Raw genomic sequence first — 144179 nt, forward strand, 5'->3', positions numbered from 1 at the left:
GGACATGTGGAACTTGTGTAACTCCTCGAAACATAATGAAATATTACTAAGGTGTCCTGGAAGCCTAGTTGGAAAAATTTTGTGGTCCCTAACATTAGTGGTTGAATCATTTCCGTTTATTATGGTCTGCTATGTACACTTGGACCCTCTCTTTCTGCTCCTGTGTGTGGTGTTCCAGTTATTGGCGCGCGGGAGCACCCATGCATCTGCTGATCGGAGATCTAATGTGTGTGATATCTATGGTTCCCTACTGCACTCGGTACTGGTGTGATCAATGTGCTGAATGATGTACTGTCAACTTGTGTGGTGCGTGATGAGACGCTGGCCCCGTTGCATCCCATTCTGTTCACACTCGGCATGTTTGTCTGCTAGTATTGTGTGAAGGTCAACATTCCTGCAACCAAGTAAGACCAGTCCATGTTTACTGTACAGAATATGTTCGACTATCATCTCTGTATCAACGTGTGAAGATTTATTTTGGACATTGAAATTGTATCATATAATATTGTATCCGAACGTCTTGACCCTTCGCCTCCCCGTGTTTTGGCTTACGGAGGGGAGAACTGAGACAATAATTTACCATACCCTCATTTGTTGGACATGTACATTTGTGTGTGAGGACTTTTATCTGCAATTCTCGGCCATTGTTTGCATTGCCGTTAAATTATGTGCCTGAAACTGTGGCGATTTAAAATGTATCTTCTTGCCATTGTTACGTCGGTTGCTTCGAAATTCTGATTGGCTCAATAACCAAATTTTTGACTTGAGCGTGCGCAGTGTCGATGTTCAACTGAGCGACGCGCGGCTTGACTGGACTGAACGCCAGTCTGTTCCCGGCAGATCGCCAAGATGGACGCGTTTGGAGAAGTTGTGTACAAAATGCAATTGAAAGTTGTTGGAGTGGAGTTTGATAAACCAGGCTAATAGCCTCGTTAATTAAGGCATTGCCTTAATTGAAGCGCGATAATGTTGTGTGTTTCATATTTACAGTTTTTTTAATATTAGTGTGACCGAACTATCTGAAGGAGGGTTCTTCATTACAAAATGAGCTAGAATGTAAGCTATTGGATTACAGTATATTAAATTGGACACCCAAAAATGTAAGTACAAGTATCTACTTAATTGTTTCGAAACTGTTCTGCTGCCGGATTATTTGGAGAAGAACGTGTGTATCAAGCTATCTGCGACAACTATTATATTAGAAGAAATGTTTTGGCAACGCTGTTAATATTACTTCGTCTCTACTCCGCTACTGTAATTGAAATTTGGCCTATAGTTTATGGACCTGGCGACCACCGTTTATTCATTAAATTAAGCTGGACTTTCTTCTTCATCGGACATTTTAATGATATAAATTGTATCTGCTAAATATTAAAATGTAACTTAACGTGATTTTGGTAATGTTCTATATCCAAATTATTCTTATGGAGTAATTCTGGAACATGGCATATGCGCGGGTGAGAGACCTATTATTCCATTACTTTAATTTAACTGAGATTATCGTTGTGCTGCCTTTTTCTGTTTCTTAAAATTATTATTATTAATTTTGTTGGTGGATTACTTTTTACATTTCTTGGTTCATATTTGTGGCATCCGATGGACTGTTGACAACGTTTTGAAAGACGTTATGTACTAGTATTGTTTTCGTAATGGCTCATTGTTTAATTACTTAATGGGATAGTTTATTTCCGGTCTTATTCGGCCATTACCGTTTTCCAAGGCCTCCTAAAATTAAAATTGTGTAACCGGCATTTAAATCCTTTATTAATATTTTGGTTGGAAGAAATGTTAAATTTAAAAGACTATACATAATTATTGTAATATTCTGGTTATAATAAACTGGAATTTGTTCCCTATTTCTTGATGATACTTTTGCCCTCCTCAGATTATTCGCGTCCGTTTTTCTTTCCTTCTTCTTTCATTATTGCGTGCCATGTTTTTATCTTATCTCCTGTACGCTAATTTTGTGTGGGCTTTGCCTATTGTCTCTTTAAGTCGGATGTTGGCTTCGGTTTTGGGAAGCTGTATGCTTCGTGTGTACCATTGTTTTGTTGTCTGTGAAATTTTAAGTGTTTCCCTTCGTAATTTGTAGTTTATTTGACACATATTTTTATTCGGGTTCGTGCGATTTTCTCTTGTGTCCTTTCAATTATTTACGTGTGGAACCTTTTTTTGGGTCTGCTATCGTTGCCTTAAATATTGAGTGTGTTTCCGTGTTTCGGGGTGATTGAAATCCTTGTGTACTGGTTCCGGAAGCAAATTCCAGTTTATTGTGATTGATTGTAGTATACTTACTCACAAAGAAGAGCTGGCCAGTTATGTAATTAATATTTAATGCACGGATCCGTTTTAACATTTGTCATTCATTGATTCTAAGGCAAACTGTAGCTTGTAATCTGAGTGTGTTTTCACGATTTTATTTATCCTAAAAATAGACATTTGTCTCCTAATTTAATGAGTTGAATTATTACAATTTTTATCTTTCTTCTATTTACTTATTTATTACTACATAAAAATTATTTTACGTTGTTATCCGAGTGCGCACTCATAGTATATTTTGCTTTAAAAATTGATTTTTATCTATAATTTAAAGACATTATTTACAGATTTATTTTTTGCTCTGCAGTTTTCATTCGTAAATTCTGTTTATATTTTTCATAATTTTAAGTAAAGTTCAAGTTATTTAAACATTAATCTTGCTTTCATTTAGCAATCTTGACCTGGCAACCCCTCAAGTAGTTAGCTCGATCCAGTCCTTTCCCTTATGTTCTGTGCCCTCCACGCTGGTTTTGTTAATACTGCTCCTGCTCGATGGTAAGTATTTTGCTTCTTGTGCACATTTGGTTATATTTATGGGGTTTTATTATCATTCCTGTTTTTATCTTTGTCGGGTTGCATAATGTCTCACCGTACACGGTGGGTGACCAAGTCCAATTATCTCATATCATGAGATAATTGAAATTGTCACTTAACTTTAACATCAAATGATTTGGATTGAAATAAGTCTTCATGTAATCCACTTCAAGAAAATATATCTGGCATGTCCTCGTAAAATATCCCATAATTATTCTTCCTAGATAAAATTACGAATGAAAGGTCAAATAAAATTCATCTAACCTTAGAGAAATGTTATCGTCTCACGTATTTATCATCCGGTTATTATATTATTATTATTATTATTATTATTATTATTATTATTATTATTATTATTAACCGCAGGTATAATGTTAAAGTATAAAATACTTGGGTACAAATTTAACTCTGCTTCATATCAGAGTACACAATCTGGAATCAACTAAATATTCCCAGTGCGTCTGGATGTTGTGATTGTGATGGTCTTCATAACCTGTGTCCGAGCATTTATTTTCCTTTCTCTATCACAACGCGTCTTGTCCCACTTTATTCCATCTCTTATTTTCAAGTAGATTCTTATTCCTATTTTTCTCTTATTATTTCCTCGGAGCTTTACTCATATTCATTCCATCCTAACTCGTAGACATTTGCTCTCACAACGGCGCGTGGATCGACACTTGTTCATCCAGAATTGTTTCACTGGTACCTAAACGTAACATTTTCCTCCTATTGCAGGGCTTTATTACTTTCTCGTTGTGGGACAATATTTGTTTATTGCTCGATATTTTTATTTACATCAGATCTCAACTCACTTCTACCCATCCTGTCGGCACTGTATCAGTGAACTCATTGTTACGTAAACAGTACAAAATATGTATCAATTATATCCCAGAAGTGCCCAATTGCTTTATTACCGTACGAATATCAGTAACAAATCTTTACATGGACATCATTATCTTCATATCCGAACGTTATGTTGGAAACTTCGTAAATCCCATAACTTAGAGTTGGCTAAATAACTCATGTAAATCGCAACAGCATTATTCCTATTAACTGAATTCAAAAACTTTCATAAATAGTTATTTTCAATCAAGTCATCAAAAAATCATGACAATTATTGTTATTGCCACGACCCATCACTACAAAATTTCCTAAAAACTGTATATAATGAAACCGTTCACGTTAAGCAGATAATGACTTGAAACCGGGCCCTCAACATTTAATTCGTGACATGTCCGTGATTGATGGTACGTGACATAAGATTTATTTTTGTAAGGTGACGTTAGCTGTACTTACTATACAATAAGATTTAAAATTGGCATAGTTATACCTATCGGATGACAGCATGGTTACGGATTAAGTTAATTATTTACAGATTATTTAAAACAACATTTTAAAGATCTGGTACTCACATAATCTAAGCTGCGTCGTCGGGCTATCCCATGCTGTCCCATCAGCATCGTCATTGAGATTTAAGCCATCTTAAACATTAGCGTTGTCATGGTGAGGATCGGTGTATGTCAAAATTGGCACATTATTTATACACTGATAACACCCATCCAATTCTTTGCACACGCGTAACATTCTCCTTCAATTTAATTCTATGCTCTAATACTAATTGTCCCGGTCTAGAAAGCCAAGAACAACGGCCGAGAGAATTCATCGTGCTGACCTCACAACACCTCGTAATCTGTAGGCCTTCACGCTGAGCATCAGGCACTTGGTAGGCCAAGGCCTTACAGGCATGTAGTGCCATGGGGTTAGGTTTAATACTCTATTATGGTGGTGTGAAGTTGTCCTACAGTTACATAATTTCTTATCAGCTGGTCAACTCTACGGGAAAAGATGTGGCCATTTAAAATCTCGGTCAACGTGACACCTGTTCTAGAAGGCTGGCTAGCAATTGTTTACAATCTGTCCCCCTCGTTCACTGTCCTCTGCCTGTCTGGCTAACGGAAAGTTCTTAATGGGTTCAAGGACAGACTACGAACTTGAAAACTGGTGAAAACACAAGAGGTTGTCATTTACCAAAATCTTCCATCTATTACCTGCTAAGTCTCTCCAATTCAACTGTTTTAAAATAACCTGGTTACTTTTATCCCAGCTATATATTTGCACATTGCCTTACGAGATCGTATATTGTCCCACGCAATGGCGCATTATTAAGCTAAAGATGTCATCTGCATAGAGGCAATCCTCCCCACTCAAAGTGAATAAGTATAGTTTGTGAGTATTCAGTTACGTTTCCAAAGTATATTGATGTAAGTCCTGAAGTAATCGCTCGCCTGGCGTTCACTCAAAGTCGGTTGGACACAAAGTAATACTTTACACGCACACGGCTGCTCGTACTGAGACTGAGGTAGAGTGACTGGCTGACTGACTACTTACAGAATGCACACTGACTGATCACTGACTGACTGACTGAGATTCCGGTTCACCTCTCCGTTATAAAGCTTCGGTCCGACTAAGTGATTCTAACTCAACTTCCGGTATATTACGGAGCATCAAAAATTAATCCAGAGGCTTCAACAAGTCGTCAGGTAGAGTCACTTGTTCCTAATATTGCTGGTATCAAGGTACAGAGCTGAAAGTAGGTATACGATCGTACTGTTTTATGTAATTCATTTGCGTGGATTCCATTAAATGAATGTCGGCTATTAGTTTGATGGCGGAACATTCTCACTTCAGTTTCCATTCACGCCATCAATGTGTGATCATTCGCACACGATAACAGTATTTCAGTTAGGCTGTAATTAATTTAAATGAGTCCACCAAAAAGCATATACACTCTGATACAGCCATCAGAAGCCCAGTTGATGTGCAACCTTGTACAAACTCCCGTGTTAGATTAAATATTCTCAGCGGGTAATTTCGGTGCTTAAAATTGGAGCAATTTGATTGACTGAGCCATTTTTCTACGGTATCTAACCCTCTAATTCAGAGGATTTCTCATATACTCTTTCCTTGTTGCAAATCTCATCTTTCCTGTATAACAAAGATGAGTGAAAAATTTAGAAAGTTTCGGTTCCTAGGGTGTGGCGGTGAGTGCTCACTTCTTGCTAGGTGCATTTATGACATAGTTGCTTAACTAATAATAATAATGTTATTTGTTTTACGTCCCACTAACTACTTTTTCTTTCTTCGGAGACGCCGAGGTGCCGGAATTTAGTCCCGCGAGAGTTCTTTTACGTGCCAGTAAATCTACCGACACGAGGCACCTTCAAATAACACCAGTTGCTTAACAACCTCCTTCGAGCGTGCTCCAAATCTGCCATTGTGGATTACATTTTATACGCCGGTGGGCTGTGGCAATTTCTGTAGTCCTTGCTAGAATTATTGTCGAATGCTGCATCGTTTCTACTCAGAAATTAATGAACTAAATATTTCACCATATCGCCTAAGCAATTTGGGTGCTGTACATCGATTTTTACGATATGTCGTAATAAGCGACGTCGTACTGCATGAATTTTTTAAATGGAGTGCTTATAAAGGATGTAGACGGGACCGTTTGATTTCGCCGTTATATCCAATACAAAGCGATGCCGCAATAAACGGTTTCGACTGTGTCTTATTATCTCAAATATGATATAATCGTATTACGAAAAATGGGCCAAAATTGCCAAATACCATCTATTTTACGGATATTGTTCTTTTTTTAATAAATCAGACAATGTCGTAAATATGTATTTATTATATAAAATGTTCAGGCTTATATTGCTTATGGGTTTTTTGAAGGCCGTGGAATTTGGCAAGTGTTTATTCTTTGAAGCACTGTCGAGGGGAAAGTAAAGGCATCATTCGAAGGAAATGGCGAGTTATTTGTCATTTGTACTGAAAAAGCAATCACAATATTAAAACCCCCAAGAATTTTGAACACTCGTGTTCATTAAAATATTCTTTTACTTAAAGAACGCGTTTATGTATGTGTCAATAGCAGAGTGGTGCTGATTTCGCCACTTAGAAGGTCGAAAAATAGTTCTAGTTAGAAAATATGAAAATAACACCCACACCCGAAAACCCGCAGTCTGTTTCAAGTCGTTTGAACGGTAACGGATGGAATGAATGAATGAATGTATGAATGAAGTCAGGACAGGAACTGTGCCGGCTGCTGAAGCCTGTCGCACTCCGCTGGGGCAATGATTAACGACTGGCAGATGAAATGAAATTATACTGGGTAGTGTCTCTGGAATGAATGATACGGGGAAAACCGGAGTACCCGGAGAAAACTTATCCCACCCCCGCTTTGTCTGGCACAATAATCTCAATTTAATGACCGGTATTTGAACCACGGAAACCAGCGTTGAGAGGCCGGCTTGCTGCAGCTTGAGCCACGGAATCATTGCAACACGCATATATACCAAAAATATTCATGATACTATAACTTGACAAAATTTCCTTATATTCAGGTAAAATACCTTCGAAATTTATGGAAGGGAGTGAGAATGTTCGGATGGTATTAAAAATGAACAAAGATGTTATGAATAAGGAATTGAAAATATTTCAGGCGGCCAGTGAGCGTCGAACTGACTTCGTGCACAAATGATGAATGGAATGTCTACTAACTGATTCTCACAGGGGAACTACTACCAGCAGGCAGGTTACGTCAGAATATGAAGAGATGACAACCGGAAGTTCACTCGCTGCATGTTTCTCAGCGCTACCCATCTAATGCAACCCCTCGCATTAGTAAACCTCGTTTTTGACCGCATAGTACTTGCTGGAGTACAGAAAAGCTGTCTGGTGCATGTTGTCTGCATATCGGCAATTGCTAGTGTGTTCAGCAACGACAAACACACAGACATCATTTTAATCTATGGAGAATCTGGTCGAAATGCAGCCGAAGCTCGTCGACGGTATGCATAGAAGTTCTCAAGCAGACGTCTGCCTTCGATACACGTACTTCGTCGAACACTATTTCATACAAACAACTTCTTTATAAAATGGAATGTCTACACGTATATGGCTAAACAAGTAGTTAAATTTTCTTTTCTGCATCCTTGGCGTATTTACAAATGCACCCTGTTATGGAACATATGCAGTAAAATGACAGCACGTTGTAGCGCTGCTCCTTCGAAAACAAGTGACCAGGCATCCCATGCATCACTAGTGCATGCCGTACATTATTTTGCAAGTAGAATGCACGGTTCCCGCGGGCCGCCTAGTATATTTCAAAGCATTATCAAAGTAGGCAACTAAGCCTCAAAGCTTTCCTCTTCAGGTTATTCAAGCTCTTTCGGTAGTACCTGGAACAAGCTGCCTTACAAGAAAATGATTTTACTACGAAATGCTAAATCGCGAGGATATAAACAAATGTTGAAAGTAAATTTAGAAGTAGGTAAATTAATGTGCATGAGAACGGAAGAAACAAAATGCATAATAGTGAGTGCATGAGGGAGCATGTGTGCAGAGGAAATTTAACGAAGTTTGCAAAGAATCAATATTAAAGCTATAAAGTATGTAAATAGTTAAGTAAGTGAACAGGTTGATGGATAAAATGTCAGGTAAACAAGGAAGGTAATACCAGGTTATAAAATCAAATGGGCATTTACGATAAGAAATTATCAAGTGATAAAACACATTTTCAATGTCAGCGAAAGAACAACACAGTTTCTAAGGCAGAAAGTACAAAGCAAACAATATCAGATTAGATTTCACCATCAGAACTGACGTAAGAGTACAGAAGCGCAAACCTCCAAGGGAACGCACAAGTAATTAAGGAAGCAAACATACAGCAGATATTTGAGCATGAAAGAAAGAAAAATGGAAGAGTAAACAAACAAATAAATGAAACATGTTCAGTTTCCTAAACAAGCAACTAAACGTACAAGTAAAATAAAGTTATAATTCAGCCTGAATGGAATAGTTGAACAGGATACTCAAGCATATAACTATCAAAGATGTTCCCTACTCTGATCTCTAATAGAAATACATGAGGAAACATCATCTAACATTTACATTTCAGATGCTCGTAATTACACATTTGCAGAAACTGCAGATCAAATAAAATGAATTCAAGACGTCATGAAATCGGTAATTATCCTTTCTTCTCATTTTAACTGTCTGCTTTGGTAAGTGATCCTGCCGCAATATTGTGAGAAGTAATTTCATTTGGTCATCGTATGATATTGAGCACCTCTCCCTTCGTTGACCTTATTTGTTTACATTTATTAGATATGCACACATATTGAGATTATGGGTGGGATTTCTAAAATGCACGTTTGCAGTCGCTATGAATTTGGTGGCATGGACAAATGTAATAGTAATTGTACTAAGTGATTTAACCCTCCCCTCCTAATGACACTACAGCACTGAAGGGCCTTGGCCTACCAAGTGACCGCTGCTCAGCCCGAACGCCTACAGATTACGAGGTGTCCTGTGGTCAGCACGACGAATCCTCTCGGCAGTCATTCTTGGCTTTCTAGACCGGGGCGGCTATCTCATCGTCAGATAGCTCCTCAATTTTAATCACGTAGGCTGAGTGTACATCGAGCCAGCACTCACATCCAGGGAAAAATCCCTGACCTGGCAAGGAATCGAACCCGGGGCCTCCGGATAAGAGGCACGCTAGTCCTACACCACAGGGCCGGCACTGGGTGATATACCTGCAAAAATTATAATTTCGACTTAGTATATACGAACATTTGAATAACTTTACCTGCGAAAAATTCTAAAAAAGTTGCGAAATACGTTGTGTACTGAAAATGTAATAATTTAAAATCAGCACCTAAATAGAGTGGTGGTGGTAGTGATTATTATTTCAAGAGGAAGTACAAGTAGGCAAATATTCTCTGTTAATGCTAATCAGTGGGGAAAATGGAATGGGTCCGACATTTTGGAAAATGAAAGCATCGGCCCTACAGATGCAGGGGTCATGAGAAGCGTACAAATGGAAGACTCCCTATTCTCGAATGCCTTAATCCCTTCGGGGTCGGAAAAGAACAAGAGTTGACCAAGGCAGGAGGGATAGGATGGGTGAAAGTGAGGAACCTGGCATACGTAAGTGGAAGCAATGCCAGAATTTGGCTAAGGGCCCCGTGATCGCCAAACCACGCTCCAAAGTTAAGAGCCCTGGAACCCCCTTTTGATCACCTCCTGTGACAGGCAGTTAATATTCAAAGAGGGATTCTGGAGAGTGAGTTCAATATCTTGGGGCAAAAACGGTCTGAAATTAGGGTGCGTGCTCTCTCCTATTAATGCCAAGGTTAAAAATAGTGGAAGTATTTACATTTCATGTGAAGATAACTTTACTTGAATATGTGTTCGGGCTATTATTATTACTGCTACCTAAACATGTGAACTTATTAACATAGAACGAGTGTACTATGAATATTACTGACATATCATCCTGGGACATAACTTATTTCAGTGGCGTTTCTTGGGCAAGAAGTCCATGCGTTTTTATATATTAAATTAATAGATTAATTTTAAACCCACACGTTTCGCCCCATTTCCCCACTTATTTCTTTGACCAGATTATTCATATCAGGAAAAGAATTAGTGTAATAGGTATGCATGGTGAAAAAGGAGAATGTCTGCAGCTAATTACGATTTTCTTTCAAAGGTTGAGTTCGTACTCCGGTCATTTCAGTTACGTAACCATTGTAAAATTATATGTACAGTGAAAATATAATATTGCAAAACTAAAGTACAGGCAATAAACAAACCACCTTCCGCAGCCCTAAAAATGGCTGGGCATGGTTGGCAACTGTCAGTCACTTGTTTCTCATCTTTTCACTATGTGAAAGGGCTTAATAATTGTTTAACTATGTTTCACTACCCATATTGAAACATATAAAGCTACAATTTAATTGCCTAAGCAAAAATACACTCGCGCGGAACTCGATAACAAAACGGAAACAACGCCTTGGTCATATTTAGCAAGCACGGGGCAAGTGCACTGAAAACATATGCGCGATTCCAGGGAGTAAAGCTTCCGATTTTATTGAGCGTTGACAAACAACTTACACTCCCCAAGAAAACGCCACTGACTTATTTACATATTGTACGTAAGTTATAGATTCAATTTCCTTAAAAAATTCCTTCTAAGTAGCCAAAAATAGGTTTCAGTAACCTTTATTCTGAAACACATAAGTAACAAATAGACTACTGAAAGGTCAAGTGCGAATTAATCGTGTAATATGGAAAACTTTACTACAAGGAACTTAGTTCTTTTGTTCTTAATGAAAGCATGTTGGGTGAATCCTTCTCTAGCTTCGTACTCTTTATAAACCCCGGTGTGGCATCAGCTCATTCTCTCGTATTAATTAGTGCTTAGCCAATCATTATAAAGGCAGCCTCAAATTGCACGTTATATCATATCAAAGAGGATTATAAAATTATGAAAGAGAAATCGTTTGATCTCGAAGTCAAAAGGGTATGGCTGTGAGCCCCAACGACTAATTACAGAACTTAGATGAATGAGGGCGCTGTGCTGACATCTTTACAATCCACTTCAGCAATCGTACTAAGAAATGATTAATTACTTATCTTAATTATCAACAATGAAGAATAATGGGATTAAAACCTATGGCCCGAAGAAGACGATTCAGTATTTAAGGGAATACGAGCCTATGAACACAAACAAATGGCTAAGAAGATTGATTTCAGGAACGCTTGTCTTTTCTTATAACCGGAAGGGAAGAATTGTGAGTCTTGCAAGAAAAAAGAGAGAGGCAGGTCAGATATCAGAAGCAAATGCAAGGTGGGGAAAATAATTACTTGAAAGAGATTACGTAGTCTATTTATAAGATTTTGACAGGATAAACATGTACAAAAATATTCTTGAAGGATTGTATTAATGGAGCTAACTTTAGAGATCCTAATTACGGTGATGTACCACAAACAGTTCAGCTATTCTGTATGGAAAAAAGAAACAAATGCAGTTGGTACGTTTATTCGTTCTAAGGAAGAGGATAGAATCGTTGGCATGTTTTCTTGCTTAGAAGACGAAATAACGTGTAGGAGATTGTTTGGTTTTCCCTACTTAGTAACCTGTTACTACATAGAAGGATACAGGCAATGCATGACTTCACTCCACCCACAGGGTAGATAAAGAGATTTTTTTTAATTTCGTGTGGCTATTTCTAACCGAGTGCAGCCCTTGTAAGGCAGACCCTCCGTTGAGGGTGGGCGGTATCTGCCGTGTGTAAGTAACTGCGTGTTATTGTGGTGGAGGATAGTGTTATGTGAGGTGTGTTGGGGTGCAGGAATATTGGGGACAGCACAAACATCCAGCCCCCGGGCCACTGGAATTAACCAATGAATGTTAAAATCCCCGACCCGGTCGGGAATCGAACCCGGGACCCTCTGAACCGAAGGCCAGTACGCTGACCATTCAGCCAACGAGTGATAAAGAGATGCGATAAATAGAAAGAAATAGCATCATGATGTACGTCCAGCGAAACGGCCGCTGATTTGGCGCACACTTTTTTGACCATAAATATCCGCAAGATGCACATTATGAGAAAAATATTGCTCTCTTTGGTGAAGTTGCCGTATCCGCTGTGTATAAGAGGCTTTGCTGTGATCTAGATGAAATGCCATTGGAAGACAGTGGGAGCTCGTTGAAACTCAAGAGTCTAGCTCCTGAGGGGGCAATAGTTTCATGTTTAGCCGTATAGCGCTGTAAGAAAGTAATCGGAGTACGTTTCTCTCAAAACCCATTTTTTAATCTTTCTAATGTGCTTTTATGGGGAGTCCGCGACCTTGGGGCAAACGGAGAGCGTCTCTACAGCGACGCAGGCATTCAGAGTCGCCTGCATTTTCGAAGAATTCATTGAAATAGTGATGATGATGATGACGATGATGATGATGATGATGATGATGATGATGATGATGATGATGATGATGATGATGTGTTAATTTGAATGGGATTCGCGTTTTGACAAAAATTATCTCTACTACTCTGTTATTTGGTTTCGTGACATCTAATATCACTAATGGTTAAAAAATTATAGGTACTGTACTTGTCGTTTTTAGAGAAACCACCCACTTTGAGACTTTCGACATAATTATATTTTGTGGCTGCCGTGATCTGGGAATTTGCTTCACGAAATTGGTGTCACTTCATTATACTGTAGAGTACTGATTTTTTAATTCATGGTAGTTTCATAGACACTGAGTCATAATCCACTCCCCCACCTTCAATGCACTGAATCCTACGCACTTCGACTGCAAATTACGTACAGATGTCTCCCGAATAGGATTCGTTATGAGGAAATAAATTAATAGTTATCATTTTGAGTTTTATTTATTTAAACATATATTTATGATTATTTCACTTTCCAAAATGAAAATTTAACACCATTTCTCTTTTTCATTTTTATTGCAACACACAGGTACAGTATGGGCAGACCAGGACAGATACTCATAAATATACCTCGGATTTGTAGGTGGTAGTAAGTTAGAATGTAAAGTAATTTGGTTTGTAGGTAGTGTCATGCAACCCGTTGTACCACAATGTAGGAAGAGTAGCACAAATTAAAGGAATTATATATGCTGTTCCCCTAATATCTATGCAAATCTCATAGCATAACCGCTGTACAGTGTAGGGAATACACTGACTGACAGTGACAATGCAACACCAAGGAGGAGTGGTTCGAAAGGGATGAAAGTTGGGGAAAAAACAGAGACGGCACGGACGAATAATTGATGTTTATTTCAAACCGATATGCAGGTTACACAATGCGCACGGCATCGACTCAGTAGGATGTAGGACCACCGCGAGCGGCGATGCACGCAGAAACATGTCGAGGTACAGAGTCAATAAGAGTGCGGATGGTGTCCTGAGGGATGGTTCTCCATTCTCTGTCAACCATTTGCCACAGTTGGTCGTCCGTACGAGGCTGGGGCAGAGTTTGCAAACGGCGTCCAATGAGATCCCACACGTGTTCGATTGGTGAGAGATCCGGAGAGTACGCTGGCCACGGAAGCATCTGTACACCTCGTAGAGCCTGTTGGGAGATGCGAGCAGTGTGTGGGAGGGCATTATCCTGCTGAACCAGAGCATTGGGCAGCCCCTGAAGGTACGGGAGTGCCACCGGCCGCAGCACATGCTGCACGTAGCGGTGGGCATTTAACGTGCCTTGAATACGCACTAGAGGTGACGTGGAATCATACGCAATAGCGCCCCAAACCATGATGCCGCGTTGTCTAGCGGTAGGGCGCTCCACAGTTACTGCCGGATTTGACCTTTCTCCACGCCGACGCCACACTCGTCTGCGGTGACTATCACTGACAGAACAGAAGCGTGACTCATCGGAGAACACGACGTTCCGCCATTCCCTCATCCAAGTCGCTCTAGGCCGGCACCATGCCAGGCGTGCACGTCTATGCTGTGGAGTCAATGGTAGTCTTCTGAGCGGACGCCGGGAGTGCAGGCCTCCTTCAACCAATCGACGGGAAATTGTTCTGGTCGATATTGGAACAGCCAGGGTGTCTTGCACATGCTGAAGAATGGCGGTTGACGCGGCGTGCGGGGCTGCCACCGCTTGGCGGCGGATACGCCGATCCTCGCGTGCTGACGTCACTCGGGCTGCGCCTGGACCCCTCGCACGTGCCACATGTCCCTGCGCCAACCATCTTCGCCACAGGCGCTGCACCGTGGACACATCCCTATGGGTATCGGCTGCGATTTGACGAAGCGACCAACCTGCCCTTCTCAGCCCGATCACCATACCCCTCGTAAAGTCGTCTGTCTGCTGGAAATGCCTCCGTTGACGGCGGCCTGGCATTCTTAGCTATACACGTGTCCTGTGGCACACGACAACACGTTCTACAATGACTGTCGGCTGAGAAATCACGGTACGAAGTGGGCCATTCGCCAACGCCGTGTCCCATTTATCGTTCGCTACGTGCGCAGCACAGCGGCGCATTTCACATCATGAGCATACCTCAGTGACGTCAGTCTACCCTGCAATTGGCATAAAGTTCTGACCACTCCTTCTTGGTGTTGCATTTGCTCTGTCAGTCAGTGTACTTGTTACTGGCTTAAGTATACATTCTAACCTATCAGCACCTAATAATCCGGACTCTATTCATAAAATATTAAATCAAGGTTTGTTACCTTCTGCTTATACCACATGAGAATGCCATTCACAAATAACTGTTGTCGTGGTGTACGATTACATTTACGAATTAATTTACAATAACCGAATGCTGTTGCCTAAGATGTTTACGGGTCCAATTCCAATCCATGATTAAAGCGAGGAGCCTGCCACAAGTAAATGGAAGCAATGCCAGGACTCACGTAAGGGCTCCGTGGTTGCCAATCCACTCTCACAAGCTAAGATATTCTGGGGCCCATTCTACTCCCTCGAACAACAGGTGGGTCACCCCACACACAGGCGAACTTGCAGATTGACCATTGTAAAGTGTAAGAATCTATCACTAAGATGAAGGTGAAGAGGATTCTTGTTATCAAAATGTTTATTATTATTATTATTATTATTATTATTATTATTATTATTATTATTATTATTAATTGTATCATTTACCTTTATTTGTTACTAGTAATAGTGCATTAGTGTAGGACTTGTAACGTGTGGCTTTCAACGTAAAAGTATAGATTATTGGTAGGGACCACAAGTTGTTTCACCGATAGGGAAACCTGTAGATCAAAATTTAGAGTGTTCAGGCTTCTCAGTCTTCAAAACTTCAACGTTTCAACGCACTGTGGCAGCGCACTCGTATGCTGAACTCCGGGACAGTGGTTAGTACACTTTTGAGACACCTTTGGAAGCCACCTGCACAACGCATTTCTGTCACGTTATGTTTATATATACCGACATGTAGGGTATTCATTTCCACTGTAAAACTACAGAAATGAAATGGCATATGGTTTTTAGTGCCAAGAGTGTCCTAGGACAAGTTCTTCGCCAGATTCAGGTCTTCTGATTTGACGCCTGCATTCGACCTGCACGTCTTGATGAGGATGAAATGATGATGGAGGCGACACATACACCCAGACCCCATGCCAGGAAAATTAACCAATTATGCTTAAAATTCCCGACCCTGCCGGGAATCGAACCCGAGACCCCTGTGACCAAAGGCCAGCGCGCTATCCACTTAGCCATGGAGTCGGACGAATTCAAAGAGTGAAAAAGCTAAACGTGCTAAGTACCAAAATATTAGTTTAGAGATATTCAAACAAGAACGGTTTCATTTTAAAGTTAAAGAGTTTGTAAAACAATATGATGTTTGACTGCATTTACGGAAGTTTCCTGTGTTACCATTCTAATACATCGAGAGATGAGAGGAGAAAATAAACGAATATATGAAAGTTTGGAAAAGAGTTGTAAGCCTCATGGTTTAAGGTATTAGTTGAGCGATCTACGTTTATTTGCATCAGCTTCTTGTTGAGTCAAGCACCAATTTTGCGGTGAAAGTATTTTCTTTATCAAAGAAGTCAACCACAAATAACGTATCCTTCTAGTATTTGGCATCAGGTAGTGGATAGATATCTCGTTAAGAATTTTTATTCTGTTGATATTGTATTTCCACTATAATTCTCTTGAAAACACGACAAGTTTTCACGCTATAAATTCATTGAAGTTTTCCTGGTATATAACATCACCGGTAATATTGTTTTTCACCCTCAGCTATTTCTGATATCTATAACTTATATTTGTTCACGTGTACTTTTTCCGAATACAATGAACTGTCCATCCATAACTACTACTCAGAATGGTATAAGGTACCGCTGATTTTATTACCAGTTTTACATCTTCCAACACGTGGGACTTTCCTTTGTTGGGCTTCATGTTGAGTTCATCTGGAAAAGTTATATTATACATTTACGCTTTTAGAGACACGAGAGTTCTCGTTACGTGGCTCCATATTCACTCTCATACACAGAGTGAGACACAGAATGATGCAGCTAAATGACGCTGGAACATATCTCTATTAACGTTGCATGAGGTACTGGTACATACAGCCAACACTATCTTTGGAAGGACAAGTACACATAGATTCAATATTTGGATATTTTAGAGCACAAATTCCGTGAAGAATACGGGAGCTTGTTAGATGTCGGCAGAGCGACGAACCAAGGCATGCACATGCACCTGTATGTCACGGCCATCCATCAATACTTCACATCAGTGCATGCACGGTTTATAGGTAACATCTCGTCACACATTTTATTGAAAGACATATCTGTGATCATTTGGTTTTCCCAAGGGAAAATTTAATTTTTTGATACATTCTCTTTGTTATCCAAATTGTCTCGATCATTACGAAGTGTTTCATACACTTTCATTAACCCAGGTTCATTATGGATTTATAATTATTATGATTTTATATCAAGTTAACTTATTATTAAATTCCTCTTTCACACTGTTCTTTAATCATTAAATCATTGTGCAATATATAATGCAAATGATTCATGAGATGACTAATTCATCTCAATACGAACTGTAATTAACTCAATTAAATTTCTCTATCTCGACCTCGCGTTGTATTATACATTTTCTGCACACTTCCCACTACTTTACCGTTGTAGGCAGCAGACGTTTATTCCTTTATTAGAATAGGCGTGTAAATGTGCACGTCTGCACATCGTGTACTATAGCATCTTGCATTTTCACAGCCGGCGTCTCGATGAATTTAGAAAAAAAATGTATATAATGCAGATGTGGTCGAATTGAGTTTCTAATTTCCAACGATTCACTAAAAACTTTGTCCGGCATTTTGAATATTCTGCTTCTTCCCTCTTCCTCTTGACGCAGTCTAAATCAATCAAGCATACAATCTGGTGGGGGCAGATAACATAATTAATTACATTTACTTCTTCACATTTAAAATATAAACATTTGTATTTATACAAACTTTGGACACTTGAACCCAGTAACTTCGGTACATAAATGACTTAAAGAACTGTGCGATGAGAGTAACCCTTGTTAATGAGAAATGACTTTATCTCTCTTTATTTTCAAAAGACATCACCATCTGCGATTAATCAGGAATGTAGACACTAAAATAGTAATTGTCCATAAGAGAGTGGAACACCATCCCTGTTTGATTAATTACTGAAGAATGTTCACATTTAATAAAATATTCCCTCAAATTCTTGAAGCATATGTCCATTCTGTTTCGAATATGATCTGGGTTTCTTGCAGCTAATCCAACTAACAACCAAGTTTACTGGTGTTGACGTTGAAATCACGATGAGAAGAACTGTTGGTATGCTGTAGGCTGCAGTCTGAGGATGTTATATCGTTGCTGTTGAGTATCGGCCGAATATATAATATCAAATTCTTACGAGCGGCCACGTATCAATTATTCATAATAACAGAAAAATTATCTAGCCAGGGGTTGAATTGTATATGTTGTGTTTTTTGTTAGCCGGTATTATACCAGGTGGCCCTTCAGCCCTGTATCATCTACTTATATGCGTCCCACATGCACTAAAGATGATTGGGATGCCCAGTCGCTGGTTTACAAAGGAGCGCAATAAAGTGCCGTATTTCGGATGTGAAATAAATACCAGCCATTTTACTACGCACGTTCTGTATCAGGGTGCATTTGTAAATGCGCCAGAGACGCAGTAAATAAATCATAAATAGGTCAATAATTTATGAACGCACAGATTTTTATCAAAAAGTTGCCTATATGTGACTTGAAAGGTCAATTAACTCTTAATTGTAGTTTTGTTCGGAGAATATGTGTAAAGAAGGCAGGCGGCTATTTGGAAACTCCTGTGTACCGTCTGCGAGCTTCGGCTTCATTACGATCAGATTCTTCGTAGATCAACATTTTACCTGTTTTGTTGAACGCACCAGATATTGTCCATATGTTGACATCAACTGCAGTCCTATTGTACCGAATACCAAGCTACTACAATGCTTTCGAAAACGAGACTTACTAACGCAACGAGTCACATTAGATGGGTAGCGCTGAGCAACATGCAGCGATCGGCCGTCCGGTTGGTATCTCTTCGTATCCTGACATAACCTATCTGCTTGCAGTAAAAGTACTCATGTGAAATCAGTTATTATATATTCCATTCATCATTAGTCCATGCGGGACACTTATAGATAGAAAGAACGGCGCTGACGGACTACCAGGTTCTTATCATCAACTGGTCAGGATTATGTTATGCTTCTATATAAATAAAATCGTATCATGTGCCTGTACATTGATTATTTTGGTGGAATTTCCGTAAACTTATCCGTATCAAGTGTAATAATGACTATCTGAATAATTTTTAGCTTTGGTGTCTGTTTGTCTATTTGTCTGTTTGTCTGTCCTTCTATAACTTGAAAACTACTGGATATATTTCCATCAAACTTCATATTTAGAATCCGCCTATCCTTGGGTAGGTTTTAGGGCAAATATTGTTTCTAAATCCCTGAACTGGCTGGGGGTTTATACGAAACCGAAACCGTGATTTTGCACTCCCTTTACTGTCTACTACACGCTATCAAAATAAAAAAATGTTAGTAATGTACAATTTTACTCGGCAGTTTCTGATATATTTGTGAAAAGGTGTTGCACGTCATCTTGTATCTGTTTCGTTGATGATATTTTTAACGAGTTGGCCGTGGGGTTGGAGGCGGGAAGCTGTGACCTGGCATCCGGATGAGTTCGAACCTCACTGTCGGCAGCCATGAAGATAGATGTCCATGGTTTCCCATTTTTCACACCAGGCAAATGCTGGGGCTGTACCTTAATTAAGGCCACGGCCGCTTTCTTCCGACTGCTAGACTTTTCCTACCCCATCGTAGCGATAAAACCTCTCTGTGTCTAAGACGTAAAGCAAATTCTAAGAAACAGAAACAAATAATTCTTTGTAATATTTGTATGTCGGCCCCATGGTGTAAAGGTAGCGTGCGTGCTTTTTACTCGGAGGCAACAGGTTTGATTCTCGGCCAGGTAAGGGAATTTTACCTAGATCTGAGAACTGGTTCGAGGTACACTCAGCCTACGTGATTACAATTGAGGAGCTATCTGTCGGTGAGATGGAGGCCCCGGTCTAGAGAGCCAAGAATTACGACCGAGAGGATCCGTTATGTTGACCACACAACACCTCGTAATTTGCAGGCCTTCGGGCTGAGCAGCGGTTGCCCAGTAGTCCATGGCCCATCGGGCCTCTTGTGCCATAGGGTTCTTGGTTTTTGGTAATATTCCTACGCAGTATTTTGTTCATCTAATGTATTAATAACCTTTAATATTGTATCGTTATAAACGACAGACCTATTAGGGTATAATAATAATAATAATAATAATAATATTAATAATAATAATAATAATAATAATAATAATCCTTGTACGCCTCATTATTGCCCTGCCATCGATTTTTGTTGTTTCTTTATAACCATGTGAATTTAAGAGGATCAAATCACCCTCCGGGTTGAGGATTTAATGGACAGATAGCATATGCCTCACACCCACGCGCAGGACTTCCAGCATCATCTACGCACAAGTTAGTGAGAAGGCAATGCCCACTTTTAGAGGAATTTAAATTCAGGACTAAATTAAGTGTTGCGTAACTAGCTCCATTGTAACTGGAAGCTAATTTCTGAATAATAGGTCTTGTTGTGCACGGAAAAAATGTTAATTTTATGTAATGTGATAGCGCATTTGCAGGGAGGTCTGGGATCAACCTTTAACTGCCTCTCTGCAATGCTGTCTAATACACCAGACACAAAAAGTAGTACGACTCAAATAATAAATTGTAGCACTAGTGGGTAAGACGCCGCTTACTGTACAGGAAATGTATAATTTAATATTGTTTGATGACGTAATCTTGTTAGTTGTGAGCGCATTCCTACTAGCAGTACCAACAAGTACTGCCTGTTGTTGGTTTGTGTGAGAGTCTTGGGGTATTTTGGTCAGTTGTTCCTTCCCCCTCTGGGTGGGGGCGGTAGTATAACATCCATGGTGTCCTCTGTCTGTAGTAAGAGACCGACTAAAAGGGGCCACCGTGGTTCTTAACCTGGGAGTGTGGGTTGGTGACCACGGGACCCTTAGCTGAGTCTTGGCATTGTTTCCATTTATTTGTACGAGGCTTTTCACCTTCATCTATCCTATCCGACCTCCCTTGGTCAACTCTTGTTCTTTTCTAACCCCGCCTGTATTAGGTTCCCGTGGCCTAAGGAGTCTTTCCACTTCACGCACTTCGTGGAACTTGCCTTTCTTTGGCCGATACCTTCATGTTTCCTTCTGATTAATGTTAATATAGGATGCTGCTCTAGTTGTACTTTCTCTTAAAACAATAATAATCACCACCACCACCACCACCACCACCACTCGGTAGTCCCATTTTCTTTGAACATTTGTGACCTCTATCTGAACTGCGTAGGCTCCGACGTGTTGGTAGTGATAATTATAACAATCGTATGGACCCAGGTGCCGTGCCTATATATTTTTATTTGACTCTATCGGCCCACGGAAGATTTAAAAGTATGTGTTCAAAATATCTCTATGAAACGAGCTCGTAGTGCGATAGTCTTCTTCTTCCTCTACTTCTTCTCCTCATCATGGTCCTTCTTCCTTCTTCCTTTCGTCTTCTTATTATTATTCGTTTTCTTCTCCTCATGACTCTTCTTCTTCTTAGACTATTATTATTATTATTATTATTATTAATCTTATTCATCAATAGTGTTTGAAAGTACTCAGGTGTGGTTTCCTGCATAGTTATCCTTATCCCTACCCCCATTTTGCAATGTTTTTGACCCACAGTTAAGACACGAAAATTGTAACATTCGTCAATGTGATATACTGTATTTCTGGAATATGACAAATTAATTGTAAATATTAGTAGGTTTATCTTTATTATTATTATTATTATTATTATTATTATTATTATTATTATTAACATACGAAAACTGTAACATTCGTTAATGTGATATATTTCTGGAATTGGACATAATAATTGTAAATATTAGTAGGTTTATCTTTATTATTATTATTATTATCATTATTATTATTATTATTATTATTATTATTATTATTATTATTATTATTATTATTATTATTATTGAAACTGTAATTTGTTGTATGTTAATTTCTTCGTAGGAAGCAAAATGTTAACTTATTTTGTGTATTATAATAGTTATTTTTATGTACAGCAGGATAGCATAGTACCATAGTAATTTGTTTCAGTTTCTTTTTTCATTTTTTCAGTATTTTATATATTTTTATGTTATTTATGTATTTCACTGGTTAAGCGTAAGACAGGGACACGTTTCCCTAACTTTGCCAGTTAAAATAAACCATATCTATCTATATACTGCTTATGTGGCAATTTCGATCTTCCCGTTTACTCTACTAGATAGCAGGGAGACTGAAACTCAGCTGCATGCAGAATTACTCAGTCTTAATTAATTTTGGCTGTCTAAGACCTAATATATCACCAGAAACGTTTTATAGGCCCATCTTCTACGGTATAGAGGGCGAAATAGAATTTTTATTCCCTTCAAGTATCAGACTATATCTGCCTGGTTCGAACCACGATTTTCATTTTTGGAAACCAATAACCTACCACTGATCCACAGCGGAAGCTAGCGTACCTTTTGGTAATGACTAGGGTCTCAAAATATTGACATCTACTTCTATCAAAATTAGCATATGTGTTCTGAAAATTAACGTTTAAAATATCGAAGTGAACACTTGTAGCATTCTTTTCTTTTTTCAATTCATTCAAAAATTTAATGATTTAAATGCTAGAAACTATAAGCAAATTAACTGTTCAAATGAGAGTGTTGTAAGAAGTTTTGTATTGTTTTCCTTCAAGATGCGTCTTATGTCAATAGCCACTGCGGTATAATGCGATGAATGAAATGGCGAATGGCTTCTAGTGCCGGGAGTGTCGAGGACATGTTCGGCTCGCCAGGTGCAGGTCTTTTGGTTTGACACCCGTCGGCGACCTGCGCCTCGTTATGAGGATGATATGATGATGAGGGCGACACATACACCCACGCCCCCGTGCCAGGGAAATTAACCAATGATAGTTAAAATACCCGAAACTGCCGGGAATCGAATCCGGGACCTCCGGGAGCCCTGTGCCCAAAGCCAGCATGCTAACAATTTAGCCATTGAGCAGGACGATAATGCGATAAAACACGCTCACTCGCAACAGTGTCCTTCTTTAACTACGCAACACTACAATTATTCTACAAAATTTTCAAATCTTTGTCCATAAATCAGTAGAATATTCCCTTCACCTTGCAAATGATTAAGTTTAAACAGGAATTACCCCCCACCCACCCACATGGTGAAACAGACCTGAAGGGACATGTCCTACCATGCGACAGCTTCTCAGACCGAAGGACTGCAGATTACGAGGGTGTCGTGTGATGGGACAACGAATCCTCTCGATAGCTCCTCAGTTGTAATCACGTAGGCTGAGTGGACCTCGAACCAACTCTCAGATCCAGGTAAAAATCTCTTACGTAGCCGGAAATCGAATCCGGGGCCTGCTGGTAAGAGGTAGGCACGCAACCGTTACACCGCGGGTCCGGATTAAACGGAAATTAAGGAAATGAATCATTAAAAACACCAATCTCGCGTTTTGTAAATGTTATTTCTCGGTAATAATCGAAAAATGAGCCTATGATCGTTGTATAAATCAATTATTAATCGATTAATTCGGTTAAAACCAATCCACAATGATTGCTGAGAAACGAGTTTTCGACATTTTTCTGTCGAACAATATTTTCAAAAATAAAATAACGCATTTATAACGAATTATATAAAAGAAAGTCGCATGCATTTGCTAAATCCGAATTTTGAGCTGAAATGCGCATTTTAAATTTTGGTAACACAATATGTCACGACAACACACAGCTGTTAAAAAGAAATATTTAACTCATAGAAGAACAGTTCGCGGTTATCGCAAACACTGAATTTTCCAGTCCAGTGCAATTGCTGTACCTGGAACAAGGGTCGAGGAGGAAGTGGGTGTGGCCTACTAAACCTTTGCATTAATCAGTTTCTAATCCTTCTAATTAAAGAATGTACGAAATCCGAGATGGTAAAGGCGTTCTCCCTTCACCCGGAACAACTTGGGTTCAATCCCTTGTCAGGAAATCGACAGATTTAAGAAATGAAGTATCTACTTCTGGAGGTACACATGTCCGAGAGTTTCACTCAGCTCACCTTACACTTCTCCAAAGAACTCCTTAGTGTGTACGGAGATGGCGTTGCTTTGCTTAAACGTTTAGACAATGTACTACGCACGTGCATGTATGATCGCTTTTGTAGTGCAAAATCTGGTGACCTCTGTCTTCCTGCTTTTGTATTATGCACCAAGTTGATGTTATACATCGATACAGACTACAATATTTTGTTTCTCTATGGCTTTGTCAGTGAACAACGTCAATTTTATAATAGAGAACGGATGTTTGGGTATTTGTAGGTTTGAATGCAAACATACTGAAAGGTGTAACAAGTATATTCAAGCCCGGAGAAAAATTCTGCTATGAGATTTGCATAAACATTAGAGGCCCGGCCTGTTAGAGCACCTAGAAGTTATGTTACTCTCAGTACATCAGGGAGGTGTGGGCTGGACGACAACTCCTACCAGACAAATTAATTTCGATTCTATTACTGTCTAAACTTCCGGTCTCTGTTTATAAGCAATAATGCCGGGATCAATTCGTTCGCTGATTGAAAAGGAAATAATCACATATATTATAAATGCCGAGTGAGACCTCGATGAAAACAGACAGCAGTATGTTAGAGAATTACTCTTTGCTAATTATATATATTATATATGCCGAGTGAGACCTCGATGAAAACAGATAGCAGTGTGTTAGAGAATTTTAGGGCCCATTCACACGATCCACTGCTTGCCACGCCACTCCACTCCACTCCACCAGAGGTGTGGTAAAAGGCCGGTAGCGTTCACACGAGACACTTCGTGTGGCGCAACCTCCGTCCACTCTCGTCAACAGCAGGCTGTGTCAACCGGCTTGAACTGTCTTCCACTCTGGGCGACCGGAAGCTCACTCATCACTGAATCAGATTAGCTCGTTCAGACAGTCAACATATGAGCTACAAGTTCGAAGATTTCGTTTCAAAATGTCGGTTCCATTCATAGTGTAATTATGTTCCTGACTTGCTGACTAAATTTACAAACATATAAATTTGCATTTAACTTGTAAAATCTATATATCTGCATTTAAAATGGAAATTATGAAAATTAACATTCATTAAATAAAATACACACTCGTCGAACCTTGTACTCACACTTACTTGTTACCTGCTTACTTACACATACGTTATTTGAAGGGCGCCAGTTGCCAATCAGTACAGCAATAATAGAATGAGACTCTTGACTATCTCTAGGGTGAGGGGTAATAAGCTTACTTTTGACAACATACCATATAAGTTCTGGGAAAAGGAGATTGGCGTTCGGTTTCCCCATTAATTTTGAGGTTAAGATATTTTACTATCAATGAAATGAAACTATGAATTCGTTTGATAGAACAATATATATTCTTTAAATAATATATCAAAAATAGTGAGTCTTGTTGCGATAAAACAGATGAAAATATGAAATTATGACATTGCAACTGAAAGAAACTAGGCATGAATTTAAATTCTTCTTGACCGGACATTTAACAATTTATACGAAATATTTCCCTCACTGATTCACTTGACTGTACCTTCAACACTTTGAGTGTAATTACGACGTAATCCATTGATTTGGTGTTTACTGTAGATGTGTCACGCCTAACTTGGTGATACATCCTTGTGACTGCTTCTTCTCCATATCATCTGACTTCTTTGTAAGTCAATATGGTATTACCTCTTGGCAGGTCTCTGACTCCATGGTAAGCCCTAGCGTCCGTGTCTTCAACTGAGTGAGCGACCAACCTTTTGGTCTCACTCTCTCAATGACCAATAATTAATGGCTCACCATCTCTCGTTCACACTGGTTGACTGACCAACTAAGGCCTCTTGATCTAGTAGACTTCTTCACTGTACTGCATCCGTATAACTAATGACTGACGATACAATATGCACCCACCTTATATAGACGTTGGTTGACACCGCTACGTAATCTCCAGAAATAACAATGACATACTCCCACCTACGCGACAGATATTACACACAGTGGTGAAATAGCCCGGAGGCGGCTGACTCTCTGAGCGCATATTCTAAATAAATACGATGACATAGCCATGGCGCGGCAATGACTTGGCAGAATCGCCACTAATCTTGCATAATGTCCCAACGTCACACCCAATCTCTGATATATACAACAATTCTCACTGTACAGGTATTGAGTGTTATTCTACATATACGTATATATGCATACATCTAAGTACAATCTTGCAAGCAACAGGCAATTGCAAAATCGAATTAAATAAGACTGATAACTACAATAATAGTAACAATATCACAGATAACATAATAATAATACTGACATAATAATAATAATGATAATAATAATAATAATAATAATAATAATAGTAATAAAATACAGATAAAATCATGCAATAATAAAAATACAGATATCATCTTGTAACGGGATATGAACCGTTACAATTCGCCTCCCTCATAAATAAATCGAAGAACAAAGAATCGATTGATTTATGAACAAAATTATATATATATATATATAAATAACACTGACACATATAAACACTTTAAGTGAGTATACAACAATAATTTTCTTTTTCAGCATCCATACATTTTATAATACATCACATATATGAGAATTTTTCTCGCACATTGTCATCGCAGTTAACTGTCCAGTGTCCCATTTTCATACAATTCACAAGAGCATAGCCCTTAATTTAACACACACAAATAATTTTCAATCAATATACAACATTCTTCTCCTTTTTTTTAACATATCAAAATATTTTGTGAAAATTCACTTATATGAGAAATTTTCTCGCATATTGTTATCGCAGATAACTGTCCAATGTCCTGTTCTCAGTTTTGTCACACAGAACATGACAATGTAGCACTTATTCTTCCAATACACCAATACGACACTTGGTTCACACGCAAATCGCAGATGTTAATTTTATTTTGCCAGTTTCTTACAAAAATTAATCATCTTAATCTTATCTCAACAAATCTCACGTGAAGTACTCCTTTACATATATAATACTACAAATACCGACAATATCCTCTTCCTGAATTTATAAGAATATGCACACTTCCCGATACGGTTCACAATAGTGAAATACCCCTGATACAAAAGAAAGAATTTAGACATACTTCCCGCCTCTGCAGATGATGAAATGGAACTCTGAGCAGCACTCTGTCACTCAAACGAATCAATTTTGCCCTTATTAACTTACATATATCAATACATCACATCCTCCTTGGCAACAATAATTAAAGAAACCATACTATGGCTACAAGATGGTTCAATTATTCCGTAATCCAGCATAATGTTTATTTGTTCTTAGACTTCACTAGCATTTTTAAATTGAATGGGGTACTTACCTCCCACATATGATGAATGGTCATCTACTACAAATTTATGTTCATATACGTGTTCTTCCTCACTTAACCACTAAATACATCTCGATGCTTACCTAACATCGAACACAATTACTCCTCCTGTAATTCACTCAAATTGCCTCACGTCACTGCCTCATACCGACTATCCCTCGGATACTGGTCGTACAGGCACGTAACACACCCAACAAAACATTTCCTCTCACTAGGAACAACTTCACTTACCTCTCATATATTTCAAAGAACACACGTCACCAACACACATACCTCAGACCATCATAATTAACACGTACTTCTTTGCTAGTTTCCTCATAGAACAAACACACCCTACCTAAATCAAAGTCTACTCTACTTCCATGATTTGCAACCAAGTTAGCTCCTAAAACAACTGAATATACAAGTTTTGGTACAACAAGGCATGGTTGAAACTTACAATTATCTTCAATTGACTGGTACCGCTATCATCTTCTTTACTCACTCTGACTTACCTATCAGCTGTTATAATCTCTATTAGAACCTTCATTTACCTTCTCAATTTCCATCATCGGAGTTACTATCTCACTACTTACGTCATATTCTCGGCAATACAAGTACTTACATCACTTAACAGAACACTTCTTACGTCTAACTTACTGCTACCATTAATTACATCATTATCTACGACTACGTTATTTACTTAAATATCTCACTTAACATTACATAGGTCACAATCACACTGTACTCTTAAATCTACTTTCACTATATAACTACTTATACTACATACCTGTACAACTTCTACCTTCGGACTGTTCACTTAATTTACCCGATTCCCTGTGCGTTTGGAATACTCTTGCTCGATGACTATTCCTGAATACCATTCGCATTTAGCCTATTACTCTCTCTCTGATGACTTAAATCCTCACGCCTTCCGTCACTTTGGCCTATAAAGTTTCCACGCCTTCCTTCTCCGGATTGCCCCTGATAACTCTGCTGAACCCTATCACTATGGAAATGTCTATTATTCGTCTGCTGATCATAATTATTCCCTCTCCAGCTATTCTGTCTATAATTCCTCACATAATTCACATCTGCACGCCTCCCATCTTCCGATTCTCTCTGGTAATTCTGCTGACTTCTACCACTATTGAAATTTCTATCATTCCTTGGCTGATCATAATTATTCCCTCTCCAGCTATTCTGTCTATAATTCCTCACATAATTCACATCTGCACGCCTCCCATCTTCCGATTCTCTCTGGTAATTCTGCTGACCTCTATCACTATTGAAATTTCTATTATTCCTCGGCTGATCATTATTATTCCCTCTCCTCTGATAATTATCTGACCTGTTTCCCGCTCCTTCTACAGTTCTACTTTGCGGTCGATTATCACCTACTCTACCATTCAGAGCCTCGAAACTATCTAACAATACCTCCATTTCTTTGATAGTACTGACTTTCTGCATACACGCAGCTTCCCTAATCTTATCAGAATAATGTTTTAACATAATCCTTACGATATCAACTTCTGAACCAATACTATTAAGATTTTTCCATATAAGCACGTGTGTCAGAAAGTATTCTGTCATAGACACTCCCTCCTGTTGTCTATATTTACCAAGCATAATCCGTTCTCTCTCACGATCTTGTATATTCTCATCCCAAAACTTGTCAACGAACTTCTCTTTAAATTCTCCTAAATTAGACATATCATTACGGTACACTTGAAACCAGGTTTTACTTTCACCGATGAAAGAATTAGACAAGATCTCTAATACGTATTCCCATTCGATAATATTATCCCTTAACTTATTTGCAAATCTTTTCTCAACTAATGTTACAAATTCCATAGGATTAAATTGTTTTGCAGTAAACTTAGGCAAATCTTGGTCCCTATTGTATAAACCACTCGTTAATACTATTTCTCTTGTAATCTGACCTTCTCTCATTTCTTTCCGTAGCACCCTCTGGCAATTCAAAACTTTTTCTTCCGCTATTCTTTCCGCATTCTCTTTCATTATTCTCAATTCTTCCTGTAATTTTTTCTCTTTCTCTGTAACCTTCTGCGACAAAGTTTCTTGTTTGTTCTTTAGTTCTCTGACCTGCCCAATCTCTTTTTCAAACGTTTCTACCTTACTGACACATTCTCTCATATCTTGCACCACTGCATTATGGATCTTGTCCAATCTCATTTCGACCATCTCATGAATTTCTTCCCGATTACTAGAAATCTTATTACTTAACTCTACGATATTCTCTGTAAATGTTTCTTTGACATGCTCAATTTGAGTATGATTCAACTCTATTTCTCCTCTGAGGTCAACACACTCTTTATTAAACTTATTTTCTAACTTACATATTTGACTAGTTACCTCAACTATCTTAGTATCTATTTTAGAATTTAGTGATTCACTTAACCCGTCTATTTTATCATTGATCACATTAAATTTTTCGTTACAACTACCAATCATTTCTCCCATTTTAATACAGATACCAATCACTTTTTCCATCTGTTTCATATAATTTTCGTTATTCTTTTCAATCTGTTCTTTACAATTTTCATTACTATTATCAATTAATTCTTTCATCTCTTTCTTATTATTTACACTACTAATACCAATCATTTCTTCCATTTTATTACTTAAAGAGTTAATCTGTTTATTACAACTTTCATTATTAGTACTAATTAATTCTTTCATCTCTTCCTTACTATTTTCGTTACTACTAATTATTTGTTCCATTTTACTACATATTTATTTCTTATTATTTTCACTACTAGTTTCAATCTTTTCCTCCATTCGTTTCTGACTATCTTCACTACTATCAAACTTTTCCTCCATTCTACTGCTGAACTCGGTAAATTTGGCCATCAGCAAATTTAGAGTATCTTGGTTCATTCCCCCCGCGATTTCCTTTTGAGTTTCAGTGTACTTCTCAATTTCTGCACTTTCCTGAATTAACTCAGAAGCTTCCATCGTATTCAGCTGTTCCCTACTCTGAATTTCACCTTGGATGTCCGCAGAAGCAATGACCTCGTCGTCACATGACTTGTTATTGTCTTCCTTGTCCATCTTTGGTTCACTAGTGATAGTACGCGATCTCAAATTAATTTCCCTCTTCAAATCCCTTGACATATCCCCAAAATACAAATATATATCACAAAATTACACTCCTGACATTTACCGGTAATAATTTCCGTTGGCTTAAATGCGCATACTCTTCCCAAAATGAACCTATGATATGCTGTCATTCAGACCAAGTTCTGAATTTATTCGTGCACCACGTTGCGTAGACACTTTGTAATTTTTAATACTAAAAGGGTGTGGGGTAATAAGCTTACTTTTGACAACATACCATATAAGTTCTGGGAAAAGGAGATTGGCGTTCGGTTTCCCCATTAATTGTGAGGTTAAGATATTTTACTATCAATGAAATGAAACTATGAATTCGTTTGATAGAACAATATATATTCTTTAAATAATATATCCAAAAATAGTGAGTCTTGTTGCGATAAAACAGATGAAAATATGAAATTATGACATTGCAACTGAAAGAAACTAGGCATGAATTTAAATTCTTCTTGACCGGACATTTAACAATTTATACGAAATATTTCCCTCACTGATTCACTTGACTGTACCTTCAACACTTTGAGTGTAATTACGACGTAATCCATTGATTTGGTGTTTACTGTAGATGTGTCACGCCTAACTTGGTGATACATCCTTGTGACTGCTTCTTCTCCATATCATCTGACTTCTTTGTAAGTCAATATGGTATTACCTCTTGGCAGGTCCAGGGTTGCCCTCTCTGACTCCATGGTAAGCCCTTGCGTCCGTGTCTTCAACTGAGTGAGCGACCAACCTTTTGGTCTCACTCTCTCAATGACCAATAATTAATGGCTCACTGAGTCTTCACCATCTCTCGTTCACACTGGTTGACTGACCAACTAAGGCCTCTTGATCTAGTAGACTTCTTCACTGTACTGCATCCGTATAACTAATGACTGACGCTACAATATGCACCCACCTTATATAGACGTTGGTTGACACCGCTACGTAATCTCCAGAAATAACAATGACATACTCCCACCTACGCGACAGATATTACACACAGTGGTGAAATAGCCCGGAGGCGGCTGACTCTCTGAGCGCATATTCTAAATAAATACGATGACATAGCCATGGCGCGGCGATGACTTGGCAGAATCGCCACTAATCTTGCACAATATCCCAACGTCACACCCAATCTCTGATATATACAACAATTCTCACTGTACAGGTATTGAGTGTTATTCTACATATACGTATATATGCATACATCTAAGTACAATCTTGCAAGCAACAGGCAATTGCAAAATCGAATTAAATAAGACTGATAATTACAATAATAGTAACAATATCACAGATAACATAATAATAATACTGACATAATGATAATAATAATAATAATAATAATAATAATAATAATAATAATAAAATACAGATAAAATCATACAATAATAAAAATACAGATATCATCTTGTAACGGGATATGAACCGTTACAATAGATACTGAAAAGTTTATAATAGAAATTCAAAATCAGCCTTGTCAGTGGGATTAACGAACGACAGACTATTCAAATAAAATAAAAGGCTTCAAATGTGGAATGAAGTTTCCCATGAAGTGATTCCAAATGTTTCCGAACTGGACAACTCCAAAGAGAGAGAAGTTGATATCTACAGTAATAGGCTATATGTGTTATATGTTAACAATTTTCGATATTACAATAACATGGGTCATTGAAAAATAATTAATCAAGGCTTTTTAGCAGTCTTCATTTCAAAAGAACTGCTTCCAATTAAATTACATATTAACTTTTTCTTATTCGGACCGAACACGATAGCCGCAGTCGCTTATGTGCCGCCATTATCCAGTATTCGGGAGATAGTGAGTTCGAATCCCACTGACGGCAGCCCTGAAGATGGTTTTCCGTGGTTTCCCATTTTCAAACCAGGCAAATGCTGGGCCTGTACCTTAATTAAGGCCACGGCCGCTTCCTTCCTACTCCTAGCCCTTTCCTGTCCCATCGTCGCCATAAGACCTATCTGTGTCGGTGCGACGTACAGCAACTTGTAAAAAAATCTTATTCGTGAGAACTACCAGTCTTGTTTACAGAAGGTAGGTGTAGGTAGCAAGGCCATACTGGAAGCTCACCAAATCAGTCGTTCAAACGGCCAACAATGTGTGCGTCACAAGTTTGAAGTTTTTGTTTCGAAATATCGGCGGAATACAATTTCTCATGTTGGTGTCCTGACGCTGTAAACTTGCTTCAAGGATTGACAACAATTCAAACAAATTCCCACTCATACGAAAGTAATTGAGGAACATATTTAGATCATTGGTACTGTACCGTTCCCGTCTGAAATACAGTCTACCGTCGCCAATCGGAGAGCTGCGTGTTCGGTTCTTAAAAAAATTGATCGGGCTAAAATAAATTAAAAACCTCAGGATAAAAGAAATACCATGGATATATGAACGGGAAACAGTATCATATTTCCGAAATAAAATACAAAATAAAGGGGTAAGATGGATTTATTGACTAATAAACATTATTGAACTTCGAGATAAACACAAAAAATGGCAAATGATTAAAATATGGCGCAAATAAATGCCAAAAAATATTAATATGTGCCGGGCACATAATTAACATAAATTACACCAATTTACAAAGGACGGGCAATGTCCCGTTTCAAAATGAAAACATTTACAAATAAACGCAACGACCTGGGGAAGAAATTCACACTTCGCTTCGACTTACGCAGTTAAATTCATTTTAACGCATCCTGACGGATATCATTCAAATTATAATTACAGGACATACCGCGACAGAATAAAATTATGCTAAATCCGATCCATAATAAAACTATATATACATCACTTATCAACAAATCATTATTTCAGGGACCTTAGCTTACATCTACACTGAATTTACTTAACAGACCGTTCTGTTATAAATTGGATGGCTTAAAAGCCTACTTACCAATAGAATGAGTTTCGGACTCATATTTAAGAACAAATCTTTTTCAACGCTGGCCATGACATAATCAACAACAATCCAAGTAACACAAATTAATACAAAATACACTCTCGGAGAAAACCTGTAATGACATGCAATAAAAAAATAATATCATCTGTGTATTTAATATCTAGAATATAAAAAATAAGATACTAGACTCCTTCATATAAAAAGAACACCGAACTCCAGGCTCAGCTATCCGTCTGTTGATCTTTCACTAAGCACGCTGTAATATAAATCACGGAACACTTCTAATGCGCCAGCTATGAAACACCTTACTTCGCCAGAAATGACTCTAACTAATTGGTTTGGTAAATCTTGCCTGAGAAATTTTAATATATTTGAAAACATAAATTACGCTGCCATTCACTTCTCTGTTCATTTAATTAACACAAGGCCTCGAACTCACACTTTGGCACCCATACACATTCCTATGGCCTTAACTAAATATTCCAATATAACACGGCTTACAGATATGATACTCAACACATCTGGCCTAACACTTTGGGGTCCGTGAGTTCGATTCTCACAATCATAATGAACACTTGAGGCAAATCAAACCTCTCTCTTTTCATGCAGCTGACACCATTATATCTTTCCGATATTTATTTCCAGGCACGACCGTCCTATAATAACACACATTGTAATCTCAGTATCAGGCTAATCTTGCCTTTTTCTCGTAAAAACATAACTCAATACCAATTAGCTAGTTCTCTCGCGGATCTAGAAGATATTAGTTCGACGGTGCACTTTTACGTTGGTCATCACTGCCATGTACTCCTATAAACGTACTACATGCAGGAAAAAAATACCTTGCTAAATTTTATTCCCAGACCAAACTTTAGGCTGTGTAGCCTTCATACTAAAAGAGTCTACATCTTGTACCAAAATAGAATACACAGTTACCTTTAGACATATATATCCTTATCTACACCTAATCATTTCCCTCTTTCCCATCTTATAAAAAGGAAATAAAGTAAAATATAAAAATCAGGGTTCCAAACATGCATTTCCCTGAAACATGACACTAATCTATAAAATACAACATAGCTCAGTCACAACAAGACTGACATTTACATTTACATTACATTACACTGGGATCGAATTAGCCTAATTCCTTCTATCTAAGCATGCCTATAATTAAAATGAACTTAACTGGTAGCGTCTCAGTTTCTTCATGATTCCAGGCCACAGCGTCCAGCAAATTACGCCATTATTGCACAAAAACTGCATGGCGTTATCAAATACTCTGCAAGTCTTTTCTTCTCTCTTCATCATTATGTAATAGTGCTTCGCACACACCATTTAATTGTACCGATACGATGACGATGTTTCGTACAAGTTCTTCGCGAAACCGAACGCGTACCAGACACGGTATTTGCACAAACCGTATGCAAATTACGCATACACGGGTACGGAAATATCGACAGTAACTATCGTTTTATTGATATTATCCCGTGTCACCACCGCACTTTGACATACGTGATACCTGATATTATTTATATAGCAAAGGTAATTGCTCTGTTAATATACTATGCACACTCGTAACTGCAATCTATCACTTGCATTCATGTAATGCATATTTTCATAAAGGAAAACGTTTCAGCTTCATAAATTGACTACTTATATGTTCAAACTGGTCACTAAAAAAAGTTACTTTCCTATACCACTGGCTTAATATCAAAAACACCGACCCGCGCGGTTCACACTTCAAAAGCAGAGTGACTTTCCATTTCCAGAGGCTACTATATACACCAAGCTCCCGGTATTAGTCATATCTTAGGGGATTCCACTAGCGTGATGACGTTACTGCTCACCCACTACTCTGCAAAGCGCTGATTCAATAAAAATATGTTAATTACTTTATTAATTCAAATTAAGTATTGCAACTGTCTACAGGTAGTTCTTTTAATGTTTAACTGGCTTCTATTTCATATTAAAACCGTGGAGTATAGCTTTATAACAAATTGCCTAATAAAATAAAGAGTAGTGCAGCACTGTAAATTTAGAAGTTGGTAAGACTGACTTAATTTGTTTTATAAATCCCTTCATTCTGCCATATCGCTTCCAGGGCTGTGATTGGTCCTTTTATAATCGGCCGCTCTCAAACACTCTCGTGCATCCCCGATTGACTCATACGAAGTACGCGAGATATTCACTGTTGCTATGCTTAGATAAGGAGCTATTACTGATGTCACGCGATGACGGAATACTGCATTACGCAACTTCTAGGTCGCATCATGACTCCTGCTTGTATTAGATGCACAATGTTACACCATATTATATAATTAATATTTGGGGCATATATGATATGGCACAGTACGTTCATCTAGAAGAACGATGAGTTCCTCGTTCTAGGCGATATGAATTCAATGGACGGACCCAATGAACCTTAGTACTGTTCTTTCACATCAACCTTCTTTTCGGAAGAATAAAAATCCCAAGGATTAATGTGCGCGTCCATGGAGAAGATTCAAACCGAGACGCAAATATGAGGTGGGGACGAGAAGTTGCCGGTAAGTGTCTGAGAAGTGGAGTGGAGTGACGTGGCGTGGCGTGGAAAGCAAGTGGGCCGTGTGAAAGGAGCCTACTCTTTGCTAGCAAACAGCAGGAACATTCCCGGCAGTCAAGAAAAGTGAATGTGAAGTTGTGAAGAGCGATAGTTCAAGTGGCAATCGGCCGAAATGCTGAACATCAGTCCTAGACGCATTTCATCTAGAACTCAGCTGCTGCGACGTAACGTGCTCTCGGTGGTGCACAACAACTACCCCGGCCAGCAAGATCACCGGAACTCTCGCTAATTGAACATGTATGGGATATCATGAATCGGGAACTTACGCGTTCTCACGTACCTGCAAGAACCATTGCCGAATTTGATCAAAACGTGCAAGATGCTTGGGACAATCTGTCGCGGGATGCCATTTGGCACCTTTATGATCGTTTTCTTTTTGCGAATACACGCCTGCATTGCCACCAGCATGGCAGAAGTGGGGGGGGGGAGGCCGTGGGGTGTTACACTGTGTATTGAAATGACGTATGGCTTTTAGTGCCGGGAGTGTCCGAGGACAAGTTCGGCTCGCCAGGTGCAGGTCTTTTGATTTGAAGCCCGTAGGCGTCCTACGCGTCGGGATGAGGATGAAATGATGATGAAGACGACACATACACCCAGACCCCGTGCCAGCGAAATTAACCAAATATGGTAAAAATTCCCGACGCTAACCATTTAGCCATGAAGCCGGACACGCTGTGTATTGATGCGACTGTTTTGCCGCTCTTTACATGTGTGCTTCCTTTGGTTCCAATTTGTAACTCCTGCAGTGATAAATTACCATCGCATCGCTTGTGAATAAAATGACCTTGTCCTTGAGGATGTTACATACCTTCTTCTACCAGTGTCCATTGATTAAATTACTGAATAGATTTGTCGATGACTTTAAATGTGTCTGCACTGCTTGGTTTATCCCATTGGCATATTGTATGATAACACCATGTTAAAACTTAACTTCATAAAATAGATTTGTGATAATAATAATAATAATAATAATAATAATAATAATAATAATAATAATAATAATAATAATAATAATAATAATAATAATGATAATAATAATACGGTTGATTGAAGTAAACAAAGATCTGTAGGAACTGGGATGAACAGAAAGAGATTTTAAGGAAGGAACATCTCTCAGGAGGATGCTTAAACAAATGACGTTCCAGGATAAATCCACCAAGAAGAAAGACATATACCCTCTGGACAAACGATATGCAGGAACAAAATAGCCAGAGATTGCGCAATTACGGGACAAACAAACAAACCTTACCCAAATTCCAACCCTTCAGGGTTGGTTTTTCCCTCGGACTCAGCCAGTGATCCCACCTCTACCGCCTAGAGGGCAGTGTCCTGGAGAGTCAGAAATCGGGTCGGGTGATACAACGGGGGAGTAGGACCAGTACCTCGCCCACCCGTCTTCAACAGCTATGCTGAACAGGGGCCTTGTGGGGGATTGGAATTTTGGGAGGGATAGTCAAGGAGGAGGGAAGGAAGCAGGCGTGGCCTTAAGTTAGGTACCATCTCGGCATTTGCCTGGAGAATTGCGAAACCACTGAAAACCACTTCGAGGATGCCTGAGGAGGGAACGAACCCACCTATGCTCAGTTGACCTCCCGAGGCTGAGTGGAACCCGTTCCAGGCCTCGTACCACTTTTTAAATTTCGTGGCAGATCCGGGAATCGAACCTGGGCTTCCAGGTGTGTCAGCTAGTCACTATAACCACTACACCACAGAGGCGAACTTACCCAAGTTCAAAAGTTGAATACCGTGGTGCTTAGTTGGCATATAATGATAATATATATAATATATATAATATATATAACAAATAATAATAACAAGAAGAGGAGAAGAAGAAGAATTTCAATCAAACATACAAGAGCTAACTGTGAATGTAGAAAATTATAATTTGAATAAGTCGGAAATTACAGAAATGCGTTTGAGATTTGTACCCGCCAAGTAGAGGAATACGTTAATTAATATCGGGCTCCATGGCTAAATGATTAGCATTCGGGACTTTTATCCATGGTGTACCGGGATCAATTTTTGGGTGGTTCATGGACTTTAACTGCCAGTGGTTATTTCTTCTGGATCCAATGCTGGTTGATTCAACTTACGAATTCATCTCAGTTTGCCCCAATACTCACCGACGCACAGGTTGTCTATAGCGTTTCAACTCAAAATATCAGCACCAGGGCCCTTTGGAGGCCACACACGGTTATTACAGTTAAAAATTAGTAAACTAAAGGTTAAATCAATCCCTAATTGCAGAAACCATCTAAGTGCACTTTTTCAAACTGTTGGCATAATTAAAACTGTGTGACAGTAAAAGTTGAAGTCTGATCTCCTTCTAAATTTCTTAAATAAACCTGTAATATGCTAGAAAAGTGTAGTAAACATGAAATGATTTTTAAATTTTAAATGCCATAAATATTTTTTTAAACATTACAGTCATCTTGTTTCTGAAATAAACGGCATTACCTGTTAATTTCTGTAGCAATTATTTTTAAAAACTAGCTAACTGCAAGTTTTAAGATGAAAAGTAAAATAAGTAACACCGTTCTATTCATCAAAATGTAATAGACATCAGTTAAAGAGCTATAAAATAAAAATTAGAACAATAATATGTTTTCTGGTTTTATTTAGCCTCTGGTATATCCTCGTCATGTGCTTTCTCGGTTTTTGGCCATTGAATGATGCTGTCTTAAAAGTTTTTACTGTCCAAAGAATAAAAATTATTCCAGAGATCCTGTATAGTTTCGTCAGTGAGCTTTAATTAACATTTAAAGTTACACATACAGTTTACATTGTTCGACGGGGCCTCCTGGCGGACCTCTTTTCCTTTGTGGGCCACGTATCTCAGTCTTTGTACTCTAGTTTTCCGGACAACGTTCCGCTTGTATTTTTCTTCATGTATCACTCCACGTTTACGTTAAGGATTAGGTTCATCCTCTGAATTGTCAGACATGGTTTATGAACTAAACACTACTTGATTATCATTAAATACACTATCATTTCCGCTACAAACACACACTCGACCACTCCATGTTTACTGTCACAATAACAATAAACTCAGTAAAAACAAAATAAGAGTCACAAAACAGGATGTACTAACAGGGCCACCAACCGTCATGAGTGGAGGAATGAATTTACCGCAGAAAGAACCTAAGCGACAGCGCTTGGGTTCATTCTGACATGAACACATTATTTGCACAGCTGCCTAACAGCATACCTTATATGGAACATATGTTGTTTCTGAATAACACAATGTATTTATCTCCGAATACTAACGTACCGTCAAAAGCTCTATTTTCATAAAAGTGTCACTTAGGTAGTTTCTGAAATAAACGATTCAAATATCTACAAGAGACCGTGGGGTATGGTAAAGTACGAGGTCCTCCTAGAGAGTGAAGTTTCGTTACACATACTATTATAATTTAAATATATCGAACGATTTGGCCATGGGGTTGGGGGCACACAGCTCTGAGCTTGAATTTCGTGGAGTGAGTTCGAAACCCGCTGTCGGCAGCAGCCCCGAAAATTGTTTTTGTAGTTTCCAGTGTATACACTAGGCAAATGTTAGAGCTGTAACTTAATTAAGATCACGGCAACTTCCTTCCTACTCCTAGCCCTTTCCTATCCCATCGTCGCCATAAGACTTATCTGTGTCAGTGCGCCGTGAAACCAAGTTCTAAGAAAAAAAGGATTTAATATATTAACAACAATTTCGCTCACCGGTCACAGAGTATTGTTTTACAAAATATTTCATGTTAATTTTTCACCTACGAGACGGTTTGAAAAGTTCTCAGAATCACCGCTAGATGTCAGTGCTAGAGCAACAAGGTTCTCGCGCAATAATCACACATCCTTTGTGAGTGAACACGTGGCGCGTCAGTGCTCTAGCTGCAGGAGTGTACCCGTAGTAGTGACGACTCTTTGTTGTTGTTCCCGCGTAGTGATTTGTGACAATGGAAAAAACTGAGATTCGAGCAATGATTAAATACTTTGTAAAGAAAGGTATGAAAGAAAAGGAAATTCATGCCGACTTTCAGAACACACTGGGGGACTCTGCTCCTGCATTTTCAACTGTTGCCAACTGGACCAGCGAGTTTAAATTTCGTCGGGAGAGCTTGGATGATGATCCGCGTAGTGGACGGCCAAAAAGTGTTATGATCCCAGAATTTTTCGCAAAATTGCATAAAATGGTCATGGAGTATCATCGACTGAAAGTGCGGGAGATTGCTGAAGCTGTAAGGATGTCTTCTGAACGGGTATATTATATTTTAACCGAAGAATTGGGTATGAAAAAATTATCCGCAAGATGGGTGCCGCGGCTCTTGACATTGGACAATAAACGCACCAGATTGGAAATGTCCGAACAAAGTCTGGCCCGTTTCCAGTGCAACCAACAAGATTTTTTACGCCGGTTTGTGACTACAGATGAAACTTTGGTCCAATACTACACCCCAGAGACAAAACAGCAGTCAAAGCAGTGGAAACATGCTGATTCACAACCACCAAAGAAAGCAAAGGCAGTGCGTTCGGCCGGAAAGGTCATGGCCTCAGTTTTCTGGGATGCAAAAGGCATTCTGCTGGTAGATTATCTTCCTACTGGCCAAACAATTACGGGGCAATACTATGCAAATCTCCTAGACCAACTACAGGAAAAGATACGCAAAACAAGGCCTGGTTTGGCAAGGAAAAATGTCATCTTTCATCAGGACAACGCTCCGCCGCAAACAAGCATTATTGCCATGGCAAAACTTCATGAACTGGGGTACGAATTGTTGCCACATCCACCTTATTCACCTGATTTGGCACCATCAGACTTTCATCTATTCCCCAAGCTGAAAATTTTCCTCGGTGGACGGAGATTTTCTACAAGGGAAAAACTGACAGCCGAATTGGAGAGGTATTTTGCAGGCATGGAGGAATCTCATTTTCGAGACTATGTTGAAAAATAAAAGCAGTTCCACCGAGGTAAGATACTTAATTCTAGTACACTCCGAGAACTTTTCAAACCATCTGCGTATGTGAAGCTGAGGCTTAAAAGTATGCGAATGAATCAAATATTGATTTCTAACGAACGTTATTCTCTCTTTAGGGGCTGCCAGGTCGATGCTGTAAAGGCGTGCTCGGTTCATTCTGAAGGACGTGGGTTCGATTCCCCGTCAGGAAGTCGAACAATTTAAGAAACAAAATTTCTATTTCCAGAGGTGCACATGGCCCTGAGGTTATCTCAGCCTACACCAAAAGTAACTACCAAGTTAATTCCTGGAGGAAAAGACAGCCGGGCGTAGAACTAACCACTCTACCCCATCAAGTACCGAGGTTACGGATACTGGAAACCTTTATTTTCCACCCATCCCGGGGTCTTCATGGCCTGTACGGAGATGAAAGTTCTTTGCTTTTATTACTTTCTCTTTAGGGATTTTAGAGCAGCGGTTTTAAATGGAGCTATTTTCTCAAACGTTCAATACGGTATTTCAAACGGACTCTTTTTACCAATGCCTTGATCAAAAAACAATGAAGGACGAAACTTTGTGGATATCCTCACTGAATAGAGGACTCTTCAAGCTTGCAGTATGAAATTACAATCAGTAGATTATGGTTAAGTGATCATTTAATTACTTCTTGACAGTCCTGTGTATTATAATTCATAGCCCGCTGTGCTAGTGACAATAATTGCGGCTATGAATTAATTACGTGAAGACATGTGTAGCTGGAGCAATGATTTGCAGCACACGTAATGCAGTTCCTTCCTTCCTTACTGTCGACAATCAATTGAATTCCAATTCGGGTGTTACGTCTAGCGCAGTGTAGCCCCGTACGCAACTAGGAGCTGGTTGAATCCACAATGATTTTAAATGCATTTAAAGGAAATTGCCATGTACCGTAAAATACTCAAAGGGTATGTTTTTTCCACATTATCTTCAACATCTCATGGTTAACATCCAAGGAAACACTAAAAAGTGCAACGGCTTGTTTAAAAGCGGATGGAGAAAACATCTACAACATCGCATATGTTGACAACATGTTGCTTCACATTTAGGATCCTGTTATCAACGTATCAAAGAGGACCATTTGAATTTGTGCTATAATGATTGATATCATAACCAAACCAAACCCCATGGCACTACAGCCCTTGAAGGGCCTTGGCCTACCAAGCGACTGCTGCTCAGGCCGAAGACCTGCAGATTACGAGGTGTCATGTGGCCAGCATGACGAATTCTCTCGGCCGTTATTCTTGGCTTTCTAGACCGGGGCCGCTATCCCACGGTCAGATAGCTCCTCAATTGTAATCACGTAGGCAAAAATCCCTGACCTGGCCGGGAATCGAACCCGGGGCTTCCGGGTAAGAGGCAGGCACGCTACCCCTGCAGCACGGGGCCGGAAAGCAAAGTCACCTCCGTACAGGCCATGAAGGCCCTTGGAGGAGTGGAAGGTAGAGGCTTTCCATCATTGTTAACCTCGGCACGTAATGGGGCAGAGTCCTATGCTCTACGCCCGGCCACCTTTGCCCCTAGGAATTAACCTGGTACTCATTTTTGGTGTAGGCTGAGTGAACCTCAGTGCCATATGCACCTCCGGAAGTGGAAATCTCGTTTCTTAAATTTTACGACTTCCTGACGGGGATTCGAACCCACGTCCTTCCGGGCGAACCGAGCACGCCTTTACCGCCTCGGCCAGGCAGCCCCTGATTGATATCATACAGACTAAATTTATAATTCCCAACAAGAATTGCAACATACCATTAACGGTTTAAGGAAACCGTATTAACGAAATTTCCGAACAACATGAATTTAGAGGATGATTCGTCTGATTTCTGATTACCTTGCTGTTTACTTTGCAACGCACATACGATGGGAAAAGAAACATCTTATATGGAGCTATGATGGTGTCGTTACCTCCCAGCCACAGGGGCTCTTAAATTGGGAGCGTGGGTTGGCAACCACGCTGCCCTTAGCTGAGATCTGGGATTGCTTCCACTTACTTGTGCCAGGCTCCTCACTTACATCTGTCCTATGCGACCTCCCATGGCGGTATTAGAGCATTCGAGGCCTAGGGAGTCTTTCATTAACACGCTCTTCGTGGCCCTTGTCATTCTTTGGTCAAAACCTTCGGTTTTCATTTTTTCCATATTTCTCTCTGATTAGCGTCATATAGATGATGATTGCCTAGAGATGAGAAGAATGCAAGAATGAGGAATGTGGCCTGCAAGCACGAACTTTCTGTTCTGCCCAGACAGATCGGCTCTTATCTGCTCGTATCTGCTACACGAAAACATTGACTGACACTTTGCAGTTTGCTGGATTACAACTGACAAGAGCGAAGAGCTGCCAGTAGAAGACAATATAAAGTCGCCTGGATAGTAGCGGAGTTGCTATGGTAACCATTGCGTCACTGGCTCTGCTAGTGAAAACCCCCTCGTCCCGTGCCTCACCGGGCATGTGCATTCTTCTGATCTCCCAACAGTACTTCCTCTTAACACAAAACAACACCACCATCACGTCACCTCCCACTCAGAAGGATAGCGCACATTACGCCATCTGGTCATGAACGAAAGTACCACTTACAATAGACAAACTGTAAGGGATTCTTGCTTGTGAATATACAAGATTTCCTTCCGAATACGTGGAAAAAAGTTTTCCGCGGAACGTAAACAATTTCATCTTTGTTCTGACACGTTACTGGCACTAAAAGAACTCCCGCGAAACAAAATTCCGGCAACTCGACGTCTCCGAAAACCGTAAAAGTAGTTAGTGGGACGTAAAGCAAATTACATTAACATTAAATTGTTCTGACACGGCAAAACCCCAATAGCTTTTTATCATAACTAAAGAAATATCGTTAAATCTTGGATGTAGGCCCTGTATGTATGTGTATGTTGGGTAATCAGCCCGAAGGCTGGTTTGATCCTCTGCAGTTCCACCAACAGCTGTCATAAATAGCCTAGGCGTCACTGAATAGGCGTTCTAGGGAAACGAGGAGTGAGGTAGTTCCCGTTGCTTTCCTCACCGAGCCAGCAGTTGCTATTACATATCAGTCTGCCAAGCCCATTGAAATGTATGCACAAACCGACCCTATGAGCGATATTTTCACACCATTCATAAGAGGGACTGGCTGCATAAGGAATGGTGTTACTAGCTTCACTCATACCTCAGTCACTTTCATATTGTCAAAGTCAAGATGAGACTGAGACCGGTCAATGAAAGTAACAAATTTTATATAGCCCATACCAGAAGACATAGTGCACTGTAAAGACTACATCTCGTGTAGGCCCTATATTGAATAAAAATTACCATTATGCATAATAGACCATAAACTTCCAGCCCTGGCCAAGTCACAGAATAGTAATGGGCTGACCACCGGGACAATAATTTAGTTGATTTTAGCTACGTGAGGAGGCTGATTACCTGATTGAGTACGAATACTTACTTCAGAAGCCGTTATAAAGAATACCACGATCAATTTGAAACGCCGGCAATCTGTTGCATAAGGTACGTAAGATAACGTTATGTCCAACTCAGAAAAAGAACGTTACACTATTTCATGGGGGAAACTTCAACTTTATGAAACCGTAATATACTTGAGAGAGTAAGTAAATTTAAATACTTTGGCTGCAGGACCGATCATAGTTCAATCCAAATGTAGATAGCACGACTAAGATTGGATTAGTAAGAAGCGAATTTATAAGAATGAAGTAGTTATTTATTTACAGGAGTCTTTTCACATCCCAGCGACCTCCGGCTTGCAGTGTTACCCTGGAACGGGCGACCCTTCCCTAATCTTGATTGACAGGTGTCAACTCTCACTTGGCTTCGCACTCAAGTGTCACAGCATGCGCAGCTCTATGCAGTCAGACTCGAATACACGAACGTTGGCTATCCGACTCACAACTGAACATTTGGCTCGACTCCAGACATGACCGGTAACTAGCACAAACTACTCACGTGACCGCTTCACGCAATGAATTACTCAACCCATATCAGTAGACAAAACAACACAACTCAATAAACACAACACCTCTTCAACATTACTACACTTCGTGGCGAGCCTGCTTTTATGTACCTTGTGATGATGTTCTAGTATCTTCGTGGTTCGATCAAAATAGGAACGTGCTAGTTTCACCTTCTAGAAAGTTACAATAGAAGCTGAGGCCGTAACATGCCCTGGCTTCGGCTGGGAGATCACCGGACTGACTCACTCACCCCTTCCAGAAAACACCGGAGAGGATTCCAGAGGGCTGTTAGTTGCATGGGCACATAATATTGCGTTCAAGAGGTCACTCATTCTTTGGGTTAGTCTATGTGCTGCACCTGGACTAGGGCAGAGTAGTTTGGGCCAACATCAATTCTCTACTTTGAATTAACAAGTTGGAATCGTTCAGTGAAAAAAATATGGTGTGGGAAATATTATCCTGATGAACTTCAACAGGTTTGAATTCAACCCACTGCTTCTCTATTGATAAAACGGTACCCTAATTTTTTTTTTGCAAGTTGTTTTAGGTCGCACCGACAGAGATAGGTCTTATGGCGACAATGGGACAGAAAAGGGCTAGGAGTGGGAAGGAATCGGTCGTGGCCTTAATTAAGGTACAGCCCCAGCATTTGCCTGGTGTGAAAATGGGAAACCACGGAAAACCATCTTCAGATCTGCCGACAGTGGGATTCGAACTCACTATGTCCCGAATACTGGATACTGGCCGCACTTAAGCGACTGCAGCTATCGAGCTCGGTATTACCCTCATTTACCATCAAGTGACGCACTATGCGGTAATATATGTGGAGAAGAAGTTCTCGTCGCCTTATTTATATGAAACTCTGATTCAATTTCGGCAATGAGTTAAAAAATATCTAAGTATCCAGACCAACAAAAGAGGAGAAAATATCGTGGTCTAAAATTTTAGAATATACTAGGTCGGTTGTGCTTCACTTCGAAGGAAGTTCTGCACTGTTTCCTTACATTGTGTTTTGTTGTACATGGCACAAACCCAAAAGAATACTACGGTCAGTATTATTATTGTACATGTCTGATTCGATATCGGTAAGCATATTGCAAATTCTCTTTCCCTTTACGCCGTTTGAATCATCAATATTTAATCACCTTTTTAGCTACGTCAGTTGATATACCTACATCTTCAAGTTCTCTTTCTAGAATTAATTAACTAGGGTAGAAAATCATGCAATGGGCTATTTTAGAATAATTTGCCAAATTATCTTTCGTTGTATGTAAGTGGCTTTGGATACTAAAAATGGAATGAGATTTCATTGTTCGGTTCCATTTATTCTCCATTTCCTATCAATAAATTAGACAATATTTCCCCAGAGTCATTTGTTTTAGAAGTGGCCTCGAGTCTACGTTATCTCCCCTCCATTATTCACCAGCGCCATTTGGAAAGCGATCGAACTAGCCGAGACAGGTATGAACGTTACAATGTCGACTCGTGAGCTCTGAAGTGTATGCGAGTTTTTAGAACATATTTCTGGATGAGATAAATAATTCTAAAACATTCCTAACGGTGAATGGGAATAAGGTGCATTACATACATACTTTCGAGGAACCAAGTGAGTAATAACTTCACAGGATTTGAACCTCGCGAGGACTCGCTCCTAACTTACATGCAGTATGTTTGTGACGTAAGTTTGGGTTGGTAGCATCTAAGGATTCACGTCACAAATAATGGGAGAGATGTCTAGATCAGATTCTTGTCTCCTATTTTTGTACTTATTTACGGGGTCTCCTTTCTGAGAAAAAAATCTCAAATATCCCTTTGGGAATATTAAATGATCACAAATATGTCTTTCAATTTGCATGTAACGAATCGTTTCCGACAGACATCTATATGGAATTTGGAGTCGACGAGTGTTAGATAAAGAACACCGAAAGGAGGAACCTCACTCACCAGCACGAATGAAGTAATCAGTTTTCTGGAGTATGATGAGATGAGGCCCCTTTGAAAAAATTTCTTCTCTACGTCTTTCATTCATGGGCATCCAAGAATACTTAACATCACATCTTGCAAGATCACATCAACCATCTGCACTCTAACACTCCTCTTTGATAATGTGTCTCGAAGTCATGGTCATCCATCAATATTTCACATCACAGCCTGCACTGTTGCTAGGTAACATCGGGTCACTCATTTTGTACCGCTAAATTTGTGACGCAAAATTTGAGATGACCTCCTGCCATAAGACATATTTGTGGCGGGCCTGTTACCCAGATGTTATGTCCCTTTAAACTACAAGCTTCACCATATTTATGTCAGAAACATATAATATTTTTGTCTATTTGAAACTCACTTTCATTTCACAACGAAACTAAATGTATAGACACTAAAACGTGTAACTGAATGAACTTTCATTTTTATTTAGTAGATCGCAAGTGTTCACGCTGGCCATTTCGACCCACGGGCGCACAGTACTGTAAGCAGGCCGGCAATGAGTGCATGCTACTCACCCACAGTGTAGTTACGTCACAGGCCGTGAGGTTTGGGTGAAGTTCTCCCGGTTACTTTCTATAACTGGGGCGATATCTCAGTTTGAAATGGGGAGCAGAAAATAATGAAAGAAAGCGGTCAGTAATCCACATCATTCTCAACTTACTTTGTAAGAAATAAGTTATTTATGTTCACTGCAGTTCATATAATTTGACAATAAAGAGTTAGGCCTGCAACCTCGAATATATTTGTAATGTACGCAAAGAATTACAATTTTGTCTATTTAATTTTAAAAGTTGATTTAGAAATATTTCTAATATGTAGTTAAGGTCGATAAGCTATGGCTTGTGGTTGCCTGGGTTTAAATTATCTGATAAACTCACCAACAATCCAAACATGACTACCGGGAATAACACCAGTTAGGTTATCTCATTGAAGATATACTTTATATCTATTTGGTAGATGTATTTACATTGTTGTACATTAATCTTGAAGAGTAAATATCTATATTATGGATAGTAAATATCTATATCAACGTCCTCACTCTCAGAGGACAGGAAGGAAAGTAGGTCTCCCACAAAAATTGTACAGGATACAGTAAATGTAAAAGAGCGATGGAAAGGAAAGGGGGAATTGTAGAAGATAGGTGGTCCAATGTTTTAAGGGGAAGGATATTGCTGAAAAAGGGCTCTATTCAGGATCGTAATTCAGGACAGATGTCTGTGAGAAATCGGCACGAGCATTGCAGGTAGAATAACAGAAGGAAGGTGAAGAACAGGGAACTGTTGCTGAGAAGTGTGGAAGTAGTAAAGTAAAATGTGGAGTAGTGGATAGGAAAAACAGATGGAAAAGGATCTTGGGAGGGAGAAAAGGGAGGAGGAAGTAGCTTCTGCATCTGTCAGGAAAGATAGGGCTGACCAGGAGGGGAGGGAATGAAATGAGGCGGGTAGGGCTAATGTTCTGGTCGTGGGGTATTCCATTGTTAGACACTTGGGGAAAGTGTGCGGAGGAAAGGGGACCAGGGTAGGGTGTTCTCCAGGAATTGGGTTGAGGCAGATGTTCAGGAAAGTAGAAGAGAAGGAGGAGGGAAAGGAGAAGGCGGTAGTGTTTCACGTTAGTGCTAACAACGTAGGAGAAGCCGGTATAAGTACCAACATTGTTGGGGATGTGTGGGATATGGTAAATGCCGCACGGGTAAAGTTAAAGGAAGCGGAGACTGTTATCAGTTCAATACTGTGTAGGAGAGATACCGACTGGAAGATGACTGAGGATTTAAATGTGACAATCGGGTGGGTATGCGGGAAAATGGGAGTGAGATTTCTAGCCCCTAATGGTTGGGTAGGAGATAAGAATCTGCGCTCAATTGACCTTCACATAAACAGCTGTGGTACATATAAGTTAGGAAATTTGTTTAGGAGGGATATAGGGAGGTACATTCAGGGAAACGGGGTGGCCTAGGGAGCGGTGGTAAGGGTATAGGGAACTGAACGTCAAGTAGGGATGACGTAAATATGTCAGTGCTCAGGTGTAGAAGTATTGTAAAGAAAGGAATAGAATTAAGCAAATTAATAGGTATATGCTTACCAGACATTGTAATAGGAGTTGAATTATGGCTCAAAAATGATATAATTGATGCAGAAATATTCTCACGGAACTGGAGTGTGTATCGTAGATATAGAGTAGGAATGGTAGGAGGGGGAGTATTCATTCTAGTGAAAGAAGAATTTGTAAGCTACGAAAAAGTTCAAGATGACAAACATGAAATTCTAAGTGTAAGGCTCATATCTAAAGATAATAGGCAACTTGATGTCTTTGGAGTGTACAGACCTGGAAATGGTAGCGGTGACTCTGATTCAGGTTTATTTCATAAGGTAAGAAGCTATGAGGGAAACGATATAGAAAGGAACGTGATAGTAGCGGGGATGTCAATTTAAGAAATATCATTATGGGAAGGTAATGCGAACGTGAGGAAGCATGGCCAACAAATGACATGTAAGTTTATAGGTGGTGGACAGCTGATTCAGAAAGTGATGGAACCAATTAGACGGAAGAATATTCTGGATGTGGTGCTGGTAAAACCAGATGAGTTCTATAGAGAAAAACCGAAGTAATAAATGGCATTCGTGATCACAAAGCTGTTTTCTTCGTAGTTTAAAATAAATGTGCAATAAAGGAATGTATTAAAATTAGGACTATTAGGCAGTACCATATCGCTGATAAAACATGCGTGAGGGAGTTTTTAAAAAGTAAACATGATCGGTGGAAAACGGTAAATAAAAATGTAAACAGACTCTGGGATAGGTTTAAAGCAATTGTTTAGGGATGTGGAAATAGATTTGTACCTTTAAAGATGGTAAGGAATGGGAAAGATCCATTAAATTATAATAGAGAGATAAAGTGTCTAAGAAGGAGGCGCAGGTTAGAAAGAAACAGAGTTGGAAATGGCTGTAGAAGTAAGGAGAAATTGAAGGAACTGGGAAATTGAATCTAGCAAAGAAGTCAGCTAAGGATAACATGAATGCAAGCATAACGAACCGAGCACGCGTTTACCGCATCGGCCAGGCAGCTCCTATGCATAATGAGCGGCCATACAAATTTTAGTGATAAATGGAGGAGTATTGATAGGTACTTTAAGGCAGAAACAGGTTCCAAGAAGGACATTCCAGGAATCATTAATGAACAAGGGGAGTGTATATGCGAGGATCTTCAAAAGGCAGAAGTATTCAGTCAGCAGTATGTAAAGATTATAAGGATAATGTCCAGATAGCCGCCTCCGTGGTGTAGTGGTTAGCGTGATTAGCTGCCACACCCGGAGGTCCGGGTTCGATTCCCGGCTCTGCCACGAAATATGAAAAGTGGTAGGAGCGCTAGAACGGGGTGCACTCAGCTTCGGGAGGTCAACTGAGTAGAGGTGGGTTCGATTCCCGCCTCAGCCATCCTGGAAGTGCTTTTCCGTGGTTTCCCACTTCTACTCCAGGCAAATGCCTCGATGGTACCTAACTTAAGGCCACGGCTGCTTCCTTCCCTCCTCCTAGCCTCTCCCATCCAATCTTCCCATCCCCCACAAGGCCCCTGTTCAGCATAGCATGTGAGGCCGCCTGGGCGAGGTACTGGTCATTCTCCCAGTTGTATCCCCCGACCCAAAGTCTGAAACTCCAGGACACTGCCCTTGCGGCGGTAGAGGTGAGATCCCTCGTTGAGTCCGAGGGAAAAACCGACCCTGGAGGGTAAACAGACTATGAAGAAGAAGAAAAAGAATATGTACAGATAGAGGAGGTAACTAATACTAAAGAAATTCTTAAAATTTGCCTATGATATCAGTGACATTTACAGTAAGATACAAAAGGTGAAAACTAGAAAAACGCCTGGAAATGATAAGATTTCTTGGGATATACTAAAGACAGTGGGTTGGGATATAGTACCATATCTGAAATTCTTATTTGATTATTGTTTGCATAATGGAGCTATACTAAATGAATGGAGAGCTGCTATAGTGACCCCTGTGTATAAAGAAAATGGTGATAGACATAAAGATGAAAATTACAGTCCAGTCAGTTTGACATGCATTGCATGTAAGCTTTGGGAAAGCGTTCTTTCTAATTATGTTAAAATATTTGGGTAATTAATAACTGGTTCGAATAGAAGGAAGTTTGGATTTAGGAAGGGTTATTCCACTGAAGTTCAACTTGCAGGATTCCAGCAAGATATAGCAGATATCTTGGATTCAGGAGGTCAAATCGACTGTATAGCGATCATAGGAGACTACGGGCAAAAATTGAGTACAATTGGACTAAACAAAAGAGTGACTGAATGGGTGGCTATACTTCTAGAAAGTAGAACTCAGAGAATTAGAATAGGCTTTATCTGTCCCTGTAATAATTAAAAGGGGAATTCCTCAAGGCAGTATTATCCTACATTTATATTTTCTTAGATATGTATATCAATGATATGTATAAAGAAGTGGAATCAGAGATATGACTTTCTTCAGATGATGTTTTCTGTACTGAGTAATAAATAAGTTACTGGATTGTGAGCAACTGCAAAATGACCTCGATAATGTTGTGAGATTGACAGTGAGCAATGGTATGGTGATGAACGGGGTTAAAAGTCGTTTTGTGAGTTTCACAAATAGAAAAGCTCCTCTCTGTTTTAATTACTGCGTTGATGAGATGAAAGTTCCTTTTAGGGATCATTGTAAGTACCTAGGTGTTAATATAGGGAAAGATCTTCATATGGTAATCACATAAATAGGAATCTAAATAAAGGTTACAGATCTCTGCACATGGTTATGGTTGGTAAAGATGTAAAGGAGAGGGCATACAAATCTCTGGTAAGATCTCACCTAGAGTATGGTTCCAGCGTATGAGACGCTCACCAGGATTACTTGATTATAGGTAAGGTAAGAAACTGGAAAAAATGCAAAGAAAATCAGCTCGATTTGTTCTGGGCGATTTCTGACAAAACAAAAGAGTAGCGTTACGAAAATGTTGCGAAATTTGTCCTGGGAAGACTTGGGAGAATGGAGAAGAGCTGCTCGATTAAGTGGTATGTTCCGAGCTGTCTGTGGATAGATTGGGTGGATGACTTCAGTAGACGAATAAGTTTGAGTGGTGTCTTTTAAATTAGGAGAGATCATAACATGAAGATAAAGCTAGAATTCAAGAGAACAAATTTGGGCAAATATTCGTTTATAGGAAGGGGAGGTAAGGATTGGAATAACTTACCAAGGGAGATGTTCAATAAATTTCCAATTTATTTGAAACAATTTAAGAAATGACTAGGAGTACAACAGATAGAGAATCTGTCACCTGGGCGACTGCCCTAAATGCAGATCAGTAGTGACTGATTGATTGTGATGAAACCCCCTCGCCATTATCATCGAACACCTGATAATTTTTAAATACCATTTCCAGAAATTCTGTGAACAGGGAATGTCACACAACACCACAAAACCGTGCAAAATCAAACAGTAAACTTGTTGAATTATGTACATTTTTTTTTTCTGAATGATTAACAGGAATCCAAAGAATTGTAAATCGTAGCTTAATACTTGTACCTTTTTAAATTGTAACAATGATTGCAATGTGCTAGTTTTCATCTATATATATAAAAGCAAGTCGGGCTGGAGCGATGTATATATAAATATTTTAAAATGAAAAAAGACGTGAATTAATGAGGCACTTCCAGAAATGTCAGAAATTTGAAACTTGGTACGAGGGAAACTGATGACCCCAGGATCCCTAGAAAAATCGGAAATTCTCAAAATTCCCTGAAGGGGGCACGCTGGGGGGGCTCAAATTTTGGGCTCAGCATAAGAACACAGTCGTATAGTATATCGAAAACGATAACCTATAGGTTTCGTGGGCTTAAAAATTTTCGGGAATTTCCTCATTTTTATCCCCTATCCCCCCAAATGAAGATGGCGGCACAACCTGCCAGACGAGGTAGACAATTGAAATTTGGTGAAATTATAGACTTTGGTCCCTAACCGACGGGAAAATTCCAAGATGTTAAAATTTTTCACTTTTTAACCCCAAAGATATCGAAATATGGAGGCAATTTTAATGACTGTGCAGACATTCCTTTTGAGGTATTTTTTGGCTAAACGGTAAGTCGTATCACAAAACGGATGGAACAATGTCCCTTCAATTCGGAGTGATATACAACTTTGTTCCTGTGACATTTTGTCGTATCTCTCTCCCTTATACGTTAAATTTGGCCGTATTTCTGGATTGTTCGTAAATTTGGTGATTTTTACAAGTATATTTCATTGTTTGACACACTTATAAGAATGATAGGATCATAGCGTTAGGTGCGCACATTGGCACGATTAAGGGACATATGTGTACCAAATTTCATGATTCTAGCTTATACATAAGTAGGCAAAAAGTAATGTAAAATGTTAAAAATGCACCCAAATTTCACCCTTTCCAAAATTTGAACTCAATTTACCCCCTTAATATGGGAGATACGAGGATATGGTTTAGCAACAAACATTTAGAGCGATAAATGAGGCGTCTGATGGCGCAAACCGTTTCTTAATATCATAAACCGTTTAGGAGATATGAATCTCGAAGTGGAAGTCTGCACTTTTCAACGTGCTCATGCTTATCCGTCATCTATATATATAAAAGCAAGTCGGGCTGGAGCGATGTATATATAAATATATTTAAAAATGAAAAAAGACGTGAATTAATGAGGCACTTCCAGAAATGTCAGAAATTTGAAACTTGGTACGAGGGAAACTGATGACCCCAGGATCCCTAGAAAAATCGAAAATTCTCAAAATTCCCTGAAGGGGGCACGCTGGGGGGGCTCAAATTTTGGGCTCAGCATAAGAACACAGTCGTATAGTATATCGAAAACGATAACCTATAGGTTTCGTGGGCTTAAAAATTTTCGGGAATTTCCTCATTTTTATCCCCTATCCCCCCAAATGAAGATGGCGGCACAACCTGCCAGACGAGGTAGACAATTGAAATTTGGTGAGATTATAGCTTTTGGTCCCTAACCGACGGGAAAATTCCAAGATGTTAAAATTTTTCACTTTTTACCCCCAAAGATATCGAAATATGGAGGCAATTTTATTGACTGTGCAGACATTCCTTTTGAGCTATTTTGTAGCTAAACGGTAAGTCGTATCACAAAACGGATGGCACAACGTCGCTTCAATTCGGAGTGATCTACAACTTTGGTCCTGTGTCATTTTGTCGTATCTCTCTCCCTTATACGTTAAATTTGGCCGTATATCTGGATTGTTCGTAAATTTGGTGTTTTTACACGTATATTTCATTGTTTGACACACTTATAAGAATGATAGGATCATCACGTTGGGTGCGCACATTACCACGATTAAGGGACATATGTGTACCAAATGTCATGATTCTATCTTATACATAAGTAGGCAAAAAGTAATGTAAAATGTTAAAAATGCACCCAAATTTCACCCTTTCCAAAATTTGAACTCAATGTACCCCCTTAATATGGGAGATACGAGGATATGGTTTAGCAACAAACATGTAGAGCAATAAATGAGGCGTCTAATGGCGCAAACTGTTTCTTAATATCATAAACCGTTTAGGAGATATGAATCTAGAAGTGGAAGTCTGCACTTTTCAACGTGCTCATGCTTATCCGTCATCTATATATATAAAAGCAAGTCGGGCTGGAGCGATGTATATATAAATATTTTAAAATGAAAAAAGACGTGAATTAATGAGGCACTTCCAGAAATGTCAGAAATTTGAAACTTGGTACGAGGGAAACTGATGACCCCAGGATCCCTAGAAAAATGGAAATTCTCAAAATTCCCTGAAGGGGGCACGCTGGGGGGGCTCAAATTTTGGGCTCAGCATAAGAACACAGTCGTATAGTATATCGAAAACGATAACCTATAGGTTTCGTGGGCTTAAAAATTTTCGGGAATTTCCTCATTTTTATCCCCTATCCCCCCAAATGAAGATGGCGGCACAACCTGCCAGACGAGGTAGACAATTGAAATTTGGTGAAATTATAGCTTTTGGTCCCTAACCGACGGGAAAATTCCAAGATGTTAAAATTTTTCACTTTTTACCCCCAAAGATATCGAAATATGGAGGCAATTTTATTGACTGTGCAGACATTCCTTTTGAGCTATTTTGTAGCTAAACGGTAAGTCGTATCACAAAACGGATGGCACAACGTCGCTTCAATTCGGAGTGATCTACAACTTTGGTCCTGTGTCATTTTGTCGTATCTCTCTCCCTTATACGTTAAATTTGGCCGTATATCTGGATTGTTCGTAAATTTGGTGTTTTTACACGTATATTTCATTGTTTGACACACTTATAAGAATGATAGGATCATCACGTTGGGTGCGCACATTACCACGATTAAGGGACATATGTGTACCAAATTTCATGATTCTAGCTTATACATAAGTAGGCAAAAAGTAATGTAAAATGTTAAAAATGCACCCAAATTTCACCCTTTCCAAAATTTGAACTCAATTTACCCCCTTAATATGGGAGATACGAGGATATGGTTTAGCAACAAACATTTAGAGCGATAAATGAGGCGTCTGATGGCGCAAACCGTTTCTTAATATCATAAACCGTTTAGGAGATATGAATCTCGAAGTGGAAGTCTGCACTTTTCAACGTGCTCATGCTTATCCGTCATCTATATATATAAAAGCAAGTCGGGCTGGAGCGATGTATATATAAATATATTTAAAAATGAAAAAAGACGTGAATTAATGAGGCACTTCCAGAAATGTCAGAAATTTGAAACTTGGTACGAGGGAAACTGATGACCCCAGGATCCCTAGAAAAATCGGAAATTCTCAAAATTCCCTGAAGGGGGCACGCTGGGGGGGCTCAAATTTTGGGCTCAGCATAAGAACACAGTCGTATAGTATATCGAAAACGATAACCTATAGGTTTCGTGGGCTTAAAAATTTTCGGGAATTTCCTCATTTTTATCCCCTATCCCCCCAAATGAAGATGGCGGCACAACCTGCCAGACGAGGTAGACAATTGAAATTTGGTGAAATTATAGCTTTTGGTCCCTAACCGACGGGAAAATTCCAAGATGTTAAAATTTTTCACTTTTTACCCCCATAGATATCGAAATATGGAGGCAATTTTATTGACTGTGCAGACATTCCTTTTGAGCTATTTTGTAGCTAAACGGTAAGTCGTATCACAAAACGGATGGCACAACGTCGCTTCAATTCGGAGTGATCTACAACTTTGGCCCTGTGTCATTTTGTCGTATCTCTCTCCCTTATACGTTAAATTTGGCCGTATATCTGGATTGTTCGTAAATTTGGTGTTTTTACACGTATATTTCATTGTTTGACACACTTATAAGAATGATAGGATCATCACGTTGGGTGCGCACATTACCACGATTAAGGGACATATGTGTACCAAATTTCATGATTCTAGCTTATACATAAGTAGGCAAAAAGTAATGTAAAATGTTAAAAATGCACCCAAATTTCACCCTTTCCAAAATTTGAACTCAATTTACCCCCTTAATATGGGAGATACGAGGATATGGTTTAGCAACAAACATGTAGAGCAATAAATGAGGCGTCTAATGGCGCAAACCGTTTCTTAATATCATAAACCGTTTAGGAGATATGAATCTAGAAGTGGAAGTCTGCACTTTTCAACGTGCTCATGCTTATCCGTCATCTATATATATAAAAGCAAGTCGGGCTGGAGCGATGTATATATAAATATTTTAAAATGAAAAAAGACGTGAATTAATGAGGCACTTCCAGAAATCTCGGAAATTTGAAAATTGGTACGGGTAAGCTGATGACCTCAAGATATGGCCAGAAAGTTCGTCTTATCGTACAATCTGTTTTTCGATTTGATGTACCGTTTAGCAGCAGTTATTCTGTAAATGATGGTTAACATCCTTGTACTTCCGTATGACGACTATATCCTTTCATTGACGTCGATTTGTAGCAATCGAGAAAGTGTTTGTCTGCCATTGGTATTAAATACATTGCAAATCGATAGTGACTCTCAGAAGGAGGACTTCTGCTATTGTTTTCAGTCCTCCCCACATCGACTTTGACAGGCAATAAGAATGGGGTCTTCCTCCATCTCTTGTGCACTATTTTAATGCATAAATCCCTTCTCGATTCGACTAGCCGAACTCTAGGGAGCGTGTCTTCAATTTTAAATAAATTGACCCGTCTAAAATGTGACTGACGATAGGCATAGTGGCCTGCTAATTATAATGGAATCTCACCCACTCGGTGTGACTGGCAGGAAGCTGACTGGCATTAGAAAATGCGTCTGCCATTATAAAGATAAGAACGCAACTCACTTTTGATTGGCAGTAAGCAAGGTCCTTGCAAATAAAATAAAAGTTCCTCAACTGTAATCTATCTGAAAGTAGGAATTGGGGTCTGCCATTGTAATGAAACCTCCCCAAATCTATTTTAGCCGCGCACTAGGCAATGGGGTATGCCGTTAAATGAAAATTACTTTCTTCGTTGTGAATTGCAGTAAACAAGTGGACTTGCCGTTATCATCGCAATTCCGCAAATCACACTTTCATTGGAAACAACGTCTGTGGTTTTCACAATACTGATTCTCGGATAAAGCCAAGAAAAACCCAATTTAAAAATCTTATTCACTTAATGTGCACTAATTTACTTCGATATCCGTATACAATATAGAGTACCGTAGCGAAGCACGGGTACATTTGCTAGTTGAATTTATAAATGCTAGAAAGTAAAACTGACTGCTTATATCGAGCGCAGTATAAATCACATCTTGAAAATATTTGTTAGTGAATCTCGTTGAGAACTGGAGTGGCAGGCCACTTCTCTTCCAAATAAGCTGAGAATGATTTAAAGGGACTACGATTTGGAAGACTTCTCTTCGGCTTTCTCGGTGAGAAGTGATGGTATTATGTCATCTTCCGATCGCCTATGGTATGGTATAGCGACGCACTCCTACTTACTGAAGGGAGAAGCCCCGTCCTACGGTGTGTACTCATCCTGACGGAAAGCGCCTATCTGCCGCAGTGTAAAACTTACGAGCAATATCTGCCTCATTCTACTAGATGACGAGCAGTCAGCAGATCTCGTCATCCGTTTTATGAGAGATAGTGGTCTGTTTTAGCGCGTTTAATAAAACTGTCTTTTTTATTTTTGTTTGTAATTTTTATTTTATTTTTAACTACGTTTTTATTCTGCTGACAATGTTTTAGTCTTTTTCGCTCATTTCATTGTGTTTTTAAAACTTTTAATTTGCATGACGTATATGATTTTACTTCAAAGGCAATGACTTACTTTATTGCATATTTATCTGTTTCTAAGTCAATTTTAAGGAAAATAAGGCATTTCAAACTTATCCACTGATTATTCTAAATTAGTTTTCATTATCATTTTTAAATACTAGTCAATGGATAAATTTTAACATTTTAATTAGGCTATCATTAAATTTAGTTTCATCTCGTACCACGAGGGACTGATGAACTTGATGTGACGCCCCTTAAACAACAAGCATGATTATCATCATCATCAGTTAGTTCGTTGGCAGTAGGACTTACGACACTTAGTCCAGGTCGTGCTTGTAACATCAGGGATGGATTGCTTCTTCATGCTAAAAGTCGGATTAATAAATTAAGTAAATGAAGTAGTGGCAACGTACTCAAGACACTCCCAGATGATCGCGCATGCGCATATAATATATAGGAGAGGCCACATGGCGCTGTTATCGATATGTAGTGTGCATATGCCAGGCATCCAGTTGGAAGTGTTGTTGCTGTGTGGCGTTGAAGTGAAGAGTGTCGATTTCACTACTGTAACGCGTGTTTTCAGAAGGTGATCAGCGTTCGTGGATTAAAAGTGAGGTTGCTCGTGGCAAAAATGCATCAGAATGTTATCGAAAATTACGTGAAGCTTGTAGCGAGAATGCTTTACCGAATATGATAGTAGCACGATAAACAAGGCGTTTTAATGTGGGTGCAAATTTGCACCGCACATGTCAGCCGTCTATTTCTGAAGGTCAAATTGACATCGTGAGTGGCCTCTTTCCGTAGACCATAGACGGACTGTCCGGGAATAATCCGTAGATGTTGGTCTCGGTCATTAAACGGTGTGGCACATACTTTACTGGCGAAATGTCTTATATCATGAGGAAAATTACATCCCGGTGTGTTCCACATCAGTTCACCGACGTACAGAAATGGCACTGGTATGCACTGACTGGCATCCACCTGAGCAGACACAGCAACGAAGGAGGCGCATTTCTGCAGCGTATTGTCGCCATTAATGAGACGTGGGCACGTGTCTGCGAGCGGCACTTAAAGCATCAAACAGGTGTCATCCAGGTTCGCCACGTCCACAGAAATATTTACAGGAACCGGGCTGGTGAAGCTTATTTTGATTGTGGAATACGACTACGAGGGTGTTATTCTTACGCAGACTGTGCCTGAAAGACAAACCGTCAACAGTGACTACTATTGCCGATTTCTGAATCTGCATCTGCGTCCGGCTATGTGGGGCAAGCGTCCACGTTTATTGCGAAACGATCGCCCTATCGTGTTGCATGGCAACGCACGGTGTCATGTCGCAAACAATGTTATGCTCTTATTGCAACGGTGGCATAGGCAGGTCTTCGAACCCTCTCCATACTCACCAGACATGCGTCCTTTTGGCTTTTACGTGTCTCCAAGTTGAAGGAAACCCTCCGATGCCACCGATTGCCTGACGTGGCATCCGAACTACCCACAATAGGGCGCTCCGTCGCTATCATCAACAGAGAACGCCTTGCCAATGATCCCCAAAGGTTTCCCGACATTCGGAAAAAGGTAATAACCTTGCGGATGAACACATTGAAGGAATGCAATATAATATTGTACATGTTAGTTCATTAAATATTGCTACTACTTTATTTATAGCCCTCGTGTATTTTTCAATAAGATATGTGACGCCTTGTTACCTAACAGCCATGCAGGTTATGATGTGAATTATTGAAAGATGACCATGACACACAGATACACTGCCTGTACAGCTCTCAATGTACTGTTGCTAGGTAACGTCTCGTCACACATTTTGTTGGACTACATTATTTTGTTACATGCATGTTCGGATGACTCCTGCTCTAAGACACGTTTATGCTAAAACTATAACTGGTGAACATGATCGAGAAGACGAATTTGAAATTCGTCGGTCACCTACTCAACTACGACACTCTTCTCCTGTTAACGTTTTAGGGTAAAATTTTAGGAGAGAAAGCACGGGAACGACCAAAAGTCGTATACTGAACAACTTTGATGAAATAGGTTTTTATTCGTGTGGCGATATGAAGAAGATACCGGACAGCCTTGTCTTTAGAAGAGGACGATGATTACGATGATAGTATTAAGCTCTTTTTGTGTTGGTTGAAATCCCCTTTAAAAAACGCATACCAATCTCCATATCCGGAGCGTTGCCAAACGTTTACTTCCCATAGCACCCAAACCGTGCATTTTTAGATATGGCTCCGGTCTTCAGAAGAAATAAGTTTCTTGACCCGTACAACGTGCTAAGCGTTGTCACATTCATTCTGGAACACTGTATATTTGGTAGGATGTGCAAGCTAAAATGTTAACCTCAAATAAACTATAGTCCCTTAAAGACATCGAAAGACTTTCTCTGTTCGTAATGTTACCAAGGGATTCATAAGTGACCTTACTGTACTTTTCCAGATTGTTAATATCTGGCTAGATAACAATACCAACTTTATTGCTGTAGTGAGAAAAGTCGGTTAAAGTACACACGTGTATTCTAAGTCAAGTTTTAGTTCGTCAAAACGTATTGTATACTGGTATTAATGGCACAATTGCGCTCATGTTCAAGTTGTACGTGTTCAATATAGTAATTACTTGTCTTCACCATATCATTCATCGCCTTCAAGACGATGAGGTTTACAAGTAAATGAAATGGCGTATGGCTCTTAGTGCCGGGAGTGTCCGAGGACAAGTTCGGCTCGCCAAATGCAGGTCTTTTGATTTGACTCCCATAGGCGACCTGCGCGTCATGATGAGGATGAAATGATGATGAAGACGACACGTAAAACCAGCCCCCGTGTCAGTGAAATTAACCAATGATGGTTAAAATTCCCGACCCTGCCGGGAATCGAACCCGGGACATCTGTGACCAAAGGCCAGCACGCTAACCATTTAGCCATGGAGCCGGACTACAAGTAAATGAAGAACGGCAACCAAATTGCAAGTTAACCTGCTATTCCTTAGACACTTTTCGGAATATATTCAAGAATTCAAGAGAATACTTTTTATTAGCACGAGACTAGAAGGCTACCGTTAAGAAACTCAATTCATGCTCCGTTAATGTGTTGTAAATTTTACTATCAAGCCGCAAGTTATCCTAATGTCATTTTAGTAAATATCATCCAGTGAATAGTGTAGTATGATTCAACGTTATATGTTGTAATTAATTGTACGTTAGATATTTCCTTATTCTCGACTTACTCAATAAGCAGCTTATTTTCTTTTAGTAACGATATCGCACAGTTTGCATAATTTTGAGTCATTCAGCAATACAAAACAGTTAAATATCTCACTAGTTGTATGCAATCCTTAGCATCGCATCGATTACAACATCCATGAACACTTCACAAACGCACACGGTGTTTGATTTTACATACTTCGTAATGGAAGTCATGAACTGCGAAACGTGTCACATTGTGTCTCGGAGTATAGTCTGTTTATTCCCAATCTGTCATTAACGTGGAGTCAGTTGTGTAGAGCTCGCTCCGTATTTCTCTCCTCTGTCCTTATCCTTCGTCCAAAAGTTTCGCTGAAGTTCTAATAGATGGCAGGGTGTATTTCATTCCGAGTGCCATGATCAGGGAAGATTCTGTCGTGTGCTAGTCTTTACGGAATATGTTTTGATAGGCCAAGAGGGACGGTCAGGAAGCTGACTTTAACTTTCTCCCCAGTGGATAAGTAATTCAGTGACCGGTAACCTATCCTCAAAAGAACGATTCTTCGGGTGTAGGATTTACGAATCATTTGGATATCGCCTGAGTCCTATTATAGATAGCGGGTTCATACCCGGCAGAGGCAGTCGGATTTTTGAAGGGTGGAAAAAAATCCATTCGACACTCCATGTTGTACGTACGATGTCGGCATGTAAAAGATCTCAGGTGACACATTGGGTGCTCACCTGGCAAAATTCATTAAATCTTAGCCACAGACGCCCAAGAGAGTTTCAGTTTATTCGGTCTGTCATCTTGTAGGCCTTGAGTAAAGCGGAACGTCAAAATTGACGAGCAGGCAGCCAAATGGAGTCAAATTGAAATGTCTGCACACGCTAGCTGAGGCCATACAATTATTATTATTATTATTATTATTATTATTATTATTATTATTATTATTATTATTATTATTATTACAGTATTATTATTATTATTATTATTATTATTATTATTATTATTATTACTGATTTAAATGTAGTTTAAAACTTATATTTATTCGTATGTTATTATCCTGGCGCCCAATTTTTATTTTAATGTATGGTCATGGTGAGGAAAATTGCACTAAGAGACACTTCTTTCCTTCTTTCTTTCTACCTTTATTAATCTGTTTACCGTCTAGGGTCGGTTTCTTCCTCAGACTCAGCGAGGGGTCCGACCACTATCGCCTCAAGGGCAGTGTCTTGGAGCTTGAGACTTTGAGTCGGAAGATACAACTGGGGAGGAGTACCAGTACCTTGTCAGGTGGTTTTTCCCGTTCTCCTCCAGGCAAATTCCGGGATTGCACCTAACTTAAGCCCACGGACGCTTCCATTAAGAGTTTAACATATATTTGTCCTGATGCCTAATATCGTGTAACAAAATGTGACGTTACCTAGCAACAATACCTTGTAAAACAATGTATGCTATGAATGGTAACGGGTTAACCTAAAAATAAGTATACATTAACTTACGCCTTATTATCTAATTGCCAAAGAAATACCAGTTTAATACCACCGCAACCCGAGTTCAAATCTCTACAAATGATTTTGCAATTGCGCCAAATTAACCGCGGAAATAATAGGTTCTTCGGTACAATCACCAGAAAAATTATTTCGATATATATCCCATGGCACGTAACTTACAATTATGGAGGTGTGAAACTGGCATTAAACAGTACGTTTACGCTAATTGGGGTATCCGTCTGATCCGACACGTGGATGAATTCAAGCTATAGAGTCTACTGCAATTACCACGAGTTCACGAAATGTTTTATTTGAATGTGACCATAATAGAGTATATTAAGCCTTAAACTATAAGTGTTTTTACATGTCATAAGTAAGGAGTGTCTGCTCAAAAGAAGCGATTTCCACTTCCGAAAAAGGAAAGCAAGTCGTTGAATATTATCCATTGCCACAAGCAAACCAGTGCTGAAATACGTCATTCCTTAAAAGTTGTACCGAATCCGAGTATGGGTACGTTGCATGTAGGGTGGCCAGGTGTCCTGTATTATACGGGACTTCCCGTATTCAGGGTCTGAAATACTGTCCCATTTTAATAGCATAACAAACGCCCTTTCTTTCCCGTGTTTAAACTACTCACTTCTGCCATGGTTAAAATAACCTGTTTACAATATCATTTGCCGATCCTTCATTTCAGAGTCATTGTTCTTCATCTAGCGATTCTGCACTATGATCGAAACGTGTAGTAGGCGAGCAAACCAACCCAGCGCGGGACTCACGGGACCAAAACAGAGAGGCATCTGGTTTATGTCAACGCGACAATTAACGAAAGCCTGCATTCTTTCATTTTCAAATGCTGTAAGTAGAAATTGTTAAAGCTGACAGTTCATGTTGTGCGGTGGGATGAATGTCAGAGAGTTCATACTAGTGTTGTTATGAAGTGCGATTTTGGGTGATTCAGCATTACTGTAAAAAATGGCTAGAAGTGAAAAAAATAGGAGTTTTAAACATTTTAAACAGCAAAATACTGTACTAAACTTTGTGCCCACCAGTAAATTATGTCTCAAAATTTTCTTGGGCAAATATTGTTACGTCGTGTCGACATGACCTGTCCCTTAGTGGCATTTCAAAAACCTAGCAACCCTAGTTCCACGTGCCTTTTATTTTATGTTTCTTCCGCTTTTCCCACAACTTTCTTAAGGTGGAAGTAGCAACTTTTGAAGAGACACTCCTCAAATAGGTATTCCTCACATTAATTCATAACTAGGACCCGGATGTTCATGTAATTACATATTCCATCCGTTTACTTGTAGACAAGTAAAAAGGAAAAATGTCGGCGAACTGTGGTTCTGGTATGGTTATACCTGTGTTTCCTTTTTGCATATTTTATATATTCTTAGTAATATTTCATGTTTTTACATATGATGTGAAGAATGTAACATTTTTTACATATCTAAGTTATTATACAAATAAAAAAATGTTCAGCTCGTTTGATTTTCAGACTATAGTAAAATAATTTTCGAACTTCATCTCATTTATATATTCCCATTGCTAAATTTGGCTGCAACGTTCCTTTCATATTAGGATTTCTAACCCTTTATTTGTGAAATGCAGTAGGTTCGAGTGACTCAACTGCATACAGAAACACTAATCCTTTCTCAGAGTCTGGGATGGCCTTTCATTGGTCAGACTTCCTAACAAACTCTTCGCAGCTTTGAAACGAAATCTAGGATATTCAAGCTCTTTATCTGTTTGCAAGATCATGACCGGTGAACAAGAATAGCCCCCGGAAGATATTTCAACAGCTTTTCAAATGTGCACCGGTGACTTCCTACGATGTCGAACGGTCCTTACCAGCCTACAAGAGAATTATTTTTCGGATCAGTGCCAAAACATCACAACGGAAATCATGGAGTACTACTAGGTGACACACTGCGTATCACGATAAAAAAGTTTCCGTACTATTTGTGTCACTTAACAGGGATGGAAAGACAGATTCTGTATTACTCGTAACATTTATTTGTTTCATTTTCATGTTATGAGGGCAACATGAAATTAGCTACATCAATAGATTGTGTATTATTCTCTGCCATTTATTGTACACTAGTAGTTGTTTCCTTCATGAATGTATGCGAATTTACATGCCTGTATTCAAACGTCTAATATAGCAGTTTAAACTGATATTTATCTACGAAAGCACTTGGCAGTACGATAAAAATGAACGAAGTGGAGACAGAACGAGAATGATCACAGAGTATATTGTACGCGACAGTTCCTGGTCCGAAGCTGTGCGAAGTTCTCTCTTACATATTGTTGTTTCTCTGACCACTGGAGTGACGATCTAACAAAAAAAAACCTCATGAAACCCATCCCTTATTCCCTGTTTTATTTAAACAATGTAAAATGGCTCTTTAGTTCTTCCCGCTAACTCACCTTGAAGTGACATGCTGCAAGTACGAGCATTCCAGGGGACATGGACTAAAAATCCGAATTTTCTAAAGAATTTCCGTTATTTACAGTCGTACGATAAATAAGTATATGACATAAAATAACGGAAGTAACATATATACATTATATTTTCCGTCAATTGAGGAGTAAGCCAAATTATGTACACAACAAAAGTTGTTTAAAATGAAGGGGCGTTTCACATATAGTCCATGGATTTCAGAGAAAATCAATAGTATAAGAGAAAATGAAAGAAACTCTTCTGGTTTTCCTACAAAGCCCCAGTATGTAAAGTGATTTTTAAATCATATGTATATATAAACCTTTCCCTGGATGAGTAGGCTCCAAATGTGAACTTCGGTCGAGATCTACCCAGCCGTTTCGCCATGATGGTAGAACAAACAGACAAAGAGACAGAAATGAAAGCTAAAAACCACTGATATGGTCTTGAGTTGACCTAAAACGGATAAATATATGAAAAATTGGCAAAACAAACGAAAACGCAGATAGCGGACCCCCTACAAATTTATTTATGTGTATTATAAATAATATTATCTTAGATATTTTAAGTAATTCGATTATGTCTCTAATTTGATTATTATATAATACTCTCAAAATTAGAAAGCGGTAGACTATATAAACTAACTGCGATGTCTTTTTCATAAAATATGGAAGTATTTGAAACAATTTAATAGTCTCATATCGTAACGATAACTCTTAACAAATGGAATATACGAATAATTTTGTACATTTAGTGCATTAATACTATTATAAATTTTGTGAATTTTACATATTTAATTACTTATTTCACTGATGTTTACTCCATTTTATGTACATATTTGACATTTTGATGTTACATACACTTCCGGACCCTACTCATTACTAAATCACAATATTAAGGATCTATTTGTTCCCAGTATTTCCGGAGATGAATATTAATGGTTTCCTAACTAAGGTATGCTACCTAAATTTGTCGGGTTTCCAAACAGAGATCAAGAAAAATTACACTAACACAGTCGGAAAGTTTTCTTATGTCCCCGTGAGCCATATCTGGTAGACAGAACTTGTGCAACTGTTTCCACGCTAAGTTCGACAACAAATCTAGCTCCTCTTTCTTCTTGTTTTGATATTGGCGGAAGATTTGTTTCCAAGTTAAACTCAATGAACATTTCTTTATTTTGCTGCTACTGCTGCTGAATGGGCTTGGTGAGCAGAGTTTCTGTCTTAGCTAAGTAAAGGGCATAACAATACTTTATGGATTAGTTGGGCAAAACTTTAGATAACTAGCTTCTCTTCAAACTGCTACATCTACAAAAACAGTGAGGATTTCAGACAACAAAGTGAATGATCTGATAAAACTATAAAGTTATATAGCATGCAGATTCCTAGAGCTGACAATTCCTTATTGTTCCACTTCAGAATCAAAACTTTTTTATACTTCTCATAAGAAGTTTCATAATGATATCAGGTGAATTAACCACGATGTTACGGCCCGTATATTTGGGTAGTAATAGGTTAGAATGTAAACCAACTTACTTGGTAAGAAGTGTCGTCTACCTATTCTTCTGTAAAGTAGTGAGAATAACATAAACACTAGGATTTCTAATAGGCCGGGACCCTAATATTTATGCAAATCTCATAGCAGAACTGTTATCCGGGTAAAGAATACCTGTTATTTGCTTTAGTTTATAAGCATTCTAACGTATTACAACCTAAACATCCGGGGTGTAATTATAAAGAATAGCAATGTAATAATAATACGAGGGACGTAACATATTGTTTAACACTTTATTTTTGGTACATCCGGGCATGGTTCACATTTCACTTTTGAATGTGATGACGTGTAACTAGTGTCTTGTTCCACCGTTTGGGAGCAGCACACGCACAGGTGCCAACGAATGCACTCGTCATAACCATTTCATAACAACACTGTCAGCGTAGGAGCGGACAACATGGAAAGCAACTATAAGGGACAGCGTTATACGACTTGGTTCCTATGGAAAGAAGGCGTGAGCACTGCATAAATTCATCGGCGCTTGGTGGCAGTCTGTGGAGAACATGCGCCGTCACGGAAAACAGTTTACAACTGGGTGTAAGGTTGGAAAACAGGGCACACATCGGAACCAGTTCTGGAAGGAATGTGACAGTGGCAACACAAGGCAACATTGCCCGGGTCGAACAGGCCATCAGGGGAAACAAATTCAACACATTTATGGAAATGGAGGCAGCCACAGGAATTAGCAGAAACACCCTGCAGCGGATCGTGCACGGCCACTTACAGTTTGCGATGGTGTCATCCATGTTTGTGCCTAGACTCTTGTCTGCAGACGAAAAGCAGAGGCGTGTGGACGTGTGAAAAGAACTCTTGCAACGCCATGATCAAAATACAGCCGACTTCACGGCTAAGCTTGTGACTGGTGATGAGATATGGGACCATTACCATGAGCCACAAATGGGATTCGCGGTGCTGCCACACCCAGCATGCTCTCCCGACTTGGCACCAAAAGATTATCATCTGTTCGGGAACATGAAAAAACCTCTGCATAGTCTCTGCTTTGCGGATTTTGCAGAACTGGACACAGCTGTCTAGGCATGGGTACGCAGCACTCCGAACGAGAGGTTTCAGGAAAGTCTGGGAGAGACTGACACATCGATGGCAAAAGTGCATACATTTACAAAGAGATTATATTGAGAAGGTGAACGTAACAACTGACATTTTATGTACTTCACTTCGGTAGAAAAAAGGTGTAAAGCAATATAGTAGGCATACGCCCTTCGTAATAAACTGGATGTTCTAGAAATAACAATCATGACAAAAAACTGGGACCAATGGAAACAACAGAACTATGAAAAATAATGAGTAAGAAGGAAATATAGCGGAATATAGAAACAATAATAGAAATTAGTTCGCTAATTTTTGGATATACAGTATTTATAGAATGTACGATAACAGATTGATAAAACAGATATTCAAGTACCTTTGGTAGACAATACAATAATACAAGGGGTCAAGAAAGATTTCGAAAGGAACAAAATAGGAGAAGAGGAAACTATAGAAAGGGAGATTTAAAAAAAGAAAGATTTAAGAATGAAATGATTCTAGCCTAAGGAAGACTGAAAAGGTAACCCCGTCCTAAGTGGTCTGAGGAGAGAAGAATAGAACATAGCGCAATGATGACGGAACACTGGAAAGAACGAAAGAGGAAACAACAAGGAAGGATGAGTTGAAATTGACACATGGTCCCTAGCCGGCCTATTATTATTATTATTATTATTATTATTATTATTATTATTATTATTATTATATACGTACGGCCTTATCTATCGTATGCAAGCATTTCAATTTTATGTCATTTGGTCTCCGTGCGAGTCAGTTTCGTCGTTCGTTTTTACTATACCAGATAGCAGAGGAAACCGAATTTATGTTGGTCGGTCTATAGCTGATCGTTCAATTAAGATTGTCGGGTACACAGCAAATGAGTCACCTGACTTCTTTTATACGACGAATTCATACGACATTGTGTCACGAAAAGTCTTTTCCCACCTCTTAAAAATCCGTCATCCTCAGCTCAATGCGAACACCTCTTCTTGGGATCCAGGGGTCAATATTCTACCACTGATGCACAGAGGAACAAAATTGAGACCATAATTTAATTTCACCGATTGACAATATCATATCAAAAAAGGTTGAAATACATTCTGTTTTATTTAGTTGTCAGATAACCAACGTTTCGTCTCGGTGTAGCAGCAGGCTCATCAGTTGTATTCGCACACCTCTCGAAGACCAGCGGCTGTTACACTGCTGAGACACCACCGAAAGCCTCCTTTGAAGCACAATGAAATGACAGTGCACTAGTGGAGATATTTTTGCCATAAATGCCAGGCTTTTACTTTCAGTTACTGTATTCACAGTTTACAGTACAAACTACCTCAGAGTTTTTCCATTCCTATGCTGTTAGTGAACTTTTGAAATAATATACTCTCACCCTGTAAATTGGAAACACCACTACATTGAAGACATCTTTAACGAACTGTAGATATCCCACTTAGAGGAGTTTTACTGTACTATTAAAACTGGAGGAAAAACTTGAAGAAATTATTACTCGAGGAGTGAAGGAGAAATGAATAGTCGCAGGGAGAAAGGGTCACTGAAATCCTCGATAAGATGGAAGAGAATAAAATGTAATAGACCATGATGACCTATAATGACGTTAAATTTTGTTAGCTGAGATGTGCTCTATCTCAACAACTGCCACTCATCTGCGATAGATAGTATTACTGCCGAAACTAACCCTTCAACAATTTGGTAATACATCAGCCAATACTTTAATTTAATGTGATACACAGTGGAGTTTTATAGTCTTCTGAGATTAGCAGACAAAATAAATCTTACCTCCGCTTTATGCAGGAAAACTCTAGGTTACGCACCAGCATATCGATGAAGATGGATAATTAGCCATCCTTTTCCCCTATAAACTCGACTGCATTTACAACTCGTTATCGAACAAGCTCAAAAGACAAGGACGTCTTTGATAATAAATTTCCACCCAACTGTGCTTCTCATTTGTCTTGAACTAGAAGCTAAGGAAAAATATATCTATTTGACAAGCAATTTCTGTGTCAAATATTCATTATATGAATCTGTAGAGTGAAATAGGTTACAAAAGAATTCGTCTCTTCTATTGTGTGCCTCCTTTTCCATCTCACTGGAGCAGAAATATTCTAGCTGCTCCATACTCTCGTTAGGAGACTGTCTTATATCGTTAGTGCAGTTTGTATACGCCTTTATAAAGTGAAAAACAAGCCCTTCCACGTACTCTTAGTATAGAGCTGAGGATTAGTTGCGTGTGGGTAACAAAGTGAGAGAAACGGCGAGAAACATGAACTATTTCCAACTTGGTTTATTGAGTAACCCAAAATGCAGAAGATGCATGAGTATCGGGAAATCATGCCCAGATTTTATCCTCACAAAAAACAGGAAGACAGCCTACATCGGTCACCTCTTCTGAAATACAGCCGATACAACTCAGCGCAGAAAGGGACTTTCATCAAGAGGAAGAGTCCGCTCAGTTTTAATTACTGTGTTGATAGGGTGAAAGTGCCTCATGGAAGTCACTGTAAGTACTTAAGTGTTGATACAAGGAAATGTCTTCTTTTTTTTTTTTTTTTTTTTTTTTTACTATTTGCTTTACGTCACACAGATACAGATAGGTCTTATGGAGGCGATGGATTGGAAAGGGCTAGGAGTGAGGAAGCGGCCGTGGACTTAATTACTATTTTTTAATGATATTTGTTCGTGGCGTCGACCTCTGTTGATTTTTTGCCACTACTTGCATCGTATGATATGAACCTGCGACTAATTGTAATTGCGGAAGTGTAGAGTGTTGAATGATGTGAGAAAAGAAACGTTAAGGACGACACAAACACCCAGTCCCCAGGCCAGGGATATTAATCATTTACAATTAAAACACCTGACCCGGCATGGAATCGAACCCCGGGCCGCCGGGTGACAGACGGACGCGTTGCCTCCTCCACCGCGGGTTCGGACATGGACTTAATAAAGGAGCAGCCCCAGCATTTGCCTGGTGAGAAAATGAGAAACGACGTAAAACCATATTAAGTGGTACCGACAATGGAGTTCCGAATCCACTATATCCCAGATGCAAGCTCACAGCTAAGCGCCCCTAACAGAACGGATAACTCGCCCAGTAGAAATATCTTCATTCGGGGGGTCACATAATTGGGGTTAGGAATAATGTTTACAGATCGGGGACTGGAATAAGGACTTAAAGGAGAGGGTATTAAAGTCACTGGCAAGACCAAAATTTGAGTATGGTTCCAGTGTATTAGACCCTGACCAGGACTAGGCCTACATGATCCGAGCACTGGAAAAATCAAAAGTAGGGCAGCATGATTTATTTCCGTCAAAAGAGTAGTGTTATGAAAATGCTGCAAATTTTAGGCTGGAAAGACTTCGGAGTAAGGAGACAAGCTACTCGACTAAGAGGTCATTAGTGAGGAGCAGCGTGGATGATACAGGTAGACGAATAATGTTGAGTTATGTCTATATAGGTAGGAAAGATCAAAGATAAATTTCCGATTCAAGAGGAAAAATTGAGGCAAATATTATTTTATAGGGAAAAGGAGTCTTCAGTGTGATTGCTCAGAAATCAGATCAGTGGTGATTGATTGATTGATTGATTGACTGATTTATTTATTTATTTAATTGATTTATTTATTTATTCATTCATTCATTCATTTAGGGATTAAAGGTTAACATGAATGTGAGCAGGGAATGTTATTTTGGGAGCGAAACATGTGTAATGTAATGAATGTACCATATAGGCTATAGGCTATTCTTACAATGGGGTCGCCACTCCCAAGGTGATTTATTAATGACTGATAAATGCTATGAAATAAGAATGGAGAGTGTTGCTGGAATGAAAGATGACAGGGAAAATCGGAGTACCCGGAGAAAAACCTGTTCCGCCTCCGCTTTGTCCAGAACAAATCTCACATGGAGTGACCGGGATTTGAAACACGGTATCCAGCGGTGAGAGGCCGACGCGCTGCCGTCTGAGCCACGGAGGCTCAACACAGAACATAAGGAAAAGCTAGGGGAACAATATTCTTCTTTAAATAAAAAAGAAGGTTAATGAAGAGAGGAAATAACATTTTTAATATGATGGAAAAATTTAAAAAAAGTGCAGTGAGCTCGCGGTTGCGATCAACAGTATTCTCTAAGAAGGAAGTGAGCTCCCAGACGAAACTATCTTTACATCGGTCTGTTTTCAGACCAACTTCGCTTTACGGGAGCGAAAGCTGGGTGGACTTAGGATATCTTATTCATAAGTTACAAGTAACAGATATGAAAGTAGCAAGAATTATTGCTGGTACAAACAGGTGGGAACAATGGCAGGATGGTACTCGGAATGAGAAGATATAAACTCGATGGACGAAGCTGTACGCATAAACCGGCTTCGGTGGTGGGGTCATGTGAGGCGAATGGAGGAGGATGGGTTACCTCGGAGAATAATGGACTCTGCTATGGAGGGTAAGAGTATTAGTGGTAGACCAAGACGACGATGGTTAGACTCGGTTTCTAACAATTTAAAGATAAGAGGTATAGAACTAAATGAGGCTACAACACTAGTTGCAATTCGAGGATTGTGGCGACGTTTAGTGAATTCACAGAGGCTTGCAGACTGAACGCTGAAAGGCTTAACAGTCTGTAATGATAATGTATGTATGTATGTATGTATGTATGGAAAAATGTAAGGATAATCAAAAGCAGGTCCAACACCCTGCGGACATTGTTTGCATAATACTGCAGGCTGTGAGTCCATCACAACGAGCTAAAAGGGTAGAGTATATCGACCAACTTAAAATTAATTGAAACAGGAAAATCTTCATGAATATATACATTATAAGCTATTTGACACGTTACAAATCAGTCATAAACGGGAAACACACATGCATATCAATGTGTTAAATCTGAATGTATGCGGAAATAGGGCTCACACATCGTTACAACGCCAAAGTGGCATTATAGCCATCAAATTGTAAAATACCTGTGAACAACTTCATTGTATCGCATTTCTCCAATTCTCCTATATTCTGTGGCCTTAATTAAAGCGAGGTCCCACTTAATGACGGTTAACGTTCGCTGTTGTTGGGAGCACAATGCTGGAATTGAAAAGCTAATTAAAATATTCCCCCTCCCTGCGTACCTCGTAAGCTTATTTTGAGCCTGATAATGTCCCTCTGAATCAGGATTTGAATGACGTGTACATCAGATCATGAGTAACCTGTTATAAACTTCGCATAACTGATCAATTACGTTCGAATTACGCTTTTGTAACTAATAATTGCGTTTGGTTTAATTTCGAAAATATCAACACAGTTAATGAATTTCATTTTAGGGACAGTAACCGAATTTGTTGTATGTAAATGGCTTCATAGTGTCGTTTTTCGTTAACCTCTGTTAACTACCTGTGAAATATCCTGTTGGAGAATGGTGAAAATATTGAGATTTGACTGGAGTCAGAGGACACTGAAATCTTATTAATTGCACGTCATATCTGATCACCATTTCATTGTCCGTCTTCGTAGCGTAACGGTTAGTGTTATTAGCTGCCGTCCTCGGAGGCCTGGGTTCGATTCCCGGTACTGTCAGAAGTTTAAGACTGGCAGGAAGGCTGGTATGTGGTCCAAATGGTACATGCAGCTCACCTCCAATGGGGGTGTGCCTGAAAAGAGCTGCACCACCTCGGGATGAGGACACGAGTTTACTTTACTTTACCATTTCATTTCTGGTATATTAATCTGAATTTTCTTCTGTTGCAAAAATAAATCAGTAGGCCTATAGTGTAGTATGCAGAAAATAACCTGACCCTGCGATATTTTCATCTTTGGGCTTTTACGAAAATGTACACTCTATTAGGTATTTAGAAAAAATAAATTAACCGTAATACCTGCTGTATTTTAGTGTACAGGATGGTATTTACATTTTTATAGGTTGAACTAATGTTAAGGTTAACTGAAGAATCCCACCTTCCAATAGTTATTTGCCTTTTATGCCTAGTTTATGTAATTACAAACATATCCCAGCTTAAGGTCTGATTGATGATTGATGCTTGTTGTTTAAAGGGGTCTAGGTCATCGGCCCCAGCTTAAGGTCTAGTTAAATGACTAAACAGATACAACTTGTGAAAGTTTAGATTTTATAATTCCACCTTTTAAATACTGTAATTATTGTCTTTATTACAAAGACTACATTAAATTACACTCGTGAAACATGTTTCGTCCTCTTATAGGACATCTTTAGTCACAAATTCAAATACATAACATTAAAAATAAGGCAAGGACACATTAAAATAAGAGGACGAAACATGTTTCACGAGTGTAATTTAATGTAGTCTTTGTAATAAAGACAATTACAGTATTGTAAAGGTGGAATTATAAAATCTAAACTTTCACAAGTTGATACTTTGACAATACGGGCTCTAATATGAAATTTATAACGTGCAATAAAATATACATGTTTAGTTCCTCTGATTTGGAAAGTCTTCAGATAAAAACGCGTATTAAGATACAAAAGTTGGCATATATGAAATTATTTAAAAAAGTTAAAGATGATGAGATAAAATATTCCTTCATATTGATTTAAAACACTTAGCGAGTCAATGTTCAAATTTGTAATAAAATATGTGTGCATAAGGGATCCTACAAAACGATGTTCTTTTCTCAAAATCCTGGAGAAGTTGCAATAGGTTGTGAATGAATATAGATAAATTTCAAATACCATATCAGGGGGAAACTCCCTAAGGATAACCATAGTTGAGGTTAAATCTTGATAGATATTTTTGAGGTGTTGAAGGGACTCTGTAATAAAACGAAGTAAATTTTAGAGAAAAGAAAGAATAAAGTATAAAGAACCTTGTGAATATACGATCAATCAATCAATCAATACTGATCTGCATTTAGGGCAGTCGCCCAGGTGGCAGATTCCCTATCTGTTGCTTTCCTAGCCTTTTCCGAAATGATTTCAAAGAAATTGGAAATTTATTGAACATCTCCCTTGGTAAGTTATTCCAATCCCTAACTCCCCTTCCTATAAATGAATATTTGCCCCAGTTTGTCCTCTTGAATTCCAACTTTATCTTCATATTGTGATCTTTCCTACTTTTATAGACGCCATTCAAACCTATTCGTCTACTAATGTCATTCCACGCCATCTCTCCGCTGACAGCTCGGAACATACCACTTAGTCGAGCAGCTCTTCTTCTTTCTCTCAATTCTTCCCAACCCAAACATTGCAACATTTTTGTAACGCTACTCTTTTGTCGGAAATCACCCAGAACAAATCGAGCTGCTTTTCTTTGGATTTTTTCCAGTTCTTGAATCAGGTAATCCTGGTGAGGGTCCCATACACTGGAACCATACTCTAGTTGGGGTCTTACCAGAGACTTATATGCACTCTCCTTTACATCCTTACTACAACCCCTAAACACCCTCATAACCATGTGCAGAGATCGGTACCCTTTATTTACAATCCCATTTATGTGATTACCCCAGTGAAGATCTTTCCTTATATTAACACCTAGATACTTACAATGATCCCCAAAAGGAACTTTCACCCCATCAACGCAGTAATTAAAACTGAGAGGACTTTTCCTATTTGTGGAACTCACAACCTGACTTTTAGCCCCGTTTATCAACATACCATTGCCTGCTGTCCATCTCACAACATTTTCGAGGTCACGTTGCAGTTGCTCACAATCTTGTAACTTATTTATCACTCTATAGAGAATAACATCATCCGCAAAAAGCCTTACCTCCGATTCCACTCCTTTACTCATATCATTTATATATATAAGAAAACATAAAGGTCCGATAACACTGCCCTGAGGAACTCCCCTCTCAACTATTACAGGGTCAGACAAAGCTTCACCTACTCTAACTCTCTGAGATCTATTTTCTAGAAATATAGCAACCCATTCAGTCACTCTTTTGTCTAGTCCAATTGCACTCATTTTTGCCAGTAGTCTCCCATGATCCACCCTATCAAATGCTTTAGACATGTCAATCGCGATACAGTCCATTTGACCTCCAGAATCCAAGATATCTGCTATATCTTGCTGGAATCCTACAAGTTGAGCTTCAGTGGAATAACCTTTCCTAAAACCGAATTGCCTTCTATCTAACCAGTTATTAATTTCACAAACATGTCTAATATAATCAGAAAGAATGCCTTCCCAAAGCTTACATACAATGCATGTCAAACTTACTGGCCTGTAATTTTCAGCTTTATGTCTATCACCCTTTCCTTTATACACAGGAGCTACTATAGCAACTCTCCATTCATCTGGTATAGCTACTTCAGTCAAACAATAATCAAATAAGTACTTCAGATATGGTACTATATCCCAACCCATTGTCTTTAGTATATCCCCAGAAATCTGATCAATTCCAGCCGCTTTTCTAGTTTTCAACTTTTGTATCTTATTGTAAATGTCATTGTTATCATATGTAAATTTTATTACTTCTTTGGCCTTAGTCTCTTCCTCTATCTCGACATTATCCTTGTAACCAACAATCTTTACGATGGTGGAGTAGGCGTTCTCAAAATTTTTAAAAATGTATAACTCGTAAAATCCATTATATATTTCAAAAATTCTTCTTCATAAGTTGTCTATCAGTGCAAATAAGCCAAATATATTTGCAGACAAATTCATACCGTAAAAGTACGACCAGAAGTTCATTGACTGATATTCGATGGTGGTCTTAAATTTTGTTAGGTACTGTACGGTGGTCTAGGTGTCAATGGTGTCCGGTTGGCCATTTTTGTTCTGTACATACCATCTCTTTATTTCCAGTACACTTCGGTCGTGAAAATTCAATATTCAGTGTGACAATTAGAGTCAGCTGTATGGAGCGAGTTGGTAGTTGCGATTTTGTAAGCAGTATTAGTGATCCAAGTTTGAAGGGAAAGTAAAACTGGATAATAATTACCTCTTAAGGGAGGGCCCTACTGAATTTTGTAGCTTTGTTAATTTGAAAAATATTGTAACATGGTCTACATTCAATTCAAAATGTTAGTTTAAATTGATGAAAATAGTTTGGGAATTATGTTTCTTTTTATTCGAAAACGATTTTCAAACTCAGGCTGTGGACCATGTGATCAGTCTCAGTAAAACAAGAAATGTCATCCCGAGAAACAAACGTGCCACCATTGACAATCAAGTACTGTTGGGGAAGCATATACTGTACGTGGGGAACAGCATTTACCTATTCGTTTCCCCATCGCACTACAGCACTGACTGACCTCATCCCGAAGTCCTGTAGATGACGAGATGACGCAATGTCAGTGCGACGAATCCCATTGGCCGTTATTGTTTGTCTAGACTGGGGCCGCTATCTCACCGTCGGAAATTTCCTCAATTGGAATCACGTAGGTGAAGTGGACATCGAACCAATCCTCAGGTCCAGGTAAATATCCCTGACATGGCCGGTAATCGAACTCGGGACATCCGGGTGAAAGGCAGGGACGCTATTCTTGCACCGCAGAGCCGGCAGCATTTAACTACAGGGGGACAAATAAACGGCAGATTTTTCCAGAGGAATCGACCTGACCTCCACAGCATTCAGCAAAATCCACAGATGCCGATGAAAGAGGAAAATGTATCACAGATGGATTCTATTATTCGCGACATACGGGCTTGAAACTGTTACATCTGCCGTGAACAGAGCGAACCGTTTCGGAATCGCTTAAGAAAGCGACGGAGCGCTATGTGCTAGATTCAACTCTCTTTGCGAACTAGGTCACACCTACAGTGACTCGTATAATTATCCGGACACTCCTGATCTATTACATTTTCCTTTTTATTAGTGATTTCAATAATAAAAATCACTGATATAAATTGAATACAAGTTTCAGTAAGTATTAAAAACTAAACGTCCATCATTCTTCTAATGAACACTGTCAATGAAAATATAATAATTAAAAAAGAAAAGAAAACCAACACCAATATTGCACAAATTTATTCGGACACCTTCGTTTTTACTTATGATCCTAAAGGTCCAGAGCCTGGTTGTCTTTCCTTTCATTTTAAATACTTCCCTGAGTCGACTTTGCATGCTCTCCGTTAATTTCCGGGTGTAATCGGGAGATATCTTCTGACACTCTTCTTGAAGATTCTTTTTTTTGTTCAAAATTACTTTACATATTTAATTTTTAGATTTTTTACTGATATATTTTCTTATTTTCTAAATCTCTCTTTGGTTGTCTTGTATTTTCTGTTTTAAGGGCGACACAAATACCTAGTCGCCGGGCCAATGAAATAACCAATTAAGGTTAAAATCCCCGAATCGGCTGGGAATCGAACCCAGGGCCTTTTGAACCAAAGGCCAGCACGCCAACCATTTAGCCATGGAGCCAGACAAAGTCGGCTCTTCAGATGTTCTATAGATGTGATTGTATTTCTTTATCATGTTTATCTCAAATGTCCTCAGTCACATTCAAGTCTGGTGATTAAGGGGAAAGATGAAGAACCTTTGCGCAATTAAACAATAACCACATCCTTACACTCCAGGCCATATGCTTTGGGTCGTTATCTTGATAAAACTTCAAATGTTCACCAATCCCCATATTATCGGCATTCTTTTCCATATTGTCCCTCAGTATTGTAACGTGCTACTGCCATAACCTCTCCATCGACGTTCTACGAGTTTCTGCAAACTTCGTCGCATGTACATCTCCACATACTCTACAAGTTTATGTTTCTACAAGACTATAATGCTATTATTATTGTCTGCTCTGCTTATCAATACTTCTTCCTATCATCAGAATTACCTTACTTTGCTCACCTGTCGTTACCCTCCGACTTTTCTCGACACACTGACCGCTGTCTTTCTGTCTGCCTCGCACCTACTACGTCATCTGCTACGCCACTTGATCTTTCTCGAATGAACTAGTCTTCGCTTCCGGGCGTGTATATATTGGACTGCTTGGCCCGTCTTCGGCAGACTGGCATCATCCTTTGTAAATAGTGTGTGTGTGTGGAGGGACTACGGACCTCGCACGGCTTGCCGTGTGCTGCGCCATTTTCTTCCCTACGAGCTGATGGAAATTATTCTGAAAGGACTTTGGTGAGCTAAACATATCATTTGCTAAACTTGTTTTTGGAAACTTTAATACTCGGCCTGTTTCGGCATGTTGAGTGATGGCATGCTATGAAAACTTTCAAGGCCTTGGTTTTGAATTTAATTTATTGCCACCTTCAAAACTGATTAAGTTCAAATGATTCTTAGTGCTGAATACTTGGTGATGTGGACTGAGCCTAAACATCGTCAAACAGAAAATTTTCACAACTTTAGACGATTCTAAGAAAATCTATTGGCAGATCAGACATTCTCCAGCATTACGCAGTCGGAGTCTCCTTTCCTTTCATCCTCACTTGTCCTTATTGTACTGGTCCTCCTTTTTACCCTACCCTTTTTTCTTTTATTAGGTGTGTATGCTTTTTATATTAGGGCGCCCTGGAGGCGTATTTGGGTTTTTTTTGTGGCCAAATATTTTCTTGATCTTCATGGTAAAAACTGTACTTGTTGCCTCGAAATTTGGTCAGATAATAATATTTAGAAATATCTTCTGAGGTGATTGTGTGTGTGACACCTCTCTAATCAAAATATAAATAGTAATATTTGTGAAAACTGGTTTTGGTCGAGATTCACGCTGACACAGTGATTCTATTGCAACGATTTTTTTAAAAAATTTTTGTCCTAACTTATCTCAGGGTTAGTCCCCTTTCTAAAACGGGGACCCGAGCTGTTTTGTCTTTGTAACCAATGCCTGGGATATTTTTCTCGGACTATATTTTCTTGTTTAACAAGGCGCATATTATATATATATATATATATTGGTCAATTTTATTCTGTAGGTTTTAGCTTAATTATCCCTTTGATTATTTCCTACAATATCCAGAGTATATTTGAGGATCTGTTTTGTTAATGTGTACTGTATTCTCGTTAAAGCTGCTGTTTCCAATATACTTGGTCATCTAAAAATTTTTAGCAACGTGGTGTTCTTTTTTGATTTTCTTTTTTGGTACCATCCACGGCAAACCTCTCCTACTATCCCTCCCCCAGTACTGCTTCCGCTCACTCTGCTGTTTTCTTGTTTTATGTGATCAACTCCTCGCTGCAGTGTTGCCTATGCACAGACCTCGTTTTGGTGGTTTCAGTGTGTTGCACAATACGTCACATATGGTAGCAGACATTTTTTTCTTCCCCATTTTCATCATATTCTCTTGTTTAAATTGATACACTTTTTTGGTTTCTCCTTAGATCTTTTCGCATTTTGTATTGGTTGCTCTAGTAACACTATGGCTTGCTTTTCGGATAATTTTCGATTGGGCGCCGATAGCGTTTCATCTCCACCCCCACTATATCATACTCGGTCTTTACCTGAGGTTTCGACTAGTAACTTAATCTCCTTCTCTGATATCCCAACATTATCTTCCCGTGTTAATTCTTCCGCTTTGCTCAGTGATTCAGAGGCCAAGCCCTCCTCATTACCTCAACTTCATTCTATGCCTCCCGATCCACATTTCTACCCCCCTCCCCCTTCACTACCTCAATACACGCCTGTTGATGCCTCTCTCAATGTACAGATCATAAAACAATCTCTTGATCAAGTCCCTAAATTACAATCTACTGATCCTCGGAGTTTAACCTTGTGGCTCTTTTCTGCACGAAAATTTCTAAATATTGGTTTAGCTTCTTTTCCTCAGTTAATGGGATTACTGTCCCCTAAAACAACCGGTTTTTTTACTAAATTTTGGGTTGATAATATGTCAAGTTTTTCCAATTGGTATCAACTTCGGAATGCCATACACAACTATTTCTTACCTTACGAAATACGTTGCAAGCTGAGCCTTGAATTTATTCGTCGTCATCAACTTCCCACTGAACCTGCTCGTGACTATCTTGATTCGATTACGACCTATAGTGATATTTTAAACATTGCTCACTCGGTCAATGATTTAATTTCTATCGTTCAATTCTACGCTACTCCTTCCTTTCGGCAGCTTTTCGATGCCTTAAATCCTCCTACGTCCATGTTTCAGCTTTTTAATTTAGCTCAATCTCACGCCATTCATTCTCTTGGAGATCTTTCTTATTACTCATCTATCCCCCCTCCTCTCCATTCTCGTCCTTTACCTTCTACATCCGTTTCTTCTGCTAATACTCCTTCTCCCATTATTTGCTTCCGTTGTAAAGGAAAGGGTCATATATCTCGGAATTGTGCTACTCCCTATTCGGGAAACGTAGCTTACCCGCGTCATTAGACAGTAGGCGTAACAATGGGCAAAATCTGTCTCCTGTTCTTCAGTCCCCCTCTACTCTTGTTTCAAATGTTCGATCTTTGCCGTCTGAATTTTCTTCTCAACTTATTTTGACGGAAAGTTCGCCATTTTTACCTCCTACTTCTCATATTGTCTTGACTATTAATAATGTCCCTTCCGTCGCTCTTCTTGATTCAGGGGCTGCTGTTTCTTTAATCAGTTTATCTTTCTTTGAATCTCTGAAAAAGTTATTTTCTCACCTTCATTTTCTTCCTTCCACTGTCCGTTGTGTTTCGGCTTCTAATTACCCTATTGATGTTCTTGGTCATATTTCTCTCACTGTTAAAATTCAACATTTTTCTTGGCCGTTTACCTTTCTTGTTGTTTCGGAATTATCTTGTCCTCTTATTTTAGGCTATGATTTTTTTTCCCACACTGGTCTTATTTTTGATTCTATGAACTCTACGATTTCCTTTCATTTTTCTTCAACGGTTATTCCATTAATTAATATTGCTGATTATCCTTCTTCAACTTCATCCATGTCTCACAGTATCAATTCTATTCATTCTGATCAAATTGATTCCTTGTTAACTGAATTTTCTGATGTCATTACTCCTGTTCTTGGTACGGTCAAAAATTTCAAGGCTCATATTGACTTAATTGATTCTACTCCTGTTCGTTCATCCCCCTATTTTCTCAGCCCTCCTCGCATGAAAATTTTAAATCAATTAATTGATAAAATGCTTCAGGACAAAACCATAATTCCTTCTTCTTCTAATTATGCTTCCCCTGCCTTTATTGTCGATAAACCCGATGGATCTTCGAGATTTATCGTGGATTATCGTAAATTAAATGGGCGTATACTCTACGATTCCTATCCTATGCCCAAATTGCAGTCCGCTTTTCAACATTTTTCTAACGCCAAATATTACTCCATTTTCGATCTTAATTCTGCATACAATCAAATTCCCCTAGATGAAATTAGCTCCCGTTACACTGCTTTTATTACTCCTAATGGTCTTTTTCAGTTTAAGAAAGTTCCTTTCGGACTTAATTTAGGCTCTCAAATTATGCAACGCTTTGTTGATTCACTTTACTCTGACATAAAATATCAATATTTGTTCCCATTTATTGATGATATTTTGATCTATTCCCCTGATCTTTCCACTCACCTACAGCATGTTCGTGAAGTATTAACGCGTCTTCGTTCCGTGGGTTTAACGGTTAATCCTTCTAAAGTCTTAATTGCTCAAACTTCGATTAAGTTTTTACGTCATATTCTCAGTTCTAACGGTGTTGCTGTCGATCCGGATAGGGTTTCTGCCATCCATAAAGTCCCACCCCCACAGAACTTAAAGCAGTTACGTTCCTTTCTTGGTATGGTTGGATTTTATGGAAAATATATACCTAATTTTTCCCATATTTCCGAACCTCTTAACTTATTGAAACGCAAAGGCGTAAAGTTTCACTGGGGTGACTTACAGCAAAATGCCTTTTCCTGTTTAAAAACCAAACTATCTCAAGCTCCTCTCTTACAAATTCCTGATTTTAACATTACATTTGAGCTTTCTACTGATGCTTCCGATGTCGCCATTGGCGCTGTCTTGCAACAAACTATACAGGGCGAAACCCGCCCTATTGCCTATTATAGTCGTTTACTATCACCTGTGGAACGTAAATATTCCGTTTATGAACGGGAAGCACTTGCTTTAATTCTTTCAATTGAACATTTTTCCGACTATCTCGATCATCGCGAGTTTATCGTCAGCACTGACAACCAAGCACTTTCTTGGTTACTTAATAATGCTCCGAAAATCGGACGTACTGGTCGCTGGTTGCTTCGTTTGTCACGTTTCAAATTTTCTTTGAAATTTATTTCTGGTTTTCAAAATTCGGTCGCTGATGCGTTGTCTCGCCTATTTGACGATCATCATCTTGCTGATTCCGAAATACACCACCTTCCGGTTGCTATGGTAAATTCTATTTCTTCTCTTACTGATTTTCCTTTGTCCTTTCAGTCCTGCCAAGACCATCAAAATCTCGATCCATACTGCCAACAATTGAAAACCGATATTTCTTCTAATGATTATTCTGGGCCTTTTCGCATTGTAAATCAACTTCTTGTCTTTAAACCTACTCCTCGGGCTACTCCTCGTCTGGTTCTCCCCTCCGCATTACGCCCCATGATATTTCAATATTTTCATGGATCCCCTACTGGTGGACATTTTGGAATGGCGAAATCTTATTCTCGCATTGCCTCTCAGTTTTATTGGCCCCAAATGCGAAAGGATGTTTTCTCTTGGGTCCGATCTTGCGACCTGTGCCAAAAGCATAAGCCCCAAAATCATCAACCTTTTGGGACATATGCAGCCTCTCCCTCTACTTACCCGGCCGAGAAATTCTATATCGACATTGTCGGTCCTTTGGTCAAATCTTCCAAATCAAACTCCTACATCTTTACTTTATTGGATGGTTTTTCCAAATTTCTTGTTGTACGCCCATTACGTAACATTTCTTCCCAGATTATCATTAATTTACTAACTAATCACGTTTTTCCTCTTATAGGTATTCCTAAAATTCTGGTCTCTGATAACGCGTCAATTTTTACTTCAAAAGTTTTTTATAATTTCTGTTTTTCTTATGGTATCAAAAAGGTCTGTACCTCACCCTATCACCCTCAGGCAAATGTTGTTGAACGGTACCACCGGAATCTTAAATCTTTTCTTTCCATTTTTCATTCCCAAGATCAAAAGTCATGGGATACTGAACTCCCTCACTTTTGTCTAGCTTTAAATGCTACTGTTAATGATTCTACCTCCTTTTCTCCCGCTAAACTCTTCTTGGGAAGAGATCTTCATACTCCTCTATCTTTAAACTGGAACCTACCCTCTTTATTGCTTACCCCTCCTCATTTACTCACTGACTCTCAACTTCGGGAAGCTCTTGGTAATTTAAATCATGCCAGGGACCTTTACCGTAAAACATGTAATTCCCGTCTTCGTCCGCCTAAGTTCAAGCTTTTTGATCAGGTTTTGTTAAAAAACCATCCTATTAGTTCTACCCAACATCATATTTCGGCTAAGCTTTCCCCTTTATGGATTGGCCCATACCGAATTCTTTCTTTCCCTTCTTTGGTTACTGCTCAATTGCAGTCTCTCTCCAACCCTCAGGATATTCGGCAGGCCCATTTTTCCGAACTTAAGAAGTTTTCCTCCTGAACCTTCTTGCGTACTGAGGGAGAGTCCCTTTTTGTTTATTATTTGGTATTTGGATTTATTTTCTGTTTGCTTTGTTTGTTCTGGTCCACATCTTTGGAAATTTATTTTTCTCTCTTGGCTCACCCAGTCCCTTTTTTTTTCTTTTCCCTCCACCCACACACACTTTTGATGTCAGACTCTCCCATGCCCCTTTCTTGTATTGTTCTTGCTTTTTATTTTCATGGGAAACTTCCTGTCATTTTTATATTTGGCCACTTAGTCTACTATGTATTGGTCCGGACCGTTTTTCATTGTTCCTACTTCCTTCTTCTTTCCTTTTTCCCTTTCCCTTCTTTTTCTCTGTTTTCCTTGTTTTGCTTGCTTCTTGTTTTCCATACTTCTGTTGTTCCTTTTTCTTTTTTCCGATACTGCGTTTCTTCTGGTCGCCGATCATCGATTCCGGTGGAGAAGCTGCTCTTGGACTTCCCTGCTGCTGCTGCTGCTGCTACGCCTACTTGCTTTCGCCCATCCTTCGGATTCCGCCCGGTGGCAGGAATATGTAACGTGCTACTGCCATAACCTCTCCATCGACGTTCTACGAGTTTCTGCAAACTTCGTCGCATGTACATCTCCACATACTCTACAAGTTTATGTTTCTACAAGACTATAATGCTATTATTATTGTCTGCTCTGCTTATCAATACTTCTTCCTATCATCAGAATTACCTTACTTTGCTCACCTGTCGTTACCCTCCGACTTTTCTCGACACACTGACCGCTGTCTTTCTGTCTGCCTCGCACCTACTACGTCATCTGCTACGTCACTTGATCTTTCTCGAATGAACTAGTCTTCGCTTCCGGGCGTGTATATATTGGACTGCTTGGCCCGTCTTCGGCAGACTGGCATCATCCTTTGTAAATAGTGTGTGTGTGTGGAGGGACTACGGACCTCGCACGGCTTGCCGTATGCTGCGCCATTTTCTTCCCTACGAGCTGATGGAAATTATTCTGAAAGGACTTTGGTGAGCTAAACATATCATTTGCTAAACTTGTTTTTGGAAACTTTAATACTCGGCCTGTTTCGGCATGTTGAGTGATGGCATGCTATGAAAACTTTCAAGGCCTTGGTTTTGAATTTAATTTATTGCCACCTTCAAAACTGATTAAGTTCAAATGATTCTTAGTGCTGAATACTTGGTGATGTGGACTGAGCCTAAACATCGTCAAACAGAAAATTTTCACAACTTTAGACGATTCTAAGAAAATCTATTGGCAGATCAGACATTCTCCAGCATTACGCAGTCGGAGTCTCCTTTCCTTTCATCCTCACTTGTCCTTATTGTACTGGTCCTCCTTTTTACCCTACCCTTTTTTCTTTTATTAGGTGTGTATGCTTTTTATATTAGGGCGCCCTGGAGGCGTATTTGGGTTTTTTTTTTGTGGCCAAATATTTTCTTGATCTTCATGGTAAAAACTGTACTTGTTGCCTCGAAATTTGGTCAGATAATAATATTTAGAAATATCTTCTGAGGTGATTGTGTGTGTGACACCTCTCTAATCAAAATATAAATAGTAATATTTGTGAAAACTGGTTTTGGTCGAGATTCACGCTGACACAGTGATTCTATTGTAACGATTTTTTTAAAAATTTTTGTCCTAACTTATCTCAGGGTTAGTCCCCTTTCTAAAACGGGGACCCGAGCTGTTTTGTCTTTGTAACCAATGCCTGGGATATTTTTCTCGGACTATATTTTCTTGTTTAACAAGGCGCATATTATATATATATATTGGTCAATTTTATTCTGTAGGTTTTAGCTTAATTATCCCTTTGATTATTTCCTACAATATCCAGAGTATATTTGAGGATCTGTTTTGTTAATGTGTACTGTATTCTCGTTAAAGCTGCTGTTTCCAATATACTTGGTCATCTAAAAATTTTTAGCAACGTGGTGTTCTTTTTTGATTTTCTTTTTTGGTACCATCCACGGCAAACCTCTCCTACTATCCCTCCCCCAGTACTGCTTCCGCTCACTCTGCTGTTTTCTTGTTTTATGTGATCAACTCCTCGCTGCAGTGTTGCCTATGCACAGACCCCGTTTTGGTGGTTTAAGTGTGTTGCACAATACGTCACATATGGTAGCAGACATTTTTTTCTTCCCCATTTTCATCATATTCTCTTGTTTAAATTGATACACTTTTTTGGTTTCTCCTTAGATCTTTTCGCATTTTGTATTGGTTGCTCTAGTAACACTATGGCTTGCTTTTCGGATAATTTTCGATTGGGCGCCGATAGCGTTTCATCTCCACCCCCACTATATCATACTCGGTCTTTACCTGAGGTTTCGACTAGTAACTTAATCTCCTTCTCTGATACCCCAACATTATCTTCCCGTGTTAATTCTTCCGCTTTGCTCAGTGATTCAGAGGCCAAGCCCTCCTCATTACCTCAACTTCATTCTATGCCTCCCGATCCACATTTCTACCCCCCTCACCCTTCACTACCTCAATACACGCCTGTTGATGCCTCTCTCAATGTACAGATCATAAAACAATCTCTTGATCAAGTCCCTAAATTACAATCTACTGATCCTCGGAGTTTGACCTTGTGGCTCTTTTCTGCACGAAAATTTCTAAATATTGGTTTAGCTTCTTTTCCTCAGTTAATGGGATTACTGTCCCCTAAAACAACCGGTTTTTTTACTAAATTTTGGGTTGATAATATGTCAAGTTTTTCCAATTGGTATCAACTTCGGAATGCCATACACAACTATTTCTTACCTTACGAAATACGTTGCAAGCTGAGCCTTGAATTTATTCGTCGTCATCAACTTCCCACTGAACCTGCTCGTGACTATCTTGATTCGATTACGACCTATAGTGATATTTTAAACATTGCTCACTCGGTCAATGATTTAATTTCTATCGTTCAATTCTACGCTACTCCTTCCTTTCGGCAGCTTTTCGATGCCTTAAATCCTCCTACGTCCATGTTTCAGCTTTTTAATTTAGCTCAATCTCACGCCATTCATTCTCTTGGAGATCTTTCTTATTACTCATCTATCCCCCCTCCTCTCCATTCTCGTCCTTTACCTTCTACATCCGTTTCTTCTGCTAATACTCCTTCTCCCATTATTTGCTTCCGTTGTAAAGGAAAGGGTCATATATCTCGGAATTGTGCTACTCCCTATTCGGGAAACGTAGCTTACCCGCGTCATTAGACAGTAGGCGTAACAATGGGCAAAATCTGTCTCCTGTTCTTCAGTCCCCCTCTACTCTTGTTTCAAATGTTCGATCTTTGCCGTCTGAATTTTCTTCTCAACTTATTTTGACGGAAAGTTCGTCATTTTTACCTCCTACTTCTCATATTGTCTTGACTATTAATAATGTCCCTTCCGTCGCTCTTCTTGATTCAGGGGCTGCTGTTTCTTTAATCAGTTTATCTTTCTTTGAATCTCTGAAAAAGTTATTTTCTCACCTTCATTTTCTTCCTTCCACTGTCCGTTGTGTTTCGGCTTCTAATTACCCTATTGATGTTCTTGGTCATATTTCTCTCACTGTTAAAATTCAACATTTTTCTTGGCCGTTTACCTTTCTTGTTGTTTCGGAATTATCTTGTCCTCTTATTTTAGGCTATGATTTTTTTTCCCACACTGGTCTTATTTTTGATTCTATGAACTCTACGATTTCCTTTCATTTTTCTTCAACGGTTATTCCATTAATTAATATTGCTGATTATCCTTCTTCAACTTCATCCATGTCTCACAGTATCAATTCTATTCATTCTGATCAAATTGATTCCTTGTTAACTGAATTTTCTGATGTCATTACTCCTGTTCTTGGTACGGTCAAAAATTTCAAGGCTCATATTGACTTAATTGATTCTACTCCTGTTCGTTCATCCCCCTATTTTCTCAGCCCTCCTCGCATGAAAATTTTAAATCAATTAATTGATAAAATGCTTCAGGACAAAACCATAATTCCTTCTTCTTCTAATTATGCTTCCCCTGCCTTTATTGTCGATAAACCCGATGGATCTTCGAGATTTATCGTGGATTATCGTAAATTAAATGGGCGTATACTCTACGATTCCTATCCTATGCCCAAATTGCAGTCCGCTTTTCAACATTTTTCTAACGCCAAATATTACTCCATTTTCGATCTTAACTCTGCATACAATCAAATTCCCCTAGATGAAATTAGCTCCCGTTACACTGCTTTTATTACTCCTAATGGTCTTTTTCAGTTTAAGAAAGTTCCTTTCGGACTTAATTTAGGCTCTCAAATTATGCAACGCTTTGTTGATTCACTTTACTCTGACATAAAATATCAATATTTGTTCCCATTTATTGATGATATTTTGATCTATTCCCCTGATCTTTCCACTCACCTACAGCATGTTCGTGAAGTATTAACGCGTCTTCGTTCCGTGGGTTTAACGGTTAATCCTTCTAAAGTCTTAATTGCTCAAACTTCGATTAAGTTTTTAGGTCATATTCTCAGTTCTAAGGGTGTTGCTGTCGATCCGGATAGGGTTTCTGCCATCCATAAAGTCCCACCCCCACAGAACTTAAAGCAGTTACGTTCCTTTCTTGGTATGGTTGGATTTTATGGAAAATATATACCTAATTTTTCCCATATTTCCGAACCTCTTAACTTATTGAAACGCAAAGGCGTAAAGTTTCACTGGGGTGACTTACAGCAAAATGCCTTTTCCTGTTTAAAAACCAAACTATCTCAAGCTCCTCTCTTACAAATTCCTGATTTTAACATTACATTTGAGCTTTCTACTGATGCTTCCGATGTCGCCATTGGCGCTGTCTTGCAACAAACTATACAGGGCGAAACCCGCCCTATTGCCTATTATAGTCGTTTACTATCACCTGTGGAACGTAAATATTCCGTTTATGAACGGGAAGCACTTGCTTTAATTCTTTCAATTGAACATTTTTCCGACTATCTCGATCATCGCGAGTTTATCGTCAGCACTGACAACCAAGCACTTTCTTGGTTACTTAATAATGCTCCGAAAATCGGACGTACTGGTCGCTGGTTGCTTCGTTTGTCACGTTTCAAATTTTCTTTGAAATTTATTTCTGGTTTTCAAAATTCGGTCGCTGATGCGTTGTCTCGCCTATTTGACGATCATCATCTTGCTGATTCCGAAATACACCACCTTCCGGTTGCTATGGTAAATTCTATTTCTTCTCTTACTGATTTTCCTTTGTCCTTTCAGTCCTGCCAAGACCATCAAAATCTCGATCCATACTGCCAACAATTGAAAACCGATATTTCTTCTAATGATTATTCTGGGCCTTTTCGCATTGTAAATCAACTTCTTGTCTTTAAACCTACTCCTCGGGCTACTCCTCGTCTGGTTCTTCCCTCCGCATTACGCCCCATGATATTTCAATATTTTCATGGATCCCCTACTGGTGGACATTTTGGAATGGCGAAATCTTATTCTCGCATTGCCTCTCAGTTTTATTGGCCCCAAATGCGAAAGGATGTTTTCTCTTGGGTCCGATCTTGCGACCTGTGCCAAAAGCATAAGCCCCAAAATCATCAACCTTTTGGGACATATGCAGCCTCTCCCTCTACTTACCCGGCCGAGAAATTCTATACCGACATTGTCGGTCCTTTGGTCAAATCTTCCAAATCAAACTCCTACATCTTTACTTTATTGGATGGTTTTTCCAAATTTCTTGTTGTACGCCCATTACGTAACATTTCTTCCCAGATTATCATTAATTTACTAACTAATCACGTTTTTCCTCTTATAGGTATTCCTAAAATTCTGGTCTCTGATAACGCGTCAATTTTTACTTCAAAAGTTTTTTATAATTTCTGTTTTTCTTATGGTATCAAAAAGGTCTGTACCTCACCCTATCACCCTCAGGCAAATGTTGTTGAACGTTACCACCGGAATCTTAAATCTTTTCTTTCCATTTTTCATTCCCAAGATCAAAAGTCATGGGATACTGAACTCCCTCACTTTTGTCTAGCTTTAAATGCTACTGTTAATGATTCTACCTCCTTTTCTCCCGCTAAACTCTTCTTGGGAAGAGATCTTCATACTCCTCTATCTTTAAACTGGAACCTACCCTCTTTATTGCTTACCCCTCCTCATTTACTCACTGACTCTCAACTTCGGGAAGCTCTTGGTAATTTAAATCATGCCAGGGACCTTTACCGTAAAACATGTAATTCCCGTCTTCGTCCGCCTAAGTTCAAGCTTTTTGATCAGGTTTTGTTAAAAAACCATCCTATTAGTTCTACCCAACATCATATTTCGGCTAAGCTTTCCCCTTTATGGATTGGCCCATACCGAATTCTTTCTTTCCCTTCTTTGGTTACTGCTCAATTGCAGTCTCTCTCCAACCCTCAGGATATTCGGCAGGCCCATTTTTCCGAACTTAAGAAGTTTTCCTCCTGAACCTTCTTGCGTACTGAGGGAGAGTCCCTTTTTGTTTATTATTTGGTATTTGGATTTATTTTCTGTTTGCTTTGTTTGTTCTGGTCCACATCTTTGGAAATTTATTTTTCTCTCTTGGCTCACCCAGTCCCTTTTTTTTTCTTTTCCCTCCACCCACACACACTTTTGATGTCAGACTCTCCCATGCCCCTTTCTTGTATTGTTCTTGCTTTTTATTTTCATGGGAAACTTCCTGTCATTTTTATATTTGGCCACTTAGTCTACTATGTATTGGTCCGGACCGTTTTTCATTGTTCCTACTTCCTTCTTCTTTCCTTTTTCCCTTTCCCTTCTTTTTCTCTGTTTTCCTTGTTTTGCTTGCTTCTTGTTTTCCATACTTCTGTTGTTCCTTTTTCTTTTTTCCGATACTGCGTTTCTTCTGGTCGCCGATCATCGATTCCGGTGGAGAAGCTGCTCTTGGACTTCCCTGCTGCTGCTGCTGCTGCTACGCCTACTTGCTTTCGCCCATCCTTCGGATTCCGCCCGGTGGCAGGAATATGTAACGTGCTACTGCCATAACCTCTCCATCGACGTTCTACGAGTTTCTGCAAACTTCGTCGCATGTACATCTCCACATACTCTACAAGTTTATGTTTCTACAAGACTATAATGCTATTATTATTGTCTGCTCTGCTTATCAATACTTCTTCCTATCATCAGAATTACCTTACTTTGCTCACCTGTCGTTACCCTCCGACTTTTCTCGACACACTGACCGCTGTCTTTCTGTCTGCCTCGCACCTACTACGTCATCTGCTACGTCACTTGATCTTTCTCGAATGAACTAGTCTTCGCTTCCGGGCGTGTATATATTGGACTGCTTGGCCCGTCTTCGGCAGACTGGCATCATCCTTTGTAAATAGTGTGTGTGTGTGGAGGGACTACGGACCTCGCACGGCTTGCCGTGTGCTGCGCCATTTTCTTCCCTACGAGCTGATGGAAATTATTCTGAAAGGACTTTGGTGAGCTAAACATATCATTTGCTAAACTTGTTTTTGGAAACTTTAATACTCGGCCTGTTTCGGCATGTTGAGTGATGGCATGCTATGAAAACTTTCAAGGCCTTGGTTTTGAATTTAATTTATTGCCACCTTCAAAACTGATTAAGTTCAAATGATTCTTAGTGCTGAATACTTGGTGATGTGGACTGAGCCTAAACATCGTCAAACAGAAAATTTTCACAACTTTAGACGATTCTAAGAAAATCTATTGGCAGATCAGACATTCTCCAGCATTACGCAGTCGGAGTCTCCTTTCCTTTCATCCTCACTTGTCCTTATTGTACTGGTCCTCCTTTTTACCCTACCCTTTTTTCTTTTATTAGGTGTGTATGCTTTTTATATTAGGGCGCCCTGGAGGCGTATTTGGGTTTTTTTTTGTGGCCAAATATTTTCTTGATCTTCATGGTAAAAACTGTACTTGTTGCCTCGAAATTTGGTCAGATAATAATATTTAGAAATATCTTCTGAGGTGATTGTGTGTGTGACACCTCTCTAATCAAAATATAAATAGTAATATTTGTGAAAACTGGTTTTGGTCGAGATTCACGCTGACACAGTGATTCTATTGTAACGATTTTTTTAAAAAATTTTTGTCCTAACTTATCTCAGGGTTAGTCCCCTTTCTAAAACGGGGACCCGAGCTGTTTTGTCTTTGTAACCAATGCCTGGGATATTTTTCTCGGACAATATTTTCTTGTTTAACAAGGCGCATATTATATATATATATATTGGTCAATTTTATTCTGTAGGTTTTAGCTTAATTATCCCTTTGATTATTTCCTACAATATCCAGAGTATATTTGAGGATCTGTTTTGTTAATGTGTACTGTATTCTCGTTAAAGCTGCTGTTTCCAATATACTTGGTCATCTAAAAATTTTTAGCAACGTGGTGTTCTTTTTTGATTTTCTTTTTTGGTACCATCCACGGCAAACCTCTCCTACTATCCCTCCCCCAGTACTGCTTCCGCTCACTCTGCTGTTTTCTTGTTTTATGTGATCAACTCCTCGCTGCAGTGTTGCCTATGCACAGACCTCGTTTTGGTGGTTTAAGTGTGTTGCACAATACGTCACAGTATTCTAAGGTATTGAAAGTGGTCAATTTTACCTTCAATGAAACCCGATTCACCAACTCCATTCGTCGACATGCACCCCCACACTATTGCATGTCCATCGACATTCTTCGCAATTGCTTTCAGATTTTTCTCTTGAGGCCCAGTATAAGGACGTCGCCAAACTGTTATTCTCTCATCAGACTGAAATATGTTAAATCTACTCTCATCAGCAAATATAACGCCATTCCATTACTCATTGTCCTCTCTAACATGCTCTTTGGCAAACAGCATTCTCTTTCTTCGATTCATTTGATTTATGAAGGGCTTCCTTCTTGCAAGCCGGCCCCCGTGGTGTAGGGGTAGCGTGCCTGCCTCTTACCCGGAGGCCCCGGGTTCGATTCCCGGCCAGGTCAGGGATTTTTACCTGGACCTGAGGGCTGGTTCGAGGTCCACTCAGCCTACGTGATTAGAATTGAGGAGCTATATGACGGTGAGATAGCGGCCCTGGTCTAGAAAGCCAAGAATAACGGCCGAGAGGATTCATCGTGCTGACCACACGACACCTCGTAACCTGCAGGCCTTCGGGCTGAGCAGCGGTCGCTTGGTAGGCCAAGGCCCTTCAAGGGCTGTGGTGCCATTGGGTTTGGTTTGGTTTGGTTTGGTTTTTCCTTCTTGCAATACGGCCGTGAAAGTTACTTCATCTGAGCACTCTCCTTATTGTTTCTGGATGCACTTTCTTTCCGGTGTCTGCGGTAAACTACATAACGAGTTTCGGAGCACTTAACTTGGGTTCCTTTTTTGTCTTTCTGGTGATGCAACTACTGTATCTTCTCTCACAAAAAATGTTCAATGCGGTAGATGTTCAATTCTATCTTCCTCCCGGAATCTTGTGATAATATCAGAGACTGTACTTTTCTTCAGTTGTAACATTTCAGCAATTTGACGAAAACTTTTACCTTTGGCATGGTGGAAATATTACTAGCTGCCGCTGTTCGATTGTACTCCCTCTTCCTCTGCGGGCTATTTTCTCTTAAGTTGTACACAGTACTCTAACTCACTGAATGTTTACGTCCATACTGTCTGTGGCTTTTCGCACACGACATCTGCATGGCAACTGACTTGTGTCCGAATAATTTTGTTGGAGACCGTTAACTGAGTTCTGAGATTCCAGGGTCACTGGTTCTCTCCTGTTTACTAAAAGTACACATTTCAAGGCCGTGTTGTCCAACTCGTTGGCTGAATGGTCAGCGTACTGACCTTCGGTTCAGAGGGTGCCGGGTTCGATTCCCGGCCGGGTCGGGGATTTTAACCTTCATTGGTTAATTCCAATGGCTCGGGGGCTGGGTGTTTGTGCTGTCCCCAACATCCCTGCAACTCACACACCACACATAACACTGTCCTCCACCACAATAACACGCAGTTACCTACGCATGGCAGATGCCGCCCACCCTCATCGGAGGGTCTGCCTTACAAGGGGCTGCACTCGGCTAGAAATAGCCACACGAAATTATTATAACGCCGTGTTGAATCTGTCAAAATGGGTTCTGTCAGAAACTAGTTTGCGTGTACAATATTTTCTATGAACCATAGAGCCAGTATGTAGCAAAGGCTATAATTAATGTATCCGAATAATTATGTGAGTTACTGTAGGTCACACACACACACACACACTCACATTACCTCATTACGACTTAGATATACACCCAGTGTACGTCACTCCCGATCTTCATACTGTGAACGTAAAGGTATTGCGTGGTTTGATACAGTTTTCCACAACACCATATCCCAGGCCAGGCTCTTTATCACTACATAACTAACAAATCTTACATCCAGCCTGATATAATACCTTGGAATCCCTCCACCATTTTTATCGCATACGCCCCTCTCCCGCGCTAAATGAACGGATCGTGCATGTCTGAGAATGTGACCAACTAACCTACCTCACCTTCGAGTCAAATATCACTATGTCGTTCTCTGCACACTTACTCTCTTTAATAGCTCGTCGTCTGTGAGCCTATTGATCCATCTCACCTCAACGGCAGTGTTCTGGAGCTTCAGATTTTGGGTCGGATGATACAACTGGGGAGGGTGACCAGTACCTCGCCCAGGTGGCCTCACCTGCTATGCTGAACAGGGGCCTTGCGGTGGAATGGGAAGATTGGAAGGGATAGACAAGGAAGAGGGAAGGAAGCGGCCGTGGCATTAAGTTAGTTACTATCCCGGCATTTGCCTGGAGGAGAAGTTGGAAACCAAGGAAAACCACTTCCAGGATAGCTGAGGTGGGAATCAAACTCACCTCTACTCAGTTGACCTCCCGAGGCTGAGTGGACCCCGTTCCAGCCCTCATACCACTTTTCAAATTTCGTGGCAGAGTTGAATTGAGAGAATTGAACCCCAGCCTCCGGGGGGTGGCAGCTAATCACATTAACCACTACACCACAGAGGAGGACTTGTAATGACTCTATTACGTTTTTTTTCTATTTACAGTCGTTATCATCCATGTGTCCGACTCGTTGGCTGAATGGTCAGCGTACTGGCCTTCGGTTCAGAGGGTCCCGGGTTCGATTCCTGGCCGGGTCGGTGATTTTAATTTGCATTGGCTAATTCCAAAGGCCCGGTGCTGGGTGTTTGTGCTGTCCCAATATCTCTGCAACTCACATACCACACATAACACTATCCTCCACTACAATAACAATATACATGGCAGATGCCGCCCACAATTCATCGGAGGGTCTGCCTTACAAGGGCTGCACTCGGTTAGAAATAGTCACACGAAATTATTATCATCCATGTCTCACTGCAGTATTGTGCGACGTTCCAGACACATACTTTCAGAAACGTCAGTCTGCCATGTACGTAGTTGAGTCAATAACTTCATGGACTGGCCGTCTAGTGTCGCTGTGGTGTACTCTCGCGTCCCCCTGTGGGTGGGGGTGGTAGAATAACACCCACGGTACCCTCTGCCTGTCGTAAGAGGCGACTAAAAGAGGCCCCAGGGGCTCTGAACTTTGGAGCGTGGGTTGGCGACCACGGGGCCCTTAGCTGAGTCCTGGCATTGCTTCCACTTACTTGTGTCAGGCTCCTCACTTTCATCTATCCTATCCGACCTCTCTTGGTCAACTCTTGTTCTTTTCCGACCCCGACGCTATTAGGTTTGCGAGGGCTAGGGAGTCTTTCATTTTCATGCCCTTCGTGGCCCTTGCCTTCCTTTGGCCGATATCTTCATTTTTCGAAGTGTCGGACCCCTTCCATTTTTCCCTCTGATTAGTGTTATATAGAGTATGGTTGCCTACTTGTACTTCCTCTTAAAACAATAATCACCACCACCACCTGTACTCTCGCGGAGAGTTTGCACCACAGCATGTTGCCGTGACAGTTCTTCGCTAGTTCCAACAAGAGATAACTACGGTCTCTGTTGTGAAGGGTAGTTGAATGTCAGCAGCACTACTTGAGAATGTCATAGTTCAGCAACGGGCAAATTTCAAGTCCTACCAAAAATTAGTGAAATACACCGCTCGAAGCTTGCATGTGAATGTCCACTGCCGGCCCCACTGGGAGCGGGACATACTGTATATTCCTTGTTCAGGTTACTTATTTGTGCAATTTAAACACTGCGCAATAATAATTTTCTGTTTTAATACAACAGTAAAAATAATAATAAATGCATAGTAAATATTTCTTCCTCTCCTTCTTCCTTCTTTCCAGTTTCCCGGACGTTGGCGAACACTGCATCTAATGCTTTTCTGTCTTCTGTATCATGGCAGGGTTTTCAATACTCTCTGTCAGTCCAGGCTCTAATTTTCCCAAGACAACAATTTTTCCTTCTCCCTTTTTCCAGTCCTAATTCAATTTTTCCCTTTAAAATAAGTTGCAGAATCTTGTATTTCTCGTCACGAAGTACATGACCCAAGTAGGTTATATTTCTGATTTTGATTGTAAACTGTACCCACTTACTGTTCACCCGTTGTAAAATCTGTTTGGTGCTTACATGCTGAACACAGGATACTTCAAACCTTCTTCTGTGTAGCCAATTTTTGAAGGCTCCTAACGTCTTACAGTAAATGTGACTTGTTTCCGGTTTCATGTCTTGACACCACAGAGCAGGGTGGACCACACAAAGCATTTTAACATGCTCTGTCGGAGTTTTAAATAGAGAGAATTATTATGTAAAAAGATTTCATTCTGTTAAACGGGTTTCGAGCTATTTCTATACAAGCCTTATTTTCAAATCGGTATCTAGGGCATCCGTAATCCATCAGCCAAAGTACTTGAACTTGTTTATTTGTCGGATTGAATGTCGTTTGTTTTTTAAGGTAAGCAGTTTTGTTTTGTTCAGCATTAATATTTAATCCCATTTCTTTGCCAGTGCCATACAGCTTGTACAGAAATACCTGCAATATCTACGTACTCCCACTAGGGGGTAGTGTCGTACTGTCGTAGTGTGCTTATTATTTATTCATTGGAACTTATTCCCACTTCCTAATTTGCTAGTGTAATCTCGAAAATAGCATAGGAATACGGGTTGAACAGTAAAGGGGACAACACTTATCCTTACCTGACTTCTCAATGACTATTCCGGTAATTTGTCACTCTTTCGTCTGTCATAAATACAGCTTTTTGCTCCCAGTATGTAACCTCGATGACTTCGACGTATTTGCCATACATCGCAGTACTACTTAACAGTTTCATGAGATCCTCATGTCTGACTCAGTAAAATGATTTCTTGATAGTCTATAAAGAAGCCTTAGGTATCGTCCTATTGTTCTTGGCTTTTTTGTTGAGGAACTGTCAACATAGAAAAAGCGGCGAGAGTTCCAAAGCCGTTTCTAAATTGAAATTGCTTTTTTCAATCGCATTTATTTCTTTTTCTTTATTTTTCTTCGCATTTATTTCTTATTCGACTGGAATATTAATAAAAGAAATAACGTCTAGGTTAAAACCATTCGTAATCAACACATTAGACCAGTGTAAATTAATCCAAATGGAGTGAATAAAGTCATAAATAGTAAATCATTCACATGTTTCTGTCGTTTCACTGGTACGGTAGAGTCTCATAAACTTGACCTCATATGGCCAGAAAGGCTGTCGAGTTTCGAAAATATCGAATCTTAGAGACTCTTATGTAATTCATTTCAGGTTATAGTAAAACACCAAAGAAAATGCCAAAATATATGAAACTAATCTAAGAAAATGTTAGAAAACTGTTAAATAAGTTAAACGTACATGATATGTTTAATCTCTTTTGGAGAAAATCTTGTGACGATGTTATTATTCTCTGTTATTATTCCTGGAAATAATGCATCAACCTGTGAGCATCCTATGAATTCTTCAGTGTGTGTCTTCCTTCCTGGGACTTTCACTTTCAGTTTGACTCATATTCATCATCCCCCCTACGTTCCTCACACCACTGCAACTATTCCACTGTCGCCTAGTGATTGGCCCCATTTATCCCGTTTTCATAACGTCTTTAATGTATCACAATATGTTCTGAAAATGATTTTCCGTAGTCATAACCGTTTGACCAATGTAAGTACACATAAAAATGTCTAATTTCATGGTTCGTCCATTATGAAAAATAAAAGGAAATTCTGCAGATGTCGAGTTTTACGGAAGGTCGAGTTTCCGAGAGTACAGATACCAGGATTTTACAGTATAAGGAAAACGTTATCTACAGATAGTCTACGCGTTATATTCAAATACTAATAAACGAACCCGTGATTTGCTACGGTATTCTACATTGTATACGGATTTCTCCGTAAATTACTGTAGTGAGTAAAATTATGTTTACGTTTTTGATCCTCGTGAGACAGCTGGAATCATAAAATTTGGCTAACATATGGCCACTGGTCATGTCAATATGCGTGCCGAATGTGATGATTCTATCTTTCCTATAAAAGTGCCAAACGATAACATATACGTGTAAAAAGTACAAAATTAACTTAAAATCTAGAAACACAGCTCTATTTAAAGTATAAGGGATAGGCATTTGACTAAAAGTCATAGGAACAAAGTTATAGATCTCTCCAAATTGAAAAAAGGTTGTGCTACCTGTTTTGTAATACGACTTACCCTTTAGCCACCAATTATATTGAAACGAAGGTCTGCACCGTTATTAAAATTGCATGCATATTTCGATAAGTTCCGGGACCAAAATTTCTGCATTTGAACAGCTTGGAATTTTTCCTCAAAGGAAAGAGTGTCCAGGTTTCGGGATTATTACTCGCATACATACAGATTAATTAAGGAAGAAAGTAATACAGTTAACGAAGTTGAAATTAATAGAAAATAGAATAATTCCTGAGGAGAGCCGTATAGGACTAATAAGTAAATACCAAGTGGATGTATTGGAAAATTTAATGCCCCTCAATGAATTGTGATTGTACGAGTTACGGATATAAGAAGGCCGTAACAGAGGATAAATTTAGGCGCAATGATTCTTAGGCAATCGGATAACAAGAAGACTTATATTGTTACTACTGAAGCCTAAAGAGGCAAGGCAGAGGCAAGAAATTAAAGCGGAAAACAGAAGTAGTATAGAAATACAGTAAAAATTAAAGCAATTACCTAAAAACACTTTAAGGTGCAAAATAATGTGCTAAACTCCGCGGTACTGTTATGTGCTATTCGAGGACCATTGTAACCTTCAACGGTATTCCGTCAATAAGCCGCAAAATGGCCAACTGATGTCTCTCTTGCTTTTCACCCAAGGAACAACCACGAGTTTACAGGAATGATGACAAAAATGGCAATACGCCACTTCCCTGCTGGCAAGCAGTCAGAGACGTTGCCATGGTAACCAATAAGGTTCGTTGTCGGTGTGTAATTTCCTCCGTCATTTCAATAGTAGGCGAAATTGTGTACATAACAAAGTTGTTTATAATGAAGGGACATTTGACATATAGTCCACGTATTTTACAGGAAATCAATAGTATAAGAGAAAATGGAAGAATACCGTTCATGTTTTTCCCGTCTAATGAGATTTTTTTTAATTAGCCTATATGCATATCAAAATCTTCTCCGGGATGAGACTATTCTTATTATAAAATTTGGTCGAGTTCTATCCAGCCGTTCTTCCGTGATGGTGGAACAAATAGACAAACAGACACGAAAAACCACTGATACGGTCTTGAGTTTACGAAAGAGGGATAAATATCTAAAAAATTAGCAAAACAAACATAGTTACAGACAGCCGACCCCCTACAAATTTATTTATATAGACTTGTGAATATTTAAGCAATATTTAGCAGAATCTTTACGAGAGTATTGTTGTTGCTTTGGTCATCAATCCATACACTGGCTTGACGCAACTCTCCGTGCTACCCTGGCCAGCTCTAACCTTTTCATGTTTACTACCTATATCTACTCTAATATTTTGTGATATTGATACCTTAGTGTTACTGCCTTCACTTTTTTCAAAAGCTAACTGGATAAGTCCTGGGTGTCTTCAGATTTTTTTTTATAGCGCGTAAGTGTATTCTGCCGTATACTTTCTTTTTATGGTCGAATTTCACCAAATAGTTCTTCTCTTACCAATTCTCCTATAACACCACATTTCAAAAGCTTCATTATTTTCCTTTCTTTATTAGTTACTGTCCATGTTCTATATCCGTACAATGACACTCTCCCGACGAAATATTTCAAAAACTTTTTTTCTAGTTATCTATCAATGAGGGACAAATGTCCTACTTCTTTGTACTTCTTATAATCCATTTCGCTTCATCCAGATAAATATGATGTGACTCACTGTTCATATCGCAGAGATGCAATAGTTGTCAGCGTGGAAATGAAGGCTCTTCCATGTGGTCATAAAAGTTTGTTCGAGCACTCTGGTGGCACAGACGGTAGTTCAATGAGCCTTCACCAGCAGACAAAGTGTAATCTCATTTCAATTCCCTGTTGTGTTCATTAGTGACAGGAAACCTTCAACTGTGCGGCTATCTGTACACGGAGGGAAGTTTGGTCGGCTACGTATCTAGCAAATTTCTACCTGATTGCTTCTTCAACTTCAGCTTGTACAGAGTTAGTCTGTGGAATCAAAATCGATGTAGATAGTCGGGTTTTTGAAGGGAAAAGAAGTTATGTGGGGCAGATGGGGGAATGTACTGATGGAATTTCGTAACACAGTCTGGCGACGCAAGTCGGACGTCGGAGGAAATGGAAGACAGTGAATTCAATCTATTCAGAAAATGAAAATGTTTCAAATTATGAATCTGGAACTAGGAAAAACACAAAATATAAAAATACAATGAACCTCACACGAACACGACTTTTGTATTTTTTGTAGAGGATATTGTCTGATATTCGCCATGATACACAGACATATCTATCGACATGACATCTAACTACGCACATCCTGACTTCTGCTGCCTTCCACAGATTTATTGGGAACGTTTGAGGGACTTAAAATGGTACACGAAATGGGTTGCAAGAACAATGCAATGATGACCATCATACTTGAACTGTTTAGTGAAAAGTACTCTCTTACAATGAAATGAATGAATAATTTTCTTCCTTGCTGAATTATGAAAACACAGCATCTCTATCTATAAGCAGACATCAGGGCAGCCTGTCTTGTGGCCGTGGTCATTACCGCGTGGAGTTTATAATGGTCTCAAACCTTAGTTAACCGGTTTGAGTCCTGGCCGTCGAAAATATGTTTACTGTCAGAATGTTGGCCTGGTGGATACGGGAGGTGGTGTATTAAAATTTATAATCACTAGAATGCGTGCCAAAAGCCTGGATTAAATTCCAAACTTCAACGCAGTACTCATATGTAGTGAGGGATTACGACGCTGGTGATGGTGATTCGTCCATTGGATGGAGACGTAACTTCTTTAGCAGCCACCATCGTGCTATTCAACAGGAGTACTGTACATGCCGGCCATTTCGACTACCATATACATCGTCATTCATTTCAATTTTCGATCGACAAAGCTCTATGAATTTCGTGTGCTAAATCATTTTTAAAGCAACGTACGACAACTCCACGAAGGGGACGAAAAGAGTAAATTAATAAAAAATTGGAAAGACATAATATACAGTTACAGATACAAATAATTGAAGCTAAAACGATGCGTTTAGAGACGGTAGGATTCAGTAAAGTTACATTAAAACAGAGAAATCACTCTAAATTCGCAGGCCTCTGCGTCGAACATAAGAATGTCAGAAGACGTGGTGTAAATGAGACAGGTCGAGTTAATCAAACGGGAAGAGGCAACCGTGGCTCCCTTTTACTCTCTTCAAGTTCTAGACCAGCGACTTACAGTGAATAAAAACCACCTTTCGCTTGAAAGTTGATCTCGCTTGGTGCAGGCTTCAGACAATACCTAGCAGTAATTCCTCACTGTTACATAACAGGTGTTACCCATTGAAGTTCTAAGTATTCTACTTTTTGGTCCAAGATAAAGAATTAACTTCACTGAATGGCTTCTAAAACTCGAAAACGGATAACTGAGCCAAATGGTACTATATAGATTCAACAAAATAAAATTTAAGAAACATTGTACAAGATTAACTTAGTGTTTCTTTTCGTCCAAGTCAGAGTACAATGTTCTCCAAAGTAGCATTTTTTTTGCTCATGAATCGAACAAATTGGTCCAAAGGATCCCACGATCGAGCCTGGGAGAGTCAGGGATTTTAATCGCGTGTGATTAATACTTCTTACTCGGAGACTGCGTGTTTGCTTCAACAATCTCCTCTTCATATTCAGACAACACACCACAGAAACACGCAATAGTGATTAGATAACTGAATATAGATTTGGCTCCAGGAAATCCACCCGGCCGTAAAACAGTGTCAAATTCACATGTGCGACTCAGTTCGCACCCACGGTAGAGGAAGAAGAAGACTTGGTCAGAGCCGGTGACTTAGTGGTGAATTCCACGTGCAGCAAATCCTCCATGTCAAAGAACACTGTCGCCATAACCTTACCGGCTGAAGGTTGATCCTTGGCCTTTTTTCGTTGTGGTGATGAGGAGTGCACCCATTCCATTGATGTTCGCTTCGTTTCGGGGGTGAAGTGGTGGACCCACGTTTCTTCGCCTGTGACGATTCGCTGCAGAAACCCGTTGCATAGCGTTGCTTAAATGTCAGGGAGGATTGGAAACGTTGTCCCTTGTGCTCATTGGTGAGAAGACTAGCGACCCATCTTTGACACAGCTTGCGATATCCAAGATCCTCGTGAATAATGACGAACACACTGCCATACGACATGTTCAGCTGCGTCGCGATTTCCCTCAGTTTAATACGCCGGTTCTGTCTAGTGATCGCATTCACACTGTTGACCTTTGTACTGGTCCTTGACGTTACGGGCCTGCCTTCGCGATGGTTGTCCGTGATATCCGTGCGTCCGGCTTCGACCACTTTACGATACCTTGCCGGGAAATGGCCCGCTCCCCATACACAGCACTAATTTCACGATGAATGTCCGTGCAATTCTTCCTTTTGGCCTATAAAAATCAGATTGTCGCACGCACCTCACATTTGGAGTGAACGTCCAGTTGAAGCGCCATTGCATTTGGCCGCTATTCACACAATACTAGACGAGACACCACAGCGACCTGCCTAACAGACGTGTGGGCTATGTCTGTCCCTTTCTCAGCTGTGCTCACGTTTGCGACACACAGCGCGCTGCTGCGGCGGGTTAGTGCAACTAACCTTTTGATCCACCTACGTATATTCTAAACAAATCCTCATACACTTTAATACAAACATAATAATCTTGACTGAAATTGTATTTTTTTCCTCTATTACTATAAATTTCAACATTTAAACCTTCAATTTTGATATTATCATCACTGAAAATATTGTAACTTTTGAACTTCAGTTTGTTTTCCTTTTGTCATAGATGAGGGGAAACTCTGTTTCAGTTTTCTTCCTCTGATGATGATGAATCGGAACATGGAAAAATATTATATGATGCAGAATGACTAGCGGCTAAATTTTGATAGAAATTGTGACATTCTGGACTGATGAGAGGAAGCAGCGTCAAAAGGTCATTTTTCGTCTTTTGACTAATTGGGGCTGGCCAGGAATAAGTTTGAGGAATGTGGACACTTGACTGTCTTCCTCCTTTATTCCGCCTTAGATCCATAACTTGAAACGGTATACCTTAATCAGGGGTGTATTTAAATTCTACAACTCCAAATTATTTGTATCGCAGCCACTTGCATTGCAACCACTTCGCAGTATTTCCCTATGTATCATTTGTCCGTTTAATGAGTTTATCTGTCAGAAAATGTGAATAAGAGTAGAAATAATTCTTTCCCATCTCAGTAACATTCATTGGTACCTTTTCTCTCACACAGCGTACAAAATTATCCCAGCCTCTGGGTACTATTATTTCAAATTGATGTATAGTTTATAAGCGACCTCTTCCATAATTGTTATCGAGATATCTAGGCGATATTAAGGTCGTTGCGCCTGTGAAAACCGCTATGTGATAATGTTTCGTGATAAATAGTGACCTGAAGCAAATAATTCTGTGGTGAAAAGCCAGAAGTTGATATGTCAAAAAATAAAACTTTCCAGGAAATGAAATTTAAACTTTAAATGGCAGTGTAAAATACATAACTAAATTTATTGGATTCAAACCGTCGGCATTCGTAGATCATCATATTACAAAACACAATTTATTTTATACCTATACTTAAAAGAGTGTATTGATACAAGCACATAAACTGACATATCAAGTACTGGCACACTAAGGTATGCTATATATTTGTCATATCAAGTGAAGTTACTAAGGTACGAGGGTAGATCATAAAATAAGTTGCACTTCCCAGTTATGGCCGCACAACCAACTTGTCGATGCCAGATGCATAGAAATTTTCTCCAGCATTCTGCAACCACTCGGAGACAGCGGCCTTCACCACCTCATCAGTCTGGAAACGTCGACCACCGAGCTTCGTTTTGAGTTTACCGAACAGATGAAAGTCACATGGCGCTAGGTCGGGACTGTAGGGTGGATGCTGCCAGACCTCCCACTTGCAACGCTGCAGCAGTTCTCTCGTTTGGTGGGCCTTGTGAGGTGTTGCGTTATCATACAAGAAAATCACACCGGCGCTCAATTTCCCCCGGCGCTTCTCTTTAATCGCTTTACGCAAACAGTGCAACGTTTGACAATACGACGCCGCGTTGATCGTCGTTCCTTTCGGCAAGAAGTTCATGTCAGTGTGCAAAATTATTATTATTATTATTATTATTATTATTATTATTATTATTATTATTATTATTATTATTCTCTTTGGTGTAGTGTCGACACCTCATTTTCAAGATATCGGGTTCAGACCGGACAGAGGTAGTCGTATTTTCGAAGGACGGAAAGAAGTCCATTCGACACTCCATGTCGTACGATGTCGGCATGTAAGAGATCTCTGCTGACACATTTGGTGTTTACCCGACAAAATTCATTAAACCTCAGCCATAGACACTCTAGAAGGATTTGGTTAACTCTGCCATCTGATAGGCCTGGAGTAAAACAGACCGTCGAAATTGACGAGGAGAGAGCCAGATGTCGTCACATTCAAATGTCTGCACCCGGTAGCCGAGGCCATGCGTTTATTATTATTATTATTATTATTATTATTATTATTATTATTATTATTATTATTATTATTATTATTATTATTATTATTATTATGTACGAACTGTACGTGACTAAGAAGAAGGAGAACGGTGAGTGAGTGCCATCATATCCCTTTTTTATAGAGATGTATTCCGATCAACAACAGTCAGATTCAAGCATCCTAAAACAATATAAAAAATCTGTTACAGACGTGAATGTTGGTATTTGGAATATCCTTTAAAAATAAAGAAACGCGAATTTTGGGGGGAGCGGGTGAATCAACTTGATGGTGGGGTGAAAAAGGAGTTGAATTATTTTTATGAGGATAACGGCCGTGAAAATTGGTATTTAGAATCTCCTTTAAAAATAAATAAACACGTATTCTTTTGCTTTCTGAAAATTACTTAAGGGGGTTGAAGGAATTGAAAAATATTAGTTGAAATATTTGTATGAGGAGATTTATATCCAAAAAACTAAAAATGTTACAGACGTCAAAATTGGTATTTGGAATCTCCTTTAAAAATAAAGAAACACGTATTGTTTTTATCTTTGGAGATTCGACTTAAGGGGTGCGGTGAATATAAGTAAAGAAGGTGTTGAAATCACTTTATGAGGGTACTTATATCTTATAAATTGAGGATGTTACAGACGTGAAATATGTTTTTTTGGTATCTACGTTCAGAAGAAAGAAAAACGTACTTTTTTATTCGGAAAATCCACTTAAGGGAGAGAAAAGAATTGAAAAAGCGGGCGAATTGTTAATATGATTACTGGTATATCTACAATTTATTCAAATACTTAACATGTTGCAGACGTGAAACATTGTCTTTGGAAAGTCCTTTAAAAGTACAGGATTTTTTTTTTGAAATAGCACTTAACAGGGGTGAAAAGTAGTGAAAACAAGAGTTGAATTATTTTTTACGAGGATATTTATATCTCAAAACCTGAATATGTTACAGACGGCAAAATTGGTATTTAGAATATCCTTTAAAAATAAAGGAACATGCATCTTTCTGTTTTCGGAAAATCCATTTATGTGGTGTTGAGGGAAGGACTGATAAAGGGGTTGAATTCTTTTCATGGTGATACTTATATCTCATAAAATAAAGATGTTACAAACGTGGAAATAGGTATTGTAATCTCCTTTTTAAAAAAACATTTTTTCGACTTGAGAGAAGACTGTTTTTCACATGTACAGTTCTATACCGCATGGTCGTCTTAGTCCCAAAAGGCAGTACCACAAGCATGGTTTACAAAGAGTTTCTGGGTAAAATGAAATTCATTTTTTTCTGTAAGTATTATAGTTTAGGAATTTTCAGATAATTCCTTAGGGATTGAACGATTACTTTTAACAAATTACGAAATCAACGAGAGCGAAGCCTTGGGTAATTTCTGGTCTGTAACATAATTCTAATTATTTACACCCAATTTAATTTTTATGTGTAAGAAAATATGCTGCGCAGCCTCCACCTTTTTCTAAGTTGGTTTCACAGTTTGAGATCTACTACCTACTACTGTTGATGTGCAGCTTTAAAATTGGCTCTATACTGAGCTATAGGGCAATCGATAAGATGTACTTGTAGGTGTCAGACCGTCATGTTATCGACTACAGTACCGAGCTGTCAGCTATAGTCCCACAAAGACTGGCTGCCGTGCCAGTGACAGCTGGTGGTCACTACAATATGAATCCACGAGCTTTATTTTTCCAAGAAGAGCGTTTGCTCCCCAAGCAAGCCAATATTAATGCTCAGCAGGGTGTCCAGAACATCAAAGAACAATTTATCCTGCATTCAAGAGGTCAAAACCTACTTTCAGTAGACTAAATATGGAGAAGGCAGGAGCTGATACCTACAGTACATAAATGTTGTGCACTGAGATTCGGTTTCATGATCTAATACTTGAGAGCTTAAGTGCGGCCAGTATCCAGTATTCGGGAGACAGTAGGTTCGAATCCCACCGTCGGCAGCCCTGAAGATGGTTTTCCGTGGTTTCCCATTTTCACACCAGGAAAATGCTGGGGCTGTACCTTAATTTAGGCCACGGCCACTTCCTTCCCAGTCCTAGCCCTTTCCTGTCCCATCGTCGCCATGGGAGATATCTGTGTCGGTGCGACGTAAAGCCAATAGCAAATACTTGAGTGCAAAGCTGTAGTGTGAATTAACAAATCACTTGATTTTTTTATCTAGAGCAGTGCTTCCATTTCAAACCAATTTCTGTAAGTCGTACACATATCTTTAAAATAGCAGTTGTTTGTTTAATTACTGATACTATTGATCAATGACTACTTTAACGTAGAACTGGAGAAATCAGGTAAGTGGTTTAGAAAGGAAAATTAAAGCACCAAACATACAAACTGTAGATTGAATTCTAAATTATAGAAACAAATATAGTTTCCCGACTCCTTGACTGAAGAATTTTCCTTGGATACAACAAACAAAAGCCGACATGAAGAACGCACAAATTCAACCTGAAGAAATTTGGAATCGAAATATATATAGAAAGAAAACTGACAGGTGGGAAGTTACTCCAGATAATGAAGTACCAAAAAGAGCAGGTACCAAGTGGACGAAAGAAAGGAAGAAGATCTTTAGTCAACAGATGAAAGCACCCTGGATCCTCCGCAAACGAAATCATAAATAAAGCTTCGTGTGTTCCGGAAGGGACCATTCACGCATAATAATAATAATAATAATAATAATAATAATAATAATAATAATAATAATAGCAATAATAAAAATATAATAATAATGATAATAATAGTAATAATAATAATAATAATAATAATAATAATAATAATAATAATAATGTTATTGGCTTTACATCCCAATAACTACTTCTAAGTTTTCAGAGACGCCTAGGTGCCGGAATTTAGTCCCGCAGGAGTTCTTTTACGTGCCAATAAATCAAACGACACGAGGCTGACGTAATTGAGCACTTTCAAATACCACCGGACTGAGCCAGGGTCGAACCTGCCGAGTTGGGGACAGAAGGCCAGAACCACTCAGCCTGGCAATAGATAGATAAATAGCAGCACGTTGATTTTATGAAGAACGGGCTTGAGTGCGTAACAGGGGGCCTTTAACCTTGTATAATACTCTTAATGTACAAGATGTACTATACATCTATATTAACGTATGCATCAGAGACTTGGACTTAGACAGCAAGAAATGAGAGTTAAATTCAGGCCAGTAAGATGAAGTTTCTGAGGAGTGTGGTAGGGAAAACAAGGAGAGACAGAATAAGAAATGTTGAGGTCAGAAAAAAGATAGGGATAGAAAAAATGAGTGATAGGATGGAGAAGAATACATCGAGATGGTCTGGACATTATATGAGGATGGATGAGGGAAGGATACTAAAACAAGTGTTGGAGCCTATGATAGAAGGAAAGAGGACAAGAGGGAGGCCCAAAGCATGATAGATGGACTCTTTCAAGAACAGAATAAGGGAAAGAAAACTGGACTGGATTTTAATTAATGAAGAGTAGTGGTAGAAGGAGAGGCAACGGTGGAGAATTGCCACCAACACCGTGATGGTGGTGGTGGTGGTGATTATTGTTTTAAGAGAGAGTGCAATTAGGCAACCATCATCTATATAACACTAATCAGAGAGGAAAAATGGAAGGGATCCGACACTTCGAAAAAGGAAGATATCGGCCAAAGGAAGACAAGGGCCACGAAGGGCGTGAAAATGAAAGACTCCCTAGCCCTCGCAAACCTAATAGCGTCGGGGTCGGAAAAGAACAAGAGTTGACCAAGGAAGGTCGGAAAGGTGGATGAAAGTGAGGAGCCTGGCACAAGTAAGTGGAAGCAATGCCAGGACTCATCTATGGGCCCCGTGGTCGCCAACCCAAGCTCCAAAGTTCAGAGCCCTTAGGGCCCCTTTTAGTCGCCTTATACGACAGGCAGGGGATGCCGCGGGTGTTATTCTACCGCCCCCCACCCACAGGGGGATCAACACCTTGACCTGGCATAGCTGGACAAGGGGAAATTAAAATGATAATGATGATGATGATGATGATGATGATGATGATGAGTACTCATCAACTGCCCGTTTACTGACTACCATGAAGCCAATCTGATGCAGTTTCTGCATGAATAGAACATGTATTTAGGAGTGTGCAACACGCTGATATGAAAATGACATTTTCATGGAAAAGACTGACTTCCTTTCGGCAGAATCAATTCAAATGCATAATCTTTGGTGGTTCTATTTGAGAATCAAACCAGCCTCGAGGCTCAATAAACATACAGACAAATGAACGGCGGTGACAAAGCTCACTAAATAATAATATTCCCAGCCAATATACGTGAATAAATATGCAAATATTATGTTATTGTAAACAAGCCTGCACCGTATTAAACTTTGAAGATCTAAGACTGCAAACCATTCATTGTTGAGAACACGCTCCGCAGACTGGACAGCTGGTTACTCTTGATTGAAGAAGTTCCCTCTGGTTGGTGTAAGGTGGGGATGGACAGACAAGCGGGCGCGCAACGCAAGATCAACGACAGATAATCCGGTCGAGTAGTTTCAAGAGTAGGATTAGTGTCGACACGCAGGGGATGAGAGAAGTTTCAAGTTGGTTTTACAACTTTAGAGAGTAGGGAGAATTCAATATGCAGTCAGATAATTGTCTCAACTGTAACAGGCTTCAAGAGTGTGCGCAGCAGTTTAGGCAGATTGTCTCTGTAATTACACTACATGTTCTCATTCCCGTATCTTTCATTTGCATCTGTATTATCGGATAATCTTCCTGCGGCGCAGACCGAATATAAATTAAGGAGAAAACAAGAAGTCGGAGATTAATTGTCCTACTTCATTGTTCTCTGTTTTAGTGTCTTAAGACTTATTATTCTTTCCAGACCTTTTTCCCAGATACAGGGTGGCTCACACTTTAAACAACATTTTATTTGCAATGAAAACGAAAGCGATGTTTCCTATTGACAATGGATGATGCATGATGTGTCTGATGAGCAGACTTTGTTTAGGCTTTCATCTAAATTGAAAATATCTTTTGAAACATCAGGGAAAAGGCGCCTGACGGTGAATGTACAGGATAACTAAACCAAGCGAGTTGGCCCCGCGGTTAGGGTCACGCAGCTAGGAGTTTGCATTCGGGAGATGGTGAGTTCAAATCCCAATCTGAAGAAGATTTTCCGTCGTTTCCGATTTTAACACTAGGCTAATTCCTGGGCTGTACCTTAATTAAGGCCAATCTCAGCCGCTTCCCAAACTTCCATCGCCGGAAATCTTCGATGTGTCAGTGCGAAATTAAACCGGTAGAAAAAGAATAACATGAGGAATAGTTACTGTAGTATTTTCAGTTGCGGCTGAGTAAGGCTGTTGTCTGACAGTAGTGTGGACACAGCACTACAATGCAGAGTGACCAGGGAAGCTGTGCTGTGTCACCATCAGTAAACAAACTTGAACGGAATATCGCAACAGACTAATTTGAGAAATAACATTCAGGAAACTCAATCGTCAAAAGTGACCACTGTTTCGCCCCAGTGTGGCATGGGCTCATCAGTTGGATACCGCACCTTCCTAAGACACTCGCTGGCTAGCACGTCGGTACTGCATTGTGCTTATCACATGTACAGCTTGCAGTGGGGTCGCTACTGGCGTGTTAGCCGGCCAGTGTTTGGGAAGGTACGGTATCCAACTGATGAGCCCATGCCACATTGGGGCGAAACACTGCTAACTTTTGACGATTGAGTTTCCTGAATGTTATTTAACTGTCTGAATCGAAAGCCATATTTTTGGTCAAACTAATTTGAGGTTGCTCTATCGATTGAATTAATGACGAATTTGTCCCGCTTATTGAAGCATCGCTCTTTCTCGTTACCATTGACAATGAGAATGGTATCTAGTCTGGTATTTTCAGTTTTCCTCTATGGAGCCGAGACATGGACTCTTCATGCTACAGACCTGAAGAACGATTTTAAAATGTGGTGCTAGCGAAAAAAATTACTCAAATCTTGAACAGCATGTCGCATCAATGATTCCATTATAAACCAATCGAACCTCAGAATCATAATGTCATCATTATGAAAACAAAGAGTTTTTTGTACATTTTTGTACACACTATGTGACGTGGGAATGACAGCATAGAAAAACGGATCATTCTTGGAAATGTTCCAGGCAAGACAGATCGTGGACGAGTTCTCACTCGATGGTCGAACATTATCAAGAGTATAAGTGTGTTGTACATCGGTGCAGCATATCTGGCTGAGGACCATAAGAGGTAGAGACAACTGATCAATAGGTCACGATCCTTAGAGTTGATGGAATGATAAGAGAGATATATAGATTGATTGGATACGTAAAAATACACTTTAAACAACATCTTGTTTGCAGTGGGGACGTGAATTACGTTTTCCGTTGAAACTGGAGGGTCCCATGACGTATCTTATGAGCAGCCTTTGTTTGGGCTGACTCTACCTACACATTACAAAAATGAAATTGAAAATATCTTGCAAACGCCAGATAAAAGACACCTGACGACTCTTATGGAATAATAACAACGGCTTGCGGCCTCTGAAGGGGCGTGCTGCAGGTATTTCGAGTTGACGTGGTACAGGTGACCTGCGCGTCTATGAAGATGGAGCAGCATTTTTGATAAATTCTAGTACTAAAGACGACACACATACCCAGCCCTCGAGCCATCGGAATCAACCAAAGAGGGTTGAAAACCCAGACCCAGCTGTGAATCAAACCTGGAAGCCTCTGGGCCAAAGGCCAGCACGCTAACCACTTATCCGGGGGTCCGGACAAATTCATGTCCTCGTACCGAAGTAGTGCAGCTCTGTTCAGGCCAACCACGATGGAGGTGAACTTGATGTACCATTTTAAAAACATACCACCGCTCCTGCCATTCTTAAATCGAACCCAGAGCTCCGAGGATGGTGGCTAATAACACTAACCGTTACGCTTGCAAGGCGGATAATTCTTAGGTGAGACACCTGGTATATGTGGCTAGTTCTTATGTGTATAAACCACGTTTTATGACTGGCTGCCCTTCCTAATGCCAACCCTATATGGGGAGATGAGTAAGAATTGTCCATATGAAATTCCGACTTTACTACGCGCGTCGTTATTCGAAGAAAGAGAACATTGCTCATGGTTCGGTGTATGGCTAAGTAGGGTAAAGTGAGGCATATTCGTGATTTAGGTAAGTTCGTGATAAATCATTGAATAAGTGTCGGGTATTTTCCTATGGCACACTAAGCATTTCAACATTACTAGTTAGTAGTTAGTTGCATTGGTCTTCAATGCGCTCTAGCGGTGGTTTTATAAATGTCATGAAATCATCTGCCTATCTAGGACGCACGGTAAAACTGAGAGATATCTTTGTATTTACTTCCTGACAATAATAGGAAGACATTGTGCTGTAACATGGTCAGATAGAGAATGATGTATGATAACGTAATTAATGCCAACACCTGTAAATGAATACGACTCAATATAAGTAAAAACTGAGAAATATTTCGCGCAGTGAATACTATTAAAAAGTACAGGATAGGTTGACTGATACGTTATATTATTGTAATTCACTTTATTGGCCACACTGGACCACCTGAACCGTTCCATGTTCAATTTCTCCTTGAATGTTGCATATTTTGGTGCTTTTGACGTGCCGAGTACATTTTCATTGTTGTATTACGGAAGTACTAAATATGAAGGACATACAAACATCATCATTATAGGCTGTTATGCCCTTCAACGTTCAATCTGCAATCCTCAGTGAATATACTAAACGCCGCCACAATCCTTTTGTAACTAGTGCTGTGGCCTCATTTAAGTTCTATACCTCTGATCTCTAAATCATTAGAAACTGCATCTGACCATCGGCGTCTTGGCTTCCCTCTACTTCTCTTACCCTCCATAACAAAGTCCATTATTCTGCTAAGCAACCTGTCCTCCTCCATTCTCCTCACATGACCCCACCTTAGAAGCCGGTTTATGCCCACAGCTTCATCCATCAAGTTCATTCCTAACTTAGCCTTTATCTCCTCGTTCCCCACAATACCCTCCTATCATTGTTCCCACCTGTTCATTCCAGCAATCATACTCGTTACATTCATGTCTGTTATTTCTAATTTATGGATAAGATATACTGAGCCCACCCAGCTCTCGTTCCCGTAAAGCAAAGTTGGTCTGAAAACAGACCGATGTAAAGATAGTTTCGTCCTGAAGCTGACAGCCTCCTTACATAATACTGTTGATGGGAACTGCGAGCTCACTAATTAGCTTTACTGCACCTTGATTCAGTCTCACTTACTATATTACCATCCTGGGATAACTATCATACTAAATACTTGAAATTAACTACCGGTTCTAGCTTTGTATCCCCTACCGAGCTCGATAGCTGCAGTCGCTTAAGTGCGGCCAGTATCCAGGAATCGGGAGATAGTGGGTTCGAACCGCACTGTCGGCAGCCCTGAAAATGGTTTTCCGTGGTTTCCCATTTTCAGATCAGGCAAATGCTGGGGCTGTACCTTAATTAAGGCCACGGCCGCTTCCTTCCCATTCCTAGGCCTTTCCCATCCAATCGTCGCCATAAGACCTATCTGTGTCGGTGCGACGTAAAGCAAATAGCTTTGTATCCCCAATCTGATATTCAGTTCTCTTGGATTTCTTACCCACTTACTTCAATTTAGTATTCGAAAGGCTAATCTTCATACCATACTCATTGCGCCTATTTTCAAGTTCCAAAATATTAGACTGTAGGCTTTCGGCACAATCTGCCATTAAGACCAAGTCGTCAGCATAGACCAGACTGCTTACTATATTTCCATCTAACTGAATCCCTCCCAGTCACCTTACACCGTTCATTAGATGATCCATGTAAACTAGTGAAAGATTACAGCCTTGTCTATCATTTGTAAGTACGCTGAACCAAGAAATCATTCTACCATCAATTTTCACGGAAGACCAATTGTCAGCATAAATGCATTTCATTGATTTTAATAATTTACCTTTGATCCCATAGTCCCGCAGTATGGCAAACATATTTTCCCTCGGTACCTTATCATACGCTTTCTCTAGATCTACGAAACATAAACATAACTCCCTATTCCTCTCGTAGCATTTTTCAGTTACCTGGCGCATACTGAAATTCTGATCCTGACAGCCCCTTTGTGGTCTGAAACCACACTGGATTTCAGCCAACTTCCTCTCAACCACTGACCGCACCCTCCCTGCCAAGATGCCAGTGAATACTTTGCCGGGTATACTAATCAATGAGATACATCGATAGTTGTTGCAATCCTTCCTATTCCCTCGCTTATAGCTAGGTGCAATTACTGTTTTTGTCCAATATGGAGGTACCTTACCTACACTCTTTGCTAATATTATTACTCTATGAAGCTATTTCATGCATGCCTTCTCACTCTACTTCACCATTTCAGGTCTAATTTCATCCATTACTCCTGCTTTATGACAATAGAGTTTATTTACCACCTTTTCCACTTCCTCAAGAGTAAAATCACCATCATCATTTTCTTCCTCTTCTTGAGCTCGGTTGTTCGAGACACCATCCGGAAGATTACCTCTTACGTTGAGAAGATTTTCAAAATATTCTCTGCACCTCTATTGATTCCCGGGGATCTATTATGAGATAACCTGAATTACCAACAACACTGTTCATTTCCCTTTTTCCCTCCCTTCTTAAGTTTCTTTATTACTATCTAGAAGTTTTCCCTGCAGCTTGACCTAGCCTTTCCCGGTTGTTACTCAAATCTTCCCACGAATTCCTTTCGTATTCAGCAACTATTGTTTCGCTTTGTTTCTTTCATCTACGAACAATTCTCCTCTGCATCAGGCCCTGTTTGGAACCATTTCTGATAAACCTTCCTTTTACGTTTACAAGCTGCTCTCATGTCATCATTCAACCAAGTTGTTTGCTTTTTCCCATCTTTACGCACAGTTGTTCCTAGGCATTCCCTTGCTGTTTCTACTACAGCATCCCTGTATGCCACCCATTGTCTTTCTATATCCTGAACCTGCTTACTTTCCACTGATCGGAACTTCTCACTAATCATATCCATGTACTTCTGTCTAATATCCTCGTCCTTCAGATTTTCTACCCTTGTTCGTTTTCAGACGGATTTCACTTTCTCTATCCTAGGCCTACATATACTTAATTCACTACAGATCAGATAGTGGTCTGTATCTTCGAAATGTCACCGGAAAACCCGTACATTCCTATCAGATTTCCTGAATTCGAAGTCGGTTAAGATATTGCCTATTATGGATCTGGTAACCCTACCTTCCCATGTGTAGCGATAATAACATTTTGCTTGAAGAATATATTCGTAACTGCTAAACTCATACTAGCACAGAAGTCCAGCAAACGCCTCCCATTTCTATTAGCTTCCATATCTCCCCCACATTTACCAATCACCCTTTAGTACCCTTCAGTTCTATTTCCAGCTCTCGCATTGAAATCGCCCACTAGCACTGTCCATACAGTAATAGTAAAAACCTGGGATAATACTAGTTAGCTTATCCCAATGTAGAAAAGCAAACACAGTATATTCTAAAATGATGTGGAAGCTACATATTATTTTAAGGTAGCAACATAATCCAATATATTTGAAAATATTAACACACCAAAGAAGTCTTGCCCATTTCATAATCTTCTTCTTTTCCTTCTGCTTCCATTTCCCAGTTAACTGGGATCGGCACTTGATATGAATTTAGCCCTGATTTACGGGTGGATGCCCTGAAAGAAGTCTTGAGCATAAATGTGTTGACCGGAACATGAAATGACTGTGAATGAATGTAAATGAAATTAATTTTGCCACTGATGCATTCACGGCCCGTGCGTATGCCGTATCAAGAGAATAAGGTGAAATTCTTACGTCTCCCAGAGAACTTTGCTCTTTGTCATCGGAATAAATTCTCGACTGTCCACGGGAAAGGCTTCTTATACAAGAACTTCTCTGCGATACGTAAAGAATTTCACCTTATTTTCTTGACACGGCATAAGTCCAAAAGCCTATATCATGTCTAGAAATTAATGTTGAGGCATAGACCATTGAGGAATTTCGTTACACAGGGACTGTCTTATTAAAGATTATTAAAAAAAACATTATCTCAGTTATATCATGCAGCGAGAAGGTTCAGTTGAAAGGGGCTGGACGAGTTAACCTCCATTCCCCATACATATCTGAGGAGAAGAGCACCTCCGTTTCATATGAACTTCATCTGACTTATAACTCAACGAGAGGGGGCAACATGTATTACTAACCCCTGAAACATAATGATGTCGCACTATTTCTACCCTCCATCGCACGAGCACTGTTGATTTATGACCACGCTGTTACAAACCAACTTGCATTAAGGGCACAGAAAGCATCTGTGATAATAATGTCGAATTTTGTCAAGTATATTTACGTAAATAATTCAACTTTTGACGGAGTACTGTTATTTACGTCACTAAATAAAATTAAGACAGGCCCGGAATTTTAGGTTTAAAGCATCAACCAATATTTTAGGATATCTTATTATTTGAAACCTTCTACTTAGGAATTCTTAGTAAAAATATCATTATTATAATATTAATATACTGAAATGTCCGAATGGCTGAATGGTCAGCGTACTGGCCTTCGGTTCAGAGGGTCTCGGGTCGGGGATTTTAACCTTCATTGGATGTTTGTGCTGTTCCCAACATCCCTGCAACTCACACACCACACATAACACTATCCTCAACCACAATAACACGCAGTTACCTACTCACGGCAGATGCCGCCCACCCTCATCGAAGGGTCTGCCTTACAAGGGCTGCACTCGGCTAGAAATAGCCACACTATTACTAAATATACTGAAATAACAACTTATAAACTCATGTTAAAATATCCGTTATTATAACATCTTAAGTCCAAAAAGCTGCCTTGTTATTCAAGCAGTGATGGTAAATGTGTTACGGAAACTTTTTTCCAGAATTAATACAAATCAATAGTCCATTTTCCGTACAACACTGTCTTATTATTATTCCTCTTCAATCGCTTTTCTCCCACTCGTGAGGTTGCGTGTGCGAACTTCATAGCACACTTGGGTTTGGCCCTGTTTTGGGGGCCGCATGCCCTTCCTGTCTCCAACCCTATACAAAGGAATGCGTGTTTATAAGGTGGGTAGTATAGTGTGTTGTCTTAATATGAGAATTAGAGTGTTGGGACAGACACAAATACGCAGTCCCCGGGATAGAAGGATTAATCCAAAGAGATTAAAATCCTCGACCGGGAATGGAACCCAGAAGCCCTCTGAACCGAAGGCCAGTGCGCTGAACATTCATCCAAGGAGACGGCCGTTTTCCTTACAACACTGTACGTTTATTAAATTACAGCACCCGCAAACCACTCATTTAATTAGTGCTCTTAAGATGACACTGAACAACGAAATATATTGAGAGATTTCAGCAGTAAAATCTATGGTATTTGGTGATTCCCTGTATACATTGCGCGATTTTTTGTTGTTGTTGTTATTTGCTTTACGTCGCACCGACACGGATAGGTCTTATGGAAACGATGCGCCGAATTGTAGAGCAGAGCTTTCCTTTCAAAAAACTCAACCTATGGTAAGTTATTTCTGCTACAATGAACTGTAGTACTATTTAAACGAGGTCAGCGGTTACTTGAAATACGTAGCCTACGTACCGGTATAGGTTAATTATTTTATGTTAAGGTCTGTCTAGGTAATTTCATGTCGTAGCTTAACAACTGGATATTTATATGATCTAAAAATATGAAGTATGTTGTTCATAGGTGCATAATAAATAGAACGTCTGGGGACAGTAAACCTACTATCGCCTAGGTTATAGTGACGACGTCTTCTGCGTAAGTCTTACTTAGGGTAAAATGAAAGGCACTTGACTCAATCAGTTCAATACAGTTTTATTTACAAGTGGCCAGTGATCCAGAGGGACATGAATTGCATCGTACTGGGCAATTGTCGAGTCAAAATAAATAAAATTTAATTTAATAAATAAAAACCGATTAACTGATGTTATCTTCACGGTTGTTATATTATTGCGAAATAACGTGTTTGGCTGGCTGCCTAGCGGCACGGAAGGCTAATTACATAGCACTATCAAGATACCCGTGCTTTCCTAAGGGGTTTAATCTGAAGTTCTGTTAAATTTTTAGATCCCACTGTCAGAGAATTCGGTAGTATAACTCTCAGTTAGTACGTCGAACGGATTTGGGACAATGAATATTTTTTATTTTCGGATCTAACCTCTTTTAAACTCTCATTTAACCTACTGGAATCTTTTAAAATACTTCTTTATAAGAAACCGCCAAGCTTTTCAGCTTCGTATATCAAACAGTTTTGTATGAATAATATTTTTGTTTTTAGACTTAAACAATTATCATTTAAACTTTTAACTTCGTATACGAAATGGTTTCGGTCTTCTTTTCGGTTCTACGCCCAATTTTAACAAGCTAAATCTTAATTAAAATCTAGATATCAAAGAGCAAAAATCATTTTAATTTGAAAGTTCTTAAGTCAAACGGTTTTGGAATAATGAAACGTTTTGTTTTCGGGTATGAACACCCATTTGACCCCGTGACGGTCATATTTTATTCTAAACTTGATCATTAACATCTAATAAATGAATGAGCAACCAGAATGTGTCGTGCCAATTTTCTCCGATGAATAGTTTCGGTTTTCAGGGTTTTACCCTAAGGGGTGGAATGTTTTAGAACATGTAACTTCAATCCTAATTTTTCTATGTCTACAACTATGATACCGTTTTGTTGGAGGTATGATTCTCTGTCCAATTAAATACAAAAAGCTGTTTTGTCGGAATTTTGCATTCTCAAGATATCAAACACGTTAAGAAATATTTACATTTTCAATCTCAGATATGTTTGTACATATGGCTTATAGGCGAACGTTTGTGTCACTGTCGTCATGGGCTTGGGAGATATTTTCAACGGTAACACACATGATGGGTTGAAATTCAAATTTAGACGGCCAAATTGCTGATATTCCAAAACTTTGGTGCAAAAATTTAAAAGTTCACATCCACTTATTCAAAACTTGCATTTTTATTCGCTCTAATGCCACTTATATGTGTTATCCTGTATATTTGTTAACAAAGCGGGACCCTGATATTTTAAATCTGACGACGCGCTCACCCGCTACGGCGCTCCGAATTGTACTGAATGAGCGTAATCGAGAACTCGAAGCAGGAGGCCTCCGAAGGCAGAAGTTGCATCATCACATTATCTCTATCATTGCGCCATTTAGCTGAGGCCTTGTGTAATATAGAGACAGGATAATATCGAATATATCACATAATTTCCAGAAACGCCCTGTGATAAGCAGGCTGATTTTCATAACACCAAATTTCAGTGCATACTGTCGAGTGAAAATGGTCACATCAAAAGAAAATTTATATTTTGAGAGTAACGAGATAGCACCAGAACAGATCTGAATCTGAGTATCGGGTGCTTGTAAATAATTAAAATATATTAATGAGCAAAAGTGGCATGTTGCAGAAACTCATGCATTACGTCGACAGTGAATCAAATTTGCACACAAAATTAAAACCATGTACAGTTTTATCTATGTCTTATTCATGGCTATATTTTCAAGTTGAATTTCAGGAAATATTAATAGCTATCAGTATAATAAATCATTTAAATTTTCTTCTTCCGCCGCTCTTCGTAAATAAGGGTCGGGTCACGTGTGTCACATTTGTGGACTTGGCCGAGTTTCACAGTTGAATAACCTCCCTGAAATCAAAATTCTGAGATTGGCCAGTTATATTGTTATTTTATATACATTTTTATGAATGGTATGGACAGAGTCTTGGAGAAGGAGTACAAGTTAAAAATAAATAATTTCAGAAATATGTAATGGAGTACAGTCGAACGAAGTCAGATGTTGTAGGAAATATTAGATTAGGAAATGAAGTCATAAAGGAAGTCGATGAATATTGTTATTTGCCTATAGAGCGTTCCAACCTTAAATTGCAGTACAGTAGTAATGGGATAATTCCGTCTCTTTCCTTCTCCCATGTTTTCCGGGTAGCGCTGTCCTACTCTAACGCAGCGGGTTTGCCAAATATCCGTAAATCAGAATGTTATCGCTTAAAGTGGGTGAATACCGTGTTATGTACAGAATTTCAAGGCGCATTTGATGCCGTTAACAAAAAAAATGTTAAAAAATAATTTAGTGTGAAAATGGTAATATAATGGAAAATTTCGCCAAATGCAAAATCTTCATTGCATAGAACTTATCATGTCATAACTCCTATTTTATATTCATTATTTTCCTAGTTTTTTCACTGCTGATAAAGAAACATTTCAGCTCGATGTAGATAAGTTTATTTTTAAATTTAAATGATAACAAAATTCAGTATATGCGTTTATTTTCAGTCATGTTCAGGGAATTTTATGTGCAGGCACGAAAAAGTCAGTCGCTGGCCAGCGTCTTTCCTATTGAATTTGCAGGGGGGGTCAAAGCGAGGCAAATAGTCTTCAGATATGGAAGTTATTTTTAAAACAATCCCGAAGTTCTTATCTTGCTTAGTTCTTAATTTGGGACAGGAAGAATATCTCCTTGAATTTTGGTTTCGCGCGTGACTCGGCTGGCTGGCTGTCTGTCTGGCTGGCTGAAGTAATGGTAGTGATCTCCCAAACTTGCGCTTTTAACATTTCCAGACAGTCGCATGCAGTGCAGTGCTCATTTCGTCAGTAGTATGTATAATAGTGATTAAATACATATCAGTGACATATGTACAATTCTTGAGGGGAAAGAGTGTTTCGTTTGTGGGGTTCGTGAGTTCGTGTTCGTGCGTGGGGATCTAATTTCCAAGAAAAAGTGCAGAAGGACCATGCCGTGGTTAAAAGCAAAGCAACGGTCTTCGGTTGGAAGTTATTTTTAAATCATACCTCAAGTCCTTATCTCGTTATCTCTTAATTTATGAAGGGAGAACGTCTCGTTTGTTTACGTTTCACGAGTGACTCGGCTGGCTGAGCTGTTAAATATACTGACAGCCGTGTGCAGTGGTGTTCATTTAATCCGTATTATAAGAGTGATTAAATAAAGATCAGTGATAAGCCTCCGAAGAGGCCGAGTGCAAGTCTTTCGAGTTGACGGCGCATAGGCAACCTGCGCGTCTATAAGAATGGGGCCCTACCTGTGATGCCCTACCTGTGATGAATTCTAATGCTGAAGACGGCACACACACCCAGCCCCCGAGCCATTGGAATTAACCAATGAAGGTTAAAATCCCCGACCCGGCCGGGAATCGAACCCGGGGCCCTCTGGACCAAAGACCAGCACGCTAACCATTTAGCCATGGAGCCGGACAAGATCAGTGATAAATGTATAGTTCTTGAGGACAAGTGGATTGTGTGTTGTGTTTGTGTAGTCTGTGTAGTCGTCAATTCGTGCTCGTGCTCACGCGGGGGGTTCTTAGTTCGAAGAAAAAGTGCGGAAGGATGTACAATGGATCGTCGAATTAAAAAGAAACGTTCAGTAGGTAAACTCAGGGGAAAAGAACGCAATATTATAATGAGTGTCCTGGATTATTTTTATGAATATGAGCAGTGCAGTCAGTGAAACAGCTAAAGCTACAGGTTGTTCCGAAAGAACAATCTATGCTATAAGGAAGGAACACACACATGGTCCATTGCGAACTCCCGCAAAAAATCAAAAAAGAGAAGGACGGCAGAAGAATGAAAGGAAAATTATATATGATGAAATTGTGCGAAGTGGAGTGCTTCGGGTGGTTCACTCTCTTTTATTTGCTAACATACCACCGACATTGAACGTGATTTTTGAGTCGGGTAAATGGAGAAGATTCTTTGCCACGATTTTCCAAAACTACGTTCGCTTCTTATATGATATAGGCTTCCGTTATTTAAGACGGGGTAATAAAGCAGCTTTCATTGAAACAGATGAAATTATTAATTGGAGGCACAGATATATCAGGGAGATAAAACGTTTGAGGGCACAAAATAAAGCTATAATTCACACAGATAAATCGTGGGTAAATATTGGGCAGACAGTGACAAAAGAATGGAAGGATACGACAGTGAAAAGTACACGGCAGGCTGCCATTGAAGGGGTGAGTTCGGGACTTAGGCCACCGAAAAGCCGAGGACCGTGATTTGCCTTAGTCCACGCGGGTAATGAATATGGTTTTGTTCCAAATGCTGAACTAACATTTTATGCCATAAAAACATAAGACAATTGGGCAAATTACGTGAACGAAGTAAAGAAAAATGAAAGAGATTTGTGGAAAGCAGACGAATTACAGGACGATGTGGACGATGAAAAGTTTTTAATACGACTTTCTTCATCGTCCGGATCATCCTCAAGTTCATCTCCCGAACCCGGTTCATCCAAAGCGGGAACATCAGGCCTTGCAGAAATGATAGAAGGTGTACGTCCAAAGTGTGAGAGCAACGCCAGTGATTAAGGTATGTTGTATTTATTTTACCATCCTACAAATATTAATTTATGAATGAATGTACTTAAAATTACAAAATTACAAACGAAAAATGTGGAACTGTGAAGCCCTCTTTGAGTCGCACTCGAGCGTGATCTTCACTAGTCGATTTCGCAACAGCGCGCTCCATCTACGCTGTACTGCAATTTAAGGTTGGAACGCTCTTTAGTAAAATAACTAATGATGGCAGAAGTAAGGAGGACATAAATACAGCCTAGCACAAGCAATTATGGTCTTTCTTAAGAAAATAAACATTGATGAAGGAATTAGAAAGACGCTTCTGAAGAGTGTAAGGTGGCATTGTATGGAAGAGAAACATGGACGTTAACTAGCTCATAAAGAAAGAGAATAGAAGCTTTTGAAATGTGGTGTTACAGAAGAATGTTGAAGATGAGATGGGTAGATTGAATCACAAATGCAGAGACACCGAATAGAATTAGTGAGGGGAGATCGATTTGGTAAAAATTCACCAGAAGAAGGGATAGAATGATAGGAAACAATTTAAAACACCCAGGACATTTCAGTTGGTTTTTGAGGGAAGTGTAGGTGGTAAGAACGGTAGGGCTAGGCCAAGGTATGAATATGACAAACAGAGGAAAGCAGATGCATGATATAATTGTTAAGTACACATGAAAAGGTATCAAATTATATATGACGAAATACGCAAACACAATATCCCAGCCCCGAGCCAGAGATATTCACAGGCACGGCTAGGTTTTCTACTCCAGAAGGTACCTAAGCCATGACCCTCTGGAGCAAAGGCCATATTTCTGACTCCTCAGCCAATGAGCTCGACTAATAATTTACATCTAAACGCGACTGTTATTTACTAAATGTGTGTACGTGAACTGGAGTGTAAGTGTAATGGACTCTTGTCGACACCAACCACCAGCAACAGTACAGGTACGGATTGATATAAAGCACGCCTGGATTTCGTTTCTTATCTATTTCTTGTAAAGATTTAATAACTAAACGTTATTAATCATAGGTAGTATGAATGAATATTATGAATAATGAAATGACTCTCACTGAAGTGTGTACATCGTCCCTGGAACTTTTTAATTCAATGTTTGCAATTGAAGCCCTCGACGGTACCGACGACATGTTCCGATCGAACTTCCTTGATGATGATGACGACTTATTTACGAGCACTCTGTCTTCTTCAGTTTGTCATACATTTCTAAACAAGGTTTCGAATGATGATGGTGATCGTATTGAAGTGTCCTCAAATTTTGAAAGCGCTCAAGTATGAAGCAGCCATTCACTGTAATGAAGTCTTCAAGTTTGAAAAATGAAATACGTGCTCAAGACCTTGAATTGCACAACAGTCGCAGTCGGTATTTTATGTATAATCCCATATATTTGCTACTCCAGCAAGTATTTAATCCAAGACCCTCTGGACCAAAGGCCACTTTCCTGCCTTTGTTCTAGGAATTGTAGTTCTTACCCTATTCAGGGTCTTCCAAAAACGCCAAGATTGTGAAGTACGCGCTGGCGTTCATTCTTTTGCCGATTCAAGCCAGTTAGTTTCTTGAGTATCCTTGAAATGAGTAGCTTGATTAAAAATCTGCCACCGAGCTCGATAGTTGCAGTCGCTTAAGTGCGGCCAGTATCCAGTATTCGGGAGATAGTAGGTTCAAACCCCACTGTCGGCAGCCCTGCAGATGGTTTTCCGTGGTTTCCCATTTTCACACCAGGCAAATGCTGGGGCTGTACCTTAATTAAAGCCACGTCCGCTTCCTTCCCACTCCTAGTCCTTCCCTGCCCCATTGTCGCCATAATACCTATCTGTGTCGGTGCGACGTAAAGCAACTAGAAAAAAAAAAATCTGCCCTTATCAGGGCAAAATTAATCAACTCTCATAGTGAATGTTGAATGTTGAAAATCTCGAATGATTCAGTTGATTGACTGACTTGGCTTTCACGCATACAATTGTCATTGACGATTTCGCTGATCCCCAGGGATTGTAAATTATCGACAACGATCCTTCTACGGGCAATGTATGCTAATGAACATGGTCTTGTACGAACTCATTAGTTCTGGGGAATGTAAAAACGAATTCACAGATCTTCTCAAGCATGGAAACGGTTATGTCTCATGTCATTTCCTTAAGAACAGCGAGCATTACCTGTTCTGATGGTGGTGGTGGTGGTGATTATTGTTTTAAGAGGAAGCACAACTGAGCAACTATCCTCTATATAACACTAATCAGAGCGAAAAGTGGAAGGGATCCGACACTTTGAAAAATGAAGGTATCGACCAAAGGAAGACAAGAGCCACGAAGGGCGTGAAAATGAAAGGACCCCCTCGGCCTCCATACGTAATACCGTCGGGGTCTGAAAAGAACAAGAGTTGACCAAGGGAAGTTGGATAGGACAGACGGAAGTGAGGAGTCTGACACAAGTAAGTGGACGCAATGCCAGGACTCAGCTAGGGGCCCCGTGGTCGCCAACCCACGCTCCAAAGTTCAGAGCCCTTGGGACCTCTTTTAGTCGCCTCATACGACAGGCAGGGGATACCTTGGGTGTTATTCTACCGCCCCCACCCACAGGGGATCTGTTCTGATATCAGGTTTCGCTTTTCGCATTGTGCTAGGAACGTCTCTGTGAGCTATTATTAATCTTTCATGGATAAAACATAGTGAATACGTTAATCAGGATGATATTCGGCATTTTGATTATTTTCTGGGGACCACGGGACAGACTTCCAAAATTCGAGACTGTCCCGAATTTTTCGGGACGCATGGTCACCGTAACTGTGGATTCCAGCATGTTTGTCGGCTCCGCCGCGGACTTGAACGATTGGTTAGAGGGATAGGGACTCGGAACCCTTATTCTCAGGTGACATCACTTAGAAGGCGATTGTAGTTACATATATTATTTTACTTTCCTCCACCTTAAACGAGTTTTATCTCCAGTTTTCTCCCCCATATTTGGACGCCAGGAGTTTTCTGGAATGGTATCTAACATATAGGACATACTGATCTTAGACACAATTGATTTCACCTAATGAACCAACAGCACAGTGACATAATACTGTTTTGTTTATTTAACTGTTTCATTTATTTATTGGATCGAAGCTTAGCGATTGATGGAACTAAAACTACTACTTAAAGTGAAAATGATGTTGGTGTGGAAGATTAGTTATTTGCAAGATTTCTTACGTCATTGCCCGGCTGGGTGGTTCAGACGATGGAGGCGCTGGCCTTCTGACTCCAACTTGGCAGGTTCGATCCTGGCTTATCCGATGATATTTGATGGTGCTGAACTACGTCAGCCTCATGTCGGTAGATTTACTGGCAGGTAAAAAAACTCCTGAGGGACTAAATTCTGGCACCTCGGTGCTCCAAAACCCGTAAAAGTAGTTAGTGGCACCTAAAGCCAATAAAAGTATTATCTTACGTCCTTCTCTATCGACTAATTTCATAGTTCGGAAATCACTAGTAGAGAAGATTTTTTCACAGTTTCTAAGAAGTTACAACGTATACAAGGATTTATCTATTAATACACGCATTCTGTCTCTGTTTTAAACAGGTTTCGTTAAATACGGATTATTTTTCAGCCTATGATTTTAACATGATATTTTAAATCATGTGAAACAGGTATTTTCTGATTCATAATACTATGCCGCTGGAAAACTTATTTATGAAAATAAATGATATTATTTCCATACAAACGCTCCCAATTATACGGTACGGAAGGTTAATGAGATGTAGCCGTACAGCAGAACTGCAGTCGCTGTTGCAATGATACTGGTTATAGCCAAGCGTGTCGAGCAAAATAATATACAAATTTTCGGAGGCGATTTCATTAGTTTTTTACTACTTAAAATTATATGTCACTGTAAACTGCAATATAATGTTATATTCTCTATGGTGGTATCTTATTACAGTTCCTCTGTAAAACAACGAGGACTCAGAGAATGAAAATAAATCAATTTCAAACTTCCTTGAGTTTAAAGAAAACAAGGTTCCCCAGTCAGGACACATGAATTTCAATATGGCCTTCAGAACCACAAAGACAGTAAAGCAACAACTGTATATGATATCCCTGAAGAAATGTAGATGGAAATGGAAATGAAAATCCACAGCCTGTTTCTACTTTCGAAATGGTCAGTAACGGAATGAATGAAGCCCCCATCTAGCGACAAGGATAGGAATTGTGTTGGCTAGCGAAGCCTGACACACCCCAGTGGGACAATGATTAATGGCTGACAGATGAAATGAAATTGTATTGGAGAGTTTTGCTGGAATGAAAGGTTGACACAGAAAAGCTAAGTACCCGGAGGAATGCCTGCCCCGTCTCTGTTTTGTCCAGCACAAATCTCACACGGAGTGACCGGTATTTGAACCACAGAACCCAGTGGTGCGAGGCTGGTGTGCTGCCGTTTGAGTAACGAGGACTCTCAATAAACGTAAGTAATAATATGAAATACCAATTATTCAGAATAATAAATGACTGCCCAGTCGGTGCTTTCCGATTGAGAAGTTGTTTGTACAGCCAGACGACTTCACAAAATGTAGAGCAATCAACATCCGGCAAATAGAAAAGGCAATTAATTGCAGCATTGGGGAACGTGCAAGTGACTACTAGTGCTAAAAGCGGCGATACAGTGCGGTGGTGTGCGGTCCATGCTGGTTTAACTAAAATAAAACTGTGGTGTTGATTGATGGAAAGATTTATTTGTTATTTATCTGTATAATAGTATACTGTAACACTTCATTTACATATAGAGTCAATATGGATCGTCCTCGTCGTGCTAAATGATACTGTTTTGTCGTGAAGTGCTATAATTCAGAACGTTATAGAGATCCTAGTGTTAGGTTTTCCCATTCCCATGGAAGGAACACGAAAAGGAAAGAAGACAAACATAGAAATTGCCAGTGAACCGAATAAGGTAAGTATCGTGAAATAATACCACTAAAACATAATTGACCCCTGAGAATGACAGTGGTGTAGGTTATTATTAAAGCAGACATTAATAACGTTTCATAAGTTCCTTGTCTCTGTTCATTACAAGGATAAATTCATATAATCCGATAATGAATTGCGTACTGATTCCAGATTTCACTCTTTCTGTAAATGAATCTGAATTCATTGCTGGATAAAATGGTAAAGTACGTTATGATTGAATTACGAAACTTCTCCAGTTTTTTCATACCAAATTTAGCTTTCAAATTCAAGTAAAACTGAACACATATTTTGCCAAAATATACATATGTAGATATATTGATTCAAAAGTGTTTTCAATTTTCTCTTATACAGTATAATTGTAGGCTTTTGTAGATTATAAAAAACAATATGTTTCGCAGTGTTTTGTATTACAACACCAATGAGTCTCCGTGGCAACTCAGTACATACGCAAGGATTTTTGTACAGCATTTCTTACAACCCCACGATTTCCCCGTCTTGTTACTATAAAGAAACAAAGACTAATGGCGACGTTTTGAGATATAATCGATGCAAAAATCATTTCAGATGAAGAAGTACTCGTACAGTCATCTTGAAGCTTGTATCGACATTTATAAAGAACCCAAGATGAAGTCCGTAAGAGAGCAAGTGGGAGTGGAATACGAAACTTCTGAGTTTTCCTGCGTAATAACTATTGATGGGAACAATTTAAAACTCGGTGTAATATTGAACACAGCTACATTACAAATGTTCAGGAAAATAATGAAAATTTCGAACTGGTAGATATTCTGTGTGCAAAGATTCCAATGCAGATAGAAATATTAAAGGGTAAATACATTCAGTAGAACAAACACTTTGTTCCGATCATTTGATATGTTTCTATCATTTTTTACTTTCAGGATATCTTCACTTCTGGCCAACGAAAATTTCCTTTTACCTTTTTAATGAATATGAAGCCCGAGCTTACCTTTGGAACAATGGGGTTTCTCTATGGTGTTCAAAGATAAACATGCACCAGATTGCTTTTTAAAAATCTGTGTCAAGCTACTAATAATAATTTATTTTTGGCCGAGTCGACTATCGGTTTGGTTCAGAAATGGGTGTCGGAGTCACTTAAAACAAACATCATGACATCCGCATTATTATAGATTGTACTTAAATTAAAACAAAAATAACTAATTGGGTTGACGATTGAATCTACATGTATTCAAATTACAAATCAGCTCATACTTCCCAAATTTTCTTTCAGTTATCCCTGATGGCACCACTCTTTTAAAATTAAAACTTTATTGGAGGAGGGTGTTTTAGCGACACTTACACCATTAACCAGTGTGTGTTCCTTAATTTGATTGACTAAGATGATTTTGTCCTTGCAGATAAATGTTTCTCAGGCATTAAATCTAACACTAATTCTGTGGTATTACGCCTCCCATTTTTGCACAATGGGAGATTTTCTTATGACGAAATTACGGAGACAAAAAATATTAGCTTGCGTTAGAGTATATGTCGGACAGTGCATTCAACGAGTCAAAATATACAGAATATTAAACTTTTGGCCTTATTCCTATTTTTAGGAATTTTCCTGAAAATTAAAATCCACAGCCTGTTTCCAGTCTTTCGATCCGGTCAGAAATGGAATGAATGAAGCCTTCATCTAGCGACTAGAATAGGAATTGTACCGGCTGCCGAAGCTTGTCGCATTCCTCTAGGTCAATGCTTGATGATTGACTGATGAAATGACATTGGAGAGTGTTGCTGTAATGAAATATGACAGGGAAAAACGGAGTATCCGGATAAAAATCTGGCCTGCCTCCGCTTTGTCCAGCACAAACCTCACATGGAGTCAGCGGGATTTGAACCACGGTACCCGGCAGTGAGAGACCGGCGCGCTGCCGCTTGATTCACGGACACTGAATATTAATTTTACTAATAATTAAACTTGTAAAGGCGTAGGACTACCTTAGAACGAATTATTCAACATTCTAAATCATTTTATATCAGACAAGAAACACGTTGATTAACTATTTAAAAAATAGTACAAGCAATCAATATTGTTAATGGACTTTTAATTGTTAGATCGTTGGTAAAATTGACACTAAGGTGCTGTTCTTACAATTAAATAAAAGTAGTGTTAAGCCAAACTGTTGGATCTTAATATCAGTATAACAATATCGGTACCTGATAATAATATATATGACTTCTTTTCAACACAAGTGACTTTATTTGAAACTAGCTGATGTACCCATGCTTCGCTACGGGATTCTCAGAAAGGCTGCCTTTGTGGTTTTCCTAACTACAGTAAACAAAGGCCTTTACGGAAACGTCAGTAGGAATGTGGGGATTAAAAGCAATGTTATTATATAAAATAATCGCTCAAATGAAAACCCGCACATTTTCTCACTTTTAACGAACAGCACTACGATGCTGATCTAACAGTCCGAAATACCAGTGCTGGAATGCTCAGGTCGCAGATAGCCGTGAACACTCCTCTGCCATTATTCCGTTAAATATACACACTGTTCATTCTAATCAGTGCCTCAAAGTAGGGGCTGAATAGCTCGAATGCTATGATGAAACAGTTTGTTACGTACCAGTATTATCAGAAAATTTATGAACCAAGCAATGCCAAGTTTAAGAAGAAAGTTATCTAACTCCCCAAATATCCCGCCAATGTTCAGGCAGGCTGTTATACTCAGTACGACCGGGCGAGTTGGCAGTACGGTTAGGGGCGCGCAGCTGTGAGTTTGCATACGGGAGATAGTGGGTTCGAAAACCACTGTCCACAGCCCTGAAGGTGGTTTTCCGTTGTCTCCCATTTTCATACCAGGCAAATTTTGGGGTTGTACCGTAATTAACGCCAGAGCCGCTTCCTTTCCACTCTTAGCCCTTTACTATCCCATCGTCGCCACAATACCTATCTGTGTCGGTGCGACGTAAAGCACATTTTAAAAAAAATACTTGGTATACAGCAGTAATCCCATCTATCAGACATGACTGGCAACAGCAGACAAAAGCACATCGCAACAATGCTCAATGTAATGTTATTGTTGTTCAATGTTATGAGCTTTCTGTATTGTAGGTCTTCACATTTAGTTTTCTTTCCACTCTGCGATATTAAGACGTCTTACGGAATTATTTATAGCATAGACTGTAGTTCCTTATTCCCTGACTTTACGTAACTATTTTCATTAAATTCTCTTTACCCATTTTCTCGTAACTTGGTGCTGATATAGATTTAGCAACAAAAATACAAATTCATGAATATCTCTGTTATCATAGCCGGTACGGTAAAAATGTATAAGACATAAATGATCGTAAATTTAATGCTATATAACTTCAGTAATGTAGTATTTGTCCACAGGACCCCTAATAGCACAAATATTTGAGAATTAAATTTTGAGCCTTTTCCTAAACTACCGTTCCACTCAGCGTGAATAAAATTATTTATGGCCTAGATTGTAGGGGCTTATTCCCGGACACTATATACCGATTTTCATAAAATTCTCTTCAGTATTTTTCTCGTGATGCGTGCACAGACAGACAGACATACAGACAGACAGACAGACAGACAGACAGACAGACAGACAGACAGACAGACAGACAGACAGACAGACAGACAGACATTACGGAAAATTAAAAAGTGCATTTCCTGGCTATTATGGAAACGACTTACCCTTTTTAAATTCTGAGCAATGTGCAGACAAAACTCTTATTTTATATATCAAGATTTAATCCAGACTTATATCTCCTGAAGACCTTACTACAAGTTCTTTTTTGTACTTCAAGAGATAATATTTACTTTGACAACCCTAACAGGTTCACGAACTTCATTTAAAACAATAACAGCAGGCCTGGCACACAACCAGGGGTGGTTTTAATTAATTATCACACCGAAATTTAAATCTTTAGTGTTTGTTATTTCAATATATTTACTGAGAGCAATAAACTCATTCTCTTTGCAACTTATGACTTTTAATAGTTGAAACTCAAAATTTCCTCACGTACGCCCAGTCGGCACTTCCCGATTGAGCCGTTGTTTGAACAGCCAGGTAAATGATGTCAGCTTCATTAACATGTGTACTGTCAGGATATAAATGATATACAGTCGGTCTGCTGTCAACTGTACCTACATGAAATTATTTAAAACAAGGATTGTCAATGCTTTTTTGTTTGCTTCCCTTGAATTATGCAACAATATATCCTGTAAAAGGCTCTCGATAACTCTAACTGTTTCACATTTTTATCCTACATTACAAGCTGTCGTAAAAGACAGCCATTGCTGTTATCGTTTAATAAAATATTTACTGGAGCTGCTGGAACTATTAACGTAGATATTCTTCTCCTAAGTCAGAACATTTCTTCAACCGTCTTCACTTTAGCGTATTATTGTTTTCCTAAAAGGACAAAAAAAGTCGGTTGGATTCATTTCAAACAGTACTAAGGGACTTCAGCTTGAAATAATTCTCACCTGCTATTTGTGGAGAAGACTTCCCCCTTCTTGAGGCGGGGAGGTTTTACTGGCCCCTGTATTTTCGCTGTAAAATGTCACAATTGCACAGGCATGCTTTCATCAGCCCAATTCTCTAGTCGTACAATCAAATTCCGCGTTGATTGCATTCCTCTTGTAACCCAGCTTTAAAAAATTAATTACGATGTTATATCATTTATCTATTATTATATTTATCAGCATCCGTTTCACAAAAATTAGGTCAGTAAATAGGTACCTGGCTCATTTGAAACTTTATATGCTTGGAGGATTGACACTTGTCTACCGCATCACATACCACTACTAAATAGCATGCTCTTTTGTTCGTACACATGTTTCACATGGCCACTTTCAAACAGTTTGTGACAATTGGTATTATTTAATTTACTTTTGATTAAAATTTGCGGCATTAAATCCATTATAAATAATAATACCCCTATATGACCCCTTCCATGCTCACTATTTACATTCGCAATTCGTAGAATGAGGCGAAGTCCACTAGAGCGCTCTGAACCTCGTGACGTACACATTGCCCATTACGGAACACTTTCAATGTTATCACACGCCTCCAAAATACTCATTAACATTGTTTGAAAACAGGATAAAAACGTTTACTAGTATATTGGAGAAGACTGACTTGGGTCCAGAGAAGACAGAGGATCAAAGGAAAAAATTTTGTCCCTGCACATGCTATTGGAAGGTAGGAAGGATACGAATAGTGGATCTTATCATATATTCATACCGCCTGAATCTCTTGGCCAGAGAGACGGCGTTACCATTTAGAAATAGAAATATATTTATTTAAAGTTAATTACAAGTAGGACCAGAGGTCCCTTTAGCTGTAACTAACTGCCACTTTAACTTAAATGTATCACCTAACATACAAAATCTAATAAAAGAATACACTAAAAAGCGTAAGATACATTTTCCTACTGAGGATATAAGAATAAGATTAAAAACTAAACATCTCGGAGGTTACAATAATACTTTTAACATTTCATAAACATACACTATACTAACAAGGAACAGAAGACGAAAGAGAAACCTAAGAATTTTACAGCCGAGGATGAATTAAGAGTAAAACTGAGCATCTAAAATGTATCTAGGGGATTATGATATTTCGTACTATTTAATTAATCTGGTGAAAATTCTTTTACATGGCTTAAAAAGTGGAAAGGTAGCGGTATTTAAGAGACTTTTTCTGAGATCCAACGCTACTTTGCTGAATTTCATATAGTTTAAGATCGTTGTATAATTGAGAGGCAGTGACAATGAACGACTTACTTTACCGTACGATGCTGTGGAACCTGAAGGGTGTTAGCTGTAAACCTATTGTCCCGGTCGTGCACTTGACTCATCTGAACAAAGGACTTGGTCAAATATGAGGGAGCATTAGATTTTAAAATTCTCAGAAGTAAACAAGCAGCTGAGTATGATCGTCTATCCCTGAGTTTCAACCACTCTGCGGCTTTGTAGTAATATGTTACATGACAGTCTTTACGAATAATGAAGACGAATCGAACACAGGCATTCTGAATACGTTGGAGTTTGCTATTATATTTTTCAGAGATATCGCTGTAAATTACAGCGCCGTAAACTACAATAGGAAATACCATAGTTTGGATCAACATCTTTCTCACCGAGAAAGGAAGATACGGCAAGTTTCGTCGAAACTGATGCAATATGCCAGACACTTTCTTGACCAAGTGCTTGGCGTGAAAGGTCCAGGACAGAGTGTTATCCATTAGAATACCTAAATTCTTAACACATTCTTGATACTTGACTACAGAACCGTATACAATTACTGGAGGAATGTCCCTGTTGAAAAGATTTGATAAGTTTCTTCGATATCCTAGTACAATAGCTAAAGTTTTGTTTTCATTTAATAGTAAATTATGACTTAGTGTATATTGATGTAGTCTTTCTATATCTAGATTTATTTTACTAATACTTTCGACAACACGATTCACAGTAAAATGGTAATAGATCTGTAAATCATCGGCATACATATGATGTCTCGTGTGGCGTAAAACTCCAGGCAGATCGTTTATATACAGCGAAAACAAAACGGGACCCAACACGGAACCCTGAGGGACGCCAGAATGCACACTAGACCACTTAGAAAAATTTTGTTTGTCAAATACTACACGCTGAGATCTCCCTTTCAAGAACGATTCAAACCAAGAGAGAGCTGATAGAGATATGCCCATTGTACGTAATTTAGTCAGAAGGAGGTCATGATGAACTCTATCAGATGCCTTGCTTAAATCGAATAATACCAGAAGCGTTAGTTCCTTTCTGTCCATTGCAAACTTGATATCATCGGTGACTTTGAGAAGTGCCGTCATAGTGCTATGGCCTGTTCGAAAACCAGACTGAAATGTGTTAAGAATAGAATGAGTATTTAAATACGAAGTGAGTTGTTGTTAGGAGGGGATGTGAGATACCATCTGGTCCAACAGCATTGGTATTCATGCTCTTAAATACCTTGACTACATCCTCTGGGTAAATGTACGAAAAGTGAAAGAGATCATGTTGAGGTTCATTTGTGTTCATGTAACTATGAATAATTTCGGATATTCTGTGAGAATTGTTCACTGGTGACATCTTTAAGAAATAATCGTTTTGCAATTCTGCAGATATGAATGAGGAAGTATGTTGCGAATTTTTCTTAGCAATACCTAGTGATTTTATAGTTCCCCAGAGAGCAGACGGAGTTGATCTCTTACTGAACAAAGAATGCATGTGTTTGACTTTAGCATCACGGATCGCGAGTTTGGTTTTATTACGCAAGATGCGAAAGGTTTCAAAGTCTTCAGGTTTCCTGGTTTTGATGTGCTTTCTTTTTGCCTTGTCCCGCGCAGAGATTAATTTCTTTATTGTAGACGTTATCCACGGGTGTTTTAAGACGAAACATGTAGAGCGATTAAAGGGTCGTCTGATAGTTCAAACCGTTTCCTGGTATGATCTACAGTTTAGGAGCAGTAAACCTCGAAATTAAGGTTTGCACTTGAAAACGTACCCATGCTTATATGTCATCTATATCAATATAATCGTAACGACCGTGTGTGTGTGCATTGACTATTTTGGCATAGTTTTGTACAGTTATCCGTTTCAGGTGTAATAATTACCATCTGCATATTTCATAGCTTTGGTGTCTGTTTGATTGTATGAGTTCTTATAACTTGAAAAATACTGAATGTAATTCTACCAAACTTGATATTAGAATTCACCTGTCCTTGAGTAGATTTTAGGGCCAATATTATTTCTGAATACCTAAATTTAGTGGGGGTTTATCCGAAACCGAAACCATGTGTTTGCCATTATAATTAATATATTTCATCGATAGTGATTCTCAGCAGGGGGTCGTCTGCTATTGTAATCGTTACTATCCACATCGACTTTGACTGGCAGTAGAAATGGGGCTCTTCTCCAACTCCTTTGTAACTGGGATTAGTAAGGAGGGACTACCATTGTAATTAATAATTCGCTTCTCGATTTGACTGCCATAAGTCAAAGGAGCATGCAATTTTGTTCGAAACTCCCCTAACCGATTTTGTTTAGGAGTAGGCAAGTGTGCCCGCCATTATAAAAAATCACCCATCTAAAATGTGACTGGCATTAGGGTTAGTGGCCTTGCTATTATAACGGAAGCTCATCAACTCGGTGTGACTGTCATTAAGAAAAGGGGCCTGTCGTGATAACGATAACAGCACAAGCCAATTGTTTATCTACCAGTAGGGAAGGTGCCGGCTATTATAATAAAAACTCAAATGTAATCCGTCTGGAAGCAGGAAAGGGCGCGTGCCATTTTAAAGAAAACTCTCCAAATCGATTGTGAATGCACAGTAGGTAATGGGGCCTCCCATTATAATTAAAACTTACCCACTCGATTGTGAATGGCAGTATAAAAGTGAGCCTGCCGTTATCATCACAGTTCCGCAACTCGCACTTTACATTGGAAACAACGTATGGGATCCTCCGCCTACTGTTTGTGGATAACTCTAAGAGACATGCAATTTAAAAAACTTATTCACTGCATGTACAGTAATTTACTTGGATATCCGTATACACTGTAGAATATCGTAGCGAAGCACGGGTAGATTTGCTAGCTTATTATTATGTGTGGTGTGTGATCTGTCTTGTGTAACAGAACATGTGGGGTTATGTCACGATACTTCTTATGTGTATTTATTAATAAGAATTTATTTAATGTAAGAAAACCTAATAAATAGTATATAATTTATTATGTAATGTATTATGTAATGTATTATGTAATGTAATGTTGTGCAACACAGGGTAAGATTCCAGAACAACGCACCTTTGCCACTCGAGTTTTACAGACTGTTCTATCCATTTGTACATAAGTTAGTGGAGACTCGAGAAGATACGAGAAAGGATGTTGTGTCATACTTTTCTAGAAGCCTGGCCAGGCGAGGTATATAAAAGGGCAGAGTAAGTTGAGTTGAGTTGAGTTGAGTTGAGTTGAGTTGAGTTGAGTTGAGTTGAGTTGAGTTGAGTTGAGTTGAGTTGAGTTGAGTTGAGTTGTTAGTGAAAGTCGTTAGTCGAGTCAACTATGTGAACTCATGTTGTGGTAATTCCGTTATACTGGTTATGTTGTGTTGGTAGTGTTCCGTAGTTGGTTGACATGTTAATGTGGCAGTCTTCTTCTTCTTCTTCAATTCAGTTCAAGATTGCGGTTCATTAATGTGTGTGTATAATGTGTACATAATTTGCAAAAAAACAGTGTACACAACTGACAGCATCTCGTGTGTGCGGCTTTCTGATTACCATAAGGCAGGCAACTCAGTGTTAAAAATATTCTACGGATGGAAGCTACGAATTTTAGGTAAATTAAATATAATAAAGTATGAGAATATTTACTCTTTATTTATTTATTCCTAAAAATTGCAACCCTTTCCTTAATCATCGTTATCCGATGGATTAGATTAGCAATTTACCCTCTTCTAAAACTATGAACGCCAATGTGAATCAATACAGAGTTTCATTTAAGCACTTATAACTACATTCGGAGTGGACATTTTCAAAAAATCAGAATACACCTGAGAATATTGAGCCAATTAGCACATCATAGAAAGAATTATGTGAATAAATTAATTTGGCTAGAATTTGAACAAGTGATGAAAACGAGTAAAAAAACAAGTTATTTTAAGCTGTTTTCCGAAGCTGCATTTCAGCCGGAAGTGATTTTCGAAATTTGCCTTTTACCTTGATAGAGATCCATCACTCACAATTTGAAACCCTTCCGGGTCCTTTAGCCCTTCAACTTTCGTCACAATTGAGGAAATTGCTTAATTTTACGGTTTTAGTTGTATGGGAACTCCTACTTTGTCTGTTAAGAAGCGTTTTCAACATTAAAAGAAAATGAAGTCCGCCTCTGTGGTGTAGTTGTTAGCGTGATTAGCTGACACTCCCGTAGGCCTGGGTTCGATTCCTGGCTCTGGCACGAAATTTGAAAAGTGGTACGAGGGCGGGAACGGGGTCCATTCAACCTCGGCAGGTCAACTGAGTAAAGGTGGGTTCGATTCCCAACTCAGCCATCCTGGAAGTAGTTTTTCGTGGTCTCCCACTTCTTCTCCAGGCAAATGCCGGGATGGTACCTAACTTAAGGTCACGGCCGCTTCCTTCTCTCTTCCTTGTATATCCATTCCAAACTTCCCATCACCCCACAAAGCCCCTGTTTAGCATAGCAGGTGAGGCCGCCTGCGAGTGGTACTGGTCATCCTCCACAGTTGTATCCACCGACCCAGAGTCTGAAGCAGCAGGACACTGCCCTTGAGGTGGCAGAGGTGGGATTCCCTCACTGAGTCCGATGGAAGAACCGACCTTGGAGGGTAAACATACGAAGAAGAAGAAGAAGATGAAGAAGAAGAAGAAGAAGAAGAAGAAGAAGAAAAGGAAATGAAAGTAACGATACTACGAAACGATTTTAAACAAATCAAGTCCAATATAAGAACTGAGACGAGGAAAGGGCTAGGAGCGGGAAGGAAGCAACAGTGGCCTTAATTAAGGTACAGCCCAGCATTCGCCTAGTGTGAAAGGAGAAAACCACGGAAAATCATTTTCAGGGCTGCCGATATCGGAGTTCGAACCCACGATATCCCGAATGCGGGCTAACAGCTGCGTGACCCTTACTGGCTTAGCACTAGCTCGGTCTTTTCCGGGTGTATAGTGTACTATTCATTATGCTTATATCCGAACGATGCTCCTCGAAAATATTCTAAGGTGCCCACATTGAATTCACAAACTTACGGTTATTCTACTCCTGATACACCGAGACAATTATCGGTAGTATATGATTTTATCTAATAAAATAATAGGTAACTGATTTAGTCTTTCCTTTTATTTTTATCACTACTATTACCTCTTTGACGCCCGTCGCACCCCCTCTGCACTTTTCAATCCTATATTGTTAAAGGAAACAATGTGATATTTCTCAGAATATTCTAGTAAGTGTGATCACCTCCTTCATGGCTACCCATTTCCCTCAAACTACAACAAGAAAGCGTAAAATCATTTTGCCTCCCTGGCCGGCTGAGTGTCTTAGACGGCTGAGGAGCTGGCTTTCCGACCCCAACATGGCAGTTTCAATCCTGACTCAGTCCGGTATTATTTGAAGGTGCTCATATACGCCAGCCTAGTGTCGGTAGACTTATTGGCACCTAAAATAACTCCTGCGAGACTAAATTCCGGCACCTCGGCGTCTCCGTACATAAACTGTAAAAGTAGTTACTGCAATTGGACGGTTGTTTTTGTTTACTATTTTGCTTTACGTCGCACTGACACAGGTCTTATGGCGATGATGGGGTGGGAAAGGCCTAGGAGTGGGAAGGAAGCGGCCGTGGCCGTTTTCAAGGTAGAGCCGCAGCATTTGCCTGGTGTGAAAGTGAGAAACCACGGAAAACGAACTTCAGGTCTGCCAACAGTAGGGTTTGAACCCACTACTGCTGATGAGAGCCCACAGCTGCGTGCCCCCAAACCCATGGCCAATTCGAAGGTTTAGTTGGACGTAAAACAAATAAAATAGTTATTATATTTTGCCTCCCTCCTTGGAAAAGGGTGCTGCTTTATTAGGGTAGCTTTATATTTCACGAATTGCCTAATAATGATAGTAAAAGAACATTCGTATATGTACCTTTTTAACTGAAAAATATACTAATATTTTGGTATACAAGTACATACATACTTGAAACTAATCCGAACGATCTGACATTTCCTGAACTACATACTTTTGTTTTGAGTGTTATGAAATCATGCAAGTATGAACCACCGATAGTCCGTCCTTAGTGAATTTACAGATTCACAGTTGGCATTTTGTTTCTGTCTTGTGCTATCTGACTGTGGTAGAGGATGAACCAAGAGATAATAACTGTACATTTTGATTTGATTTCTTGATCTCATAAAATCAATGGCAGAGATTTGTCATATTTTTTAGTTCGTCCCTGATAAGCATTACAAGCCTGTCATTTGACGTGGCTACAGGCTTTTTAAAATTTCAATTAATCAAACTGATTACGGTCCGTGACGTTTGTAATCACATTGGGTCTGTCTGTTCGAACTGACTGCTCATGTGCTGTATGGAACTGTTGTGAAGAATGATCTCCGCTCGGAATGTTTTCCATTGTTCTCCTATGTATCAAGGCACACAGTCATATGAAACATTCACGGGAAAATTCCTCTGGCGTAAATCAGCTTTCACTGAGTAACTCATCCGTGGCTCACACACGTGATGAATTTAGGATAGAATGGAAAGGCTAGGGATAGAAATGGGTTTTAAATCGTGTTGATGTTCCAGCTAGCCCAAACTGTATGCTCACTTTCGAGTGATTCCTAGCTCATCCCTTAAACGCACAGCATTTCATATGTGCAAAGGAGAATTCACTTGCTTTTTATATCTGTTTTACGATTTTTTAAGTGTGAATTTATTTCTACCATGGAGAGGAACTCGCAAAGAGTCCCAAGTGTATTAAAAATGAAGGGTTTTTTATTTTACGATTTTTCTCCCTAATCAGCTGGAGTGAAGTATAAACTTTAAAGGATTAAGGTAAAACAAGTCCAGTGTTTTTTACCTCAGAGAATTTGCAAGCAAGGACATCTCTTGTACCGTACTGAAGTGGTTTTTTTTTTTTTACAATTTGCTTTACGTCGCACCTTCACAGATAGGTCCTATGGTGACGATGGGATAGGAAAGGCCTACAAGTGGGAAGGAAGCGGCTGTGTCCTTAATTAAGGTACAGCGCGAACATTTATCTGGTGGGAAAATGGGAAACCACGGAAAACCATCCTCAGGGCTGCCGATAGTGGGGTTCGAATCCACTATCTCCTGGAGGCAAGCTCACCGCTGTGTGCCCCTAACCGCACGGCCAGCTCACCCGCTATTACTGAAGTGTAGTAGCAGCTATAGTAAGCGTACAGCTTTGCATATACCGGTACGTAAAACATTCAAAACTTTTAACAGTTTGACCGATCCAAATAAATATATCAAAATATTTTTCTCATACTAATATATTACTTCTGGAATGAAAAACCATCATATTTGAAGGAAGTAATAAATTACGCATTTAAGGGTTAAGTAATCCGGAACAAAGAATTTTTTATTTTATTTACAAGTTACTCAGATAGGTCTTATGGCGACGATGGGACAGGGAAGGGCTTGGAGTGGGAAGGAAGCGGCCATGGCCTTAATTAAGGTACAGCCCCAGCATTTGCCTGGTGTGAAAATGGGAAACCACGGAAAACCATTTTCAGGGCTGCCGACAGTGGGGTTCGAACCTACTATCTCCCGAATACTGGATACTGGCCGCACTTAAGCGACTGCAGCTATCGAGCTCGGTGGAACGGAGAATACGAGTTCACTGATTTAATTTTAACTTGGAATACAACGGATTTTATTGTTATTCATTTAAATACGTTTGTCAGGTTAACCTTTTTCCAAGGAAATTTATTGTACCACTACTCTACCACGGAAAATCATCCTCAGGGCTGCCGATAGTGGGATTCGAACCCACTATCTCCTGGAGGTGTTCCTGGGGCGGAGTTTACGTGCGGTAGGGTGGCCAGTTCCTTTCCGCTCCTCCATTCCCTTACCCCCACCAACAGCGCGTGGCAACCCATCCAACTCCTGACCACGCCCAATGTTGCTTAACTTCGGAGATCTCACCGGATCCGGTGTTTCAACACGGCTACGGCCGTTGGCACTGTCATTAGAAGTGACTATTAATTATCAACATCGGAGAAATATTTAGTACCTGCCAATGTCACTTGCAACCAACTTGTACAATTTCTCGTGCGAAACACAACGTAATAATATACATTCAGCAAAGCAAGGTCATCTTCGTACAGGCCCTTTGATGGGTGGAAGATAAAGGCTCCCGCTATCCTTAACTTCAGCACTTGATGGGGTAGCGTGGTTAGCTCTAGTCTCGGCTGCCTTTGCCCCCGGGAATTAACTGGTACTCACTTTTGGTGTAGGATGAGTGAACCTCAGGGCCACTCATCCTCCAGAAATGGAAATCTTTTCTTCTTAAATTTTTCGACTTCCTAACGGAGAATCGAACCCACGTCCTTTCGGTTTAAATGGAGCACGCCTTTACCGCCTCGGTCAGGCAGCCCCTAATGATACATATTTATCTTTTCGGAAATACATAACACCAATATTCAAAGTGAAAAAGAAACAGATTTAGAATAATTCTTGATATCCGTATAGAAGAGCATATTAGGCCATACTTCATTCAACATCGGTGACTCACGGGACGTAATAGCAGCGTAGCATTCTCGATTTATTTCTCACCAAGGTGACTGTGGTTCGATCAGTCAATTCATTACAGCATGTTACTTCTGATATGAAAAGTCAGATCTGTTTGCTCCGGATCCACGTAACACTGGATGTTGCGTATACCTGTGATCATATACTGTACCCTACAGGACTCTATGGTTCCGGCCAGGCGAAAGCCGGTCTCGAACCCAGAGTACAGTAGTGAAAGAACTCTCACAAACGTGAGCTTGTGCACATAGTCTTACCTGAACACACATCTTTGCTCGGCCGGACGATAGCGCACTTCTCAGGGATAACATGGGTGAACAATGGGCAACATTAAGATAAAACACTAGGATATGTGACTAATCAGGTAAGAATTAGCTAAATTTAAAAAAAAAAAAATCTAACAGAAAACATCGCTGCATTCAAAGTTTAACAATCAGGGATTTATTACATAAAAGATACTATTTACAAATGTAAGAGCTTTCAAAATGCTTGGGTAAAGATAATGTTGAGCCGATGACAACCAGTTCACTGCCTTCACGAAACAGCTGTTCTGTAACAAGCATGTTACAATTGTGTAAGTAATGAAATCTAGAAAAACGGATATCTGCTGAAATACACATCTAACAGTAATTCCCATAAAATTTACTATGCCTCGTACCATCGAACCCCGGTGCAAACAAATATAAACACATAATGGACCGTGTCCTGACTCGGTCACGAACCCTAGTCCCATGAAGAGTAAGGCGTATAATGTTCATATACAAACAATATAAAAAGAACACAACCAACATATCCAAGGGGTCAATATCAAACGGGCCAGTGTTAAAATTAAAGTAGAACGAACAGATCAAAAAAATCTCTCCCTGCGTTCAAAACATCAAGGTCGTCTACTCCCCCATACACACTCGACAAGCTGCAGACAGCAATATAACCGAGTTTCAAGACTGTCACGTCAGACACAACAACCCTCACCATTCCAACAATTGACACGCGGCAGTCCACATAATTTACGAGCTCAGCTGGCTGCTAAAAGCACTCTTTTAAATACACCTGGGCTATCCGCCCTCATCTCAATATCACCAGCAATATAACAAATCTTATTTCCGCCTCCCATGGGCTCAACCTTGATAATACAAAGACACAAATCAATAAGCGATAGTCACATGGCCATAATAAGGCATCTCCAATACATCCAATACATTCTCAAACTGTGCTGGGCTTTCTCATATCAATACATACAGTCAGCTACATGCATAATGCTCACATCTCTCAAACATTCGGACTCGCTCGCCCTGTCAGTAAAGCTGGGTGAATTACGGGTTGAATCCTGGTCTCAACTATACAGCCTACGTCTGCAGAGACAAATTCCTGAACGCGACACAATAAATAGTGCCTGCCTGTTAGACTAACCTACTATGACCAAGGGAGTTCGACCTGACCCATGAAGATAACACGTACGCTAATATAATACCATCGAAATAAAATATAAACACACCAACAAGGAATCTACAAACTATCATCTACTCTAATGTACGGGGTTCGATCTTGAGGCCTAGCTCTTAATTACCAAGAATTTTCCTACCATAACTAACCTGTTGGCTGACGGCCCCCCTATCCCTATCTAAATTTAAATGACATGCTTGAAACAGAATTGGAAAGCTCTGACCTTATGTGATTGATGACATGACGGAGCGGCCCTCCCTGTGGACCACTGAATTTACCACATCATGACAAACTGCGACGCTTGCAGCAGATACTGGTGAACACTTGGAGACATTCTATCTTGCGTGAGTCCTTCGTACAGCTCCTGAGATGGTTGGAAGATGTCCCCTTCGACGTCGCGCTGATCAAGTACGCCCAACGTTCCTGGATCGATTCCCGTTGTCGTGTCGGCTTCAGCTCCGGTTGTGGCTCCCTCGCAATGATGATGTAAAAGCTCGCTCTGGCTTGATGCAGGGGTAACTGAAAACAAATTCATTGATTACAGACTGTCCAGACTCGATGCCTGTTTCCATTACTATCGAGCCTCACACGTTACATTGACCAAGTCTTGTTCAGAATTTTAAACCTGGTACACTATAGTTTCTTCACCACTCTTAGTAACACTGTTATTCTATCCTTTCACTCGGACAACATGTAGTTCTGGAATTACCCTGAGCCTACATTTTTTCTAGCATTACGTCAGTTACAACTTGACCTCACAGAAATAT

The sequence above is a fragment of the Anabrus simplex genome, chromosome 7, assembly GCF_040414725.1.
Source record: "Anabrus simplex isolate iqAnaSimp1 chromosome 7, ASM4041472v1, whole genome shotgun sequence".
Classification (NCBI taxonomy): Eukaryota; Metazoa; Arthropoda; class Insecta; order Orthoptera; family Tettigoniidae; genus Anabrus; species Anabrus simplex.